Source organism: Monodelphis domestica, chromosome 2 (assembly GCF_027887165.1).
Source record: "Monodelphis domestica isolate mMonDom1 chromosome 2, mMonDom1.pri, whole genome shotgun sequence".
In the NCBI taxonomy this organism is placed as follows: domain Eukaryota; kingdom Metazoa; phylum Chordata; class Mammalia; order Didelphimorphia; family Didelphidae; genus Monodelphis; species Monodelphis domestica.
In genome coordinates, this window is record NC_077228.1 from 255,038,535 (window position 1) to 255,149,184 (window position 110,650).

The window sequence follows — 110,650 nt, forward strand, 5'->3', positions numbered from 1 at the left end:
CTCCAAGTCTATTCCATTGATCTCCTCCTCCCCTTCTATCTCTTAGCCAGTACCATGTTGTTTTGATGATCACCGCTTTATAATACAGTTTAAGATCTGGTACTGCTAGGCTTCCATCCTTCATATTTGTTTTCATTAGTACTCTTGATATTCTTGATCTTTTGTTCTTCCAAATGAGCTTTGTTATATATTTTTTCTATTTCTATAAAAAAAGTTTTTTTGGTAGTTTGATAGGTATGGCACTTAATAGGTAAATTAGTTTAGGTAGGATTGTCATTTTTAATATATTCATTCATCCTAACCATGAACAATTAATGTTTTCCCAGTTGTTTAGATCTGATTTGATTTGTGTAAAGTGTTTTGTTGTTGTGTTCATATAATTCCTGAGTTTGTCTTGGCAGATAGATCCCCAAATATTTTATATTACCTAGAGTAATTTTGTTTGTTTGTTTTTTGTAAACCCTTACTGTCTCCTCTTGGAATCAATACTCTGTATTGGCTCCAAGGAAGAAGAGTGGTAAGGGCTAGGCAATGGGGGTTAAGTGACTTGCCCAGGATCACACAGCTGGGTGTCTGAGGGTGTCTGAGGTCAGATTTGAACCTAGGACCTCTCATCTTTAGGCCTGGCTCTCAATCCACTGAGCCACCCAGCTGCCCCCACCTAGAGTGATTTTAAATGGAGTTTCTCTTTCTAAATCTTGCTGCTATTTTTTTATTAGAAATAAATAGAAATAATAATGATTTATGTGGACTTATTTTGTATCCTGCAACTTTGCTAAAATTATTAATGATTTCTACTAGCTTTTTAGTTGATTTTCTCAGATTCTCTAAGTATACCATCATATCATCTCACTGCCTACTTTAATCCCATCAATTTTTTTCCTTCTCTAATTGCTACAGCTAGCATTTCTAGTACAATATTAAATAATAGAGATGATAATGGACATCCTTGTTTTACTCCTGATCTTATTTGAAAAGCCTCTAACTTATTCCCATTGCAGATGATATTTGCTGATGGTTTTAGATAAATACTGTGTAATGATGGGTGCATGAGAAAAGATTTTTGGAACCTTGGCCTCAAGGGTGAGGGAGAGAAAGTGTCAGTTGGAGAGTGAAGGATTCTGGGAAAGGAAACTGACCTGAGAAAGATCTATATGGAATTCCTGTCTTTTTTAGCTAAGTACTTAACCTGGCAAGACCTATTCCCTGGCTGAGGATTTCACCAAGAGCCACCAGAGAATATCCCATTCCTACATTCAAGTTCTCCAACCACCTCTCAACAGAGAAGATACTCTAAACCCCAAAGTGGGGCTGTGGACTCACAAAGGAGAGAGCCCAGCTCCCTTGTCTCTTCTTGCACCCATCTATTTATAGTTTCCTTAAGCCAGATAAATAGATGCAAAAATTAATAGTGGGATGATTTAGTTGGGGTATGGGTCAGTGAAACCTAGATCCACAATTATGCTATATGAGAGACTGTATAGGAAAACATTAGGGTAACCAATTCCCACTTTCCATCACCCAATTATCTATAGATTCATCATAAAATCTTACAAATAGCAGTTAGATTTGCCAAGCCTCGATTTATATTTGAGAGGGTACATGATTCAAGATCAACAGAGGGACACCTGAACCATCCCTCTTTGAGGCAAAGCCTCCACAGGGGCTTGCCTCCTAACCTTCTCTGTGCCAGAAGAACTGAGGCCATCCTTGGGGTTAGTTGGTAGGGAAGACCTGGCTTCAACTCCCCAATACCTCTTTCCTCTAGGAACCTCAAAATACCTTATACAACAATTGACAACTGCTACTCTCTTAGGGGAGGTGAGAGAACAGAGACTAGTCCATTCAAGCTTCCGCTCTCTCTCTTACATATACATCCTTCTCCAGTAACTCCCAAAGAACTCCACTAATATATCATCAAAATCAGTGGAGAGAACCTTTATTTTTACCTCAAAGACCTCCATTTTTACAACTGTTTATTATTTTGAGGAAAGGCCCTTCTAATCTTATACTTTCTAGTGTTTTTTAATAGGAATGGGTGTTATATTTTGACAACAGCTTTTTCTGCATCTGTTGAGATAATCATGTGATTTCTGTTAGTTTGGTTATTGGTATGGTCAATTATGTGGATGGTTTTCCTAATGTTAAACCAACCTTGCATTCCTGGTATAAAGCCCACCTGGTCATAGTGGATAAGCCTTGTGATAGCTTGCTATAATCTCTTTGCTAGTATTTTATTTAAAATTTTTACATCTGTGTTCATTAAGGAGTCTATAGTTTTCTTTCTCTGTTTTTAATCTTCCTGGTTTGGGAATCAATACCATATTTGTGTCATAAACAAATTTGGTAAGACTCTTTGCTTATTTTGTCAAATAGTTTGTTTAGTATTGGGATTAGTTGTTCTTTAAATATTTTGACAGAATTCACTTGTGAATCCATCAGGTCCTGGGGATTTTTCCTTGGGGAGTTCTTTGATGACTTGTTCAATTTCTTTTTCTGAGATGGGGTTATTTACATATTCTATTTCCTCTTTCATTAATCTTGTGAATTTTAGATTTACTCCACCCTGCTTAGTCTAGCAAAACAAGAAGGTCTGCACTCCTACTTAAGGATTAAGTATTGAGAAGGATGGCCTACGACAGACATGTGCTAGCAAATGACAAATCAGAAACAACTGACAGACCCCATGGCTGACCTAAGTCAAGCTTAAACTTCCATTGGTACATATGAGATGCAGGAAGTGATATAAAAATGGTCTATATATTTCACATCACTTCCTTTCTTGGTCTCTTTTCGTGGAGAGGTGGCTCTTGTGGCAGCGTGCTGAGTGTCTTAGCATCTTGGCATGATTACAGCTATTGTCTGGGATTGGTGGTGAGCATTCTCTTGGAGTTTAGGCTGATTCCTTTTTTTCCCCTTTACCTTCCAAAACACTATCCTCTTAGGAAGCCTCTAATCTTCTGAGGAGACCTTGTGGTGGAGGTCTTTGAACTCCCCCTGGCACAAGCTAGGCTGGAGAAATCCGATACCCTTTTCCCTCTCTATTCTTAATTCCTTTCCTCTATATTAATTAAACCACCATAAAATTTCCATCTGACTTGAGTATTTTATTTGAGATTTTCCCTGGCGACCAATTAAATTTATATTCAGTCACAACCCTAAATTTACTTTCACAATCTAGGCATTTTATATTTTTGTAAATATTCACCCATTTCACCTAGATTATCATATTTATTGCCATATAATTGGGCATAGTAGCTCTTAATAATTGTCTTAATTTCCTCTTCATTAGAGGTGAGATCACCCTTTTCATTTTTGATACTATTAATTTGATTCTCCTCTTTCTTTTTTTAAATTATATCTACCAGTGCTGCTGGGGACTGTTATGGAGTTGCAAGAAAGAAAGACTGGAACATTATCAAAGAGGGATAATGAACGTTTATTGTAAGCAGAACACCAGATTTAAAGCTTTTCTCGAGAGATACAATCTATCCTCCCCAATCCTCCCCAGAATGTGAACCGGGGAGTTAACCCGTTCCCAGGAGATCTTGAAACTGTTCATGCAGCCTTGAACTGAGATTACTATGTTTTGACATACTCAGCAGGAATGGTATGTCACAAACACCTGGGAAGAACTCCATTTCATGAAGTCATGAAAGGTTCACTGCACAATACTGTATCTATCTTATTTGTTTTTTCAAAGTACCAGTTCCTGGTTTTATTTATTAGTTCAATAGTTCTTTTGCTTTCAGTTTTTATTAATTTCTCCTTTGATTTTTAGAATTTCCAATTTAGTTTTTATCTGGGGATGTTCCATTTGTTCTTTTTATAATTTTTTAAGTTATAAACCCAATTCATTGATCCCCTCCCTGTAAGGATGATATTAGAAAATATAAGTATTGTTTTATTAGTTTAGGTATAAAGAGTAAAGTGGCTGGCTTGAGAAAGAATTGGAATTTGAAGCAGAGCTGAGAGAGCATGCTGATTTCAGATGTTGACAGTTATAACCATTTTTCTGTGTCAATTACTCACTGATATTTGGGAATTGGTCTCTGGCAGTTGGCAGAGACATACACTCAGAAACACTCTCTCAGGGATGGAGGAGGTAACATCTTTGCCTCTCTCTCTCTGTCTGAGAGAAAGATCTGAAGGAGCTTAGTGTTTTCCTTTCCCAACTTGAGAAACACTATTAACTATATATTGTGGTTTTTATAGATTGATTTAACTCTGAAAAGACCAAAGAAAAATCTGGTCTTTTGTTTGGTCCCTGAGTTTGTTAAGGCTCAGAGTCCTAACTTGATTCTTGTTGAGACTCAACCAACTAGCCTTTGCTATTTTATAATTTGAAGGCAAAATTAAGAATTATAAGGATAATAGTGATAGTTTTTATCTTCATCACTGAAGACACTTTTGATTTCATCTATCAAAAGTATCTGAACAGTTTTGAATCTGTATTGGCGAGTTATCCATCTATATTTTATATAACTCACCATTTATTATTTTTTCATTCATCTCTATTTTATTGATAAAGGCATTCAGAGATATGAATTTTCCCCCAAGTACTGCTTTGGCTTGTAAAAATAAATTGATTATTGATTATAAACTGATTTAGATACTCTGCTTGCTGTGCTTACAAAGTATCTTCATTTATATAAGTGAAGTGAAGTTCATAAATGAACTCTTCAGGGCCAGGCACAAGGATGTTATAGGAGACTCTTGTTGTAAAAAATAAAATATTTATTGAAAATATAAGGACAAAAAGGATTTTTAACTCTAAGGGATTCTAACTCCATCCAAATAAAACTCCCTGGTTCCACAAGGAACTACTTTTCCTGTTTCTACAGGCTACACTGATCCTTCCTTATCTGACTAACTCAGATATATACTATCTAAATAAAAATTACCACTATTATGCTTATAATTTTTAACTTCGCCTTCAAATTATAAAATAGCAAAGGCTAGCTGCTTGACTCAGAGTCCAAACCAAAGACTAGGGTTTTCTTTGGTCATCTCAGAGTTAAAACAATATATAAAAACAGTAATAGACAGTCAGTAGTGTTTCCCAAGTTGGAAAAAGAAAACACTGAGCTCCTTTCCTTCTACCTCAGACAGTGAAAAAGAGAGATACAAAGATATTACTTTCTCCAAGACCTCAGAGCGAGACTAACTCTGCCAACTGCCAGAGACCAATTGTCCCACCCAGAGAGCAACTATCACAGAACTGTTAGACTTGAAACTGACATTCTGCTTCAGCTCTGAAACTCCAATTTTTTCTCAAGCCAGCTTCTCTACTTCTTATATCTAAACTAATATAACAAGACTTATTTTCTAATATCATCCTTATAGGCTGTATCACATAGATTTTGATATGTTGTCTCCTCATTGTCATTTTCTTCAATGAAGTCCGTAATGGTTTCTATGATTTGTTTTTTGACCTACCAGTTTTGTGGAATTAGATTACTTAGTTTCCAACATCACTGCCTTAGAGGCGACTTGGCATAGAAAATAGAGAATCTCTCTTAAAAGGAAAAAAACATGGATTCAAATTTGGTCTCTGATATTTTCTGACTTGTATGACCTTAGACAAGTCATGTAATCATTCTCAAAAAACATAAATTATACTGTAATTGCTTATCCACAATGGTTAAAGGTTGTTCTCTCACAGGAGTTCCCTACACAGATAATATCACTATTCAAGAACAATAAAATAAAATACTGTAAGCTTTTGTAAGTCATGGATAAAAACGTGTCATGTTAAAGAAAGGGTTTCTACCTCTATTCCAATTAATATAAACCCCACAGGCTGAAAGGGCTGAATTGAAGAAATCAGTCAATCAGAGATATAAGTGAGGTACTAACAAGTCTGTACGCAATTGGGGAGAAATAAAGGGCTTTAATAATAGCGTGTATTTATGCAGCACATAAAAGTTTGAAAAGTGCTTTAAAAACATTATCTTTTTATCATTACAACCATCCTGGGAGGTAGGTGCTATCAGTATCCCTATTTAACAGAAGAGGCAGACAAAAAGTTAAGTGATTTGCCCAAGGTCACAAAGCTAAAAAACATCTGAGACCAGATTTGAATTCAGCTCTGCTGCACCACGTCGCTGCCTTAAAATTATTGGAAAAATATAGATAATGACATACAAAAATATCTTGTGATATTTGAAAGAATCAGACATACCATAACACAGTAAACTCGTCTGAAAGTGAGTTTACCGACACAAGACTAATCTAGGGGGCAGGAACCAATCCCAGGAGAGAAATTAGTTTGGAGGAGGAGAAGAGAATTGCCAAAGATTAAGTATTACCATTTTTGAGTGATGTCACTAGCCAAGAAGTTGCAATTTTTAAAAATTAAAAACAACTCATTATATTGAGTTTATCATTTATCAAAATGAATAATTTTGAAAAAAAATATTATGATACATTTAACTACTGCTAGCCCCAATACCTTATAGGCTCTAGGTCACAAGGCAATGGTCAGGTAAGTAAGCTGACACCTCTCAATGTTGGACAGCAGAGGGAAAAGACAAAGGGCTCAGGGACTCCTAAATTAACCAGGGGACTTCTCACAGAGGTTTAAGACATTTCTATCACATGGAACTAGGGTGGTTTGGCCTAGAGTAAAGACCTTTGATTAAGCAATTACTTAAATAATTAAGAATATTTTTCCATGGTTACATGATTCATGATTTTTCTCACCCCTTCTCCCTCCCCTCCCCCCACCCCTGAGCTGACAAGCAGTTCCCCTGGGTTATACATATATGATTGTTCAAAACCTATTTCCACATGATTCTTATTTGTAATAGAGTGATCTTTTAAAACCCAAATCCCAACCATATCTCTATCAACCACGTGATCAATCATATGTTTTTCTTCTGAGTTTCTGCTCCCAAATTCTTTCTTTGGATGTGGATAGCATTCTTCCTCATAAATCCCTCTGGATTGTCCTGTGTCATTGCATTGCTGCTAGTAGAAAAGTCTATCACATTGGATTGTGCCATAATATAGATCAGTCGCTGTGTACAATGTTCTCCTGGTTCTGCTCCTTTCACTCTCCATCAATACCTGGAGTTCTTTCCAGTTCACATAGAAATCCTCCAGTGCATCATTCCTTTCAGCACAGTAGTATTCCATCGCCATTAGATACCACAATTTGTTCAGCCATTCCTCAATCAATGGACACCCCCTGATTTTCCTTTTTTTTTTTTTGCCACCACAAAGAGCACAGTTATACATATTTTTGTTCAAGTATTTTTCCTTATGATCTCTTTGGGGTACAGATCCAGCCATGGCTGGATCAAAATTCTTTTAAAGCCTTTTGGGCATAGTTGCAAATTGCCTTCCAGAATGTTTAGATTAATTCGCAACTCCATCAGCAATGTATTAGTGTCCCAATTTTATCACATTCCCTCCAACATTTATCATTTTTCTTTGCTGCCATTTGACCAGTTTGCTAGGTGTGAGGTAGTACCTCAGAGTTGTTTTGATTTGCATTTCTCTAATGAACAGGGATTTAGAATACTTTTTCCTGTGCTTATTGATAGTTGTGATTTCTTCATGTGAAAACTGCCTATTCATATTCCTTGACTATTTGTCAGTTGGGGAATGGCTTGATTTTTTGTAAATTTGACTTAGCTCCTTATATATTTGGGAAATTAAACCTTTGTCAAAGAGTTTTGTTCTAAAATTATTTCCCCAGTTTGTTTCTTTCCTTCTCATTTTGGTTGCATTGGTTTTGTTTGTACAAAAAAAATTTTTTTTTTAATTTGATATAGTCAAAATCATTCATTTTACATAGATCTCTTGCTTGGTCTTAAATTCCTTCCTTTCCCACAGATCTTATTCTATGTTTACCTAATTTACTTATGATTTCACTCTTTGCATTTAAGTCATTTACCCGTTTTGAATTTATCTTGGCATAGGATATGAGATGTTTATTTAAACCTGATTTTCCCCCATACTCTTTTCCTTTCGTCATAATAGTGAGTTCTTGTCCCCAAAGTTGGGATCTTTGGGTTAGTGATCAAACACTATCTTGCTGAGGTCATTAGGGTAAAGACCTTTGTTTGGCTCTGGTCCAAGGTGGAGGTCCTCTATTTAAGATATTTTGTGCGTTCAGGCAAGTACAGATTCTGACAAATTTGAAATCTAAAATAAAGAATAATCAATAAGGCTAAAGTCTAATGTAAAAAAAAAATAGTTTATTTAACCATATCTAATTTCTCCCAATTGTATTATGTTTTAAGATTAGCTGATTAGCCTTAACTGACTATACATACATACATATGTATATATATGTATATATATATATATATGTCTGTTAATATAAAAGAAATTATTTTTCTTTATATACAATCACATTAAACTGAATTATACTGATTAGAACTTTGCATAGGGTAAAAATCATTGATTTAGTAATAAGGCTGCTGTCAACTCAGATTGGGTAAGGATCTAGGGGTCAAAGTCATTTCCTACATGTGGATGAATTTCATCAATTTGGGTTCAAGGATAAGAGCACTTTTAGGCCAGAAGGAGGAGATTCTTGCCAGAGAGAAGAGAGTCCTGTCTTCCCCTTGTCCTTATGCCAAATCAGCTGCTTAGCTTTAAAAGGGAGCTACTTGTTCAGTAAGCAGCACTTCATCCAGAGGAAAGCAAGAGACACTTCAAAAGAGAAATCAAAGAGGTGCCTCACCAGAAGACCCTAGGTCAGGGGGAGGGAGCATGTTATTGCAAATTGTAAGAGACAATCTTCATTAACGGGAAACTTTGAGATAATGGATAATATGCATAACTGTACAATCAAGAGGGCAAAAAAGAACCAAATATTCATGCTAACATCCATCTAGACAGCAGATATTTGTTGTCTTGGGTTTAGCTGTGTGACTTCATGAAGTCCTCTACTTCTGAGAAATATTTTTCCTTGGTGATACTTAACCTATGTGAATCTTAAAAACTACGCAGACTATACTTTAGAAGATTTGATTTAGCTATTCTCTTATTGTAACAATGGAGATAACAATGGAGAGGTCTAACAAGAATCAGGAATGTATTGGGAACTTTTACATTACTCCACCCATACTTAGACATATTTTAGGAAAAGATAAAGTTGTAAACTCCTGATTGAACAATGAAGGTACCTAACTCATACCTTATAGTGAAGCCAGAACCTTAAGCTAGGTCTATTTTTAGATCTAATACAAAAAAAGTGTTAAGTACCTGTAAAGGTTAAATTAATCACAAAAAGGTCAAGTAACTCACAAAAGGCAAGTTTAATAAAGAAGTGTGAAGTACTCAGAAGATATAATCTAACCAGAGAAGGTCTGAGCCAGAGCAGTTTAAATTAATTCTCTCTCTCTCTCTCTCTCTCTCTCTCTCTCTCTCTCTCTCTCTCTCTCTCTCTCTCTCTCTCTCTTAATTCCTTCTCTCTATATTAATTAATTATAAAATCTCCATAATTTCCAGACCGACTTGGGAATTTTATTTGGCGACCATTTAAATCTAGATTTCAAGTCACAACACTAAAATTATCCTTACACCTAAGGTATCTATCCTAGAACACTGCCCATACACTCACCAGTTTGGCCCACTTAAGTAAAAGACACACATCCTAATTGATTATATTAATAACAAAAGTAACAAAAATCATATGATTATATCAATAGATAGAAAAACTCTTTGACAAAATACAATGCTTGTTACCATTAGAAACACTGGAAAGTATAGGTATGTACAGAGTAAAAATGAACAATTAGTAGTGTGTAATTCACAACTATGGTTAGCATTAAAATTGAGTAGTAATGATAGTTTCTGATCAATTATCCCCGTAACTCTCCTATATAGATTAGATCAGCTAGACCAGTGGTTCTCAACCTGTGGATCCCGACCCCGGCGGGGGCTGAACGACCAAAACACAGGGGTCGCCTGTGGCTGAGAAATTGCGTTACTTTACAGCAAGATCTCAGAAAGAACGGGGACCCTGCTGCCCGCACATTGTACTAATATTAGTTACCTATCAGCAGCCTGGTGGCGATGGATTTACCCTGTTGCCTGGAGACCGGACTCAAACAGAGACCCAGAGAGAGCACCTGGGCGCTGGCTCCGGAAGGGTTAAGAACGAGTCCTGGAGCGGATAACGGAGCCAGAGTCAGAGCCGAGTAACCCCAGCAAAGTGAAGCCTCAGCTCGAGCTGGAGGGAGATGACAGGAAGAAGAAGGCAGCGTCTGTGGACCCCCTCCCCAGGCAGGACTTACCTCCCGCCCCAGCACTCGGGGCTGCCTCCTGCTGGACTAATACTTCTCAACATATAATTAAATATTGTTTTTGTGATTAATCACTATGTTTAAATTATGTTTGATTTGTAGCAATGAGAATACATAATGCATGTCAGGTATTTATATTCCGAATCATAACTGTAGCAAAATTACAGTTTTGAAGTAGCCACCAAAATAATTTTTTGGTTTGGGGTCACTGCAACATGAGGAACTGTATTGAGGGGTCACGGCATTAGAAAGGTTGAGAACCACTGAGCTAGACCCTTCAGGGAAGGGAGAAAAGAAGTCTACCTCAATATAACAAACAATAGACATCCTTTCCCTCACCTGATTAGACCTTTCCCCGAATTCGACCCCCTTTCTGATTGCCTTTAGTACTTTTTTATGTGGTCAAACACCTTTCCTTTTCTTTGTAATCGACTCTCAATTGACTTGCAATCAGCATTTCAAGGGTTAAGAAAATGAAATCCCATAGAAAATTACAGTACAAAGTCCAATGAGGAGGCCATGGAGCCTAAAAGATACAGTAAAACTCCTATCTAGAAAATTGTTAAGAAGATTCTGGCTCTGACCTTGCACATTTCTGAATTATGACTAAAACGGAGAAAGTGTTAATTTGAGAAAAACTCTCATGATTCAGAGAGCTAGGAACCAACAAGGGGGTAAGGGGTATGTCAAACCAATAACTCATAAACAAGTGATGATAACTGAAGGCACCATTGTATAGATTCCCTATAAAATAAGAATTATTTTTATAAGCCAATGGACATGCTGTCTGCTCTTTCTCTAATAAAAGGCCTATCAGCATCTTATCTAAGTCTCCTGTCTGCTCATTAGAATGATTTCTGGGGGTGCTAGCCCCTCCCCCCCCAAACCCACTCCACACAGGTATACATATCATCCACCTAAAGTCATCAGCAAGTATGGTTTGTAATGGGGATAATAAGCTAGATAAGCCTTCCCAATAAGATCAAGAGTTAAACAAGTATGCCCATTTTCATTGCTATAATTTAATATAGTATTGGACATGCTAGCAATAGCAATAAGAGAAGAAAAATAAGTTGAGGGAATCAGAATGGGCAAATAATAATAAAACTATCTCTGTTTGCAGATAATATGATAGCATATGTGGAAATTCAAAGTAGGAGGATATAAAGTAAGCCCAAATAAATCATCAGCATTGTTTAATATATCATCAACAAAGTTCTTCAGGAGATAAAAAGAGACATCCCATTTAAAATAACCACACAGAATAAAATACCCAGGAGTATACTTGTCAAAACAAACCAGGTAATTACAGGAATATAATTATAAAACACTTTTTACACAAATAAAGTCAAATTTAAATATTCAGGTAAATACTATTAGTGAGTAGATAGAGCCAATCTAATTAAAATGACACTCCCACCTAAATTAGTCTACTTATTCATCCCAATTAAATTATCAAAAAACTATTTTATTGAGAGCTAGAAATAATAAAAACAAATTTCATTTGGAAGAACAAAAGATCAAGAATACCAAAGGAATTAATTTTTTAAATGTAAAGGAAGAAAGTCTAGCAAAACTGGATTTTAAATTAAATCCATAATTATTAAAACTGTCTGGTATTAGCTAATAAATATAAACTTTATTTAAAAAAACCAAACTAACAGAACAGATATAAAACAAACAGAAATAAAAGATTAGAGTTACCTTGTATTTGACAAAAGTATAGATCCAAGTTTTGGGGATAAGAATGCATGGTTTGGTAAAAATTACTGGGACAACAGGAAAGTAGTTTGGCAGAAACTAGGTATAGACCAATATCTTATACCATTCATTAAAATAGGATCAAATTGATACATACCTTAAACATAAAAGGATATATCAAGCTAATTAGAAGAACAGGGAACAACACCCAATCAGATTTTTGGATAGTGTTATGGGGATTTTAGGAAAGGGGAAAGGGTTTATACACAAGGGAAAAATCACATTTAAATAACTTGAGTTTATTAACAAAGACGGGGAAGATATTGGGAAAGGAATAAGGGAAAGGGTAGCATCTGACTTTTTACCCAGAATAAATCCCACAGTAAATTCAGAATCTCACACACACAGAGTCAATGGTTGGTCAGGTATCAGGAATCTAAGTTGTGGTGTCCTCAAATGGTTCCAGCAAGGTAGAGGTCTTTTCTCCAGTCCATCTGTCCACCAGGAAGACTGGAGATTTTCCTCTAACCCTCAGCCAGTTGATCCTTAAAGGCCAGTTGATTGATAGGTGGCTTGTTCAGGGAGTCTCAGATACACACCTTCCTTCTTCACTTTCAACTCCAGACAGAGTCAGTTGGAAACTGCTCCTTGGAACTCTGACCCAACCAGCTCCTGAAAGCTTCTAAGTCTTAAGACCTGTCAATCATTCTTGCAACTTCTACCTTCCCTTGCTACAATAGGAAAGGAATTTATGAGTAAACAAGAGATGGAGAATATTGTAAGATATAAAATGTGTAATTTTGATTACATTAAATAAAAAAGTTTCTATACAAATAAAACAAATGTAGCCAAGATTAGTAGGAAAGCAGAAAATCAGGGTGAAATTTTTAATAAGCAATTTCTCAGATTTCTTATATCTAAAACATATAGAGAATTTTGTTGAGAATAAAAATCATCTCTCAATTGATAAATTGGCAAAAGATATGGACAGATAGAATAAAGAAATAAATTTCTTTAATAAAGAAATAAATTTCTTTAATAAAGAAATGAAAGTCATCTACAGGTATATGAAAAAATGTTCATATATAGGTATATGAAAAACGTCCTAAATCACTATTAATCAGAGAAGTGCAAATCAAAACGATCTTGAGATATCATCTCACACCTCTCAGATTGGCTAACATGATGAAAGGGCAAAATGTATTGTTGGAGGGGATGTGGAAAAATGGGGACATTCACTAATCACTACTGGTGGAGAGCAATTTGGAATTATGCCAGAGTTATAAAACTACGTATACCAAAGAAGATCAGTGGAAAAGAAAAATAACCTACATGTTTCAAGATATTTATAGCAGCTCTCTTTGAGGTAGCAAAGAACTAGAAATTGAGGGGATTTCAATTGGGGTATGGCTGGGAAAATTGTGATCTATGATTGTGTTGGAATATTACTGCACTATAAGAAAGAATGAGCAGGTTAATTTCTTTAAAACTTGGAAAGATTCATGTGAAATAAGAGCAACACAAGTAGAACTAAGAGAACATAGCTATGGAATATTATTTGAAGAATGTCTTGTGAATGTCCACCCCCAGATAATGACCTGAAAAATAGAAACACAATTTATATATACATATCTTTTTGTCAAGATATCTTAGAGGGAAGGGTGAGGCTGAAATACCTAGGAATAAGTTCTATTAAAGAAATTAATTAGCATTTTTAAAAAAATGGATCCATAAGTCAACACATTGTGATATCTGTTAAGAATACCTGGAAGGAATTTTTCCATTTTGTTTCCAGGACAGCTTTGTAGACATGTTTCACACATTCCATAAGTCACAAGTCACACAATGCCCCTTTCAGTGATTCCCTAGGTAGTGAAACACAAACCTTCTCAGAATAAGAAAGTATAATTTAAGAGAGTATGACAAATCCTAATTGCATTGGTCTTTTGTAGTACTTATTTCTGTGCAAGCAAGGAAATAGCACAAGGGGGAAACTCAATCAGACTGTCTTCTCTACCTTCTCGGCAATCTACACCTATCTCTATGACTAGCATTTATTGGGGGCAAGATAACATTGCCTGTGATAATCTCTGGGCAATTTCCCGTTGATCGTGGCCTAACAACATTAGGTCAAGCAGTTATATCTTCTGGTTGGTATCCTTGACTAGCCTGTCCCCAGGCCAGTCAAGGTTTCACTGAATTGTTAAATTTGACCTTCCTGAAGGGAATCTGACCACTTCACTCACATATTCCTACTCCCCTCACCTGACCCCAATATTAAAAAAAAAAAATTATTGGTTCGTATCCTCAGGATGAAATATAAAATCCTGACATTTTAAAGACCTCTATTAAAATTCCTATCTTTCTAACCTCCTTGCACCCTTACTAGAGCTTGACAAACTACATATTATTCCAGAAAATAATTTCAAACATTAGACAAAGCCAGGGGGAGCTATCTGAGGACATAAGTGAGGAATGATAAGAAAAAGAGAAAGAGGAGAGTGCATCTGAGAGATGTTATAAAGGATTAGCTTTGCAAAAAGCAAGAAGCAGGGGATCCCACAGGGCAAGGACTCGGTCAACATTCCCAGAGGACTGAGAAGCTGAGAGGCAGTTGGGACTGACTGTAGTCTGGAAAAAGACAGAGAAGTGGAGTTGGCTCTCTCTGAAGGAAAAGACTTTGAAGCTGCCAGGAAATTGCACCATCTTGAAGGAATGGTTGAGTGAGTGATTACCTCACATTAATCCTGTGTGGACCCACAGAGCTGTCACTGGGATTTCTGCTTGACCCCAAGGACTCCTGGTTGTGAGATTTCTCTGGGCCCTTTGTCCTTACCTCTAGGAATTCTTCCTTACCTTTAAATTTAGTTTAGAATAATTATAGAAAAGTTTAGGATTTTAACATCTGGGGTGGGTTAGAAGTTATTCCCTGGTTCCCCCTTCCCTTCAGTTGATTTTATATATATATATATATATATATATATATATATATATATATATATAGAGAGAGAGAGAGAGAGAGAGAGAGAGAGAGAGAGAGAGAGAGAGAGAGAGAGAGAGAGAGAGAGAGAGAGAGAGATTGAACCCTTCTTTTAAGCCACCTTTAAACAGAGCAGTAAGAGGGATGCCCTTTAAGGAAATGGCAAACTGGGCTGGGGACGGCCTGTGCCCAGTGAGGCTGGTTCTGTCTCTTACTGAATCACATGCGTCCTTTCCTTCTGAGTATAAGTGATACCTAATTGTGAAATTAAGGTTTACGTAGGGAAGGGAAACCCTAGTAAAAGTCACCTAAATGTGACGAGATGTACAAAGAAGTGGCTTGACTTTCCCTAAGGTCAACAGGAGAAAAGCAGCAGAGGCAGGACGCAAGTAGCCCGATTCTAAATACAGGGTTTTATGTTCCCCTACACCTTGCTTGGCGCATGTCTAGTAGAGCTACGTCCTTTTCCCATCATAACTAGCGGACGCCAACTTGCGGAGTGGGCTCTTCACAAAATGTTATCCAATCAGGTGGAGAACAGGCGACGTGCTAGCACAGTCCGGCCTCCTGGGACTAAAACCCAATTCAGTTACTTAGCGATGAGGGTTAGGGTTTTGTGTACAACTGCCCTGCCCCGCCCCGCCCCGCCCCGCCCCACCCCACCCCATCTTAACAGAATTGCTTCTACAACCTGCACGTTTTTTAGAGAACGGAAGCAAGGTACAGAGGTGGAACTGGGGGAAATAAAAAAACATAAATACCCCAGCAGAATTCCTCAAAAAAGTACATAAATAAAACCCGCAGATCCTCCAGCCTCAATGAGCAAAGCTGCACTGGAACACTTAAAACGACCCCCAGGAGACACTATGCACACAACTCCTTTTAAGTGACAAGGTGGGCGGCCCTAAAAAGGGCCTTTTGTGGGTGCAGAAGGCACGGCAATCACAGGCTCCAAGTTAGCGGATTAACCCCCAAAGCCGTACAGAGTTCGGCCTTGGCGCTTAAGAGCGTATACAACGTCCATGGCAGTGACGGTCTTCCTCTTAGCGTGCTCCGTGTAGGTGACAGCATCTCGGATCACGTTCTCCAGGAACACTTTGAGAACACCGCGGGTCTCTTCGTAAATAAGCCCAGAGATACGCTTAACGCCACCACGCCGAGCCAGGCGCCGGATGGCTGGCTTGGTGATGCCCTGGATGTTATCCCGCAACACCTTCCGGTGCCGCTTAGCACCTCCCTTGCCAAGACCCTTACCTCCCTTACCACGGCCAGACATTGTGAAAGCGGTAACAACGAACGGTACCCAACAGCCGACGGCCACGGTATATATAGACAGCGACCCATTCCGCCGGCGGACCTCTTTGAGAACAGGAAAGAGGCGGGGCAGACGGGAGGTGGGAGACAGCCCCAGGAAAATAAGCAGTAAGGTCCACCCTGTGGGCGTGGTCTGCAGCTTCCTCCTTCTGGAGAGGAGGGAAAGGGGAGCCTCACCGGAATCTTTCCCGAGTGTTATTTTACCTATTTGCTTTCAGGAGATCCGTGCCTTCAATTCAATTCAGTTCTGTAGTGATAGCAATCCCTTTGCTAGCGTTTCGTCTGTTTGCACTCTTCGAGTTGTCCTCCTTGAAAGCTGTGGTGGGAGTCTACGACTGCGTTTTTTGGTTTGGGTTTTGTTGTTTGTTTTTTGGCAAAGATTTTTTTTTTTCTGTGAGGAAGTTGTTGAATAAAAGTCCTGCCTTTCCTTAGCCTATTTTTATCATTCAATCCCAACACCTAGGAATCGAACGTGCAAACGAATATGACTACAAAAAAACAAAACAAAACAAAACAAAGGAAAACTTTGGTCGATGGGTTCAAACAGGTCTCTCAAGGGCGGGGTTGCCAACAACCCCTTCCTCCCTCCCTAGTTCTCTCCAGTTCCCTTTTACGTCCACTTCCGTCCAGCCATTACTTTCCTTTTGAAAGATGGAGGCGGAATTGCAATGGGGGGAAGGGAAGAAATTCAGACATGGAGGAGAGCAGCCCTTTGAGCCTTCTGTTTACCTCTGATCTCTCCTTCCTTTCTCCCTGTCAAGTCTATCTGGAGCTGCTCTACAAATTCCAACGTCCAGGGCAATGCCAGTCACATCCCTTGACCAACACTTGCACACAGGCACACACGTACACACACAATCAGTTGTCGAGCTTAGTGTAGTTAGCCTACTCCACATCTTCTGCAACAGGCCCACCACAACCACTTTGTGGTTTAATTGACTTTTCTCAGCTGACTACATGTTACACTCCTCACATTTTCTGGGTGATTTAAAATGGCCTAATTACTCTCTCTCTCCGTCAATTCCATCATTCCTCTTGTGGAAAGATCACGAGTGCGTGTGTGTGTGTGTGTGTGTGTGTGTGTGTGTGTTTATAGGGTCAGAGTAGCTAAAAATTTCTTGCCTTCCTTTAATAGCTATCTCACACTTCGAAAGGTGGTAGAAGCAACAAGAGCAACTGCTGCTCTGGATCCAAGAAGAAGGAACTGTTTGCTCTAGGGTTTGGGGAAAGGAATGATGCACATTTAGGTGGAGATAATTGGGACCTTAACAATTGGTGGTAGTATAGAAAAGAAGAAGAAAGCCAGCCACCACCTTGGATTTTGAGAGAGAAGATTGCAAAGGCTTCAAAGAAAGGATGGAGAGGACCTGTTGACCTAAAGTTCCATTAGAGCAGAAATGAGCCTAGGAGAAATGAATGAGAGGCTCCCAAGACTGAAACACCTAAAGATGAAGAGAAGCCTACTTCTAATGAGGAAGAAAAGAGAGAGTTGTCAGAAAAGACCAGTGGGCATGCATAGGGAACTTAGTGATGACTTTAGATTATTTAAAAAAAAGACAGAAGATGGAAATAAGAGTAGAAAATGGCAATTTAATTCAAAAGTGTGGCCTGATTCTAATCATAGTGTCAGGAGTACTGATCTAAAGGAAAGTATGGGACTCCAAAAAAAAGAGGGGGGGGGGCTTATTTTTTAGAACTATTCAAAAAGAAGATTCAAGACAGAGGCCTGGGGTACAGATGCAGGAAAGGAAAGGTTTTTCACATGAGGGAAAGCTAGTTGACAAACAGCCCTGGACAGGGGAGAGCATCACTGTGAATCGAATAAGGTGCTATTCAATAGGGGAAATTGACAACTCTCCTGCCCTTGGGTTCAAAAAGAGGCTTTGTCAGGACAATAGCTCCTGTGAAAAGAACCTGGGGATTTAAGTGAAGAGGATTCAGTTGTGAGATAAGGAAGCCAGAAAAGTTTAGATCTAATGTGCGCAATGAAGACTAGAGTCCACTGGAGACCACTTCTGGAGTGCTGTGTCTGGTTCTGGGAGACCAATTTTAGAAAGTTCAGTGACAAGCTTGACATCTTCAAGAGGAGAGAGGGGCCTGGGCCTAGAGGTCTTTGGAAGAAACAGAAGTTGTTTAGCTTGAAGGTTGTATGAATGCATATGTGGTGGGTGAGGTGCTAGAGAAGAAGGGACAGGGAGGCATTTAGTGAAATGGTACTGAGAAGGGGAAGGTCTGGTAGCACAGGATAGCTTTGAACTCAGAGGGTGGTTTGGAGGAGTAATTAGGTTTGTTCAGATGCAGAGAGGCTGACGGTGGCTTTTGTGGCTGGGGAAATGTTTCTTAACCATTTGGAGCTATCCTTAAGTGCAAAAGGGCTGCTTCTAGCGGTGATCCCCCTGCATCCCCCTTCAAGCAAAGCAAAGGCTGCAGGCCACTCATTGGGGGTACATTGTACAGTGTAGATCTCTGTTCTGGTACAGTTTAGGTTAGATGTCACCTGTGGTGCATTCCCAGCTGAGAGATTCGGTGATGTTTTTGAACTGCTTGGAAGGGGGAAGTGAGGAAGCTGCATGGTTGCCATTGTCCCCCTCCCTCTTTTCCACACACCCCACCCCCTTTCTGCCGGAGACCGACCCATCCCCATCAAAACCTAGGCCTTTCTTGGGTTGAAATTCAAGAGGTGGAACTTTGTATTCGTGGTCCAAGGACCTTCCAAAGCCACCTACGTCCTGAAGGGAGCTGTCTGTGTTGGATGCAAAATCCTTCTTGCAGCATCTCATTCCCATGAATCCCTATGCCGAAATGGCCTAAGAGCCTGTGCTACTTCCCTCACTGAGAAACGCGATTTCGATGTCAATGGGAAGAGAATCTTTTTCGTTTTTTAATAAGTGAGAAGTCGAGTGTCTGTAGAACTATGCCGTGGGGGAAAGGCCATGAGGGGTAACAGGACAGCTTTCAAATTTGAAGGAAACACGGGGAGTAGTCTGCGTTTGACCCGAGTTTCGTGGATAGTTAGGGGGATTGGGAGAGGCTCCGAGCGCAGTATTTGAGGTTGCAGCGAAAAGCCGGGCAGCACACGAACCCAGAGTCTTCTGGCTTCAGGTTCGGATAGAAATAGCGCGATTAGGTGCCGAGGATTTTTGTGTTTTTTCCCTTTTTTCAGGGGTAAGAAACACAACCATGAAGGAGAGTGGAGAGGCTGTAAGAGACTGAGAAGGCGGGTTGCACCGCGAACCAATCACAGCGCGGCTCCCTTGTCTATATATACTCACGGGCCCAGCGTCCCGGGATATAGCGACTGTGGTGGTCTGTCTTTCCTTTTTTTATTTTTTATTTTTTTATCTCGTCCTAGGTTTCTTCCGACCCAGTCGCAGCGCGAAACGATGTCTGAGACTGCGCCCGCCGCCCCGGCCACTCCAGCCCCCGCGCCGGCTGAGAAGACTCCGGTCAAGAAGAAGGTCAAGAAGCCTGCTGGAGCTGGAGGAGCCCGGCGCAAAGCTGCAGGCCCCCCGGTGTCTGAGCTGATCACTAAGGCTGTGGAAGCCTCCAAAGAGCGCAGCGGCGTGTCTCTGGCCGCCCTCAAGAAGGCGCTGGCGGCAGCTGGCTACGACGTGGAGAAGAACAACAGCCGCATCAAGCTGGGGCTCAAGAGCTTGGTGAGCAAAGGTACTTTGGTGCAGACCAAAGGCACCGGGGCTTCCGGTTCTTTTAAGCTCAACAAGAAGGCTTCTGCCGGCGAGGGCAAAGCGAAGGGCAAGAAGGCGGCTGCCGCCAAGGCCAAGAAGCCGGCTAGCGGTGCAGCCAAGAAGCCCAAGAAAGCGGCAGGGGCGGCAGCTGCTAAGAAAGGTGTCAAGAAGACGCCAAAGAAGGCCAAGAAGCCGGCTGCGGTGGGAGCCAAGAAGGCCACCAAGAGCCCAAAGAAGCCCAAAGCGGCCAAGGCGAAAAAAGTGGCCAAGAGCCCTGCTAAGGCTAAGCTGGCTAAGCCCAAGGCGGCTAAGCCTAAGGCGGCCAAGCCTAAGAAGGCAGCGCCAAAGAAAAAATGAAGGGTGCTATGGGAGAACTCCGCTTTTAGAAGCCTCAAAAGGCTCTTTTCAGAGCCACCCCAAATCCTCAGAAAGAGCTTAATACAATACTTTTCTCCCTCCTCAGTTTCCCTACACTCTTGGTGCGGAGGGAGGGCAAAATGCGTGGCGGTGGGGATGTATTCGCAAAAGCGGAAAAATTCAAGCGCCTCGGATGAGGGCTTGCTTCTTGGGACATCCCAAGCCGTGACCCGCCAGCTTGGCTATGAAGAGATTCGCTCTTCAGCCTCGGCTAACACTTAACGACCGAGATCTGAGCTGCCTGCACATTCGGGAGCCCATTAACAGCTCTCCGCACTTCTGCAAGCCTATACTGCTAGTACGTTCCCCGATGTTGGCTCGAACCCCCGCCCCCTTCCAAAAGCAAATATTTCCGCTTCTTGCATGAAATGTTGGGTGTGTTGACTCGCAAGAATGTCCCGGGACGCTGGGGACGTCCTCTGGCACACAAGAATGCTTTTCGCGCATGCATATATATACCCTTCGCTTGACACTTACTGGCAACCCCGGGACAAGTGAGTTGGGTTGCCTTCCAGAAATCCTCGTATTGCCAAAGACTAGGGCTAACAGACTGGGCTGCACTTGGAAACCCAATACTTGTGCTTGATCCTAACCCCCTACTGTCGGGACAGCTTTTTTAAGTTGGGGACCGGGGCGTGTAACGGCTTTTTCTTTGAAAAAAATGGGTGGCTCTGAAAAGAGCCTTTGGTTTCTGGGGCTAACCTTCATGAAACCCCTTTACTTGCCCTTGGTTTTGTGGTGACTCTCGGTCTTCTTGGGCAACAGCACAGCCTGAATGTTGGGCAGAACGCCACCCTGCGCAATGGTGACCTTGCCCAGTAACTTGTTCAGCTCTTCGTCGTTGCGGATGGCCAGCTGTAGGTGGCGGGGAATGATACGCGTCTTCTTGTTGTCACGGGCCGCGTTGCCGGCCAATTCCAGAATCTCAGCAGTCAAGTACTCCAGCACCGCTGCTAGGTAGACTGGCGCTCCCGCGCCGACTCGCTCCGAGTAGTTGCCTTTACGGAGCAAACGGTGCACCCGACCCACCGGAAACTGCAGACCTGCCCGAGAAGAACGAGACTTGGCCTTGGCGCGGGCTTTGCCTCCCTGCTTTCCGCGTCCAGACATATCGAACAGAAAAAGCAGTTCTTGGTAGAAACTTAGAAAAACACGCCGCTTTTTCCCCCTTTTCGCAGGACGCAGGACCTATTATACTATCAAGCGGGAGGCTAAACGGAGCTCTCCCATTGGTCCAGAGCCGCTCTTGCTTATCCAGCCAATTGAAAACTTGGACGGTCATCTGGTCCTTTGCATATGCTCCTCCCAATACGGAAACGGCTTTGAACATGCTTCATCCAATCCGGCGTTAGGGATTTCCAATCTCTCATTTGAATACGCGCACTACAAGTAGCACCGACTGAGTGAGAGCAAACATCCGCGTTTGAGTTTCTCTGAGCTTTTGCTTCGCTCTATTCCTCGACATGCCGGAACCCGCCAAGTCTGCTCCTGCCCCGAAAAAGGGTTCTAAGAAGGCGGTGACCAAAGCGCAAAAGAAAGATGGCAAGAAGCGCAAGCGTAGTCGCAAGGAGAGCTACTCTATCTACGTGTACAAGGTGCTGAAGCAGGTCCACCCGGACACGGGCATCTCGTCCAAGGCTATGGGCATCATGAATTCTTTCGTCAACGACATCTTCGAGCGCATCGCCGGCGAGGCTTCCCGCCTGGCGCACTACAACAAGCGCTCCACCATCACTTCCCGGGAGATCCAGACGGCCGTGCGCCTGCTGCTGCCCGGGGAATTGGCCAAGCACGCCGTTTCCGAAGGTACCAAGGCTGTTACCAAGTACACCAGCTCCAAGTAGGCTTGGACAGCAAAATCCTCTAAAAAAATTGACCCAAGGGCTCTTTTAAGAGCCACCCACACTTTCAAAGAAAAGAGCTCTAACCTTGTGGGGTCGTGTGGCTTTGTCCAGCGTGTCCTCTGGTAAGCCTTCTATTAAGTAATGTGTAAATCTTGCTTATTTCTTGTGTAAGGGGCTGTAAGGAAGATGAGAAATATGTTTGTCGCCTTGACATAATGCCTTACCTCACCTCTTCTTCCCCCCAGTTCTCGCCAGTCTTGATCTTCATCCAGTGTAGTTGTACTTTATTTGCACCGTTTTCGGGTTTGACTGGAGAGTACTAAACGGGCCTTAATACCCCAGGCCAACACGGGCAGAAAGTTGCATAAACGGCACAATAGGACCTGCTATCGCTCCTTTGTGGTAATTCAAAAGAAAAGCTAAAGAGTTTGCGCGGGAAAATGCTGGAAAAACTGGAGGGATGCAAAACAAGGCATAGTATCCAGCATCTCATGGGCGCATAGGAAAGTAAAACTCCAAAAACTCCAAAAACATTGCTTTCTTGAAATATGGGATAGGGAGGATCACAAAAGGTAACATGGACTGCTTTGATCATGTAAAATTAAAAGTATATAAGACCTAATGCCAGACGTCATAACTTTAGAAGGTAAAGTGGTTACCTCAGGGAAGTTTTTTCTTTGTCAAGGGAACCTAATATTCCCTGATTTTCATTAATAAGGCCATTCCTCAATATAAAAATGGTCCAAGGACATGAACATGCAGTTTGCAATGTAGAAAATCCAATATAACAACCACGGTTTTTTTTCCCAAAATGCCAGAGAAATGTAAACTCAAAGCAAAACGTGTTGTTCCATTGTCCGTATCCATCAAATCGCAGAGATGGCATAAGAGGAAAATGAGAAATGTTGGGAGAATAGGTATATTGAAGTACTATTGGCCTAGCTGTGAAATTATCCCCACCACCATCACCACTTCTGCTACTGAATCTTTTCCCAACTGCTAGATTTCCCCTCTTCACACCCCCCCCCACACACACACACCTTCTGCATCTATTCCCTAAAAGTCACTAGACTATATAAACCCTTTCATCCCACTATGCCAATGTTAAGCCTCTACCCTCAAGATCACTTAATGAGCTTTGTAGAGGACCCTTAGGTACCAAAATATTTATTGGAGTTCTTTCTGTAGTGACCAAAAAAAAAAAAATATATATATATATATATATATATATATATATATATGGATGGAATGGTGTTATAAGAAAAGAGTTTCAAATAAACATGGGCAGAGAAGACATCTATGAATTTGATACAGAGTGAAGTGAGCGGAACTGGAAGAAGAATTTATTTAAGAATGACAGGAACACCAAAGAGATAAAGAAAAATACATGTACAAGAATATTCATAGCTTCGCTCTTTGTGGTTGTAAAAAATTGGAAAATGAGGGAATGCCCTTCAATTGGGGAATGACTGAACAAATTGTGGTATATGTTGGTTATGGAATACTATTGTGCACAAAGGTGCACAATATGGTGGAGGAATTCCATGGGAACTGGAACAACCTCCAAGAAGTGATGCAGAGCGAAAGGAGCAGAACCAGGAGAACATTGTACACAGAGGTACAATTGTACATTGTACACTGTGGTACAATTGAATGTAATGGACTTCTCCATTATCGGCAATGCAGTGATCCTGAACACTATCCACATTCAAAGGAAACAACATGGGAGTAGAAACTCAGAAGAAAAACAACTGCTTGATCACATGAGTCGATGTGGATATGATTGGGGATGTAGACTCTAAATGAACATCCTAATGCAAACACCAACAACATGGAAATGGATTCTGATCAAGGACACGTGTGAATTTCAAGTTGGCTATGGAGGGGGGTGGGGGGAGAGGAGGGAGGAATAGAATATGATTTTTGTGTCCAAGGAATAATATTTGAAATTGATCAAATAAAAATAAAAAAGAATGACAAGGAACATTATAAAGTGAAACAACTTTAAAAGAACTGGTCACTGCAATAATAAACTTCTTATCTATAAGACTGAAATGAAAAAAAAAATGCTGCCCACCTCCTTGCAAAAAGGTAATAAAATGAGGAATGAGATATACATATTTAGGCACTATAAGGTTAGGACAGAAAGATTCTTTTCATTTAAAATTGTTCATTGTGGAGCAGATTCCATTAGGGGAACAAATGACAATCCTTGAAAGACAGAGACAAAAAGAGACAGAACAAAATAAAATCCATGGAATGTTATAGCATCTAAATGCTTAAAGGAGCTAGAGATATAAAAGTTTAATGTAGGGACATTCTTTTTTTTTTTTTTTAATTTTAAATATATTTTATTTGATCATTTCCAAGCATTATTCGTTAAAGACATAGATCATTTTCTTTTCCTCCCCCCCCACCCCCCATAGCCGACGCGTAAGTCCACTGGGCATTAGATGTTTTCTTGATTTGAACCCATTGCTTTGTTGATAGTATTTGCATTAGAGTGTTCATTTAGAGTCTCTCCTCTGTCATGTCCCCTCAACCTCTGTATTCAGGCAGTTGCTTTTCCTCGGTGTTTCCACTCCCATAGTTTATCCTTTGCTTATGAATAGTGTTTTTTTTCTCCTAGATCCCTGCAAATTGTTCAGGGACATTACACCGCCACTAATGGAGAAGTCCATTACGTTCGATTATACCACAGTGTATTAGTCTCTGTGTACAATGTTCTCCTGGTTCTGCTCCTCTCGCTCTGCATCACTTCCTGGAGGTTGTTCCAGTCTCCATGGAACTTCTCCACTTTATTATTCCTTTTAGCACAATAGTATTCCATCACCAACATATACCACAGTTTGTTCAGCCATTCCCCAATTGATGGGCATCCCCTCGTTTTCCAGTTTTGGGCCACCACAAAGAGCGCAGCTATGAATATTTTTGTACAAGTCTTTGTGTCCATTATCTCTTTGGGGTACAGACCCAGCAGTGCTATGGCTGGGTCAAAGGGTAGATATTCTTTTAGCACCCTTTGGGCATAGTTCCAAATTGCTGTAGGGACATTCTTACTGGGGTTTCATTTCTCACTCTGCTACTGTGCTGCATTTCACAATCCCAGAAACTCATCATTCTTTAAGGTGACATCAAATCTGACACTCACACCTCCTTTAACATCTCTTTAATCCTGGGTCCTGTGATTTTTAAATCTCTATCTTGCTTGGTCTAGCACCCAAAATTGTGCACACCCATACTACACGGGCATGTGCTAGTCAATGGCAAATCAGAAATAACTAACTGCCCACCTGGGCTGTCCCAAGCCAAGCTTGAGCCACCCTTGGTACGTGTGAGGCGCAGGAAGTGAGATAGAGAACAGCCTCTGGAGTTTGCTCACTTCCTGTGGACAGGGATAGGTGCCAGTTCGTTCTAGGAGTTCAAGCATGGAGACCTGCAGGCAGCTTTCTTTCAGATCGGTCACGTGAGTGAAGGACTGATTTCCTTCTCTACCTTGGCCTTCCGGGCCTAAGCTCCCTCTGGCTCAGCCAGAAGGTTGAGTTAACCTTTTTCCCTTTCCCTTTCTTTCCTTCTCTCCCTCTCCTTCTTTCTCACTCCTGTTGTAATTAAACCACCATGAAACTCCATACTGACTTGGGTGTTTCATTTAGGAATTTCATAAATGAATTCCTCGGTGACCTTAAATTAATATATACCAGTCTTTAAAGGTGATTTCACTATCACAGTCCTGGCCATCTTTCTGATTGGGTAAGGTGTAAGTTTTGGGGTGGAATGTAGGCAACTGGAAGCTCATCTCAGATCATCCTTTTTTGGATAACACCCAGGGAATTCACCTCATCATTTCCCATCCACCTGCTCTTCTGGAAATCACGATCTCCAGAAAAATCATCATTCTGGAAAATAAATTTCAAATCTGAAAATCACACCTCCTCAGATCATTTCTCATTCCAGCTTTAGGACTTCACAGTGCCCCTGAGAATATAACCTGCCCCCATTCTCTCCACATATTTAAATATATATATATATATATATATATATATATATATATATATATATATATATATATATATATATATATATATATATATATATATATATATTTTTAAATCCTTATCTTCTGTCTTAAGGACTAAGAAATGGGAGTTAAGTGGCTTGCCCAGGGTCACCTAGCTAGAACTTGTCTGAAGTCAAATTTGAACCCAGGGCCTCCTGAGAGAGAGGGAAGAGAGAGGAGAGGGAGAGGGAAAGAAAGAGAGAGACAGAGACAGAGACAGAGTCTTAAGCTTTTCATTATATCCCTAGGTATGAGCATAGAACCTAAGATGTTTCATGGTTCCTTGAAGCACAAGTAAACACTACCCTATTGGGAATTAGCCACAATGGGGGGGGGGGGCACCCAGGGTCAAGAAGAGGTGTTGATCACTGCCAAAAGTTACATAAATGTCAAATGAATAATAGCCATTAAATTTAGCACGTTAGAGATCAGTGTCTCCACTTAAGCCTTAAGAGAAGAGTTTTAGTAGAATCATGGTTTTAGGAATTAGAGGTTTTGCAGATAAGTAAAGCCCTGATTGATGAGCCCTGATTGCAATACCATATCCCATCAGTTGATATAGTATTGCGCCACATCATGGCATAAGTCTAGCCTTCTAAATGATGGAAAAGACTAGATAGACATGTTTGGGGGAACCTAAATCCTTTAAATCACATAGAATAGTATGAATTTTAGATTCTTCTACCCTACTAAGTCTAACAAAATCAGGAATGTCTTGTGAACTTTAAATTACTCCACCCTACTTAGATCTTACTTTATGGTGAAGATAAAGTTGTAATCTCCTGATTGAAAAATGAAGGTACTTAATTCTTTATAGTGAAGCTAGAACTTTAAGTTAAGTCTATTTTTAGATTTTAATACAAAAAAGGTGTTAAGTAACTATAAAGGGTAAATTAATCACAAGAAGGTCAAGTAACTAACAAAAGGTGAACTTAACAAAGAAGTGTTAAATAACTCTAAAGATATAATGTAATCAAAGAAGATGAAAACTAAGGAATGGGCATTTAGAGGAGGGGGACATAAGAGTGAAAGGTCTATATATTTGGCTCACTTCCTCTCTCAAGTACCTTTTGGTGGTGGAGATTTGGCTGGTGGCAGTGTGCTGAGCCTTTTGGTATCTTTATATGGGTACAAGCTATTGTCCAGTTCGGTGGTGAGTTTCTGGCTGAGTTTTTTCTCCTTTACTTTCCAAACTTATCCTCTTAGAAGCCTCTAATCTCCTTCAGAGACCTAGCGGCATAAATCTTGGACTTTTCCTGGCACAGGCCAGGCGGGAGAAAAACCTATATACTCTTCCCTCTTTCTCCTTAAATCCCTCTATATTAATTCAAAATACCATAAATTTCCAGACTGACTTGGGCATTTTATTTGGGATTTTTTTCCCTGGTGACCAATTAATTTAGATTTTAAGTCACAATCCTAAAATTATCTTTACAGTAGGGATCATGAGATTTAGACCCATCTGCTTTTAGCACAGGGGTACACATGGTAGGTACATAAAAAATACTAGATTTTAATATATCCTTTTTTGGTCCATCAAGATAGATTTTTCTTGTGTTGTAATCAAATAATTCCATGGTACAAATTCAGACATTTGTTTCTGTATTCTCCACTTGGCACATTGTGTAACTGAATAGAATATTTTCAATTTTAAATCATTCTAACATGATGATGCATAGTAAATATTTAGTGATTCTAACCCTGAACTCAACAGATTTTCTATAGAGCAGATATTTCTATAGAGCTAGAGTGCATTTTTAGGAGTTTATTTCTTGAATTTTAAGATAACTTTTAATTAAAGCCTTTGGGTTTTGTTTTTAACTTCAGTGTAATTCCCAGGGTGCTTCCTCCTCTCATGAAACCAATACCAAATAATAAAATATTATTTTCAATGAGAAAAGGAGGAAAAATCAGCACAATGATCTATGTAAACTAAAATGTTGAATATGTGCATTATTCAACACTTGTGGACCTTCCATCTCTGCAAGATTTGGTGTAGGAATGTCCTTTCATGTATCTTCTTTGCAGGTATGCTTGGCCTTTATAATTTTGGGACATTTCATTTTTATTTGTATATGTGTGGGGTTTTTTTTGGTTTTAATTTGTGCTTATTGTTTTCTTGGATCTGCCTACTTTATTCATGTAGATTTCTCCATGCTTCAATTCATCACATTCATCATTTAATATGACCAATGTGACAAGGAAATCACTTTAAAAGACTGATATATATTAATTTAAGGTCGCCAAGGAATTTAGCTATGTAATTCCTAAATGAAAACTCAAGTCAGCAGTCAACCTTTTATGGAGTTTAATTACAAACAGGATGAAGAAAGGTATTAGAGATTAGAGAGAGAAGGAGAGAGAAAGGGGAGAGAAGGGAATAGGGCTTAAATACCCCTTCTGTTTAGGCTGGGCCAAAAGGCCCAAGCCCTTAGATAGCTGGGGCAAAGAAAGGAGATCAGTTGACCAAAATGGAGAAACAGTCTCAGGGGCCTCCACCTCCAGCTTCCTTCAGAGCCAACTCTCAAAGCACCACCTCTCAGAGCCAAAACCTCTCCAACCAACCACCTCAGTCCTCAGACCCCTCTATCTTTAAGGAAACCATCCAAGTTCCCTCCCCTCAGTTCTCACATCTACCAATCACTGTCCATGTCTTCCCTGTGCCAATGGTGGCTCTACCTTAACCCAGGACTGCCCAGAGGTCTGTGGCTTTGCACATGTCTGTTGAAGGTCATATTCTCAAATAATTAAATCTTGATCCTTTGCTGCAGCCCTTCCTAAATCCTGTTACCCTGAGTAGGGTAGAGATTGTAATTTCCAAGACCTGGTTCTGTCATTCCAAGTATCTCTATTGTATCAATTCTAAAATCAATCCTGACTCAAAGAAATTCCTGTTCTATGCTTAAGCATAGGTCAAAGCCCTTTCCATTGTTCAGCAAAAGGTTTCTGTCCTAAAGTAATCTTAAGAAGGGAGGAGGAGGAACCTCCCATGCCAATGGGGTTCACATTCCAATAGAGTTCCCACTATCAATGGGAAATTTTTCAAGTATGAAATTTCCCAATGGTGAAATTTCCAACATTTATAAGTCTAAGAAATTTTGAGGTTTACACAAAGTAATATTCCATTATAGACATGTAGAACAAATTGGTTAGCCATTCCACAATTAATGGTCATCTGTTTCATTTATATTTCTTTGTTTTAACCAAAAGTATTGTAAATATTTTGTTATTTTTGTAGACTTTTATTTTATCAATAGTTTCATTGGGGTAGGTATATTATTAACTTTGTTATTTGGAACTCAGGGATATTCATGCAAATGTTGGCTAATATTAACCTCACCTGATCAAAACCTATCTTGCAGGATGTGAAAATTTAATACTTAGAGCCTTAAATATTCCTTAAATAAGAATCCAGAGGAAGAATTTCAACTGTCCCTGACTTGGTGAATGTAAATGCTTTTCCTCAACTAGACTCTTTATGAACTCTCAAAATGTAATTTAATCTGTTCCCTGACTTAGTTTACCTATAGTTTATTTCCTTATGGGATATATGAGATTATGACCTGTTTTAGTAATTCTTTTAACCTTTATGACTTTGAAGTAAGTGTGGGATGTTGAACTTATCTTGTTTTTCACTTCTATGGCCTAAGGGAAATGCACAAGATTGCAATATATAAGCATTCCTTTGCCACTTTAATGTGACTTTTGCCAGTAAGGCACCTTGTTAGAGTACTAATTAGGATTCAGGTATGAACATTTTTTAACTTCATTTTTGTATTTCAATATTGATTTGCAAATTTTAACCAATTCACAGTTCCTCCATTAGTACACTGCTGGGTCAATCTTCCCATAAATTTTCAAGCATTAATTATTTTCACCTTTGCCAGTTTGTTGGGTATGTATGAGGTGAAACCACAGGGTTACTTTGATTTGCATTTTTTCATATTATTAGTGATTGGGAGTATTTGAGGGGCATGTGGTTAATAGTTTTAAATTCTTTTTAGAACTCTTTGTTAATATATTTTGACCATTTAATAGAGACTAGTTTTTGCTTGTACATGTATAAGCATATTTTTCTGTGTATATGTATGTGTGTACATTCACACATATGTAAAGGATAATTTTAGTGTTGTGACCTAAATTATATTAATTATTGGTCGCCATGGATATCCCAATAATAAAAATACCCAAGTCAGTCTGAAATTTTATGGTGATTTAATTAATATAGTGGAAAGAAATTAAGAAGAAGGGAGAAGGAAACAATGTAGGATTTTCTCCCACCTGGCTTGTACCGGGCAGGAAGATTAGGGGATCTAGAAAGTTAGGGTTTGGAGTGTGAAAGAGGAAGGAATCAGCCTGAAATCCAAGAGGGCTCAGCCAAGATGCCTGAACCTGAATTAGCTCAAGGGAAAACTTATCACCAAAACCCAGACACATAACTGCCACCACACCAAGATGTCAGAACACTTAGCGCACTGCCAGCCAGAGACGCCTCTCCAGGAAAAGAGACTGAAGAGAGCAAGTGACTTGCCCTATATAGATGGTTTTACATCACTTTCCTGTGTCTCATCTATAAGGACCGGCCAGCAGTCTCTATATATTTTTACCTGTGGGTGATAACCTGAGAAGGAGAAGGGAGACTAAGGAAATAGGTGAATATTAAAGACTCAGAAACAACAAGTTAAAACACATGGGAAGTGGTGTGAACTCCTTAATATTTCCCTTGGATAATTAATTAAAGGGAAACATGAGGAATAAGAAAACATGTGGGGAGTAACAACTCCTTAATGCCTCCTATGGACAAGACAGTCTGAGCATTGATAGGAAGCAGCATCAAGAGGAAAGAGAGATCAGGAGGAAAAGATAGGACAGAGCAGTCAGAAGATCCAGGAAAGTAAGAGAGAGATTCTCGCTTGTTCCCCAGTATTTATTGGAGGTTTTAGGAATGTGGATTGGGCGGTGATCAATGAATATGTAACATGACATAGGTTTTTACATTGGTAGCATTGACAATGACAGAATCAAAGAGGAGGAGATTAATTCAACCGGCGCTTTGCAAATGAATGTACTCCGAGCCAGGGCGGCGTGGCTGTCAAGGCCCAGCCCAGAAATTTACCTGTCCTTTGCTAGTCCTTTGGACTGTCACTTTCCATACAATGAACATCAAGTGATCTTACCATGTGTTTGGCAAATGAATATACAGGATACAATATCAATACATCAATCATACCTCCAAGATGCTAAGATGCCTGGTATGCTATATCATCTGTACCAATGTTAGCTTAGCTTGACTTAGGACAGCCCAGGGGTCTGTCTGCTGTTTCTGTACATGTCTATTGAAGACCATTTTCTTAAATACTTAATACTTGAGTATGATGCAGACATTCTTGACCTTGTTAAATTAAGTAGGGTGGAGAAATGTAGAATTCCCAAGACTTGATTCTGTTAAACCAAGTATCTCCATTGTTACTAATCAGGAGACAGATAAATCAGATTTTCTAAAGTACGGACTGAGTAGGGTGGAGTAGTCTTAAAATTCACAATAGCCCCCTGAGGCCCTAAGAAGACTAGTCTCTCTAATGGGTCTTGTAAACATACCAGCTATGAAATAGCCCTCAGATCCTGTACGAATATATAGAGGTGCTTGCCATCGGGCCCCCTTTTTGGTTTTTTAACGGGCAGGATGGGTGTGTTGTATTCAGATTTACAAGGCATTATTATTCCCTGGTCAATTAATGAATTAAAGACTGGCGTAATACCCTCTATTGCCTCTTTTGAGAGGGGATACCAAGGAATGGAAGGAGGTGGGCTAGATTTAGTTTTAATCTGCACAGGAACAGTGGACTTAAGTAAACCTACATTGGAAAAAGATGTGGCCCAGAGAGACTCCGGTATATCTTCAGGTATTATAAAGGTTGGATTCTCTTTCCTCTCCTGACTCTCTGAGAGAAGTACAGGGAGTAAATTTAAAGATTCCTCAGGTACTTCAAATGATAAGGAACCATCTGGGCAGCAAGTTATTGTGGCTCTGAGTTTTCATAGAAGGTCCCTCCCCAGCAAATTTAAAGGGGAGTCAGGCAACAAAAGGAAGGAGTGTTGTACCTATAGGGGTCCTACAGACACCATTCTAGGGGAAAGTTTTTTAACCCTTTGGGGTATTCCTGATGCTCCCATTACATTCTCTGAGCCAACAGAATAACAATGTAAATCAGGTGTACTCTTTAATACAGAACTGGAAGCTTCAGTGTCTAAAAGACAATCATAATAGATGTTACCCACCTTTAAGGTAACATGGGGTTCTTAGTATGGGGGTGTAGTGGATAGGGACAATGGGTAGTAGAACATCAGGGTCTGGAATATCAAAGGTTGTATCCTCTGATTCCTGTGCCCCAGCCCCCCCCCCCAGATACCTTCATAGTATTTGAGAAGTTCCTTGGGCACCCCCCTGAAGGGCACCCCCTGAGGGTCATTAGCACCCCGATTACTTTTTGGACAAGCACCACTTAAGTTATATTGTTGTGGAGTTATTTGGTTTGAGTTATCATTTTCCTAATATCTATTCCTATAGTTATCATTCCTAAAGTTGTGGTTTCCATTATCATTATTATAGTTATTTCTATAATTATCTCTTCTGTAATTGTTATTAAACTGCAGATTCCTTCTGAGGGCCTTGAGTAAAGTTCTATACTCTACCATTCTGTGGCCCTTCTTCTCACAGAATTGGCAGGTAATGGATCGATATTTAGATTCCTGGAGAGGGGCAAGTGCCATTGGTTGAGTATCATGCCCTCTTTCCAGTTTGGCAATCTTATCTGTTAAATATGTCAATTGTTTCTCCATTTCCCCCATGATATCATTATTCTCTTCCTCCTTTTCTTTGTTTCCCTTTGAAACATATAGAGCTGTTTTCCACAATTCTTCAAGGTCTATCTCTGACCATCTTGAGCAATGTGTTATAAAATAATCCCTAATCACTTTGCAAGAGTTATTGACAAAGTGCCTTCTAACTTGTCTTGTGCAAAATTGCACTTTAGATAGGTCAAAATCCAGGTATCTACCCCCAAACTCGATTATTCTGTCCATGAATCTGGAGGGTGTCTCTTCCTCATTTTGCTTAATTTTCTTCAAATTCGGCCCACTTATCTATACTGTCTGCACACTCTCTCATCTCTGTTAAGATAGCCTCTCTACAACAGTATAATTGTAAAAAGATTTTCAGAGTCATTATAGTCCCATTCCAGATCCTGAGATGGCTAATGTGCTGCATTGGGCCCCAGGGTTTTGTTGACATGAACAATTATTTTATTTTTCTCATGTTCAGTTAAAAAGCCTGTAGCAAGTTTTCAATGTCCTTGTAAAATAGATTATACTGAAAAAATATGTCTCTCATCTTTTTTGTTACTAGAAAGGGATCTTGTTCATATGTGGGGATATTTCATGTAAATTCATTTATTTCTTGAGGAGTAAATGGTATATTGTGCCTTAAAGTCACCACATCCCTGTTCTGTCCTATTTCAGGTACTACTCTTATAGGGAAAAAGCCTCTAATTGAATTTGGTACTTGTGGGTCAGTTTGACTAAGACAAGTTTCTTTAGAAGGACGAGATTTCCTTTGGGCTGGAATTTGGTTTAGTGTAGGAGAAGGAACATGAGAAACTGGGATCACAGGGGAAGGGTCGTGGGGATTAAGTTCAGCCAAGATTTGCAGTCCATGAGAGAACCAGTCTGTTAACTGAGCTATAGGGAAGGTGCTTTCCATCTCTATTTTGGGGAAGGAAATTTCCTCATTTAGAGGTTCAGAAACAGGTCTGTCAGGTCCAGACCTGTTTCCAGTGGGGTGGATGTTTGTCAATTGATCCTGTAAGAAACATTTTAAATTATCAAATTGAGCTTATATTTTAGCTTTGGAATTTTGTGTGTTTTTCTGAATTTCAGCCTCAAATAATTTTTTTATGTTAGCATCTCTAAACATAGTACTGAGGAGTACAAAAATGACATTACCTAATAATATAAGAAATTGGATGTGTGCTGAATTCCTCAATGTCCCTAATTCTTCAACCATCATATAAATGTCAAAGAATATAATATTCATATATATATATATATATATATGTATACACACACACACACACACACACACACATATATATATATATATATATATATATATATATATATAATAATTATTTTCCTAGCTGGCTTCACAAAACACATGGGAAGCAGGACAAGGCCAAAACTCTCTTTAGGTCCCCTTCACTCCTAATTAAGAGTAATTTAGGCAGATCTAGGCAGTTGTTCCCTGAGGGAAAGGGGATTCGTAGCTAAACAATTTTCCTAGTCCTGCTGCTTTGGATTAAAAAAAAAAAAAGAAAAACAGCTGATTCTGAGTTAAGGAGAGAGGGGAATTTAAAAAAATTTACTTACCTCTACAGCTGATCAAAATAAGTTATTAAAAGGGATCGTCACAGTAGAGAAAATGTTTAGGAAAGTTAAGAAGATTGAGGGTATTTTGTCACAACTGACATGATCAGCCAAAACTGTAAAGGATAATTTTAGTGTTGTGACCTAAATTATATTAATTATTGGTCACCATGGATATCCCAAATAATAAAATAAAAATACCCAAGTCAGTCTGAAATTTTATGGTGATTTAATTAATATAGTGGAAAGAAATTAAGAAGGGAAAAGGAAACGATGTAGGATTTTCTCCCACCTGGCTTGTACGGGGCGGGAAGATTAGGGGATCTAGAAAGTAAGGGTTTGGATTGTGAAAGAGGAAGGAATCAGCCTGAACTCCAAGAGGGCTCAGCCAAGATGCCTGAACCTGAATTAGCTCAAGGGAAAACTCATCACCAAAACCACCACGCCAAGATGTTGGAATGCTTAGTACGCTGCCAGTCAGAGACGCCTCTCCAGGAAGAGACTGAAGAGAGCAAGTGACTTGCCCTAGATAGACGGTTTTACGTCATTTTCCTGTGCTCATCTGTACCAATGTTAGCTTAGCTTGACTTAGGACAGCCCAGGGGTCTGTCCACTGTTTCTGTATATGTCTGTTGAAGACCATTTTCTCAAATACTTAATCCTTGAGTATGATGCAGGCATTCCTGACTTTGTTAAACTAGGTTGGGTGCAGAAATGTAGAGTTCCCAAGACTTGATTCTGTTTAACCAAGTATCTCCATTGTTACTAATCAGGAGATAGCTAAATCAGATCTTCTAAAGGAAGGCCTGAGTAGGGTGGAGTAGTTTTAAAATTCACACATATATGTACATATAGGAACTATGCATTTACTTATATCAATATCTAAATTTATATAGTGCCTGCTGTGTCAGGCATAAGCCCTTTATAAATATTATCTAGTTTGTTCCTTACAACAACTCTGTGATAGAGGTACTATTATTATTTCCATTTTACATATGAGAGAATTGAGATAAAGAGAGGTTTAATGATTTGCTCAGGATTACACAGCTGGTAAGAGGCCAAATCTGAACTCAGGTCTCCTGACTTTAAGCCCAATGTTCTATCATGGTATCATCTAGTTATACCTAGATAATTGCTCACCTGACTTGAATATTCAGTCCTTTTCAGAGAAATCTGACTAAATTTTTCCCTCTGATTCAATACCTTCTCTTCTTAATTTAGGTGCATTAGGTGCATTTTGTTTTTATGAAAGCTTTTCATTTTCAAACAAAATTGTCTATTTTACATAATGCCAGATCCTCAAAACTGGAAGTGTAGCTTATTTCCCAACTTTGATTTTGCAGGTGTTGTGACCTTCTAACTTCCAGGGAGAATGTCTCGAAACCCACAGTAGAGACTGGGTTAGTGCCCTTTTCTTATGATAGTGGTGACTCGAAGCCTGAGCCAGAATTTCTCATCACAGCCTTTTTCTTATTGTAGTCTCAGCAAAAAAAGTGAGTCAAAAATTCTCTTGTGACAGTCCCCATTTTAGTTCATAATCATATATGTGATTTTCTAAATACATCCTTGCACATCCTATTATTTCCTTCTCGAGATAATTGTTATAAAAGTCTTTTTGCAAGCATTTTCATAGGCATATACAATTTTTGGGAAGCATTAAATACTCTAATAAAGCAAAATTAACACAGTAACAATTATTGATATTATAAGGAAGAGGGTTTTCAAAACTTCCTTAATCCAGCCTGACTGTCAACTAGTCCCAAATATCCTTGTTAGAGACTCCTTCATGTCATCTCCTTTACTTAATGCAACTTAAAGGTAGTAAATATTAATGATTTAGTCAAACATAAATATGCCACATTTAGTTAATGTCATCTTAAATATTTTGCTATGAAAATTCTGTATCAGAGTTCATTCATTTACCACAATCTACAAATTTTGTAGTTTAGTCTGTTCAAATTTAGAGATATGTATCTTTGCATCAAAATCTGGTCTTTAACTGGGTCAGTTGTTAAAAATACTTGGAATGAATCTTGTTTCTAGAGCAGATTTGCATTTAGATTGATTCTCCAGATTCCAAGCAACTTCTGGAGGTTTTTTATATAAAACCGATTAATCCTGCTAGCAATAAGACAGTATAATTTAGTAGGACTTTACAAAACCTAAAGACAAAAGACCTTCCAGTAATGCGTTCACATGATGAAAACCAGTTCAAACTTTATGGAATTATCAGAGGTACAAATCATCAGAGGTACAAATTATCGAAGAATATCAAGGGATGTAATGAAAAAAAATGTGAAGGATGGTGGCCTAACAGTACCAGATTTTAGCAAGACAAAAACCTTAGGAGCACCTTTGGTTAATCTGAAAGTAGAAGTTTGAAGATTAAAATGTCTGGAGTTGACTGACTGTCCACTCCTTGAGTCTAAATTGGTAGATTTCCTCAGCGGCTCAACCAGACAGTTAATGAAGAGGACTGGATGTTCCTCGTTGTCTTGAGTAATCTCTTTCTGGTCAAAATCAACCTTCCTCCTCCAGGCAGCAGAACAAGAAGGTAGATTTGAACAGTTACTGATAGCTGCCCAGTTTCCTTTTTTTCTAACTCTGACTGGATTTCTGGGCCCGCCCTTGCCTTAAAAATCCAAGTAAAGATTAAAGTGTGGGGAACTGTAACCTAGTGAGGGGACAAAGCTAGAAGGTAAGAGGATTCTGTCCATATACCCTTTTTCCTGCAAAATATGTCCAATTGCTACCTGGTGTTAGAATTCAGGGCATCAAAAAGCCAATTTCCTTGTTTTCCATGATGTTGCTCAGCCATTCAACATGAGAAAAAAAAAATTTGAAATTTTGCTCAGGCTGCCTAGGTTTGATCTGGTCCTAATGGGAAGGGCCTGTGAGAATGCTTTTTCCTCTGTCTTAGTTGGGTTGGCTAGTCCCTATCTGGCTCCAGGCTCTGGTTTGGTAGCCACTCTGCCCCTGAGGCTTCCCAGATCAGAAGTCCAACTTGGCTACTAGCCAAGAGAGGATACAAACTGTCTTGGCCTAACTTAAAAAAAAATTTTTTTTCTTCTCCAATTTGTAAGTATGAACCCTAAAAGGGAATCTCAGGTGTAGCAAGAGTTTAAATGACCGCCTAGAATTCTCCAAGAGCTGGCTGGGTAAAAGTTCTAAGCAGTTAAAGGAGGAGGTTTCTAACAGTCATTCTGGAGCTAGAGGTAAAGACTGAAGCTGTGGATCTGAGATTCCCCTGGACAAACCATCTATCAAGCAGCCTGCCTATGAGGATCAACTAGAAGAAGTTGAGAGGAAATCTCCAGTTATCCTGGTGGACAGATTGACTGGGAAAGAGAATCTCTACCTTGCCTGGATCATCTAAGGACACCATAACTTGGATTCCTGCTACCTGATCCACCAAAGGACTCTAAGTGAGAATCTGGACTCCCTGTTAGGACTTATCTTTAGTAATCCTTAGTAGTCTTTAGTTTAGTTTAGTTTAGAAAATGATTAAGCTTGAAAATTAATTATAGTGGGTTGAAATATCTTGGGGCAAATAGTCAGATGCAAACTTTCCCCCTTATTCCTTTCCCATCATTCCCTTTTCTGTTAATAAACTCAATTATTTAAATGTGATTTTCTCCCTTTGTATAAACCCTTCCCCTCTTTCCTAAATATCCCTATAACACAGGGTATGCTCTGTTTCTGTCCCATTTAATGGGGTAATGGCCAATTCCTCAGAGAGGCTGACAACTGTGCATCCACAGAATTTGCCCTGACTTTTTTTTTTAATTTAGAATAATTTTCCATGTTTAATGATTCACAATCCTCCCCTCCTTCCCTCCCCAGTCTCAGAGCTGAAAAGCAATTCCACTGGGTTATACATATAGCATTGTTCAAAACCTATTTCCATGTTATTCATATTTGCAGTAGAGTGATCTTTTAACATCAAAACCCTTAATCATCCCCATCAAACTATGTGATCAATCGTGTGTTTTTCTTTTGCAATTCTGCTCCCACAGTTCTTTCTCTGGATGTGGATAGCATTCTTTCTCCTAAATTCCTCTGGATTGTCCTGGGTCATTGCATTGCTACTAGTAGAGAACTCCATTATGTTCAATTTTACCAAAGTATATCAGTCACTGTGTACAATGTTCTCCTGGTTGTGCTCCTTTCACTCTGCATCACTTTCTGGAGGTCCTTCCAGTTCACATGAAGTTCCTATAGTTCCTCATTCCTTTCAGCATAGTAGTATTCCATTACCATTAAATACCACAATTTGTTCAGCCATTCCCCAATCGATGGACACTCCTTCATTTTCCAGTTTTTTGCCACTACAAAGAGCAAGGCTATGAACATTTTTGTAAAGGTCTTTCCCCTTATTATCTCTTTGGGGTATGGACCCCAGCAGTGGTATGGATGGATCAAAGGGCAGGAAGTCTTCTAAAGCCTTTTGGGCATAGTTCCAAATTGCCTTCCAGAAGGGTTGAATAAATTCACAACACCACCAGCAATGTATTAGTGCCCCAATTTTGCCATATCCTCACCAACATTTATTATTTTCCTTTACTGTCCTTTTGGCCAATCTTCCAGATCTGAGGTGGTATCTAAGAGTTGTTTTGATTTGCATATCTCTAATCAGGAGAGATTTAGAACACTTTTTCATGTGCTTATTGATAGTTTTGATTTCTTCATGTGAAAACTGCCTATTCATATCCCTTGACCATTTGTCAGTTGGGGAATGGCTTAATTTTTTTTTGGGGGGGGTACAATTGACTTAGTTCCTTATATATTTGAGAGATTAAACCTTTGTCAGAGAGTTTTATTATAGAAATGTTCTCCCAGCTTGTTAGTTTCCTTCTAATTTTGGTTGCTTTGGTTTTGTTTGTACAAAACCTTTTTAATTTGATATAATCTAAGTCATTCATTTTACATTTTGTAATGTTCTCCATCTCTTGCTTGGTCTTAAATTCCTTCCTGTCCCTTAGATCTGACAGGTATACTATTCTATGTTCATCTAATTTATTTATGATTTCACTCTTTATATTTGTCATTTACCCATTTTGAATTTATCTTAGTATAAGGTATGAGATGTTAATCTAAAGCTGATCTCTCCCATACTGTTTTCTAATTTTCCCAGCAGTTTGTCATATAGTGGGCTCTTGTCCCAAAATCTGGAATCTTTGGGTTTATTGAACACTATCTTCCTGAGGTCATTTATCCCAAGTCTATTCCATGGATCCACCCTTCTGTCTCTTAGCCAGTACCATATTGTTTTGATGACCACTACTTTATAGTACAGTTTAAGATCTGGTACTGCTAGGCCCCAATCCTTCACATTTTTTTTTATTAGTTCCCTTGCTATTCTTGATCTTTTCTTCGAGATGAACTTTGTTATAATTTTTCTAATTCTATAAAAAGTTTTTTGGTGATTTGATAAGCATGGAACTGAATAGTAGATTAATTTGGGGGTAGGATTATAATTTTTATTATGTTAGCTTGTCCTACACATGAGCAATTAATGTTTTTCCAGTTTTTTAGATCTAATTTTAATTGTGTGTTTTATAGTTGTATTCATATAATTCCTGTGTTTGGTAGATAAATTCTTTAATATTTTTTATTGTTTAGAGTGATTTTAAATGCAGTTTTTCTTTCTAACTCATGCTCCTGAGTTTTGTTGGAAATCTGTAGAAATGCTAATGACATGTGGGTTTATCTTGTACCTTGCAACTTTGCAAAAGTTGTTAATTATTTCTACTAGTCTTTAATTGGTTTTCTGGGGTTCTTTAAGTATACTACCATATCATTTGCAAAGAGTGATAGTTCAGTTTCCTCATTGCCTACTTTAATCCCATCAATTTCTTTTTCTTCTCTAATTGCTATTGCTAGCATTTATAGAACAATATTAAATAATAGAGGTGATAATGGACATCCTTGCTTCACTCCTGGTCTTATTTGGAAGACTTCTAATTTGTCCCCATTGCAGATGATATTTGATGAGGGTTTTAAATATATACTGTTTATTATTTTGAGGAATGGCCCTTCTATTCCTATACTTTCTAGTGCTTTCAAAGGAATGGATGTTTTTTGTCAAAGGCTTTTTCTGCATGTATTGAGATAATCATGGGATCTCTGTTGGTTTGCTTATTAATATGGTCAATTATGTGGATGATTTTTCTAATATCAAACCATCCTTGCATTCCTGGTATAAATCCCACCTGGTCATAGTGGATAATCCTTGTGATAACTTGCTGTAATATTTTTGCTAGTATTTTATTTAAAATATTTGCATATATGTTTATTAAGGAGATTTGTCTGTAGTTTTCTTTCTCTGTATTTGGTCTGCCTGGCTTTGGAATCAATACCATATTTTTTCATAAAAAGAATTTAGTAAGACTCCTTCATTGCTTATTTTGTCAAATAATTTGTACATTATGTTTGATAGAATTCACTTGTGAATCCATCTAGGCCTAGGGATTTTTTCTTAGTAAGTTCCTTAATGACTTGTTCCATTTCTTTTTCTCAGATGGAGTTATTTAAGTATTCCATTTCCTCTTTTGTTAATCTAGGCAATTTATATTTTTGTAAATATTCAACCATTTCACCTAGATTGACATATTTATTGTCATATAATTGAGCATAGTAGCTCTTAATAATTGTCTTAATTTCCTCTTCATTAGAGGTGAGATCACCCTTTTCATCTTTGATACTCTTCTTTCTTTTTTTAGTAGATTAACCAGTACTTTGTCTATTTTCTTTTTTTTTAAGTGCCAAGTCCTAGTCTTATTTATTAGTTCAATAGTTCTTTTACTTTCAATTTATTCATTTCTCCTTTAATTTTTAGGATTTCCAATTTAGTTTTTATCTGGGGATTTTTAATTTATTCTTTTTCTAATTTTTTAAGTTGCAAGCCTAATTCATTGATCTCTTCCTTCATGATTTTGTTGCTATAGGCACTCAGAGATATACATTTTCCCCTGAGTATTGCTTTGGCTGTATCCCATAGGTTTTGGTATGATGTCTTCTCATTGTCATTTTCTTTAATGAAGTCCTCAATTGTTTCTCTGATTTCTTATTTGACCCACCAGTTTTTAAGAATTAGATCATTTAATTTCCAATTAATTTAAAATTGCCTTTCCATGGACCCTTGTTAAGTATAATTTTTATCTCATTATGATATGAGAAAATTGTATTTATTATTTCTGCTTTTCTACATTCATTTGCAATATTTCTATGCCCTAATAAATGGTCGAGCTTTGTATATATACCATGTACTGCTGAGAAGAAGGTATATTCCTTTTTATTCCTTTTCAGATTTCTCCAGATATCTATTAATTCTAATTTTCTAGAATTTCCTTTACTTCCTTTACTTCTTATTTATTTTTCAGTTTGATTTATCTAGTTCTGAAAAGGGAAGGTTGAGATCCCCCACTAATATGGTCTTAGTAAGTATTTCCTCCTTCAGCTCCTTCAATTTTTCCTTTAGAAATCTAGATGTTATACTATTTGGTCCATGAATGTTTAGTAATGATATTACTTCATTGTTTATTGTACCTTTTAGCAAAATGTTATTTCCTTCTTTATCTCTTATTAATCAGATCAATTTCTACTTTGGCTTTGTATCATGATTGCTACTCCTGGTCTGTTTGTTTTTTTGTTTTTTAGTTTAGATGATGTGGCGCAATACTATATCAACTGATGGGATATGGTATTGCAATCAGGGCTCATCAATCAGGGCTTTACTTATCTGCAAAACCTCTAATTCCTAAAACCATGATTCTACTAAAACTCTTCTCTTAAGGCTTAAGTGGAGACACTGATCTCTAACGTGCTAAATTTAATGGCTATTATTCATTTGACATTTATGTAACTTTTGGCAGTGATCAACACCTCTTCTTGACCCTGGGTGCCCCCCCCCCCCATTGTGGCTAATTCCCAATAGGGTAGTGTTTACTTGTGCTTCAAGGAACCATGAAACATCTTAGGTTCTATGCTCATACCTAGGGATATAATGAAAAGCTTAAGACTCTGTCTCTGTCTCTGTCTCTCTCTTTCTTTCCCTCTCCCTCTCCTCTCTCTTCCCTCTCTCTCAGGAGGCCCTGGGTTCAAATTTGACTTCAGACAAGTTCTAGCTAGGTGACCCTGGGCAAGCCACTTAACTCCCATTTCTTAGTCCTTAAGACAGAAGATAAGGATTTAAAAATATATATATATATATATATATATATATATATATATATATATATATATATATATATATATATATATATATATATATATATATATTTAAATATGTGGAGAGAATGGGGGCAGGTTATATTCTCAGGGGCACTGTGAAGTCCTAAAGCTGGAATGAGAAATGATCTGAGGAGGTGTGATTTTCAGATTTGAAATTTATTTTCCAGAATGATGATTTTTCTGGAGATCGTGATTTCCAGAAGAGCAGGTGGATGGGAAATGATGAGGTGAATTCCCTGGGTGTTATCCAAAAAAGGATGATCTGAGATGAGCTTCCAGTTGCCTACATTCCACCCCAAAACTTACACCTTACCCAATCAGAAAGATGGCCAGGACTGTGATAGTGAAATCACCTTTAAAGACTGGTATATATTAATTTAAGGTCACCGAGGAATTCATTTATGAAATTCCTAAATGAAACACCCAAGTCAGTATGGAGTTTCATGGTGGTTTAATTACAACAGGAGTGAGAAAGAAGGAGAGGGAGAGAAGGAAAGAAAGGGAAAGGGAAAAAGGTTAACTCAACCTTCTGGCTGAGCCAGAGGGAGCTTAGGCCCGGAAGGCCAAGGTAGAGAAGGAAATCAGTCCTTCACTCACGTGACCGATCTGAAAGAAAGCTGCCTGCAGGTCTCCATGCTTGAACTCCTAGAACGAACTGGCACCTATCCCTGTCCACAGGAAGTGAGCAAACTCCAGAGGCTGTTCTCTATCTCACTTCCTGCGCCTCACACGTACCAAGGGTGGCTCAAGCTTGGCTTGGGACAGCCCAGGTGGGCAGTTAGTTATTTCTGATTTGCCATTGACTAGCACATGCCCGTGTAGTATGGGTGTGCACAATTTTGGGTGCTAGACCAAGCAAGATAGAGATTTAAAAATCACAGGACCCAGGATTAAAGAGATGTTAAAGGAGGTGTGAGTGTCAGATTTGATGTCACCTTAAAGAATGATGAGTTTCTGGGATTGTGAAATGCAGCACAGTAGCAGAGTGAGAAATGAAACCCCAGTAAGAATGTCCCTACAGCAATTTGGAACTATGCCCAAAGGGTGCTAAAAGAATATCTACCCTTTGACCCAGCCATAGCACTGCTGGGTCTGTACCCCAAAGAGATAATGGACACAAAGACTTGTACAAAAATATTCATAGCTGCGCTCTTTGTGGTGGCCCAAAACTGGAAAACGAGGGGATGCCCATCAATTGGGGAATGGCTGAACAAACTGTGGTATATGTTGGTGATGGAATACTATTGTGCTAAAAGGAATAATAAAGTGGAGAAGTTCCATGGAGACTGGAACAACCTCCAGGAAGTGATGCAGAGCGAGAGGAGCAGAACCAGGAGAACATTGTACACAGAGACTAATACACTGTGGTATAATCGAACGTAATGGACTTCTCCATTAGTGGCGGTGTAATGTCCCTGAACAATTTGCAGGGATCTAGGAGAAAAAAAACACTATTCATAAGCAAAGGATAAACTATGGGAGTGGAAACACCGAGGAAAAGCAACTGCCTGAATACAGAGGTTGAGGGGACATGACAGAGGAGAGACTCTAAATGAACACTCTAATGCAAATACTATCAACAAAGCAATGGGTTCAAATCAAGAAAACATCTAATGCCCAGTGGACTTACGCGTCGGCTATGGGGGGTGGGGGGGGAGGAAAAGAAAATGATCTATGTCTTTAACGAATAATGCTTGGAAATGATCAAATAAAATATATTTAAAATTAAAAAAAAAAAAAAAGAATGTCCCTACATTAAACTTTTATATCTCTAGCTCCTTTAAGCATTTAGATGCTATAACATTCCATGGATTTTATTTTGTTCTGTCTCTTTTTGTCTCTGTCTTTCAAGGATTGTCATTTGTTCCCCTAATGGAATCTGCTCCACAATGAACAATTTTAAATGAAAAGAATCTTTCTGTCCTAACCTTATAGTGCCTAAATATGTATATCTCATTCCTCATTTTATTACCTTTTTGCAAGGAGGTGGGCAGCATTTTTTTTTTCATTTCAGTCTTATAGATAAGAAGTTTATTATTGCAGTGACCAGTTCTTTTAAAGTTGTTTCACTTTATAATGTTCCTTGTCATTCTTTTTTATTTTTATTTGATCAATTTCAAATATTATTCCTTGGACACAAAAATCATATTCTATTCCTCCCTCCTCTCCCCCCACCCCCCTCCATAGCCAACTTGAAATTCACACGTGTCCTTGATCAGAATCCATTTCCATGTTGTTGGTGTTTGCATTAGGATGTTCATTTAGAGTCTACATCCCCAATCATATCCACATCGACTCATGTGATCAAGCAGTTGTTTTTCTTCTGAGTTTCTACTCCCATGTTGTTTCCTTTGAATGTGGATAGTGTTCAGGATCACTGCATTGCCGATAATGGAGAAGTCCATTACATTCAATTGTACCACAGTGTACAATGTACAATTGTACCTCTGTGTACAATGTTCTCCTGGTTCTGCTCCTTTCGCTCTGCATCACTTCTTGGAGGTTGTTCCAGTTCCCATGGAATTCCTCCACCATATTGTGCACCTTTGTGCACAATAGTATTCCATAACCAACATATACCACAATTTGTTCAGTCATTCCCCAATTGAAGGGCATTCCCTCATTTTCCAATTTTTTACAACCACAAAGAGCGAAGCTATGAATATTCTTGTACATGTATTTTTCTTTATCTCTTTGGTGTTCCTGTCATTCTTAAATAAATTCTTCTTCCAGTTCCGCTCACTTCACTCTGTATCAAATTCATAGATGTCTTCTCTGCCCATGTTTATTTGAAACTCTTTTCTTATAACACCATTCCATCCATATATATATATATATATATATATATATATATATATTTTTTTTTTTTTGGTCACTACAGAAAGAACTCCAATAAATATTTTGGTACCTAAGGGTCCTCTACAAAGCTCATTAAGTGATCTTGAGGGTAGAGGCTTAACATTGGCATAGTGGGATGAAAGGGTTTATATAGTCTAGTGACTTTTAGGGAATAGATGCAGAAGGTGTGTGTGTGTGGGGGGGGGTGTGAAGAGGGGAAATCTAGCAGTTGGGAAAAGATTCAGTAGCAGAAGTGGTGATGGTGGTGGGGATAATTTCACAGCTAGGCCAATAGTACTTCAATATACCTATTCTCCCAACATTTCTCATTTTCCTCTTATGCCATCTCTGCGATTTGATGGATACGGACAATGGAACAACACGTTTTGCTTTGAGTTTACATTTCTCTGGCATTTTGGGAAAAAAAACCGTGGTTGTTATATTGGATTTTCTACATTGCAAACTGCATGTTCATGTCCTTGGACCATTTTTATATTGAGGAATGGCCTTATTAATGAAAATCAGGGAATATTAGGTTCCCTTGACAAAGAAAAAACTTCCCTGAGGTAACCACTTTACCTTCTAAAGTTATGACGTCTGGCATTAGGTCTTATATACTTTTAATTTTACATGATCAAAGCAGTCCATGTTACCTTTTGTGATCCTCCCTATCCCATATTTCAAGAAAGCAATGTTTTTGGAGTTTTTGGAGTTTTACTTTCCTATGCGCCCATGAGATGCTGGATACTATGCCTTGTTTTGCATCCCTCCAGTTTTTCCAGCATTTTCCCGCGCAAACTCTTTAGCTTTTCTTTTGAATTACCACAAAGGAGCGATAGCAGGTCCTATTGTGCCGTTTATGCAACTTTCTGCCCGTGTTGGCCTGGGGTATTAAGGCCCGTTTAGTACTCTCCAGTCAAACCCGAAAACGGTGCAAATAAAGTACAACTACACTGGATGAAGATCAAGACTGGCGAGAACTGGGGGGAAGAAGAGGTGAGGTAAGGCATTATGTCAAGGCGACAAACATATTTCTCATCTTCCTTACAGCCCCTTACACAAGAAATAAGCAAGATTTACACATTACTTAATAGAAGGCTTACCAGAGGACACGCTGGACAAAGCCACACGACCCCACAAGGTTAGAGCTCTTTTCTTTGAAAGTGTGGGTGGCTCTTAAAAGAGCCCTTGGGTCAATTTTTTTAGAGGATTTTGCTGTCCAAGCCTACTTGGAGCTGGTGTACTTGGTAACAGCCTTGGTACCTTCGGAAACGGCGTGCTTGGCCAATTCCCCGGGCAGCAGCAGGCGCACGGCCGTCTGGATCTCCCGGGAAGTGATGGTGGAGCGCTTGTTGTAGTGCGCCAGGCGGGAAGCCTCGCCGGCGATGCGCTCGAAGATGTCGTTGACGAAAGAATTCATGATGCCCATAGCCTTGGACGAGATGCCCGTGTCCGGGTGGACCTGCTTCAGCACCTTGTACACGTAGATAGAGTAGCTCTCCTTGCGACTACGCTTGCGCTTCTTGCCATCTTTCTTTTGCGCTTTGGTCACCGCCTTCTTAGAACCCTTTTTCGGGGCAGGAGCAGACTTGGCGGGTTCCGGCATGTCGAGGAATAGAGCGAAGCAAAAGCTCAGAGAAACTCAAACGCGGATGTTTGCTCTCACTCAGTCGGTGCTACTTGTAGTGCGCGTATTCAAATGAGAGATTGGAAATCCCTAACGCCGGATTGGATGAAGCATGTTCAAAGCCGTTTCCGTATTGGGAGGAGCATATGCAAAGGACCAGATGACCGTCCAAGTTTTCAATTGGCTGGATAAGCAAGAGCGGCTCTGGACCAATGGGAGAGCTCCGTTTAGCCTCCCGCTTGATAGTATAATAGGTCCTGCGTCCTGCGAAAAGGGGGAAAAAGCGGCGTGTTTTTCTAAGTTTCTACCAAGAACTGCTTTTTCTGTTCGATATGTCTGGACGCGGAAAGCAGGGAGGCAAAGCCCGCGCCAAGGCCAAGTCTCGTTCTTCTCGGGCAGGTCTGCAGTTTCCGGTGGGTCGGGTGCACCGTTTGCTCCGTAAAGGCAACTACTCGGAGCGAGTCGGCGCGGGAGCGCCAGTCTACCTAGCAGCGGTGCTGGAGTACTTGACTGCTGAGATTCTGGAATTGGCCGGCAACGCGGCCCGTGACAACAAGAAGACGCGTATCATTCCCCGCCACCTACAGCTGGCCATCCGCAACGACGAAGAGCTGAACAAGTTACTGGGCAAGGTCACCATTGCGCAGGGTGGCGTTCTGCCCAACATTCAGGCTGTGCTGTTGCCCAAGAAGACCGAGAGTCACCACAAAACCAAGGGCAAGTAAAGGGGTTTCATGAAGGTTAGCCCCAGAAACCAAAGGCTCTTTTCAGAGCCACCCATTTTTTTCAAAGAAAAAGCCGTTACACGCCCCGGTCCCCAACTTAAAAAAGCTGTCCCGACAGTAGGGGGTTAGGATCAAGCACAAGTATTGGGTTTCCAAGTGCAGCCCAGTCTGTTAGCCCTAGTCTTTGGCAATACGAGGATTTCTGGAAGGCAACCCAACTCACTTGTCCCGGGGTTGCCAGTAAGTGTCAAGCGAAGGGTATATATATGCATGCGCGAAAAGCATTCTTGTGTGCCAGAGGACGTCCCCAGCGTCCCGGGACATTCTTGCGAGTCAACACACCCAACATTTCATGCAAGAAGCGGAAATATTTGCTTTTGGAAGGGGGCGGGGGTTCGAGCCAACATCGGGGAACGTACTAGCAGTATAGGCTTGCAGAAGTGCGGAGAGCTGTTAATGGGCTCCCGAATGTGCAGGCAGCTCAGATCTCGGTCGTTAAGTGTTAGCCGAGGCTGAAGAGCGAATCTCTTCATAGCCAAGCTGGCGGGTCACGGCTTGGGATGTCCCAAGAAGCAAGCCCTCATCCGAGGCGCTTGAATTTTTCCGCTTTTGCGAATACATCCCCACCGCCACGCATTTTGCCCTCCCTCCGCACCAAGAGTGTAGGGAAACTGAGGAGGGAGAAAAGTATTGTATTAAGCTCTTTCTGAGGATTTGGGGTGGCTCTGAAAAGAGCCTTTTGAGGCTTCTAAAAGCGGAGTTCTCCCATAGCACCCTTCATTTTTTCTTTGGCGCTGCCTTCTTAGGCTTGGCCGCCTTAGGCTTAGCCGCCTTGGGCTTAGCCAGCTTAGCCTTAGCAGGGCTCTTGGCCACTTTTTTCGCCTTGGCCGCTTTGGGCTTCTTTGGGCTCTTGGTGGCCTTCTTGGCTCCCACCGCAGCCGGCTTCTTGGCCTTCTTTGGCGTCTTCTTGACACCTTTCTTAGCAGCTGCCGCCCCTGCCGCTTTCTTGGGCTTCTTGGCTGCACCGCTAGCCGGCTTCTTGGCCTTGGCGGCAGCCGCCTTCTTGCCCTTCGCTTTGCCCTCGCCGGCAGAAGCCTTCTTGTTGAGCTTAAAAGAACCGGAAGCCCCGGTGCCTTTGGTCTGCACCAAAGTACCTTTGCTCACCAAGCTCTTGAGCCCCAGCTTGATGCGGCTGTTGTTCTTCTCCACGTCGTAGCCAGCTGCCGCCAGCGCCTTCTTGAGGGCGGCCAGAGACACGCCGCTGCGCTCTTTGGAGGCTTCCACAGCCTTAGTGATCAGCTCAGACACCGGGGGGCCTGCAGCTTTGCGCCGGGCTCCTCCAGCTCCAGCAGGCTTCTTGACCTTCTTCTTGACCGGAGTCTTCTCAGCCGGCGCGGGGGCTGGAGTGGCCGGGGCGGCGGGCGCAGTCTCAGACATCGTTTCGCGCTGCGACTGGGTCGGAAGAAACCTAGGACGAGATAAAAAAATAAAAAATAAAAAAAGGAAAGACAGACCACCACAGTCGCTATATCCCGGGACGCTGGGCCCGTGAGTATATATAGACAAGGGAGCCGCGCTGTGATTGGTTCGCGGTGCAACCCGCCTTCTCAGTCTCTTACAGCCTCTCCACTCTCCTTCATGGTTGTGTTTCTTACCCCTGAAAAAAGGGAAAAAACACAAAAATCCTCGGCACCTAATCGCGCTATTTCTATCCGAACCTGAAGCCAGAAGACTCTGGGTTCGTGTGCTGCCCGGCTTTTCGCTGCAACCTCAAATACTGCGCTCGGAGCCTCTCCCAATCCCCCTAACTATCCACGAAACTCGGGTCAAACGCAGACTACTCCCCGTGTTTCCTTCAAATTTGAAAGCTGTCCTGTTACCCCTCATGGCCTTTCCCCCACGGCATAGTTCTACAGACACTCGACTTCTCACTTATTAAAAAACGAAAAAGATTCTCTTCCCATTGACATCGAAATCGCGTTTCTCAGTGAGGGAAGTAGCACAGGCTCTTAGGCCATTTCGGCATAGGGATTCATGGGAATGAGATGCTGCAAGAAGGATTTTGCATCCAACACAGACAGCTCCCTTCAGGACGTAGGTGGCTTTGGAAGGTCCTTGGACCACGAATACAAAGTTCCACCTCTTGAATTTCAACCCAAGAAAGGCCTAGGTTTTGATGGGGATGGGTCGGTCTCCGGCAGAAAGGGGGTGGGGTGTGTGGAAAAGAGGGAGGGGGACAATGGCAACCATGCAGCTTCCTCACTTCCCCCTTCCAAGCAGTTCAAAAACATCACCGAATCTCTCAGCTGGGAATGCACCACAGGTGACATCTAACCTAAACTGTACCAGAACAGAGATCTACACTGTACAATGTACCCCCAATGAGTGGCCTGCAGCCTTTGCTTTGCTTGAAGGGGGATGCAGGGGGATCACCGCTAGAAGCAGCCCTTTTGCACTTAAGGATAGCTCCAAATGGTTAAGAAACATTTCCCCAGCCACAAAAGCCACCGTCAGCCTCTCTGCATCTGAACAAACCTAATTACTCCTCCAAACCACCCTCTGAGTTCAAAGCTATCCTGTGCTACCAGACCTTCCCCTTCTCAGTACCATTTCACTAAATGCCTCCCTGTCCCTTCTTCTCTAGCACCTCACCCACCACATATGCATTCATACAACCTTCAAGCTAAACAACTTCTGTTTCTTCCAAAGACCTCTAGGCCCAGGCCCCTCTCTCCTCTTGAAGATGTCAAGCTTGTCACTGAACTTTCTAAAATTGGTCTCCCAGAACCAGACACAGCACTCCAGAAGTGGTCTCCAGTGGACTCTAGTCTTCATTGCGCACATTAGATCTAAACTTTTCTGGCTTCCTTATCTCACAACTGAATCCTCTTCACTTAAATCCCCAGGTTCTTTTCACAGGAGCTATTGTCCTGACAAAGCCTCTTTTTGAACCCAAGGGCAGGAGAGTTGTCAATTTCCCCTATTGAATAGCACCTTATTCGATTCACAGTGATGCTCTCCCCTGTCCAGGGCTGTTTGTCAACTAGCTTTCCCTCATGTGAAAAACCTTTCCTTTCCTGCATCTGTACCCCAGGCCTCTGTCTTGAATCTTCTTTTTGAATAGTTCTAAAAAATAAGCCCCCCCCCCTCTTTTTTTTGGAGTCCCATACTTTCCTTTAGATCAGTACTCCTGACACTATGATTAGAATCAGGCCACACTTTTGAATTAAATTGCCATTTTCTACTCTTATTTCCATCTTCTGTCTTTTTTTTAAATAATCTAAAGTCATCACTAAGTTCCCTATGCATGCCCACTGGTCTTTTCTGACAACTCTCTCTTTTCTTCCTCATTAGAAGTAGGCTTCTCTTCATCTTTAGGTGTTTCAGTCTTGGGAGCCTCTCATTCATTTCTCCTAGGCTCATTTCTGCTCTAATGGAACTTTAGGTCAACAGGTCCTCTCCATCCTTTCTTTGAAGCCTTTGCAATCTTCTCTCTCAAAATCCAAGGTGGTGGCTGGCTTTCTTCTTCTTTTCTATACTACCACCAATTGTTAAGGTCCCAATTATCTCCACCTAAATGTGCATCATTCCTTTCCCCAAACCCTAGAGCAAACAGTTCCTTCTTCTTGGATCCAGAGCAGCAGTTGCTCTTGTTGCTTCTACCACCTTTCGAAGTGTGAGATAGCTATTAAAGGAAGGCAAGAAATTTTTAGCTACTCTGACCCTATAAACACACACACACACACACACACACACACACACACGCACTCGTGATCTTTCCACAAGAGGAATGATGGAATTGACGGAGAGAGAGAGTAATTAGGCCATTTTAAATCACCCAGAAAATGTGAGGAGTGTAACATGTAGTCAGCTGAGAAAAGTCAATTAAACCACAAAGTGGTTGTGGTGGGCCTGTTGCAGAAGATGTGGAGTAGGCTAACTACACTAAGCTCGACAACTGATTGTGTGTGTACGTGTGTGCCTGTGTGCAAGTGTTGGTCAAGGGATGTGACTGGCATTGCCCTGGACGTTGGAATTTGTAGAGCAGCTCCAGATAGACTTGACAGGGAGAAAGGAAGGAGAGATCAGAGGTAAACAGAAGGCTCAAAGGGCTGCTCTCCTCCATGTCTGAATTTCTTCCCTTCCCCCCATTGCAATTCCGCCTCCATCTTTCAAAAGGAAAGTAATGGCTGGACGGAAGTGGACGTAAAAGGGAACTGGAGAGAACTAGGGAGGGAGGAAGGGGTTGTTGGCAACCCCGCCCTTGAGAGACCTGTTTGAACCCATCGACCAAAGTTTTCCTTTGTTTTGTTTTGTTTTGTTTTTTTGTAGTCATATTCGTTTGCACGTTCGATTCCTAGGTGTTGGGATTGAATGATAAAAATAGGCTAAGGAAAGGCAGGACTTTTATTCAACAACTTCCTCACAGAAAAAAAAAAATCTTTGCCAAAAAACAAACAACAAAACCCAAACCAAAAAACGCAGTCGTAGACTCCCACCACAGCTTTCAAGGAGGACAACTCGAAGAGTGCAAACAGACGAAACGCTAGCAAAGGGATTGCTATCACTACAGAACTGAATTGAATTGAAGGCACGGATCTCCTGAAAGCAAATAGGTAAAATAACACTCGGGAAAGATTCCGGTGAGGCTCCCCTTTCCCTCCTCTCCAGAAGGAGGAAGCTGCAGACCACGCCCACAGGGTGGACCTTACTGCTTATTTTCCTGGGGCTGTCTCCCACCTCCCGTCTGCCCCGCCTCTTTCCTGTTCTCAAAGAGGTCCGCCGGCGGAATGGGTCGCTGTCTATATATACCGTGGCCGTCGGCTGTTGGGTACCGTTCGTTGTTACCGCTTTCACAATGTCTGGCCGTGGTAAGGGAGGTAAGGGTCTTGGCAAGGGAGGTGCTAAGCGGCACCGGAAGGTGTTGCGGGATAACATCCAGGGCATCACCAAGCCAGCCATCCGGCGCCTGGCTCGGCGTGGTGGCGTTAAGCGTATCTCTGGGCTTATTTACGAAGAGACCCGCGGTGTTCTCAAAGTGTTCCTGGAGAACGTGATCCGAGATGCTGTCACCTACACGGAGCACGCTAAGAGGAAGACCGTCACTGCCATGGACGTTGTATACGCTCTTAAGCGCCAAGGCCGAACTCTGTACGGCTTTGGGGGTTAATCCGCTAACTTGGAGCCTGTGATTGCCGTGCCTTCTGCACCCACAAAAGGCCCTTTTTAGGGCCGCCCACCTTGTCACTTAAAAGGAGTTGTGTGCATAGTGTCTCCTGGGGGTCGTTTTAAGTGTTCCAGTGCAGCTTTGCTCATTGAGGCTGGAGGATCTGCGGGTTTTATTTATGTACTTTTTTGAGGAATTCTGCTGGGGTATTTATGTTTTTTTATTTCCCCCAGTTCCACCTCTGTACCTTGCTTCCGTTCTCTAAAAAACGTGCAGGTTGTAGAAGCAATTCTGTTAAGATGGGGTGGGGTGGGGCGGGGCGGGGCGGGGCGGGGCAGGGCAGTTGTACACAAAACCCTAACCCTCATCGCTAAGTAACTGAATTGGGTTTTAGTCCCAGGAGGCCGGACTGTGCTAGCACGTCGCCTGTTCTCCACCTGATTGGATAACATTTTGTGAAGAGCCCACTCCGCAAGTTGGCGTCCGCTAGTTATGATGGGAAAAGGACGTAGCTCTACTAGACATGCGCCAAGCAAGGTGTAGGGGAACATAAAACCCTGTATTTAGAATCGGGCTACTTGCGTCCTGCCTCTGCTGCTTTTCTCCTGTTGACCTTAGGGAAAGTCAAGCCACTTCTTTGTACATCTCGTCACATTTAGGTGACTTTTACTAGGGTTTCCCTTCCCTACGTAAACCTTAATTTCACAATTAGGTATCACTTATACTCAGAAGGAAAGGACGCATGTGATTCAGTAAGAGACAGAACCAGCCTCACTGGGCACAGGCCGTCCCCAGCCCAGTTTGCCATTTCCTTAAAGGGCATCCCTCTTACTGCTCTGTTTAAAGGTGGCTTAAAAGAAGGGTTCAATCTCTCTCTCTCTCTCTCTCTCTCTCTCTCTCTCTCTCTCTCTCTCTCTCTCTCTCTCTCTCTCTCTCTCTCTCTATATATATATATATATATATATATATATATATATATATATATATAAAATCAACTGAAGGGAAGGGGGAACCAGGGAATAACTTCTAACCCACCCCAGATGTTAAAATCCTAAACTTTTCTATAATTATTCTAAACTAAATTTAAAGGTAAGGAAGAATTCCTAGAGGTAAGGACAAAGGGCCCAGAGAAATCTCACAACCAGGAGTCCTTGGGGTCAAGCAGAAATCCCAGTGACAGCTCTGTGGGTCCACACAGGATTAATGTGAGGTAATCACTCACTCAACCATTCCTTCAAGATGGTGCAATTTCCTGGCAGCTTCAAAGTCTTTTCCTTCAGAGAGAGCCAACTCCACTTCTCTGTCTTTTTCCAGACTACAGTCAGTCCCAACTGCCTCTCAGCTTCTCAGTCCTCTGGGAATGTTGACCGAGTCCTTGCCCTGTGGGATCCCCTGCTTCTTGCTTTTTGCAAAGCTAATCCTTTATAACATCTCTCAGATGCACTCTCCTCTTTCTCTTTTTCTTATCATTCCTCACTTATGTCCTCAGATAGCTCCCCCTGGCTTTGTCTAATGTTTGAAATTATTTTCTGGAATAATATGTAGTTTGTCAAGCTCTAGTAAGGGTGCAAGGAGGTTAGAAAGATAGGAATTTTAATAGAGGTCTTTAAAATGTCAGGATTTTATATTTCATCCTGAGGATACGAACCAATAATTTTTTTTTTTTAATATTGGGGTCAGGTGAGGGGAGTAGGAATATGTGAGTGAAGTGGTCAGATTCCCTTCAGGAAGGTCAAATTTAACAATTCAGTGAAACCTTGACTGGCCTGGGGACAGGCTAGTCAAGGATACCAACCAGAAGATATAACTGCTTGACCTAATGTTGTTAGGCCACGATCAACGGGAAATTGCCCAGAGATTATCACAGGCAATGTTATCTTGCCCCCAATAAATGCTAGTCATAGAGATAGGTGTAGATTGCCGAGAAGGTAGAGAAGACAGTCTGATTGAGTTTCCCCCTTGTGCTATTTCCTTGCTTGCACAGAAATAAGTACTACAAAAGACCAATGCAATTAGGATTTGTCATACTCTCTTAAATTATACTTTCTTATTCTGAGAAGGTTTGTGTTTCACTACCTAGGGAATCACTGAAAGGGGCATTGTGTGACTTGTGACTTATGGAATGTGTGAAACATGTCTACAAAGCTGTCCTGGAAACAAAATGGAAAAATTCCTTCCAGGTATTCTTAACAGATATCACAATGTGTTGACTTATGGATCCATTTTTTTAAAAATGCTAATTAATTTCTTTAATAGAACTTATTCCTAGGTATTTCAGCCTCACCCTTCCCTCTAAGATATCTTGACAAAAAGATATGTATATATAAATTGTGTTTCTATTTTTCAGGTCATTATCTGGGGGTGGACATTCACAAGACATTCTTCAAATAATATTCCATAGCTATGTTCTCTTAGTTCTACTTGTGTTGCTCTTATTTCACATGAATCTTTCCAAGTTTTAAAGAAATTAACCTGCTCATTCTTTCTTATAGTGCAGTAATATTCCAACACAATCATAGATCACAATTTTCCCAGCCATACCCCAATTGAAATCCCCTCAATTTCTAGTTCTTTGCTACCTCAAAGAGAGCTGCTATAAATATCTTGAAACATGTAGGTTATTTTTCTTTTCCACTGATCTTCTTTGGTATACGTAGTTTTATAACTCTGGCATAATTCCAAATTGCTCTCCACCAGTAGTGATTAGTGAATGTCCCCATTTTTCCACATCCCCTCCAACAATACATTTTGCCCTTTCATCATGTTAGCCAATCTGAGAGGTGTGAGATGATATCTCAAGATCGTTTTGATTTGCACTTCTCTGATTAATAGTGATTTAGGACGTTTTTCATATACCTATATATGAACATTTTTTCATATACCTGTAGATGACTTTCATTTCTTTATTAAAGAAATTTATTTCTTTATTAAAGAAATTTATTTCTTTATTCTATCTGTCCATATCTTTTGCCAATTTATCAATTGAGAGATGATTTTTATTCTCAACAAAATTCTCTATATGTTTTAGATATAAGAAATCTGAGAAATTGCTTATTAAAAATTTCACCCTGATTTTCTGCTTTCCTACTAATCTTGGCTACATTTGTTTTATTTGTATAGAAACTTTTTTATTTAATGTAATCAAAATTACACATTTTATATCTTACAATATTCTCCATCTCTTGTTTACTCATAAATTCCTTTCCTATTGTAGCAAGGGAAGGTAGAAGTTGCAAGAATGATTGACAGGTCTTAAGACTTAGAAGCTTTCAGGAGCTGGTTGGGTCAGAGTTCCAAGGAGCAGTTTCCAACTGACTCTGTCTGGAGTTGAAAGTGAAGAAGGAAGGTGTGTATCTGAGACTCCCTGAACAAGCCACCTATCAATCAACTGGCCTTTAAGGATCAACTGGCTGAGGGTTAGAGGAAAATCTCCAGTCTTCCTGGTGGACAGATGGACTGGAGAAAAGACCTCTACCTTGCTGGAACCATTTGAGGACACCACAACTTAGATTCCTGATACCTGACCAACCATTGACTCTGTGTGTGTGAGATTCTGAATTTACTGTGGGATTTATTCTGGGTAAAAAGTCAGATGCTACCCTTTCCCTTATTCCTTTCCCAATATCTTCCCCGTCTTTGTTAATAAACTCAAGTTATTTAAATGTGATTTTTCCCTTGTGTATAAACCCTTTCCCCTTTCCTAAAATCCCCATAACACTATCCAAAAATCTGATTGGGTGTTGTTCCCTGTTCTTCTAATTAGCTTGATATATCCTTTTATGTTTAAGGTATGTATCAATTTGATCCTATTTTAATGAATGGTATAAGATATTGGTCTATACCTAGTTTCTGCCAAACTACTTTCCTGTTGTCCCAGTAATTTTTACCAAACCATGCATTCTTATCCCCAAAACTTGGATCTATACTTTTGTCAAATACAAGGTAACTCTAATCTTTTATTTCTGTTTGTTTTATATCTGTTCTGTTAGTTTGGTTTTTTTAAATAAAGTTTATATTTATTAGCTAATACCAGACAGTTTTAATAATTATGGATTTAATTTAAAATCCAGTTTTGCTAGACTTTCTTCCTTTACATTTAAAAAATTAATTCCTTTGGTATTCTTGATCTTTTGTTCTTCCAAATGAAATTTGTTTTTATTATTTCTAGCTCTCAATAAAATAGTTTTTTGATAATTTAATTGGGATGAATAAGTAGACTAATTTAGGTGGGAGTGTCATTTTAATTAGATTGGCTCTATCTACTCACTAATAGTATTTACCTGAATATTTAAATTTGACTTTATTTGTGTAAAAAGTGTTTTATAATTATATTCCTGTAATTACCTGGTTTGTTTTGACAAGTATACTCCTGGGTATTTTATTCTGTGTGGTTATTTTAAATGGGATGTCTCTTTTTATCTCCTGAAGAACTTTGTTGATGATATATTAAACAATGCTGATGATTTATTTGGGCTTACTTTATATCCTCCTACTTTGAATTTCCACATATGCTATCATATTATCTGCAAACAGAGATAGTTTTATTATTATTTGCCCATTCTGATTCCCTCAACTTATTTTTCTTCTCTTATTGCTATTGCTAGCATGTCCAATACTATATTAAATTATAGCAATGAAAATGGGCATACTTGTTTAACTCTTGATCTTATTGGGAAGGCTTATCTAGCTTATTATCCCCATTACAAACCATACTTGCTGATGACTTTAGGTGGATGATATGTATACCTGTGTGGAGTGGGTTTGGGGGGGGAGGGGCTAGCACCCCCAGAAATCATTCTAATGAGCAGACAGGAGACTTAGATAAGATGCTGATAGGCCTTTTATTAGAGAAAGAGCAGACAGCATGTCCATTGGCTTATAAAAATAATTCTTATTTTATAGGGAATCTATACAATGGTGCCTTCAGTTATCATCACTTGTTTATGAGTTATTGGTTTGACATACCCCTTACCCCCTTGTTGGTTCCTAGCTCTCTGAATCATGAGAGTTTTTCTCAAATTAACACTTTCTCCGTTTTAGTCATAATTCAGAAATGTGCAAGGTCAGAGCCAGAATCTTCTTAACAATTTTCTAGATAGGAGTTTTACTGTATCTTTTAGGCTCCATGGCCTCCTCATTGGACTTTGTACTGTAATTTTCTATGGGATTTCATTTTCTTAACCCTTGAAATGCTGATTGCAAGTCAATTGAGAGTCGATTACAAAGAAAAGGAAAGGTGTTTGACCACATAAAAAAGTACTAAAGGCAATCAGAAAGGGGGTCGAATTCGGGGAAAGGTCTAATCAGGTGAGGGAAAGGATGTCTATTGTTTGTTATATTGAGGTAGACTTCTTTTCTCCCTTCCCTGAAGGGTCTAGCTCAGTGGTTCTCAACCTTTCTAATGCCGTGACCCCTCAATACAGTTCCTCATGTTGCAGTGACCCCAAACCAAAAAATTATTTTGGTGGCTACTTCAAAACTGTAATTTTGCTACAGTTATGATTCGGAATATAAATACCTGACATGCATTATGTATTCTCATTGCTACAAATCAAACATAATTTAAACATAGTGATTAATCACAAAAACAATATTTAATTATATGTTGAGAAGTATTAGTCCAGCAGGAGGCAGCCCCGAGTGCTGGGGCGGGAGGTAAGTCCTGCCTGGGGAGGGGGTCCACAGACGCTGCCTTCTTCTTCCTGTCATCTCCCTCCAGCTCGAGCTGAGGCTTCACTTTGCTGGGGTTACTCGGCTCTGACTCTGGCTCCGTTATCCGCTCCAGGACTCGTTCTTAACCCTTCCGGAGCCAGCGCCCAGGTGCTCTCTCTGGGTCTCTGTTTGAGTCCGGTCTCCAGGCAACAGGGTAAATCCATCGCCACCAGGCTGCTGATAGGTAACTAATATTAGTACAATGTGCGGGCAGCAGGGTCCCCGTTCTTTCTGAGATCTTGCTGTAAAGTAACGCAATTTCTCAGCCACAGGCGACCCCTGTGTTTTGGTCGTTCAGCCCCCGCCGGGGTCGGGATCCACAGGTTGAGAACCACTGGTCTAGCTGATCTAATCTATATAGGAGAGTTACGGGGATAATTGATCAGAAACTATCATTACTACTCAATTTTAATGCTAACCATAGTTGTGAATTACACACTACTAATTGTTCATTTTTACTCTGTACATACCTATACTTTCCAGTGTTTCTAATGGTAACAAGCATTGTATTTTGTCAAAGAGTTTTTCTATCTATTGATATAATCATATGATTTTTGTTACTTTTGTTATTAATATAATCAATTAGGATGTGTGTCTTTTACTTAAGTGGGCCAAACTGGTGAGTGTATGGGCAGTGTTCTAGGATAGATACCTTAGGTGTAAGGATAATTTTAGTGTTGTGACTTGAAATCTAGATTTAAATGGTCGCCAAATAAAATTCCCAAGTCGGTCTGGAAATTATGGAGATTTTATAATTAATTAATATAGAGAGAAGGAATTAAGGAGAGAGAGAGAGAGAGAGAGAGAGAGAGAGAGAGAGAGAGAGAGAGAGAGAGAGAGAGAGAGAGAATTAATTTAAACTGCTCTGGCTCAGACCTTCTCTGGTTAGATTATATCTTCTGAGTACTTCACACTTCTTTATTAAACTTGCCTTTTGTGAGTTACTTGACCTTTTTGTGATTAATTTAACCTTTACAGGTACTTAACACTTTTTTTGTATTAGATCTAAAAATAGACCTAGCTTAAGGTTCTGGCTTCACTATAAGGTATGAGTTAGGTACCTTCATTGTTCAATCAGGAGTTTACAACTTTATCTTTTCCTAAAATATGTCTAAGTATGGGTGGAGTAATGTAAAAGTTCCCAATACATTCCTGATTCTTGTTAGACCTCTCCATTGTTATCTCCATTGTTACAATAAGAGAATAGCTAAATCAAATCTTCTAAAGTATAGTCTGCGTAGTTTTTAAGATTCACATAGGTTAAGTATCACCAAGGAAAAATATTTCTCAGAAGTAGAGGACTTCATGAAGTCACACAGCTAAACCCAAGACAACAAATATCTGCTGTCTAGATGGATGTTAGCATGAATATTTGGTTCTTTTTTGCCCTCTTGATTGTACAGTTATGCATATTATCCATTATCTCAAAGTTTCCCGTTAATGAAGATTGTCTCTTACAATTTGCAATAACATGCTCCCTCCCCCTGACCTAGGGTCTTCTGGTGAGGCACCTCTTTGATTTCTCTTTTGAAGTGTCTCTTGCTTTCCTCTGGATGAAGTGCTGCTTACTGAACAAGTAGCTCCCTTTTAAAGCTAAGCAGCTGATTTGGCATAAGGACAAGGGGAAGACAGGACTCTCTTCTCTCTGGCAAGAATCTCCTCCTTCTGGCCTAAAAGTGCTCTTATCCTTGAACCCAAATTGATGAAATTCATCCACATGTAGGAAATGACTTTGACCCCTAGATCCTTACCCAATCTGAGTTGACAGCAGCCTTATTACTAAATCAATGATTTTTACCCTATGCAAAGTTCTAATCAGTATAATTCAGTTTAATGTGATTGTATATAAAGAAAAATAATTTCTTTTATATTAACAGACATATATATATATATATACATATATATACATATGTATGTATGTATAGTCAGTTAAGGCTAATCAGCTAATCTTAAAACATAATACAATTGGGAGAAATTAGATATGGTTAAATAAACTATTTTTTTTTTACATTAGACTTTAGCCTTATTGATTATTCTTTATTTTAGATTTCAAATTTGTCAGAATCTGTACTTGCCTGAACGCACAAAATATCTTAAATAGAGGACCTCCACCTTGGACCAGAGCCAAACAAAGGTCTTTACCCTAATGACCTCAGCAAGATAGTGTTTGATCACTAACCCAAAGATCCCAACTTTGGGGACAAGAACTCACTATTATGACGAAAGGAAAAGAGTATGGGGGAAAATCAGGTTTAAATAAACATCTCATATCCTATGCCAAGATAAATTCAAAACGGGTAAATGACTTAAATGCAAAGAGTGAAATCATAAGTAAATTAGGTAAACATAGAATAAGATCTGTGGGAAAGGAAGGAATTTAAGACCAAGCAAGAGATCTATGTAAAATGAATGATTTTGACTATATCAAATTAAAAAAAAAATTTTTTTTGTACAAACAAAACCAATGCAACCAAAATGAGAAGGAAAGAAACAAACTGGGGAAATAATTTTAGAACAAAACTCTTTGACAAAGGTTTAATTTCCCAAATATATAAGGAGCTAAGTCAAATTTACAAAAAATCAAGCCATTCCCCAACTGACAAATAGTCAAGGAATATGAATAGGCAGTTTTCACATGAAGAAATCACAACTATCAATAAGCACAGGAAAAAGTATTCTAAATCCCTGTTCATTAGAGAAATGCAAATCAAAACAACTCTGAGGTACTACCTCACACCTAGCAAACTGGTCAAATGGCAGCAAAGAAAAATGATAAATGTTGGAGGGAATGTGATAAAATTGGGACACTAATACATTGCTGATGGAGTTGCGAATTAATCTAAACATTCTGGAAGGCAATTTGCAACTATGCCCAAAAGGCTTTAAAAGAATTTTGATCCAGCCATGGCTGGATCTGTACCCCAAAGAGATCATAAGGAAAAATACTTGAACAAAAATATGTATAACTGTGCTCTTTGTGGTGGCAAAAAAAAAAAAAGGAAAATCAGGGGGTGTCCATTGATTGAGGAATGGCTGAACAAATTGTGGTATCTAATGGCGATGGAATACTACTGTGCTGAAAGGAATGATGCACTGGAGGATTTCTATGTGAACTGGAAAGAACTCCAGGTATTGATGGAGAGTGAAAGGAGCAGAACCAGGAGAACATTGTACACAGCGACTGATCTATATTATGGCACAATCCAATGTGATAGACTTTTCTACTAGCAGCAATGCAATGACACAGGACAATCCAGAGGGATTTATGAGGAAGAATGCTATCCACATCCAAAGAAAGAATTTGGGAGCAGAAACTCAGAAGAAAAACATATGATTGATCACGTGGTTGATAGAGATATGGTTGGGATTTGGGTTTTAAAAGATCACTCTATTACAAATAAGAATCATGTGGAAATAGGTTTTGAACAATCATATATGTATAACCCAGGGGAACTGCTTGTCAGCTCAGGGGTGGGGGGAGGGGAGGGAGAAGGGGTGAGAAAAATCATGAATCATGTAACCATGGAAAAATATTCTTAATTATTTAAGTAATTGCTTAATCAAAGGTCTTTACTCTAGGCCAAACCACCCTAGTTCCATGTGATAGAAATGTCTTAAACCTCTGTGAGAAGTCCCCTGGTTAATTTAGGAGTCCCTGAGCCCTTTGTCTTTTCCCTCTGCTGTCCAACATTGAGAGGTGTCAGCTTACTTACCTGACCATTGCCTTGTGACCTAGAGCCTATAAGGTATTGGGGCTAGCAGTAGTTAAATGTATCATAATATTTTTTTTCAAAATTATTCATTTTGATAAATGATAAACTCAATATAATGAGTTGTTTTTAATTTTTAAAAATTGCAACTTCTTGGCTAGTGACATCACTCAAAAATGGTAATACTTAATCTTTGGCAATTCTCTTCTCCTCCTCCAAACTAATTTCTCTCCTGGGATTGGTTCCTGCCCCCTAGATTAGTCTTGTGTCGGTAAACTCACTTTCAGACGAGTTTACTGTGTTATGGTATGTCTGATTCTTTCAAATATCACAAGATATTTTTGTATGTCATTATCTATATTTTTCCAATAATTTTAAGGCAGCGACGTGGTGCAGCAGAGCTGAATTCAAATCTGGTCTCAGATGTTTTTTAGCTTTGTGACCTTGGGCAAATCACTTAACTTTTTGTCTGCCTCTTCTGTTAAATAGGGATACTGATAGCACCTACCTCCCAGGATGGTTGTAATGATAAAAAGATAATGTTTTTAAAGCACTTTTCAAACTTTTATGTGCTGCATAAATACACGCTATTATTAAAGCCCTTTATTTCTCCCCAATTGCGTACAGACTTGTTAGTACCTCACTTATATCTCTGATTGACTGATTTCTTCAATTCAGCCCTTTCAGCCTGTGGGGTTTATATTAATTGGAATAGAGGTAGAAACCCTTTCTTTAACATGACACGTTTTTATCCATGACTTACAAAAGCTTACAGTATTTTATTTTATTGTTCTTGAATAGTGATATTATCTGTGTAGGGAACTCCTATGAGAGAACAACCTTTAACCATTGTGGATAAGCAATTACAGTACAATTTACCTATAGGTCTAATGAGAGAAGATTAGGTCCCAGAACATGTTTCTTATGTGACAGAATTGGACATTTTTATAGAGACTGTAGATTTAGGAATCAATTTAGGAGACAAATTAGTAGAAATGGTAGATACAACAGACAATATAATAACAATAATAACTGGATTAATAATAGGTGGAATAATAATAATTATCAAAATAGAAATGTAAATCAGTGCCAAAATGCCTGCTGTCAGGGACAACAAGCTCCTGATCTGACCACTATGCAGGAGTTGGTAAAGTCTAAAGCTACTTTGAAATATAGCCAGGTGGTAAAAGGTGACAAGAACAAAAGAGCTTGCAGTTTATGAAGGTTTATCCAGTGTCCACATGCAATCGAATCAAAAAATAATGAGTTGTGTATAAATGAAAATAAGTATAATGGTAATGCATTTGATAATGATTTAAATGAATTAAATAAATCAAAGAATTATATAATTAGTGTAAATAATTGTAAGGAAAAAGAAAATTGTAATATAAACTTAGTAGGAAATTCTAATGAATTTAAAATAATGGAAAGTAATAAAGAATATAAACAAAATAATAATAATGAAATTGTAAATGAGAACAATGATACCAAGATGGTGTGAATTTTAGATTTACTCCGCCCTGCTTAGTCTAGCAAAACAAGAAGGTCTGCACTCCTACTTAAGGATTAAGTTTTGAGAAGGATGGCCTATGATAGACATGTGCTAGCAAATGACAAATAAGAAACAACTGACAGACCCTCTGGGCTGTCTTAAGTCAAGATTAAGCTACCATTGGTACATGTGAGATGCAGGAAGAGTTATAAAAAAAAATCTATATATTCGCATCACTTCCTCTTGCTTGTCTCTTTTTGGTGGCAGAGGCGTTGAGCTCAGGGTCTCTTTCGGAGACATTGGGTTCAACTATCTGTGGTTCATGGCAGTGTTTTGGCATCTTGGCATCTTGGCGTGGGTTAGGTGAGGCTTCTTCCCTGAGCTCTCTTGGAGTTTTGACTGATTCCTTTTTTTCCTTTACCTTTCCTAAAACACTATCCTCCTAGGAGGCCCCTCATCTTGGAGGAGGCCTTGTGGCTGAGGTTCTCTGAACTCCCCATTTCTCAGGCTAGGCTGGAAACAATCTTATACCATTTCCCTCTCTCTTCTTAATTCCTTCCTTCTATATTAATTCAATCACCATAAAATTCCCAAACTGACTTGAGTATTTTTATTGGGATTTGAATTAATCCCTGGCAACCATAAGTATAATATATTAATCAAAAACCCCTACATTTACCTCTTACAATGAAGATTATAAATATCAGTGAGAGTAGTATGTAAAAATAGACTTGAACTCTGGACTTCAATCCCCAAAAGTCCTTGCTCCACTTCCCCAGAATGCTTTGAATTCTCACGTGGGCCAAGATCGAGAAGGTATTTAACCTGATTGTAAAGGCTTTTGAGCTCTTTTTTGGACTTTCGTTTTGGAGCAAAGGCATCTCTTCCATGATGTGAGATTATTCTTGTCTAGGCCTCTCTGGCCTAGGCACATGTTTCTTATCCTGTCTTTTCTTTAATCCTTAATCTTTAATAAACCTCTAAAAAATAATACTCCTTGCAGAGAGAAACTAATTTCTACCTGCCTCAGTCTCCCCTAAATTTTAACTGTTACAAGTATAAAAGCTGATGATAGAAAATCCTGGGAAAGTCATGTAATTCAAGCAGATGTAAATGTGGATGGACAGGAAATGACTGAGCTTTGTACTGATGTTACTGTGCTTGCACCGGTTTTAGAAACTTTCCAGTTTCCTAACAGTACTGAACCCTACATTTCTATTACTATAGGGGATCAGATATATCATCTTTTGGAGCCAGTAAATCAGTTTTGCAAAGTTTTCCTAAAGATTATAGAGCTATGGGTACTATGGAAGTAATAGGAGCTACTGGAAAACCAGAAAGAGTAACAAAATTACAACCTAAAATGATTTCTTTAGGTCCTTTATCTGTGGAGTATGCATTTCTGTGTATGCCAGACTGCACCATGAATCTACTTGGTAGGGATTTTGTTGAGAGCCATCAAACCTTGACTGGCTAACAAAGTCACAGTTTGGGCTTGCATCCCCCAGATAATGAGGTTCCCAGTGATTCTCCTCTGTGCCTTCTCTCTCTTTAACTTCCCTCACTAATAGATGATTATTGTTCCCTCTCAAATACAAAAGAAATAACATAAGAGCAAAGACTTATGGAATAAACACATATCCCACCTTAATCCCCTCAGATTATTACCCTAAAAGATTACATTCATAGAATTAAAACCTAAAGATCAATACCCATTACCCCCCCCCTCCTTTCCCTCTCCACAGAGTTATATTCACTCCCATTACAAGCCAGGCAAGCCAAGAACATCAATCAACTTCAAGCCCAGGTTGACAGGACTCACTTTGTTGGTTTGTTATGTTATAATAGCCAGACCAATATCTCCATGTACCCAAGTGAAACACAAGAAAAAATTTGACTTGGAAATTGAGGATAACCCCAAATCTGGTCTGTCATTAAATTGCCCTCTAATCATGTACCTAGCTACAAAATGTTTTGTTACCTATCTCCTAAGTAATTGTGATTGATTGTGAAAGCTGACCAAAAGTAACAATGATCCTCCTAACTGGTCAATTCCTAGGTCAGGGAGAACTAACCTCTAGATTACCCTGTTTATGTCATTCATCTATAGCAACAATATTTCATTGACTATGTCCTTAGGCTACACATCTGTTGTTAAGTTCTATGGAAACATATATGTAGAAAATTGATTGTGTGCCAAAGAACTATGTACTCATTAAGCCTATATAATAAATGAACCTCCATGCCATGACAGAACACTGTGTGCTGCCTATGCACGTGGGATTGAACATACAGTGTCTCTCACTCCATTATTTGCCTGGACCATCACACTTGGGCAGAGGATCCTCACCCTCTGAGAGACTGCTTGTTTGTCTCTCAAAAGGATTTATTGTGTAAATTACGAGCAATGATCCAATGTACTGATCTGGAAATATAGCATTACATCTACCAGAGGAATCATGAAAGATTTTCCATTGCTGTTCTTGGATTCAGTCAGTACAGAGGATGAGTTGGATCCCATCTATCCTATTCCTAAGGATATCCCTGAAGATTTATGGTCAAAGTCTTCCACAGATGTAGTGTCTACTGAAATCAGCTACTCCAGTAAGGGTGAGAATTAAGAAAGGACCAGTTCCTTGTGTACCTCAATATCCCTTAAGTAAAGAAGCAATAAAAGGTATCAGACCAATCACTGAGTCCCTAATCCAACAAGAGATAATAATACTGTGCTTCTCAGATTACAATACACATATACTTTCAATAAAAAAGCCAAAACTCAATCAGAATGGCAAAATCGTCTCCAGATTCATCCTAGATCTGAGAGCTGCAAATGATCATGTAATAAAAACACATCCTATAGTACCAAGCCCAGCTGCTATAATCTCTTCCATTCCAAGCCAAGCAAGTTATTTCACCGTGGTAGATTTAAGCTCAGCATTTTTCTTGCTACCAATTCACAAGGATCCTCACAAGATCTTTGCTTTTACATGGGAGAAAACCTAATGGACATGGACTCATCTTCCACAGGGATTCAGCGATTCCCCAAGCCAGTTCTCACAAATTTTGAACAGAGACTTTAAAACAATAACATTCAAGTAGAATTTTGTTGATGATATCCTCCTAGCATCACCATCTGCTAAAGTGTGTCTAAAAGATAGCAAGATTCTTTTGATTAAATTATATAAACATGGGCATAAAATCTTCAAGGCAGTGGGTATTGTCTCATGTTAAATATCTTGGATTTGTGTTGTCAGAGGGTTCCAGAAGTATCACACAGAAAAGAATAGCTGACGTTCAGAAACTGAGTGCACCTAAGACCAAGAAGCAACTCAGAGCTGTTCTTGGAACAACTGGTTTCTATAGGCAATGGATACCTGGATATAGTGAAATAACTAAGTGTCTAACAGATCTAACCAGGAATATAGAACCAGAACCTCTGAAACTAAAACCTGAACATCTTCAAGCCTTAAGTAAGCTTAAAGAAGTGATTTTATCTGCACCAACTCTGGGTATCCCAGACTATACAAAATCTTTTCAACCATTTGTAAATGAGACAAAAGATATTGCTTCTGGTATACTGACACAGACTTTAGGACAAAGTTATTGTCCAATTGGATACTATAGTTGTCAGCTAGATCCAATTGCTGCTTGTACATTTCCTTGTCTAAGGGGTATAGAAGCTGTCCAGAAGTCATCAGATTTAGTTTGGGGATGTCCACTGACTGTATATTGTATATTGTTCATATCAAATAGAAGCACTAATGAGGAAATTTCATACGCAAGCATATTCTGACCAACAAATATCTAAGCATGAAATTATACTTCTAGGTAATGAAAACATCGAATTGAGGAGGTATAGTGTATAAAATCCAGCTATACTTCTTCCTGATTTGCCAAAGAATGGTGAACCATTACATGAATGTGTAGAGGTAGTAGATCTAGTGGATATACCTACGATGGGTTTAAAAGACACTCCAATAAAAAACCCAGACTTTGTTTTATTCACTGATGGTTCTTCATATTTGTGTAATGGTATTTGATGTTCAGGTGCTATATGTGTCAAATAATTTGAGACACTTTGGTATGGATCATTACCTAGTAATCTTAGTGCTCAAGGTGCAGAGTTAGTCATGTTGAAGCAAGACTGTTTTATGGCTAATGATAAAAGTGCAAATATTTATACAGATTCTCATTATGCTTTTTCATTTGTCATGCTACAGGACAGATCTGATAACACAGTTTTATTACTGCATCAGGAAAACAAATTGCTCTTGAAGAAATAATAACTGAGTTGTTGGATGCTATCCAGAAGCCTAAACAGCTAGAGGTGATCCAATGTAAAAGTCATACTTATGGCAAAGATTCAGTCTTTAAAGAAAATCATAGAACTGATATCACTGCAAAATTTGCTGCCAGGAATGCTCCAGTGTATGTCATGAATTTGCTAACTATAGAATCTGATGATCTAGAAAAAGCTTATGTAGATTTAGAAATACAAAAATGGAAAGAGAAATTTGGAGCAATAAAAGAACATGGCATATGGGTTGCAGACAATAGAAAACCCCTGTTACCAAAAGATTTGTATACCTATTTGTGTCAAGCCATCCACACAAAAGGTCATTTTGGTACTCAAGCTGTAACTGACACCGTAAAGAGACAATGGGTTGCTCCTGGAATAAGTACTGTTGCAAATAAGATCTATGCAAGCTGTTCTGTTTGCCAAAAATTCAATCAAGGGGCATTCAAACAGAAAGGTTTAGGTGGCAGACCTTTAGCATGTTGTCCATTTGAGAGTCTGCAAATTGATTACATCAGCACACCAAAAGCTGGAAGATACAAGTTGTGCCTGGTAATTGTTGACAGATTGACTAAATGGCCGGAAGCTATTTCCATCAAAGTACAGCTAGCTTTGTGGTAAAAATGTTGCTTAAGGAAATTATTCCTAGATTTGGAGTACCACTTACCATAGACTCTGAGAAGGGGTCTCATTTCACCCGAGACATCCTGAAATGAGTCTATGAGAATCTAGTAATAACACCTAAATATCTTGTTCCTTATCACCCACAAAGTTCAGGTCAGGTGGAGCTTGTAAATAGGGAACTCAAAACTATCCTGGGGAAGATTTGTGCTGAAACTCATCTCAAATGGCCAGATATTCTTCCCATAGCTTTGTTTTACCTACATATGAGACCAAGAGCAGATTTACATATATCATCATATGAAATGCTTTTTGGACATTCTCCATTACAGGCAAAAATTTGTAAGACAGTCTATACAGCTCTCTTAGGAGGAGATTGTCAACTTGCTTCTTATTTTAGTGCCTTATAAGGAAGACTCAAAGAATTACATAATATGGAAATAGTAATTCAATCTGGTCCTTTGGATTATTCTCTCCATAATTTCAAACCAGGAGATATGGTCTATGTTAAAAATTTTGCTAAGACATCAGCAATGCAAGAGAGTTGGGTATGTCCTTACACCATTGTGTTAGTTTCTCCATCTTCAGTAAAAGTTTGGGGTAGAGATTCATGGTATCATTGTTCATATATAAAATTAGTATATGGTATAAATAATGAAAATGTACAAGACATTGAAGAAGAGATCGTAGAAAGTTAGAATCATCAGGCAAATTGAGTCTACAGTCAAAAAGATCATCAGTAAGGAGAGTACCATTCCTGTGGAAGAGGATAGAAAAGGACAATGCAGATGAAGAGAAGAATTCAGGAAACTAATGGACATTGTTAAAAGACTGAAATTTTGTAAATTTAAAGACTGAAAATTTGCAATGAAGAGGATCACAGGATTAATGGGTTGATTAATTAAAATTGGGGGTAATGTATTATAACACATAACAACATAACATATTCACACAAATGAACATAAATATATTTACTACCATGGAGTTTGAGAAGAAGAATTATTCAAACGAGATAAGATGAGAAAAGAAGGAAAAATCTGAAGTAGTGGTAAGTATATTGCATGCAACAGTAACATAACACTAACACAACAGTAACACTGGCATTACACTAGCAAAACAACATGACATAAGAAAAGTAGTAACATAACAAAATGTAAACATAAAACATAAACATGGTTAGGTTACATTGAATTACTAGTTAAATGCGTGAAACAATGCATAGTTAGCATCCTAACAATGTTATGATTACTATAGATTAGTTAGTTACTAACAAAAATTAGCTACTTAGATATTCAGTTTTAGTATAGATATTTAGTTAGAGAGAAGAATTTTAAAGATAAGGAATGAGGTAAGATTAAGTAGATAAGATAAAATTAGATACTGACTTCCATTTCAACATAAATAACATCATACATTACATAACAAAAATATGACATCATATATCACACAAAATTGTAAATAGATTTCTAAATATATGTAAATAGTGTGTATAATAGTTAGGATTGTAAATTAATTGTATTATAGTGTAAGCATACATATATATGTATCACATATGTAATATATGTATAAATATGAAGTGTATATATGTGCATATGTATAGCATGCATGCATATATTGTATGTATGTAGTAGTAGTAATTGTCTCTCCGTAACCGAGGATGATGATTGTCTTTGTGCGTTTTCATCTGAGATGTAGATGAGTGTGCACAAAGACACTTGTGCGTGAAGGAGATTTAAGTGGAAAAGTCGATGCACAGAGACAGTCCCACTCTCTCGGTGTTGGAAGCCTGGGTCCAATGGCACAAAAGGTCGTTACACCTGGAGACTTCCTCAGCTGCATTGGATGGCCATGTTGTCTTTTGTGCTCCAACATGCCCTAAGCACTCCACAGTGCTTTGCTGCTTCGCCATCTCAGCCGTTGAACATTCTTCTTGGTTTCTTCCGTATGTTTAGCCGAAGCAGTCTTCACATGCTGGGTGAGCAAAGCCCTATGTATATATACATGTAAATTATGTACATTGCTCCTGTATATCTATTGTTACATGCAGTTTGCATAAGTTAGTTTAATTTTTTAGTTTAATTTTGGCATAAAACTTATGCAATGTTGTGTTTATTATAATTTTCTAATTTCTTTCTCTAAGTTTGATGTTAATATATGACAATAATAGTAGAATGTTCTGAATTAGCTGATAAGAGTAGTATTTGAGTTTGATGTTTGCATGGAAGTTGTGTTTATCTTTTGCTTTTGATGTTATTTGCTTGTTGTGCTTTTGTTTATGTTTGAAATTTGTTCTTGTTCATTATTTAATTCCTTTTCCCCCTTTCCTTGTGTAGTAAGCAAAGACTGCTGCAAAAATGATTGACAGGGACATGTGACACAGAATCACATAAGGGCCTGGATCAAGATTCCAAGGTCCCAACTGAAACCAGACTTATGAGTGAAGCTTTTGGAGTAGCTGTGATTTCTATCTTTCTACAAGTTTTCTAACCTGTCTTTAAAAAAAAAAGAAAAGATAAAAAGAGGGAATGTTTTTGTACCCTTAAGGGAAGCTTGGACTTTTGGTATTGAGGGGGGAGAGAGAGGAGAACGCCCTTCTCAAAGTGGGGTTCAGGGGAGATAGCAGATGTAACAAGTTGGCTCAAAGAGAGGAGAGAGGGTTTGAAGATTTTCACCCTTCTGCCTTCCCTCCTTAGCTAAAGCTGCTCTCCCCAATTCGCTCTTGTCCTCCCTCCACTACTCGAGACCAAAAGGTCTCCCCCTTGATCCGTTCACTCACACTCAGCTTGGGGAACAGATCACTTTTAATGTTAACTCAACCAGGAATACTGGGCAGGGAAGAATGGGAAAGGAAAGTGGGAAAAGGGGGTCCCTGTCTCTATCTAAACCCTTTTCCTCCCTCCTTGAGTTTGGGGGGAACTCAGGCCTTGGCAGCCTGAGATCCCTGAGAGAAAGTTAGCTTGACTCACCCCTGGGCAACAGGAGCTGAGGTAAAGTTTGCTCAGGTTTCTCCTCAGAAGTCCCTTCAATTGGGAAGTGTTGGGGGGGGAAAGATTTCTAGTCACCAGCAGGAAAAATGGGTAATCCTCAAGAGAAAGTCTTTATCCAACTCTCCCCACTGAGAGCCTCACTGCTCTCCCCCCAACCAGAGTCTTCTCCTCCTTTGAATCTCACTCCTGGGGCCCCAGCCCCTTCCCCTTCAAAGTGATCAGTTTCACATACTCTTCAGCTTGGCACTTTTTCTCTAGTGCCAACCTCTGTTACAAATCCTTGATTTCTTGTTGTTCACATGGTGCCACCCTGGCCCATGTCAGTTACTTATCTTCTATGTCTATTCTAATCTATCTATGTTACTTATTGTTCCCATATAACCTCCCTCCTCCCAAAATAATAAATCTTATCCTAATCTGTCTATTTGCTAATCTAAGTTCCTATCTTATTCTAAAACTGAGTTGTGGGAAGAGGGTTAGGATTATAAACCAACAAAATTTTTACAATATAATAATTTCTTAATACAAAAGATATTCCTATTGCAATCAATATGAAATTTAAATCTTAAGTAAAATTGAACTATCTATCCTATGCCTTCAATAATGCTAATTCAAATGTAACAATTCATAACATTCATAGGTATATATATGTATATATATATATATATATATATATAGTAACTTGTATCTAATGAAATCTGATTTATTCTGTCCCTATGTTACATCTCTAGTTACAATATTTCCCTTTTCCACCCTAAACTATTCTGTCCCTATCTATTAACAATTAGTATTTTAAATCTCCTTTCTATGTATATTACTGGATTAGATCATTATTATGCTATATATATACATCTCTGCTATTTGTACACATTTGCATATGTCACATGTTATATAAATACACACACACACACACACACACACACACATATATATATATCTTCAGGTAGTAGAGATTTATTTACAGATATACAATTCATGGGCTATCCTTATTTACGGCATAGTCCCAAATGTCAATGTGAAATTTGTTTGTGTTCTAAATATGTCGTGGTGGATGCATATTTATTCCAATGTATATGTGGATGTACTTCCCTATATGTGAAGTTAATATGATTGGCGATTAATCTTACGTGACCCATTTTCCTGAAGTTCATTCCCCATAATGTCTTTGATTCAAAGATCTTTCCAGTTGTCCATGTATCTTCCATTCTTTGGTGTTGCTTGAAGTTTGTCACAGGTCTGGGGTGTCTTCTTTACAGGATACATACTTGCCTGTCGTCTCACCTTGAAAGATAATCTCAGGTATCCAGAACTACAGGATCGTGCGTGTATGTGATGCTAGATGTAAAATGAGTGTGAGTGAAACTTTATACAGGATGTTTCTGCCATCCTCATGTGTGCAAGTGAGATTTTTTTTTAATGTAGGTATCTTTTTTTTTTTAATCTTCCACCTTAAGCCTCCCTTTTATTTTATTTTTTTAAATTTTATAGTATTTTATTTGATCATTTTCATGCATTATTCATTAAAGACAAAGATAATTTTCTTTTCCTCCCCCCCACCCCCATAGCCGACACGTGATTCCACTGGGTATCATATGTGTTCTTGATTCGAACCCATTGCCATGTTGTTAATATTTGCATTAGAGTGTTCATTTAGAGTCTCTCCTCTGTCATGTCCCCTCAACCGCTGTAGTCAGGCAGTTGCTTTTCCTCGGTGTTTCTACTCCCACAGTTTGTCCTCTGCTTATGGATAGTGTTTTTTCTCCTAGATCCCTGCAAATTGTTCAGGGACATTACACCGCCACTAATGGAGAAGTCCATTACGTTCAATTATACCACAGTGTATTTGTCTCTGTGTACAATGTTCTCCTGGTTCTGCTCCTCTCGCTCTGCATCACTTCCTGGAGGTCGTTCCAGTCTCCATGGAATTCCTCCACTTTATTATTCCTTTTAGCACAATAATATTCCATCACCAACATATACCACAATTTGTTCAGCCATTCCCCAATTGATGGGCATCCCCTCATTTTCCAATGTTTGGCCACCACAAAGAGCGCAGCTATGAATATTCTTGTACAAGTCTTTTTGTCCATTATCTCTTTGGGGTACAGACCCAGCAGTGCTATGGATGGATCAAAGGGTAGACATTCTTTTATCGCCCTTTGGGCATAGTTCCAAATTGCCCTCCAGAATGGTTGGATCAGTTCACAACTCCACCAGCAATGAATTAATGTCCCTACTTTACCACATTCCCTCCAGCATTCATTACTTTCCTTTGCTGTCATGTTAGCCAATCTGCTAGGTGTGAGGTGATACCTCAGAGTTGTTTTGATTTGCATCTCTCTGATTATAAGAGATTTAGAACACTTCTTCATGTGCTTATTAATAGTTTTGATTTCTTTGGCTGAGAACTGCCTATCCATGTCCCTTGCCCATTTATCAATTGGAGAATGGCTTGATTTTTTGTACAATTGATTTAGCTCTTTATAAATATTAGTAATTAAACCTTTGTCAGAGGTTTCTATGAAGATTTTTTCCCAATTTGTTGTTTTCCTTCTGATTTTAGTTACATTGGTTTTGTTTGTACAAAAGCTTTTTAATTTGATGTAGTCAAAATTATTTATTTTATATTTTGTGATTCTTTCTATGTCTTGCTTGGTTTTAAAGTCTTTCCCCTCCCAAAGGTCTGACATGTATACTATTCTGTGTTTACCCAATTTACTTATGGTTTCCTTCTTTATGTTTGTCATTCACCCATTTTGAATTTATCTTGGTGTAGGGTGTGAGGTGTTGATCAATTCCTAATCTCTCCCACACTGTCTTCCAATTTTCCCAGCAGTTTTTGTCAAATAGTGGATTTTTGTCCCCAAAGCTGGGATCTTTGGATTTATCGTATACTGTCTTGCTGAGGTCGCTTTCCCCCAGTCTGTTCCACTGATCCTCCTTTCTTTCTGTCTCTTAGCCAGTACCAAATTGTTTTGATGACTGATGCTTTGTAATATAGTCTGAGGTCTGGGACTGCAAGGCCCCCCTCATTTGTGTTTTTTTTTCATTATTTCCCTGGATATCCTTGATCTTTTGTTATTCCAAATGAACTTTGTTATGGTTTTTTCTAAATCAGTAAAGAAATTTTTTGGGAGTTCCATAGGTATGGCACTAAATAGATAAATAAGTTTGGGTAGGGTGGTCATTTTTATTATATTGGCTCATCCTATCCATGAGCAATTAATGTTTTTCCAATTGCTCAAGTCTAGTTTTAGTTGTGTGGCGAGTGTTTTGTAGTTATGTTCATATAGTTCCTGTGTTTGTCTCGAGAGATAGATTCCTAGGTATTTTATTTTGTCTAAGGTGATTTTGAATGGGATTTCTCTTTCTAGTTTTTGCTGCTGAGCTGTGTTGGAGATATATAGAAAAGCTGATGACTTATGTGGGTTTATTTTGTATCCTGCAACTTTGCTAAAGTTGTTGATTATTTCAATTAGCTTTTTGGTTGAATCTCTAGGATTCTTTAAGTAGACCATCATGTCATCTGCAAAGAGTGATAATTTGGTCTCCTCCTTGTCTATTTTGATGCCTTCAATTTCTTTTTCTTCTCTAATTGCTACTGCTAGTGTTTCTAGTACAATGTCAAATAATAGAGGTGATAATGGGCATCCTTGTTTCACTCCTGATCTTATTGGGAATGCATCTAGTTTATCCCCATTGCAGATGATATTAGCTGATGGTTTTAGATATATACTGTTTATTACTTTTAGGAACGACCCTTCTATTCCTATGCTTTCTAGTGTTTTTAATAGGAATGGGGGTTGTACTTTATCAAAGGCTTTTTCTGTATCTATTGAGATAATCATGTGGTTCTTGTTGGTTTGCTTGTTGATGTGGTCAATTATGTGGATGGTTTTCCTAATATTGAACCAGCCCTGCATCCCTGGTATAAATCCTACTTGATCATGGTGGATGACCCTTCTGATCACTTGCTGGAGTCTTTTTGCTAGTATCCTATTTAAGATTTTTGCATCTATATTCATTAGGGAGATTGGTCTATAGTTTTCTTTCTCTGTTTTTGACCTGCCTGGTTTTGGAATCAGTACCATGTTTGTGTCATAAAATGAGTTTGGTAGAACTCCCTCTTTGCTTATTATATCAAATAGTTTGTATAGTATTGGGATTAACTGTTCTCTGAATGTTTGATAGAATTCACTGGTGAATCCATCAGGCCCTGGGGATTTTTTCTTAGGAAGTTCTTTGATGGCCTATTGGATTTCATTTTCTGATATGGGATTATTTAAGAATTCTATTTCTTCTGTTAGTCTAGGCAGTTTGTATTTTTGTATATATTCATCCATATCACTTAAATTGGTGTATTTATTGCCATATAATTGGGCAAAGTAATTTTTAATGATTGCCTTAATTTCCTCTTCATCAGAGGTGATGTCCCCCTTTTCATCTTTGATGCTGTTAATTTGCTTTTCTTCCTTCCTTTTTTTAATTAGATTGACCAGTACTTTGTCTATTTTGTTTGTTTTTTCAAAGTACCAGCTTCTTGTCTTATTTATTAAATCAATAGTTCTATCACTTTCGATTTTATTAATTTCTCCCTTAATTTTTAGGATTTCTAGTTTGGTTTTCTGCTGGGGGATTTTAATTTGGTCGCTTTTGAGTTTTTTTATTTGCATTTCCAATTGATTGATCTCTTCTCTCCCTAGTTTGTTAATATATGCACTCAAGGATATGAATTTACCTCTGATTACCACTTTGGCTGCATCCCAAAAGGTTTGAAAGGATGTCTCTCCATTGTCATTTTCCTCGATGAAATTATTAATTGTTTCTATGATTTCTTCTCTAACTAAAGATTTTGGAGTATCATATTGTTTAGTTTCCAATTAGTTTTTGATTTGGTTTTCCATGTACCATTACTGATCGTTATTTTTATTGCCTTGTGGTCTGAAAAGGCTGCATTTATTATTTCTGCTTTTCTGCATTTGTGTGCCATGTTTCTGTGACCTAATGTATGGTCAATCTTTGTGAATGTGCTGTGTGGTGCTGAGAAGAAGGTGTATTCCTTTTTATCCCTATTTATTTTTCTCCATATGTCTATTAATCCTAATTTTTCTAAGATTTCATTCAGTTCTTTTACCTTTTTCTTATTTATTTTTTGATTTGATTTATCTAAATTTGATAATGGTTGGTTCAAGTCTCCCACTAATATGATTTTACTGTCTATTTCTTCCTTCAATTCTCCTAGTTTCTCCATTAGAAATTTGGGTGCTATATTATTTGGTGCATACATGTTGATTAGTGATATTTCCTCATTATCTAAAGTCCCTTTTAACAAAATATAATTACCTTCCCTATCCCTTTTGATCAGGTCTATTTTTGCTTTGGCTTTATCAGATATCATGATTACCACTCCTGCCTTCTTTCTGTCAGTTGAGGCCCAGAAGGTCTTACTCCATCCTTTAATTCTGACCTTGTGGGTGACTACCCACCTCATGTGTGTTTCTTGGAGACAACATATGGTAGGGTTTTGGATTCTAATCCATTCTTCTATTCATCTACGTTTTATGGGTGAGTTCATCCTATTCACGTTCAACGTTATGACTGTCACTTGTGGACTCCCTGGCATTTTGATATCCTTCCCTAATTCTAACCTTTCTTCTTCGGCTCTACCTTTTAGTCCAGTGATTTACTTTAAATCAGTCCCCCTTGTACTTCCCTTTCTACCCCCCTCCCTTCTTATTCCTTCCCTTATTTTCCCCTGTAGTCTTTTTAAAATTTCCCCCCCATCCTCTCCCTCCCTTGTACTGCTTCCCTCCCCACTATCTGTTTTTTACCCTTCTACTCCCCTATGGGGCGCAAATCTATTCTCTTCCCCAATGGATTGGATTGTTCTTCCCTCTTTGGGTCAGTTTCAAAGTACATAAGAGTTGAGTATTTCCTATCTCTGACCTCTTTACCCTTCCAGTGTATCGATGTTCTCCCCCCTGCCATCATGAGCTTCTTTGTGACATATAAATTTACCCCCATTTGTTTCTTTTCCCATTACTTTTAGTCATAACCTCTTTTCTTTTTTAGCTTTAGTCATGTATATATATGTATATATATATATACATACACATGTATATGTATTTATGTATGCATATATCTATATACCTATTTATGTCTTATCCTTTCATCCTATACAGTTTGTCACTATTCCCTCTGAGTGTAGTTCTTCTAGCTGCTTAGGTGATAGCAACAGTTTTTAAGAGTTGCCAATGACCTCTTTTCTTATATGGATACATATCATTTTAACTTATTGAGTCTCTTAAAAATTTTTTTTGTTGTTGTTGTTGTTTTCCCCCTCTTTTTTAATTACCTTTTGCAGGTTCTCTTGAGTTCTGTGGTTGGACTTCAAATTTTCTGTTCAGGTCTGGTCTTTTATTTATGAATGCTTGGAACTCTTCTGTTGTGTTAAATGACCATACTTTCCCCTGTAAGAATATAGTCAGTTTTGATGGGTATTTTATTCTTGGCTGTAGGCCTAGTTCCCTTGCTTTCCGGAATATCGTATTCCATGCCTTTCGGTCCTTCAGTGTGGATGCAGACAGATCCTGTGTTATCCTCACCATGTTTCCATGGTATCTGAATAGCTTCTTCTTGGCAGCTTGTAATACCTGTTCTTTCATCTGATTGTTTTTGAATTTGGCTATAACATTTCTTGGTGTTGTCAGTTGGGGATTAAATACAGGGGGTGATCTGTGGATTCTTTCAATCTCCACTTTCCCCTCTTGTTCTAGGATCTCGGGACAGTTTTCCTGGATAATTTCTTCTAGTATTATGTTCAGGCTTTTTCTTTTGTCGTGGTCTTCTGGTAGTCCAATTATTCTTAAATTGTCTCTTCTTGAACGATTTTCTAAATCGTCTGTTTTGTGAATGAGATGCTTCACATTTTCCTCAATTTTTTCATTTTTTTTGTTTTGTTTTATAGTGTCCTGCTGCCTTGTGAGGTCACTTGATTCTAGTTGTTTTACTCTGGTTCTTAGAGATTGGATTTCATCTCTGGCTTTTTGGCTGTCTTTTTCCTTCTGGTCTGATTTTCTTTGAAGATCGTCTTTCATCCTCTTTATCTCATCTTTCATCTCCTTTGCCTCATCTTTCATCTCCTTTGCCTCATTTTCCAGCTGGATGATTTTGGCTTTCAGGACACTATTTTCTTGTTTTAGTTCAAGTGCCTCTGTTTCCAGATGACTTATCTTAATTTTTAAGTTTTTTTCCCAACTGTCTTCAGCCTCTCAGTTGTGTTCTGAGTTCTTCCACAGCCTGTATCCAATTCACTGGGATTTCTGGTTTATCGTTTGCTGATCTCTCCCCCTCTGTTCCATCTGGTGAGTAGTAGCTGTCTATTGTAGTTTCTTTCTTCTGTTTCTGTTGTTTGTTCAAATTCACCCCTTCTTTCCTCCCCGTATTTGTCTGTGCTCTTGTTCCTCTCATTTTTTTTTGTTTTTTGGGACTTCTATCAGTCCCCCCTCTTGGAGCTTTAACAGAGGTTCTCTTGGTGTAATCTCTGGGGGAGGCTTGTTGGGGGTTTGAGCTTTCCTGTCCTCTGGAGGCTTTTGATTGGCTTAAAGTCCAGCAGATGATGAGGATGGATGGGGAGCCTGGGCTTCCCTGTGTTCTGGAGACTTTTGATGGGATTGAGTTCAACTTAGTTGGGCTGGGTTTACTCTGAGTTTTAAGCTTCCTGGACAGCTGGAGCAGATATGGAGGATCTCCAAAGCTCTGGCCAGGCTGCCAGGTCTATGCTCCTTCTAGGCTGCCATCTTGACTTCGCCTCTAGGTTTCTGTTTTTTCAGAAGACCCTGCTCTCTAAGGGGGGAGATGCGTGGCCTCTCTGGGCTCTGAGGGCTCCTGATGGGATTAGGTTCACCTGGTTTGGGCCGAATGAGCCCTGATGCAAAAAGCCTCCTCGTCCGCAATCTGTGTTGAATGCCTGGAGACTGGCCCGGGTTGTTTTCAAGGTAAGCCCTTCACTGGTCCTGAAGTTTTTGTTCTTTCAGAAGCTCTAAGGGCTCCTGATGGGATTAGGTTCAGGTGGTGTGGGCTGAATGATCCCCGAGCCAAAAAAAAAAAAAAGAAAAGCAGCAACCTCCTCCTCCACAGTCTGTGTTGAATGCCTGGAAACTGGCCTGGGTTATTTTCAAGGTAAGCTCTTTGGAGCAACCCCTTTGCCATCCCTGAGTTTTCTGTCCTTTCAGTAGCTCTGAGGGCTCCTGATGGAATTGGGTTCAGCTGGTGCCCTAAAGCTGGGACCTCCCTTGAGACTCATATGGAAGGACCCAGCCTTCTCTCTATGTTTCCCTGCCGTCTGTGTTGGGCGCCCCGGAGACTGGCTCAGGTTGCTTTCAAGGTGAGTCCTCAGAGCCCTGAGGTTCCCGCTGCTGCCGTGGGCTCAGCACTCTGGGTTGGGGGGGAATGGGTCCTGGGACCTTCTTTCTGTCTACCCCTTAGATCCGAGTGATCTAGGGTTCTAGCTTTTGGGGTGTGGTACCTTTTGATCCAGGTCCAGGAGGAGGTTTCCCCAGGTCTATCCTGTTGTTCAGCTTGAATTTTGGTGGCCTAGGAGCACTCTGTTTGTGATTGGTAAGGAAGGGTTTCCGAGGTCTGAACTTTCGCTGCTTCTACGCCACCATCTTGACCGGAAGTTGAATCAACCAGGTATCTTTCTTAATATGGTGATTGTAAGGCAATTATTCTATTCCTATGTGGTTGATTGTAGAGGTTAATGATATTTTAGTCTAGGATTGAGATTGAAATTCATACATAGGTTTAATAATTCTAAGGGATTCTAAATCCACCCAAATAAACTCCCAGGTTCCATAAGGAACCACTTCTCCTGTGTTTCACGGGCTACACTAATCCTCCGTGATCTAACTAACCCAAATTTCTACCTGTCTTGGACATTATTCTATTTCAGTTTCACTGTCTCTGTTCAGTATCTCTATTTCTTCTTGTGCGATTTTGTTGGATTCATGGGCTCTATGTTTATTTATCAAGAGTTGTTCTTGGGGCATCTGTGTCTGAATGGATTCTTGGCCTTCCATTAAGTTGTCTTTTGGTATGTTATCATAGGCATAGTAATGTTTAACATGAGATGCATGAAGCCAAGAATCTTTTTCTACAACTTTGATCGATGTAGGAGTAGTGAGAGCTACATCATATGGACCAATCCATCTGGGCTCTGTGGGTTTGTCTTTTGCAAAATTTTTTACATATACTTTGTCCCCTGGTCTTACTTTATGTAATGATATAAATCTATTTGGACCCTTTGCACTAGTAGTCCCAGCCTTCACAGTTCTTCAGCCTATTTTGTATCTGTGTCAGATACGTGTATAACTGGCATTCCCCTCCCAGCATGGAAAGATTAGATGGTTTAGCCGTCCTTCCTATCCATACTGGCTGTTCATACAATATCTCATACGGGGAAATATGTAAGTCTCCTCTGGGTTTTGTCCTCAGATAGAACAAGTACAAGTAGAAGTGCAAGTAGAAGAACCTCTGTCCATTTAAGATGAGTTTGGGCACAGAGTTTAGCTACTGTGGTTTTTACAATAGACTCTCTCTCAGTTTTGTAACTGACCAGAGTGGCAGTTGATAACTGACTTGTTTTCCCCCCCTACCCCCAAGGAATCAAGATATTTTTGATCCTAGGCAGAGTCAGTGACAAAGGCTGCTAGCCTCAGGAGTTGTAATTGACAACAATTTCACAATTGACAATTGATGACAGCTGGTGGCAGTCAGTAAAGGTGTTGTTTTTTTTTTTAATAAATGGGGTTCTTTTAAATCCGAGGTGCCATCTGTCTTAAAAAAAAAAAGATGAAAAGAGGGAATGTTTTTATACCCTGAAGGGAAGCTTGGACTTTTGGTATTGAGGGGGGAGAGAGAGGAGAGCCCCCTTCTCAAAGCGGGGTTATGGAGAGATAGCAGATGTAATGAGTTGACTCAGAGAGAGGAGAGGGGGTTTGAAGATTTTCCCCCTTCTGCCTTCCCTCCTTAGCTAAAGCTGCTCTCCCCAATTCGCTCTAGTCCCTCTTGTCTCGTCTCCACTACTTGAGACCAAAAGGTTGATCCGTTCACTCACACTCAGCTTGGGGAACAGATAACTTTTAATGTTAACTCAACCAGGTAATATAAAAGGAATAAAGGGCAGAGAAGAATGGGAAAAGCAAAGTGGGAAAAGGGAGTCCCTGTCTCTATCTAAACCCTTTTCCTCCCTCCTTGTGTTTGGGGGGAACTCAGGCCTTGGTAGCCTGAGACCCCTGAGGGAAAATCAGGTTGACTCACCCCTGGGCAAACAGGAGCTGAGGTAAAGTTTGCTCAGGTTTCTCTTCAGAAGTCCTTTCAATTGGGAAGTGTTGGGGGGAAAGATTTCTAGTCACCAGCAGGAAAAAAGGGTAATCCTCAAGAGAAAGTCTTTATCCAACTCTCCCCACTGAGAGCCTCACTGCTCTCCCCCCCCCCAGCCAGAGTCTTCTCCTCCTCTGAATCTCACTCCTGGGGCCCCTCCCCCTTCAAAGTGATCAGTTTCACATACTCTTTAGCTTAGCACTTTTTCTCTAGTGCCAAACTCTGTCACAGACCCTTTTATAGATATTAGCTTAAGAGGAGAAAAACTGCTTGAACTGGCTGCTGGCAGCTAGACTGAAGACCAAAGAAGAACCATCACTTCTCTGCTGGAACTACTTTGGACTTTACCTCTGGGATCTTGGCTCATTTACTGAACTCTGTTTCGTGAGGAACTTAACTTATTTTGATGTAGCCCCAGAAAGACCAAAGATGGAAAAATTACCCCTGTCCGCATTTTTAGGGGACAGACCTGTTTTTTCCTTCCCTCCAGAAGGACAAGATGTTTGGGGCAGATAACAAAATGCTTTCTGCTTAGTTTGGGTGGCAAGAGACAAAAGAGGAATTTCAGGAACATCAAAGGGTCAGGGAACTAATATTTGAAACTCCTTAGATCACAACCCCAGGATGGACTCCTTGTCTCCTACCTAAAATTCCTGCATTAAGGTCTGTTTATTGTCAGATAAGAACCTGTATGTGTAACTTGTATCTGGGAAACCTATATAACCGGTTCCCTAATGCCGAACCTGTGCAGTTTTCCATTAGGGAATTCTGTCCCAGCTAGTAGTTTCTTTATTTCTCTCTTTTATTAATACATTATGGTTCCAATAATCAATATTCTAAGTGTTTGAACTCATTTGTGAAGTGTCCCACTTCAATTTAGCCTAGATAAGTTAGCTATTAGGATAGTATTAAGGGAATTTAGGTTTGGGGATAAGATTAAGAACTTTTCCTTTTCCTTTGTTACCCTCCTTCCTCTCCCATTCCCCATCAAACTTAAAATATTTAGTTGTTTCCCTCTTCTCTCTTTCCCTTAAATAACCCCACAATATCACTTGTTAAAATCCCTAGAATAGGTTAGTATTAGTTAGATTAAAATAGTTGAGTCTAGGTTGTTTGTAGTAGACATCTTAGTTTAAGTACTCTAAAAGTAAATAGCTGTGCACAAATGCCAAAATAGTGTTTTCAACACAATTTAGGCTTTGTGCAAAGGGGGGGGGGGACTGTAGTTATGAGTTGCAAGGGTTTAATTGACAGGAGCATGTGACTGGAATCTTATCTTTCCTTATAGCACAATAGTATTCCATCACTATCACATACCACAATTTGTTCAGTCATTCCCAAAGTGAGGGATACCCTGGGAGTGTTGGAATCTTTTGGATTCAATTGAGAGAGAAACTGTCTCTCTGGATCTGAAAAGGAAAGGAGAGAGGTGTTGCTGAATCTGTCAGAAGATCAATTCCCAAGACACTAACCTGTGAAGATCCTTTGACTGTGGAGAGGATTTATTCTTCAATCACATGCTAGTAAGGGACTGAGGAGCTGTCTTGGAATAGTTATCATCTATGGACCTTTCACCTTGGATTTCTGTTTTGGCTCCCATAGACTCTATTGTAAGATTCAGCTTCCCTATTTGATTTGCCTTTAGGATAAGGGTATAAAGATAAGATCACCCTCTCCCTCACTCTCCTTCCCCAAAGCCCTCTCCCCAATCTCAAATAAATACAAACTATTTAAATGGTAATCCTTAAGTGTTTTCCCTTCCTAAAATCCTGGTATTACAATATCTATTTCAATATTAATCATTTTTGTAATAATCTTTTAAAAACCAAAACCCCCACATCCAATACTCATATAAACAAGTGAAAAATCAAATGTTTTCCTTCTGCATTTCTGTTCCCACAGTTTTTTCTCTTGATAGCATAGCATTCTTGATAGCATTCCTTCTCATAAGTCCCTCAAGACTGTCCTGGATCATTGCACTGCTATCAGTAACAAAGTCAATTGCATATGATCATCCCACAATGTTTCAGTCTCTGGTTCTGCTCATTTTACTCCACATCAGTTTGTAGAGATCTTTCTCTAATCAAATAGTTTATCTTTCCTTATAGTACAATAGTATTCCATCACCATCATATACCACAATTTATTCAGTCATTCCCGAAGTGAGGGATTTTTGCCACCATCTATAATTGGTATTGATGATAGCAACCAGTTCCCAGGATTGTTGTGAGGATAAAATGAGGTAATGTTTGTAAAATACTTTGCAAAGCTTTAAATGCTACTTACATGCTACCTATTATTATCATTAAAGACTTTCATTCTTCCCAATTTGTTCAAGGATTTTTTAGAACCTCACATATCTCAGATTTATTGATTTCTTCAATACAACTCTCTGGACTTTCTGTGTTTACATTAATTGGGGTAGAGGGAGAAACTCTTTCTCCAACACAACAAATTTTTGTCCATGACTTGCAAAGATGCTTACTCACATTCATTTTATTGGTCCTGAACTGTGATTTTATCTGTATAGTGAACTCCTACGTGGAAATTATCTCTACCAGTCGGGTTCATGAATTGTTTTGCAATTTATTTTTCTCTAGGAAACATAGTGATTAAATGACTTGGGGGACAGCTAGGGGACTCAGTGGCTAGAGAGCCAAGCCTAGAGATAGGATGTCCTGGGTTTAAATTTGACCTCAGATGCTTCTTTGCTGTGTGACCTTGGGCAAGTCACTTAATCCCATTGCCTAGCCCTTAATGCTTTTCTGCCTAAGAATCAATACACATTTCTAAGATCAAAGGTAAGAGTTGTTTTTTGTTTTTTTTTTAATAATTTGCCTAAGGTCATAAGAGATAGGAATTATCAGAGCAGAACTTAAATTCAGGTCTTCTTCCATCAGAAAGAAGCTATTTTTCTATGACAAGTTGCCTCTAAGGCATTTTTGCTAATAAAATTTTCAGACACACAAAGTTAAGAATAGCTAGCATAGTAAATGACAAATTTTAAAATAGCCCAGTAGATTATATTGGATTGAATTTTTTAAGATAAAATCTAATGAGGTTATATATTAAAGTCTTATACTTGAATTCAAAAAATTACCATCAATAAAATATGGGGAGGAAATCTCTAAAGATTTTGAGATCTTTGTGAATTGAAAAAATAAGAGGTCTCGTTGTGATATAGCAGCTAAAAAAGCTCATTAGATCTGAAGCTGTAATAGGATTCAGGATTAGGAAGGTAAGTAGTCTTATTCTTCCCTAGTTTGACCAGACGGAATCTATTGGGACTCTTTCCAGAGAGCCATATTTTAGGAAAGAGATTAAAACAATTGAGTACATAGTGGAAACCGTATGTTTATAGAAAGTAAAAGGAAAAAAAAACAACTTAGGGGGAATATGAAACTTGTCCTCAAGCTTTTAAGGGGATGTCCTGTAGAAAAGAAAATCAAAGTTTAGCTTGCCTCTGGAAGTCAGAACAAGGAGCAATGAAGGAAGGCTACAAAGAACAGCTTCTTGAGATGCGCCTCTAAGTCAATCAAGCAGATCAATGAGACTCATTAGAAATGCATGCAGATCATTCCATTTTGTAAAATTTTTCCTTCCCACTTGTGGAGGACCAAGGGGTTAAATCCCCCTAACTCTCCCTCCTCTATCCTGTAAGTTCACAAAGCGAACACAGGGGCAGAGAAAAGAACAACTTAACCTTGAGAAAGATATGAAAAGTTGAGAGAAATTTCCCTGGCTCCAGAGGCCAGGCTCTAGTCAAAATTATTTTTGTTGATCATTTGCTTCCCTTAATGAGCTACCTTGGTAGAGAGTGGATAAATATGTATGTTGCTTCTGGCTGAGGGGCTGGAACAGCAGAAGTCTGAGAGAGCAAGTAGTAGCCTAAAGCCTATTGATAGAGTAACATGATGGATTAAAGCTAGATTGTTAGGAGCATGCTGGTGACAAGTGTCGTACTCTTTACTCTTTTGTAACCCTCACCCCAGTCTCATTTCGAGACCCTTTGTGACACTCTGGCCCACCAGAAATTGTAGTAGATCGTTATACCCAAGATGATCCCGTATTTTAAAAATTCTGTGAAAGATGTTATATTGAAACTACTTCTACTCCTATACCTTTGAGAGTTCTTAATGGAATAACCATTTTATGTTCTAAAAGTGTCCATTTGTCCATCACCAATTTAATAGAAAGATGCAAATTTTGCCTATCTTCTCAGGACAACAATAATTTCTCCTAGTTACGGTTATGGGATATTTCTTTTCATTACTACCACCCTGAATTAAAATATCTATATGTCCCTTTTTTGAGGACTTAGTTTCAAAAATAAACAGTTTGTCCAATTGAGGAAGAATATGAATGTCACTTCAAGTCAGTAAGGCTTTCAAGTTAACTATTAATATTAATATTACATTAAATAATTAATTTATTACTCAGATGTCAAAATCAAGCTTTTTATTTTACCCTGTGCTTCTTACCCTGCCCCTTCCCACAATTTCATTCCCCCAAAAAGGACCCTTTTCCTACTGTGTCCTTTATCCTGGTCTTGTCCTCTTTCTCTCCCCAGTTTAACAACCTCTCAGTTTATTTACTCATGCTTCCTAAGGGCAAGAAAGCATTATGGGTCAGCAGTCAGCCTTATGTAGGAAAGATGCCACCAGAGAAAAGCACTTAAATACATACAATACTTAGAAGTAGCCGTTTCAGAATGTCAGAGGAGTTTAATTATACATATAGTCATTGCTTGTAATTAATCATCCACTTAAAAAGTTTTTTTTCAAAAATTATTTCCAATTACATGTAAAAATAATTTTTAACATTCATTTTTTTTAATTTTAGTTCTATATTTTCTCCTTTCCTCTCATTCCTCTCCCACCCCCAAGCAATTTGATGTAGGTTAAAAAAGTTCCATCAGTGAAAAACATTTCCATCTTGGTCCTGTTGTGAAAGAAAACACAAATCCCCAACTAATACACACATACATATACATGTTTGTTTTTTTTTTAGGTTGTTTTTTTTTAAGTATGCAAATTCCATCAGTTCTTTCTTTGGGTCCTATGGAATTGTAGTAGATTATTGTGATTTTTTTTTTTTTATGATTTCAATTTTAAATAGATTTTGTTCTCCAGGACAAGAATTGCAGTTCTACTTATTTATAGTACTAAAAAAGTTCAATGTTGTTCACTTCTCCCTCTGCAAGAATTCAAGTATTCAAAATGCCCAGATTTACACAGTATCTTAAATGTTAAATGCTATTGCCTAGGCTAGAAATTTGAAGCCTTCAACTTTTGGAAAATTGTGTGGAATATTCTTTTTTTTTTTTGGTATGTTTAGTTGATCTCTACATTGACAGGTCCAAAAGTACCTCCAGATGGGAATTCTCCACCTCTTTGAAACCCACCAGGCATACTGCCTATACTCTATTACATGTTGATGTTGAAATTTTTTCTGTAGACGCTCAAATTCTTCATTCTCAGTAATCTGGTTCTTATTCAGACAATTGATTATTTCATTACATTTGTCAAGGATCTTCTGATTGTCTTCATCACCAATTTTGCTTTGCAGTTTCTCATTCTCTAAGTTGGCTTCATGTTGAAAACAGAAGATTCAAGAGAATTCATGGAAGATACTTTGCCTCTCTGATTCTTCTTGTATTTCTCCTTTTGTGAAATTTGTGAAAACAAAACAGATACTTCTAATCTGTAAGGGTAATTTTAGGGTTGTGACTTAATCTAAATTAATTTCTTCATCAGAGAAAATACAAAATAAAATATCCAAGTCAGTTTGGAAATTTATGGTGATTTTAATTAATATAGAGGGAAGGAATTAAGGAGAAGAGAGAGAGAGAGAGAGAGAGAGAGAGAGAGAGAGAGAGAGAGAGAGAGAGAGAGAGAGAGAGAGAGAGAGAGAGAGAGAGAGAGAGAGAGAGAGAGAGAGAGAGAGAGAGAGAGAGAGAGAGAGAGAGAGAGAGAGAGAGAAAATAGGATTTCTCCCGCCTGGCCTTTGCCAGGGGGAGTTCAAAGACCTCTGCCATGAGGTCTTTGAAAAAGATTAGAGGCTTTCCTAAGAGGATAGTGTTTGGAAGGTAAAGGAGAAAAAGAATCAGCCTAAACTTCAAGAGAGCTCAGTGAATATGCCTCACCTGAACTAGGCTACTAAGCTTCTCCCAGTATAGTATCAAGGAAAACCCAGACAATAGCTTCTGCCACGCCAAGATGCCCAAAGGCTCAGCAAGCTGCCACCAGCCACCTCTCTGCAGAAAGAGGCTGGAGTGAGGAAGTGACACAAAATATATAGATGGTTTTTACATCACTTTCCTGCATCTCACATGTACCTATGGTAGCTTAAGTTTGACTTAGGCTAGCCCAGGGGTCTGTCAGTTGTTTCTGATTTGTCATTTGCACATGTCTATCATAGGCCATCCTCCTAAATACTTAAACCTTAAGTATGGGTGTAGACATACCTGACTAAGTAGGGTGGATTAATCTAAAGTTCACAAATCAAACACTTTTTATACAGATTTATAGCTGCAATGTAAGGAAAAACAATTCATAAAGATTACTAGCTTTAAGGATAAAACTATTTCAAAGCAGCCAAATACATTGTGGGAAATGTAATACATTTTATCCACAAGCAACAAATATTATTTAAAGTTTTTTTAAGATTTAACAGTAGCATTTCTCTGGTGAAAAAAAGTATCAAAAGAGTTTAAAGAACTTGCTGAGGTAATTCAAGAAAAGTTTATCTTGTTGAAACTAGAAAGTGCCTAAGTGCAATGAGGTTAAGTTGTCTGAAAGGTACCCATTTTGTCTAAGATGAAGACCAAGAAGAATGTTTAACTTAATAGCTTTAATTTACAAAAGTTTCTAGTCTTCACTTATTTCTACGCCCCTGCCCAACAAACAAAAAGTAGATTTCTAATTCAGAATTTAGCATTGTGTTTCTTCATACAGAGCAGCTCATTAATGATCATAATCTTTTATTCATCTACATTTTTGGTGTCTTGGCAAAAAATATATTTCAAAGATCTAGTAATAAATTAAATCAAGTAGATAGTTTAAAAGAAATCTATGAGGACCAGTGAATATTATAATATGGTCTCAACTTTTATAGTCAATATTTTGTTATTCAAGTTGTGACAACAGACTGGCTCCCTGTAAATCAAATTCAAATATAGATCAGCATTTTAATGAGTAAATTCCACCAATTATAAAATGGAGATACTATTAAATGGATATGTGATTGTGATTTTATTAACCAGAACAAAATAAAGTGTTTTTTTAAGTTAATCAAATCCAGTATAATCAAATTTCAAGCAATAAATAATGGAATTATACAATTCTTCATTAAGAAGAAATTTCATTTACAGGAAGATCTTTCAGAACTTTTCTGAAGTCACAGGAACAACACAGAACAAAAAATTTACCTTAATCTGATTTTTTTTATCTGAAGCTCCCTGCTTACACTCAGTGGCTAAATCAGCTAAGAAAATACTGAAGTAACATTTGAATGAAAATAGGGGAAGAAAAGTTTTAAACTAATCAATTAACAATTATGCAGGAAAAAATATTGTGTTAAAATAACCATTATTGTCCTAGAATGCCAAGAAGTTAGAGTGCAAGGCTTTTTATACCATCCTACGCTCACTTCAGTACATCTAGTGCTGTAAGGATAATTTAGGGTCGCGACCTAATCTAAGTTTGATTTTTGGTCGCCAGGGGATATCCCAAATAAAATACCCAAGTTAATTTTGGAAATCTATGGTGGTTTAATCAATATAGAGGGAAGAACTCAAGGAGAAGAGAGAGGGAAGGTATAGGATTTCACCCAACTGGCCTGTGCCAGGGGGAGTTCAAAGTCCTCTGCCACAAGGTTTCTGAAGACAATGGGAGGCTTCTAAGTGGATAGTGTTTGGAGGGTAAAGGAGGAAAATCAGCCTAAACCTCGAGAGAATTCAGAGAAGAACCTCACCTGAACTAGGTTACTAGGCTTCCTCCAGTATGGTATCAAGGGAAACTCACCACTAAACCGGACAATAGCTGCCATTAAGTTCACAATACCCCCTGATGATGATTGGGAGACTAGTCTCCCACTAAATCACTAAAATAATCATCCTGCACTTTCAAATTTTCTAACTGCAGGTGCATACATAATTTCACCTTCTAAGAGGAAATTACAATAGTTAGATAGAAGAGGGAAATAGAAAAAAGACAGACAGAAAAACCAATGTTTGCTGGGTACATTGACAAAAACCAATTAGGGAACAGTCCCCTTTTGGCATAGGAGTATACATTCAAATTCAGTTCAATCAACCACACCCAAAGTTCATTCTGGATCTTTTTGATGTAGTGTAGGTTTTCTTGCATCTTTCTGCAACAGTTCATTCTCTGGATTTAGGAGTCATCAAGCTTCTTCCGTGAAAATCTTTTCTTGAACAAAATCTTGTATTTTTATTAAAATACAATCCCCCCTGAAGTGGGTGTTAAGAAACATCCAGTTCAGCTCAGGATGCATGGTTGAGTTATGGGGGTGGAGAAAAGCAAAACAAAACATAAAAAGAGCAAAAATATAAAGAGAAAAATGGAAGAAAGTTAAACTATTGGGAGAAAGGAAACAAAATTCAAAATGGGCCCTTATTTAGGTTTAATAAATTTCTAACAGGCCCTTGTATAGGTACAATTTAAAGTAATTTCTATCCAACAAGTCTGTAAGACAGATTGCAGTAATATTTCACTTACTCATTTGCAGCCAACTCTACAGGAAATTGACATACTATAAGAAGAAAAAGAACTAGAATTTTATTTTGATAGGGAAAGTGTCATTCCCTGGTCTGATTTTCTTGTCATTCTCAGGGATATGGGGATCCAGGATGATAGTTAAACTTTGATACTTGTCTGAGTACTTCACAAAGAGTGTAGATACAAAGAAGTCCTATGACTTAACATATGTCAAGTGTCACAACCTCAAGTCTCACACTAGTTTTTCCTATGTGCTCTTTTTGGCACTATTCAGGTTAAGTCTGTGCTCCTTGTTTTTATCCCTTTTTCTGGAAACAGTCACAAACATTAATCACAGTCCCATAACATTTTATCAATAAATGGCAGGTTCCCATAGTTTCAAGCTTTTGGGTATGCATTGATATTATAGCAAGTATATATATATATATATATATATATATATATATATAACTTATATTACTGCAGAAAAAATAATATTAATTGTATGTACCTTTAGTACAAGAAATGACGAAAAGGGAAAAATCAAATATTCTAATCAAAAGAAAAGAAAAGCAATAATAGAATAAGGGAGAAAAGAAAAAAAATTAGGAATTCAATGTGTGCTCGAAAAATACCATCCACTTGTCAATGGATTATCATCTCCAATTCATTTGAGAGGATAGAGTCAATCTGTCTCAACAGAAGATGCTCTCTTTACATGTGAGCAATGAATCCAAGAGTCCTTCTCTCTAACCTTTATAGATGTTGGAGTAGTTAACAATATTTGGAATGGTCCTTCCCAGGAAGGCTGAGTTGTTCCAGTATACTGGAAATTCTTAATATACATCTTGTCTCCTGGGTTCAGGTCATGAAGTGAAAAGTCTAGTGGTCCGGTTTGTACTGCAGCTCCAGATTCATGGAGTTCATGCAGTTTGTGCTATAATTCCTGTATATAGGAAGCAATAGTAGTATCTCCCACTAATAGTGATGCATATGCAGGGGAGAAAGGCTCAGCATGTATAAGTGGATGTCCAAAAAGTATCTCAAATGGTAAGATATGTAGGTCTCGAAGATAAAATAGGGCCAGAGGGGAAATTTCAGGCCATTTTAAATGTGTCTCAGTGCATAATTTGCCAATCATAGTTTTAAGTTCTTTGTTCATTCTTTCAACTTGGCCTGAGCTCTGGGGATGATATGGTACATGAAATTTGGGAGTTATCCCCAAGCAAGAATAAAATGACTTCCTCTATTTGAATCAATATGTGCTGGCAGGTCTAAGCGAGGAATAATTTCTTTTAAAAGCACCTTAGCAACAAAAGTCACTGTGGATTAGGTCACAGGAAATATTTCTGGCCATCTGGTCAGTTGATCTACTATGACTAGACAAAATTTATAATGTCCGGATTTTGGCGTTGTTATGAAATCTATCTGTAGGTGCTCAAAAGATGTGTAAGCCAGAGGATACCCACCAAAGGCTTTGCCATGAAAGGTATGTTGGTTATATGCTTGGCAGGTAGAGTAGGCTGTACACACTTTAAAGGCTATAGTAGTTATACCAGGGGCTATCCATATTCTCTTAACAGAGTCCACAATGCCCTGGGTGCCAAAGTGACCATTTTTATGAATAGATTGGCAAATTCGGTGATGGAAACTTCTAGGGAGCAGGGGTTTTCCTTCAGATGACACCTATACTCCATTAATCTGTTTTGCTTTGAATTTTTGCTTCCATTTTCCCACTTCCTTTTCCTTATAGGAAAGTGATAAATTTAAGTCATCTGTGGTTGTTTAAGTTAAAATTAATTCAGGCCCTTCTATGGCTGCTAGCTTTGCAGAAGCATCTGCTTGATCATGTATTTTAATAAAAATCCAAGATTTTGATTTTTTTGTTCGAGAAAAGATCTTCAGGGAAAAAGCTTGCTAACTCCTAAATCCAGAGAATGAACTGTTGCAGAAAGATGCTAGAAAACTCACACTACATCAAGAACATCAAGAATGAACTTTGGGTGTGGTTGATTGAACTGAAGTTTGATTGAAAATTTATTTGTAAATGTACACTTTTATGCCAAGGGGACTGCCCCAATTTGGCTTTTTGTCAATGTGCCTAGCAAAACATTGGTTTTGCTTTCTTTCTTTTCTATTCCTCCCTCACTACTGTAATTTCCTCTTAGAAAATTGAATATTGTATACATCTGTAGTTTGAAGTACTTTGGGACTACGAGATGATTATGTTAAATGATCAATGAGGAGACTAGTCTCCCAATGATCATTAGGGGGGATTTTGAATCTTAAAACTACTCAGACTCTACTTTAGAAGATTTGATTAAGCTATTCCCCATTTTTAACAATGGAAGTACTTGATCAGGATTGTATTGAGAACTTTAAAAATTACTCCACCCTACTCAGTGCCTTAGGGGAAGATAAAGTTGCAAACACCTGATTGAACAATGAAAGTGCCTAACTCATACTTATAGTAAAGTTAGAACCTTAAGCTAGGTCTATTTTTAGATCTAATACAAAAGGGTGATAAGTACCTATAAAGGTTAAAAATTCTTTTTCTACTGCTTGGCTATTCTCTCTCTCTCTCTCTCTCTCTCTCTCTCTCTCTCTCTCTCTCTCTCTCTCTCTCTCTCTCTCTCTCTCTCTCTCTCTCTCTCTCCTTCCCTTAATTCCTTCATTTATATTAATTAAAATCTCCATAAAACCCAGCTGACTTGGGTTTCATATTTGGGAATTTTCCCATGGTGACCACTTATTTTTAGATTTTAAGTCAAGTCATTAAAAATTACCTTTACAGTTTTGGCCAAACCCTTTACAGTTTGGCATTTACAACACCTGAAGCTACCTCTCTTCGCTCATGTACATACAAAGTAAATGGCTTATTGTAAGATGCCTAGAGCAGGAGTAGACAGGATAGCCTGTTTTAGATCTTATAGAGCTGACAGGTGTCCTCACTGTAATTTGAGGGGTTCAGGGACTGAATCCCTTGTTAGTGATATAAGGGGTTTAGTAATTTCCCCTAGCAAGGAATCCATTGTCTATTGCTCCTAAAATTGCTCTCAATGTTTCTTAGTGGTAGGAGCACTTAAATTTTTAATATTTTCAATTGGTTTGGGAGAAATAGAGCAGGCACCTACAGTCAGGATGAACCCCAAATATTCTACTTTAGGGAGATACCACGGAACTTTATTCTTCAAGATCTTAAGCCCAATTTTTTGTAGTTCCAAAAGAAGGTGTTTACTATCTTCCTGACATGCTTCTGCATCTGTTGAGGCCAAAATTAGATCATCTACATATTTGATTAATTTACTATTTTTAAATGTTACATTATCTGTGTCTCGGCTCAAAGTTTGTGCAAATAAACGCAGGCTTTCCATGAACCCTTGTGGCAGACGACTCCATGTATATATGGAGCCCTTCTAGGTGAAAGCAAAGATATGCCTGGAGTTCTCATGTATGGGTATGGAATAAAGGCTGAGCACAAGTCTACTACTGTAAAGTATGTAGTTGTGCTAGGAATAGAAGAAATAATCATATGTATGTTGGAAACTATGGAGTTTTTCTTTATAATGTGGTTGTTCACAGTGTGATATCGAAATCACTTTAAAAAGACTGATATATATTAATTTATGGTCACCAAGTGTGAACCTTAAAAATTCTCAGACCCTACTTCATAGGGTTAGGATTGTAAACCTTAAAAATTCCCCATTGGGACCATTCACCATTTGGGCAGTGAAAGTAACTTAGATCAGGAATGTGAGAACTCTACTTAGATCAGGAATATGAGAACTCTACTCCACCCCTACTTAAGCCTGCTTTAGAGGAAGAAACTCCTTGCTGAACAATGAAAAGTACTGTTACAAGGGAATCACTTTAAAAGACTGATATATATTAATTTAAGGTCGCCAAGGAATCAGCTATGTAATTCCTAAATGAAAAACTCAAGTCAGCCGTCAGCCTTTTTTGGAGTTTAATTACAATAGGAGCAAGAAAGGAATTAGAGATATATATAGAGAGAGAAAGGGGAGAGAAGGGAATAGGGCTTAAATACCCCTTCTGTTTAGGCTGGGCCAAAAGGCCCAAGCCCTTAGATAGCTGGGGCAAAGAAAGGAGATCAGTCCCTATTACTCACGTGTCCAAAATGGAGAAACAGTCTCAGAGGCCCCCACCTTCAGCTTCCTTCAGAGCAAGCTTCCTCAGAGCCCAGGAACCACCGACCAAAAAACTCCACCACCTCTCTCGAGTCTCCAGACCCTCCTATCTTTAAGGACACCATCCAAGTTGCCTCCCCTCAGTCCTCACATCTACCAATCACTCTTCATCAATTTCCCTGTCAATGGAGGCTCTCGCTTAACCCAGGACCGCCCAGAGGTTTCTGGCTTTTGCACATGTCTGTTGAAGGTCATATTTTTCAAATGATTAAATCTTTACTCCTTTGTTCCAGCCCTTTCTAAATCCTGTTAACTTGAGTATGGTAGAGATTGGAATAATTAAATTTTGATCTAGGCTGCAGCCCTTACTCAATCCTATTAGGACTGAATAGGGTGGAGATTTATTCCAAGTATCTCCATTGTATCAATTCTAAAATCAATCAAGACTCAAAGAAATTCCTGTTCTATGCTTAAGCATAGGTCAAAGTCCTTTCCATTGTTCAGCAAAAGGTTTTCTGTCCTAAAGTAATCTTAAGAAGGGAAGAGAAGGAACCTCCCATGCCAATGGAGTTCCCATTCCAATAGACTATCAGTAAGAAATTTTCCAAGTATGAAATATCCCAATGGTGAAATTTCCAACATTTATAAGTCTAAGGAATTTTGAGGTTTACAATCCCCCCTGATGATCATTGGGAGACTAGTCTCCCCATTGATCATTTAACATAATCATTTTGTAGTTCTAAATTCACTTCTAACTAAAGAAATATTCAATTTTCTAGGAGAAATTAGAATAGTGAGAGAGGAAATAGAAAAGAAAAGAAAGCAAAACCAATGTTTGCTAGGCGCATTGACAGAAAACCAAATTAGGGGCAGTCCCTTTTGGCATAAATGTTACAATAAATGTTCAATCAAAAGTTCAGTCCAATCAATCACATCCAAAGTTCATTCTTGATCTTCTTGATGAAGTGTAGGTTTTTGGCATCTTTCTGCAACAGTTCATTCTCTGGATATAAAAGTTTCAAGCTTCTTTCTTGAAGATCTTTTCTCGAACAAAATCAAAATCTTTGAAAATTTTTTATAACAGTAAAATCTTAAACAAAAGTCTTGGATTTTTATAAAAATAAAATCTCAAACAAAAAAAAATTCAAAAATTCTTAGATTTTAAATTAAAATACAATCCCCCCTGAAGTAAGTATTAAAAAAAAAATATCAAGTTAAGCTCAGAATGCAATGTTCAGGTATGGGGTTGTATGTGTCAATTATCAAAAAAATAGAAAAATAATCAAAAACATAAGAAAATTTCAAAATAGACCTTGTATAGGTCCAGTTTAAAGTAATTTCTATCCCACAAGTATGTAGGACAGAATGCAGTAATATTTCACTTAGCCATTTGTAGCCAAGACTACAGGAAGTTGCCATAATATAAGAAGAAAAGAATTAGAATTCTATTTTGATGGGGAAATGTCATTCCCTTGTCTGATTTTTTTTTCCTTCAGAGATATAGGGAGCCAGCATGATAATCAAGCTTTGTACTTGTTTGAGTACTTCGAAAGGAGTGTAGATACAAGGAAGTCCTACGACTTAAACATAAGTTAAGCATCGCAACCTTGAGTCTCACTTTAATATTTCATGTGTGCTCTATTGGCACTATTCAGGTTTAGTCTGTGCTCCTTGTTTTTATCCCTTTTCCTGGAATCAGACACAAACATTAATCACAGTCCTATAATATTTTATCAATAAATGGCAGGTTCCCATAGTTTAAAGCTTTTAGGCATATATTGATATTATAGCAAGAGTATATATATTAACTTGTATTACTGCAGGGAAAAATATTAATATTAATTATGTGTACCTTCAGTACAAAAAATGAGAAAAAAAATCAAATATTCTGATAAAAAATAAAAGAAAAGAAATAAGAAAAAATAAGAAAAAAAATCAGTAATTCAATATATTCTTGAGAGAAAAAAAAACCAGCATCCATTTGTCTATGGATTATTATCTCCAATTCTTATGGTAAGATAGAGTCACAATTCATATGATAGGATAGAGTCAATCAGTCTCAGCAGAAGATGCTTTCTTCACATGTGAGCAGTGAATCCAAGAGTCTCTTTCTCCAATCTTTATAGATGTTGGAGTAGTTAATAATATTTGGAATGGTCCTTCCCATGAAGGTTGAGTTGCTCCAGTTCGCTTGAAATTCTTGATATAAACTTTATCTCCTGGGTTCAGGTCATGCAGAGAAAAGTCTAATGGTCCAGCTTGTACTGCAGCTCCAGATTCATGAAGTTCACGTAGTTTGTGCTGTAACTCCTGTATATAGGAAGCAATAGTAATATCTCCCCCTAATAGCGATGTATAAGCCGGGGAGAAAGGCTTAGCCTGTATAGGCGGATGTCCAAAAAGCATCTCAAATGGTGAAATATGTAAGTCTCCTCTAGGCCTGCTTCTAAGATAAAATAGGGCCAGAGGGAGAATTTCAGGCCATTTTAAATGGGTCTCAGTGCATAATTTGCCAATCATAGTCTTAAGTTCTTTATTCATCCTCTCCACTTGGCCTGAGCTCTGGGGGTGATATGGAACATGGAATTTTGGAGTTATCCCCAAGCAAGAATATATTTGATTTAAGACAGAATCGGTAAAATGACTCCCTCTATCGGAGTCAATACGTGCTGGTAGGCCAAAACGAGGAATAATTTCTTTTAAAAGTATCTTTGCAACAAAATCTGCTGTGGCTCGGGTCGTAGGAAATGCTTCCGGCCATCTGGTTAGTTGATCTACAATTACTAGACAAAATTTATAACGTCCAGCCTTTGGCATTGTTATGAAATCTATCTGTAGGTGTTCAAAAGGTGTGTAAGCCAGAGGACGTCCCCCAAAGGCTTTTCCACGATATGCATGTTGGTTATATGCCTGGCAAATAGGACAGGCTGAACATACTTTAGAGGCTACAGTAGTTATACCAGGGGCTATCCATACTCTCTTGACAGAGTCCACGATGCCCTGGGTGCCAAAATGACCATTTTTATGAATAGATTGGCAAATTTGGTTATAGAAACTTCTAGGGAGCAGAGGTTTTCCTTCAGGTGACACCCATACTCCATTAATTTGTTTTGCTTTAAATTTTTGTTTCCATTTTTCCACTTCCTTTTCATTATAGGAGAGTGATAAATTTAAATTATCAGTGGTTGTTAATGTTAAAATTAATCCAGGTCCTTCTATGGCTGCTAGTTTTGCAGCGGCATCTGCTCGGTCATTTCCTCTAGAGACAGGGTCAGAGCCACCTGTATGGGCAGAGCAATGAACTACAGCTAGGGCTTTAGGCAGTTTGAGAGCAGAAAGAACTTCATTAATAATTTCTGCATTAGCTATGGATTTTCCAGCTGAGGTTAAAAATCCTCTTTGGAGCCATAGCATCCCGACTGAGTGACAAATGCCGAAAGCATATCTAGAATCTGTATAAATTGTTGCCTTTTTATCCTTGGCAATTATACAAGCTTGTTTTAGAGCTATGAGTTCTGCTCCTTGAGCGCTAATGTTAGAAGGTAGTGAAGCTGACCATTCAGTGGCAAATTCTGAGACTACGGCAGCTCCAGTGTAACGTATGCCATCCCTCATAAAAAAGGAACCATCGGTAAATAAAATCAGATCTGCATTGTCTAAGGGAGTGTCCAAGAGATTATCTCGAGGCTTTTCTGCCATGGACACTAATGTTTCACAGTTATGTAGTGGTTCTCCTGAAGTGGGTAAATCTGGAAGCAAGGTGGCAGGGTTAAGAGTTGAACAGCGTTTCAAGGTAATATTTTCACTATTTAATAAGGTTATTTCATACCTTGTAATTCTCTGATCCGAGAATGCCTGTGTTCTATGTTTTACCAATAATGCTTCAATCTCATGTGGGCACATTATTGTTAATGGACATCCCAATACTAAATCAACGGTTTTTGTTACTAGTAAGGCTGTAGCAGCTACTCCTCTAAGGCATGGTGGTGCTCCTGCTGCTACTGGGTCTAGTTGGGCAGAATAATAAGCAATTGGGCGCTGAGAAGGTCCCAAAGTCTGAGTTAACACACCAGAGGCTACTCCTCTTCGCTCATGCACATATAAAGTAAATGGCTTGTTGTAATCTGGGATGCCTAGAGCAGGGGCAGACATGATAGCCTTTTTCAGATCTGTTAGAGCTGACAAGTGTTCAGGCTCTAATTTGAGGGGTTCAGGAACCGAATCCTTTGTTAATGCTATAAGGGGTTTAGTGATTTCCCCATAGCAAGGAATCCATTGTCTACAAAACCCTGTTGCTCCTAAAATTGCTCTCAGCTGTTTCTTAGTGGTAGGAGCACTCAATTTTTGAATGTTCTCAATTCGTTTTGGAGAAATATAACGAGCACCCGCAGTCAAGATGAATCCCAAATATTCTACTTTTTGGAGACACCATTGAACTTTATCCTTAGAGATTTTATGTCCTCTTTTGTGCAATTCCAAAAGAAGGTGTTTGCTATCTTCTTGACATGTTTCTGCATCTGTTGAAGCCAAGAGTAGATCATCTACATATTTGATTAATTTGCTATTTTTAAATGTTATATTGTCTGTGTCTTGGCTCAAAATTTGCTCAAATAAGCTCGGACTTTCGACATAACCCTGTGGCAGCCGACACCAGGTATATTGTGAGCCCTTCCAGGTGAAAGCAAAAATATGCCTGGAGTTTTCATGTATTGGTATGGAAAAGAAAGCTGAACACAAGTCTACTACTGTAAAGTATGTAGCTGTGCTAGGAATAGATGAAATAATAGTATGTATGTTAGAAACTACGGAGTGTCTCTTTATAACGTGATTATTCACTGCCCTTAGATCCTGTACGAATCTATAGATGTGCTTGCCATCGGGTCCTTTTTTTGGTTTTTTAATTGGCAGGATGGGCGTGTTGTATTCAGATTTGCAAGGGATTATTATTCCCTGTTCTATTAATGAGTTAATAACTGGTGTAATACCCTCAATTGCCTCCTTTGAGAGGGGATACTGAGGGATAGAAGGAGGTGGGCTAGATTTAGTTTTTATCTGCACAGGAACAGCAGATTTAAGTAAGCCTACATCAGAAGAAGATGTGGCCCAAAGAGACTCCGGTATATCTTTAGGTATTTCAAAAATGGAAGGTTCTTTTGCCTCCTGGTTTTCGGAGAGAAGTACAGGGAGTAAATTTAAAGATTCCTCTGGTACTTCTAATGATAATGAGCCATCTGGGGAGCAGGTTATTGTGGCTCTGAGTTTGCATAGAAGGTCCCTCCCCAGCAAATTTAAAGGGGAGTCAGGCATCAAAAGGAAGGAGTGTTGTACCTCTAGGGGTCCTACAGACACCATTCTAGGAGGAAGTCTTTTAACTCTTTGGGTTATTCCTGATACTCCCATTACATTCTCTGAGCCAATAGAATAACATTGTAAATCAGGTGTTCTCTTTAATACAGACCAGGAAGCTCCGGTGTCTAATAGACAATCATAATAGGTGTTACCCACTTTTAAGGTAACATGGGGTTCATTAGTATGGGGAGGGCAGTGGATAGGGACAACGGGTAGTAGGCCCTTCGTGGTCGCCACAATGTTACAAGGGAATCACTTTAAAAGACTGATATATATTAATTTAAGGTCGCCAAGGAATCAGCTATGTAATTCCTAAATGAAAAACTCAAGTCAGCCGTCAGCCTTTTTTGGAGTTTAATTACAATAGGAGCAAGAAAGGAATTAGAGATATATATAGAGAGAGAAAGGGGAGAGAAGGGAATAGGGCTTAAATACCCCTTCTGTTTAGGCTGGGCCAAAAGGCCCAAGCCCTTAGATAGCTGGGGCAAAGAAAGGAGATCAGTCCCTATTACTCACGTGTCCAAAATGGAGAAACAGTCTCAGAGGCCCCCACCTTCAGCTTCCTTCAGAGCAAGCTTCCTCAGAGCCCAGGAACCACCGACCAAAAAACTCCACCACCTCTCTCGAGTCTCCAGACCCTCCTATCTTTAAGGACACCATCCAAGTTGCCTCCCCTCAGTCCTCACATCTACCAATCACTCTTCATCAATTTCCCTGTCAATGGAGGCTCTCGCTTAACCCAGGACCGCCCAGAGGTTTCTGGCTTTTGCACATGTCTGTTGAAGGTCATATTTTTCAAATGATTAAATCTTTACTCCTTTGTTCCAGCCCTTTCTAAATCCTGTTAACTTGAGTATGGTAGAGATTGGAATAATTAAATTTTGATCTAGGCTGCAGCCCTTACTCAATCCTATTAGGACTGAATAGGGTGGAGATTTATTCCAAGTATCTCCATTGTATCAATTCTAAAATCAATCAAGACTCAAAGAAATTCCTGTTCTATGCTTAAGCATAGGTCAAAGTCCTTTCCATTGTTCAGCAAAAGGTTTTCTGTCCTAAAGTAATCTTAAGAAGGGAAGAGAAGGAACCTCCCATGCCAATGGAGTTCCCATTCCAATAGACTATCAGTAAGAAATTTTCCAAGTATGAAATATCCCAATGGTGAAATTTCCAACATTTATAAGTCTAAGGAATTTTGAGGTTTACAGTACTTAAACCCATACTTATAGTAAGACAAAAAGTTCTTTAAGCCATGCCTATTTTAGGACTAATACAAAATGGTGCTAAGTACCTACAAAGGTCAGACAACTTGTGAACTTACAAGGAGCAAAGAGGCATCTGGGAAAGGCTGAATTGAAGGAGGCAGCTGGCCAAGGCTACCTTGAAGGGTCTCTCTCAGGACTCTCTCGGGGACATTCTGAGATTCAGATTCAGGCATTGAGCTGGTAGAGTCAGCTGAGATGAAGCTGGCCTGGTGTCACTAGAATCCTTGCTTGAACAGATCTTGTGGTGGGTGATTAAGGACTGACTGATCTTTCTTTTAGGGCTTAGGCCTGGGTTGGCCAGGGCTGCCCTGGGCCAGCCTATCCTTTTCTCATTATTTCCTTTTTCTCTCTTTCTCTCTTTCTTTAATTCCTCATTGTATTATTAATTAAATTCTCTATAAAACCCAGTTGACTTGGGTATATTCATAATTGGGAATATTTCCCTGGCGACCACCTTATATTTGATTTAAAAACAAGACACTGTCTTGAAACCATATTTTCAGTGGTCACAATTTACTCTCCACTCTTTTATCTACAACAATTTAATGCTTCCACTCTTTTAATCACTACAGTTTATGACCACAACTATTTTAATTATTACACAAGAAATTCAGCTATGTAATTTCCTAAATGAAACACTCAAGTCAGAATGGAGTTTATGATGGTTTAATCACAATGGGAGTAAGAAAAGGGAGAGGGAGAGAAGGAGAGAGGAGGAAAGGGAAAGAGGTTAACTCAACCTTCTGGCCAAGCCAGAGGGAGTTTAGGCCTGGAAGACCAAGGTAGAAAGGAGAATCAGTCCTTGACTCATGTGACCGATCTGAAGGAAGCTGTCTGCAGGCCTCCTCCCTGATCAAACTCCTAGCACAAACTGAAGTGAGCGAATTCCAGACGCTGCTTTCTATGTCACTTCCTCTGCCTCACAAGTGCCAATGGTGGCTCAAGCTTGGTTTAGGACAGCGCAGGAGGGCAGTTAGTCATCTCTGATTTGTCATAGCACATGCCCGTGCAGCGTGGGTGTACACAATTCTGGGTGTTAGACTAAGCAAGATGGAAATTTTAAAATTCACAACAGCCCTCAAATCCTATACAAATCTATAGAGGTACTTGCCATTGGGCCCTATTTTTGGATTTTTAATGGGCAGGATGGGCAAATTGTATTCAGATTTACAAGTAATTATTATTCCCTGGTCAATTAATGAGTATTGTATTTTTTTTTCAATTTTTCAATTTAAAATTTCAATTGCCTCTTTTGAGAGGGGATACTGAGGGATGGAAGGAGGTGGGCTAGATTTAGTTTTCATCTGCATAGGAACAGCCAACTTAAGTAAGCCTACATTGAAAGAAGATATGACCCAAAGAGACTCCGGTATATCTGCAGGTATTACAAAGGTGGGATGTTCTTTCCCCTCCTGACTCTCTGAGAGAAGAACAGGGAGTAATTTTAAAGATTCTTCAAGTACTTCCAATGATAAGGAACCATCTGGGGAGCAAGTTATTGTGGCTCTGAGTTTGCATAAAAGGTCCCTCCCCAGCAAATTTAAAGGGGAGTCAGGCAATGTAAATCAGGTGTACTTTTTAATACAGTCTTGGTAGCTCCAGGGTCTAGAAGACAATCATAATAGGTGTTACCCACCTTTAAGGTAACATGAGGCTCATCAGTATGGGGCGGGGTAGTAGATAGGGACAAAGGGTAGTAGGACATCAGAGTCCAGAAAATCAAAGGTAGCATCCTCTGATTCCTGTGCCCCAGCCCCCCCCCCCACACACACACACCTTCATAGTATTTGGGAAGTTCCTTGGGCACCCCCCTGAGGAGCATTAGCACCCTGAGTATTTTTGGACGAGCACCACTTAAGTTATATTGTTGTGGAGTCATTTGGTTTGAGTCATCATTTTCCTAATATCTATTCCTATAGTTATCATTCCTAAAGTTGTGGTTTCCATTATCATTATTATAATTATTTCTATAATTATCACTTCTGTAGTTGTTATTAAACTGCATATACCTTCTGATTGCCTTGAATAAAGTTCTACACTCTATCATTCTGTGGCCCTTTTTCTCACAGAATTGGCAGCCAAAGTGGAGGCCTAACTCTGAATTTAGCTACATTTTTTTCACTTAAACCATTTCCCTCACATTTTCTAATTTGTAACTAGCAATACATAAAGTTAATTAGAATTACTTCTGCTCCTAAGCTTTTGATAACAAACTCATTATCAGGACCTAAAACTGTGAAAAGTATACAAAAGCATTAAGAAAAATGACATTCTAAAACTAATCAGATACCAAAGCATGTGCAGAAAATATTTCAAGTGTTCAGATATTTACAAGTCTCAAAAATTTGCCAAGTGTTAAGACACTTTATCATGTCTTATCATGTTTTCAGTACAAATATATGCCCAATAAACTTAAAAAATAAAAGTTTTATAATTTTCAAGGTACAGGAGAAATTATTTTTGTTATTATATTATGCTATATGTGATATTTTATTACATTTTAATTGCAAGTACCCCAAATTATTTAACTATATCAAAGCAAAATATTTTCATCAAATGCCAGGCTATATTTTAAAAGAAATCTACCAATATGAAACATGGAAAGATGTTAAAACCAAATTTTCAGCTGATTTATTATGGTATGGCAGTGAAAAGCTAAAGTGGCAGTCAGTTCCTACTTTTATGGACATAGTTATGCTGACTAGAACAGCTAAGTCATACACAACTATTACTATATATACTATTCTGCTGGTTTTTCTTACTTCATTTTGCCTTAGATCATGTAAGTCCAGGTTTTTCTGAAAGCATCCTGCTCATCATTTTTTATAGTATAATAGCATTCTATCACAGTACTATACTTGTTCAGCCATTTCCCACATGATCACATCCCTTCAGTTTCCAATACTTTGCCACCACAAATAAAGAAACAAAAAAGGCTGCTATAAATATCTTAGTATATATACATATAGGTTCTGTTCTTTTTTTTTAATAAAAAAATTTTAGTAATCTCTTTGGGATTGTGAATTTTAGATTACTCCACCCTACTTAGCCTAACAAAAACAGGAATGTCCACACCCATACTTAAGGATTGATTAAGTATTTAGGAGGATGTCCTATGACAGACATGTGCTAGCAAATAACAAATCAGAAACAACTGACAGACCCCTGGGCTAGCCTAAGTCAAGCTTAAGCTACCATTGGTACATTTTAGATGCAGGAAAGTGATATAAAAACCATCTATATATTTCATGTCACTTCCTCTCTCCGGCCTCTTTTTGTTGGGGAGACGTGGCTGGTAGCAGCATACTGAGCTTTTTGGCATCTTGGCATGGCAACAGCTATTGTCCGGGTTAGAGGTGAGTTTTCCTTGAGACCCTACTGGAAGAAGCCTAGTAAACCTAGTTCATGTGAGGTGTCTTCTCTGAGTTTTCTTGGAGTTTAGGCTGATTCTTTTCTCCTTTTCCTTCCAAACACTATCCTCTTAGGAAAGCCTCTAATCTTCTTCAAAGATCTTGAGGCAGAGGTCTTTGAACTCCCCCTGGCAAAGGCCAGGTGGGAGAAATCCTATACACTCTCTCTCTCTCTTCTCCTTAATTTTTTCCCTCTGTATTAATTAAACCACCATAAATTTCCAAGCTGACTTGGGTATTTTATTTGGGATATTCCCTGGTGACCAAAATTAATTTAGATTAGGTCACAACCCTAAAATTATCCTTACAGGATACAGATCTAGTAAACCTTTGCAACTAGAACTGAAGAAATTATTGGAGTGTCCCCTTCCAGAAGTTATTAGACCCTGCACTGAATTTTCTACCACACCTTTTGAGTAGACAACAGCTCCATACAGGATTGGCTAGGATTCTTAGATGGGAAGGGCCATTCCGAATTGTAGGACAAGTCTCTCACCTGTAACAAGATGACTTTTTAAATCTCCATAACCTGTTTTGTTTTTTGTTTTTTTTTAAGATAGAAAATGAGAGGCAACCACTATCCCATTATTTTCTTTCAGACTTTATTTATTCAGTTAACCTTGTACCTTCAAAGTTTAGATTCTAACCTGGACTCCAGATATAGAACTCAAAATATGAAATGAAGTGAGTTACTTCATCTCAAATATGAAAGAGGCAATTTCAGATCTATCTCTATCTTTGAGGGACTAAAAAATGTCAGACCACTGTAAAAAATAGACTCGAATACAGGACTACAATCCCCACAAGCCTCTGCTCCACTTCCCCAGAATGCCTTGTAATCTCACCTGGGCCGAGATTGAGAAGGTATTTAAGCTGATTCAAAGGCTTTTGAGGGGGCTTAGCTCTTGGACTTCCGCTTTGGGGCAGGCTTGGCTTTTTTTCATAATGTAGGTGTTACAAGGGAATCACTTTAAAAGACTGATATATATTAATTTAAGGTCGCCAAGGAATCAGCTATGTAATTCCTAAATGAAAAACTCAAGTCAGCCGTCAGCCTTTTTTGGAGTTTAATTACAATAGGAGCAAGAAAGGAATTAGAGATATATATAGAGAGAGAAAGGGGAGAGAAGGGAATAGGGCTTAAATACCCCTTCTGTTTAGGCTGGGCCAAAAGGCCCAAGCCCTTAGATAGCTGGGGCAAAGAAAAGAGATCAGTCCCTTTCACTCACGTGTCCAAAATGGAGAAACAGTCTCAGAGGCCCCCACCTTCAGCTTCCTTCAGAGCAAGCTTCCTCAGAGCCCAGGAACCACCGACCAAAAACTCAACCACCTCCCTCTCAGTCCTCACATCTACCAATCACTCTTCATCAATTTCCCTGTCAATGGAGGCTCTTGCTTAACCCAGGACCGCCCAGAGGTTTCTGGCTTTTGCACATGTCTGTTGAAGGTCATATTTTTCAAATGATTAAATCTTTACTCCTTTGTTCCAGCCCTTTCTAAATCCTGTTAACTTGAGTATGGTAGAGATTGGAATAATTAAATTTTGATCTAGGCTGCAGCCCTTACTCAATCCTATTAGGACTGAATAGGGTGGAGTATCTCCATTGTATCAATTCTAAAATCAATCAAGACTCAAAGAAATTCCTGTTCTATGCTCAAGCATAGGTCAAAGTCCTTTCCATTGTTCAGCAAAGGGTTTCTGTCCTAAAGTAATCTTAAGAAGGGAAGAGAAGGAACCTCCCATACCAATGGAGTTCCCATTCCAATAGACTATCAGTAAGAAATTTTCCAAGTATGAAATATCCCAATGGTGAAATTTCCAACATTTATAAGTCTAAGGAATTTTGAGGTTTACATAGGTGAGGTTGTGTCTAGGCCTCTCTATGGCCTGGACACGTGTCTCTTATCCTGTATTTTCTTTAATCCTTAATCTTCAATAAACCTCTAAAAAATATAATACTCCTTGCAGAGAGAAACTAATTTCTACCTGCCTCAGTCTCCCCATATTCCTAAATTTTAATCTTTACACCACCCACAAGTACAAGGACCACACCAGGAAGACTTCTCTCAGTGTTATTGCTTTACTGGTGGACTTAGAAAATTCCTTTTAAAAGAAGATTAACCTAATTTCTTTCTTTTTTTTTTTAACCCTTACCTACTACGTATTGGCTCCAAGGCACAAGAGCAGTAAGGGCTAGGCAATGGGGGTTAAGTGACTTGCCCAGGGTCACACAGCTAGGAAGTATGTGAGGGTAGATTTAAACCTAAGACCTCCCATCTCTAGGCCTCGCTCTCAATCCACTGAGCTACCAAACTACCTCCAACCTAGTTTCTTAATCTTAGAAAATATGAGTTTGAGCATAGGAAAACTGTGATGTGTATAGTTGGAAAATCTTGAACCCCAGAATTCTTTTTCATCTCCTGGCATTCCTTTCCCTGTGTCCCCACATTTGTGTTATGTGATTGATTATAAGTTTTCTGTGGCTTCTCCCTTTTTCTCTTCTTGATCAAGAGCACGGCTTAGTTTAGTTAGCTCCCTTTTAACTCTAATTTTTATTTTAATAATTTCTGTAAATATAATACTTGAGTTATTGTATGTTAATTTTAATATTTTCAGATGACTGGAGGAAACTTAAGAAATTATCCCTGGAACCTCTTTTGGTGATGAGGATATTAACAACATAACCCAAAGAATTTGCTACAAAGCAGATCTCCTTTTTTAATGGATATAGAGATGGAGTTGGAACTCAGTTCAGATCCTACAGGTGATATTGATTAGCTATATGACCTGAACAAATCACTTAACTGTCACTTTCTTCATAACTAAAATAAATGAGTTGAAATCAAGAGTCTAAAAGGTCCAACTCCAAATCAATAATCTATAATGTTTAGAGTGAATATTATGAAAGATATAGATTGAAAGAATGAAAGATCCTTTAAAGAGAAGAACCTCAACGGTCATCTAGTCCAACCTGATATTAAACAAGAATCTCCTTTCAAGATAAATGAAAACTTGCTGAACAGCCTTGACTGGTAGACTTTTGGCAAGAGGCAATCTGCTGTATCTCAGTGCAGCCCTTTACATTTTGTGGGTAGTTAAAATTGTTAGTCCAAGCCTAACTTTGTCCTTGGTAGCTTTGACCCATTGCTCTTAGTTCTGCCCTCTGGGCCAAGCAGAACTCTTTCCCATGACAGGCTTGACATCTTTCAGTTGATCCCTTATTGAAGTACTAGTTTTTTCTGTAACCATGAAAATGTGGGTTTCAAGACTGAGACTGTGAATTGCCAAAACTGTAAAGATAATTTTTAGTGTTTTGATTTAAATCAAAAATAAGTGGTCGCCATGGGAAAAATTACCAAATATGAAAATACCCAAGTCAGCTGGGTTTTATGGAGATTTTAATTAGTACAAATGAAGGAATTAAGGGAAGGGAGAGAGAGTAGAGAGTAAGAGAAAATAATATGAAGGGCCTAGGCCAAATGGCCTATGCCTGAGTCTTTAGAGAGATTAGTCAGTCTTTAATCACTCACCACAAGATTGTCCCAAGAAAAAACTCCAGTCCTTCACTGAAATCCTCAACTCCTGATCTGAATTCAGAGACCTAGCTCCTCCAACTAACTCCAAACTCCAACCTCCAAGGTGAACTCCCAAACTGAACTACGAACTCCAACTAGTCCAAACTCCAACTCATTCAAATTCAATAAGTCACTTCCTTTTAAAGAAATTTTCTCTTATGTCACCTCCCCTAAATTTTCACATCGTTTTCCCCAGGAATGACCATTTTTAGTTTACATCTTCTTTTGTTATCATCTTCTCTGATTAGATCTTCTGAGTATTTCACATCTCTTTGCTAAGCTTGCCCTTTGTAAGTTGCTTGACCTTTTAGTGATTAATTTAACCTTTATAGATACTTAGCACCCTTTTGTATTAGATCTAAAAATAGACCTAGCTTAAGGTTCTAGCTTTACTATAAGTATGAGTTAGGGACTTTTCTTTGTTCCATCAGGAGTTTACAACTTTATCTTCCCCTAAGGCACTATCTGAGCAGGGTTTGGCCATCTCTAAGCTATTTGTATTCAAAAGAAAGCTAGAGAAATCCTATCATCCTAAGGATCATATATAGTAATTTCTTCTCTATTTGAATGTAAAAAATAACTAGATAAAAGTTTTATTTCTAAATGGCAAAATAATAAGTGTGTTTGTAACCAATTTATAAATTCATTTATGAGATAGTATAAAGGTTCTTATTTCCTCTAAGTATCAATTTTTCTCCTTTCATTTTGCTATTCTAGGGCTCAGGAAGTAGGCAAAGGCCTATGTCAAGGCCTAGTTTATTCTACTCAGGAAGAGTTGCACTTCCTCTTAGGTCTGATGCATGGTCTGCTTTTGCTAGGGCAATTTTTCTGAGTGGGTCAGGGTCAGACCAAATGTGAATCTGGATGGAGTACTTAGAATACCTGGTAATCAGTTCTTAGAACTGGTTGGTGACTAGGACTAGGAGCATAAAATGTCCCATATTACCCCCCTGCCAATTCCAAATGGAATAAATAAGTAGTTCAAAAAATGGAAATGGAAAAATGGAAAAATGGTGGGAAACACAAACGCCACTCCAGAGATAGGAAAAAAGCTTTTTATTTATGCCCAGGCCCAGAGGAACAGAAAATCTCTCAATTCTGGGTTCCCAATTCAGACAGCACAAGTATCTCATACCCTCTTGAGGATTTCTAGCTTGCTTAGCATTGGTGGATCTATCTTGACAAGGTATGGCTCTTGCTGCACAGAAAGCAGATGCAATGGCAAAGTGAGATTACAAAAGCTGAACAGCATGTTGGTGATAAGAGCTGTTTTCCTTTTTCAGTTCAATAATCAAATGGTCATTTTTTTAGTTTGGTGTCAATTAAGGTTTTTCTGCTTCCCCGAAAGACTGAGAACCCATCTCAAAACCAAAGACAATGAAAATAATAATAATAATCATGAGAAATTTTGAGCTACATCTGGTCTCTATTAACAAGACAAAACCTTTATAGAGCCTGCCACTAGTTATTATTGTTATTGTGGTGATTATTATTAGGCTTCTTCTAGTAAAATGCTATAACCTTTTACCCCACACTCTCTTGTGCTTTTCTTCTCTCTCCTATAACCAGTATTGTAAGTAGTGCAAAGATAGATAGATAGATGATATAGTACACAAGTAACCAGCATTCCAGTTTTTGCTGTAGGTCATCACTCCCATTAAATTGTAGTTTCTTTGCCAGCAAAGAAACTTCATGTAGTTTGAGTG

General features: G+C 38.9%; 8 protein-coding genes across 8 annotated transcripts; 4 read left to right on the forward strand and 4 right to left on the reverse strand.

The window, feature by feature from the left end:
- Nucleotides 1–11,444: 11,444 nt before the first annotated feature.
- On the reverse strand, nucleotides 11,445–16,262 carry LOC130456844 (histone H4). Its single transcript, XM_056814287.1, has 3 exons — nucleotides 15,708–16,262; nucleotides 13,732–13,831; nucleotides 11,445–12,697 (listed from the first exon to the last, which is right to left on the reverse strand). Exon 1 carries the CDS (start codon nucleotides 16,220–16,222, stop codon nucleotides 15,911–15,913), a length of 312 nt encoding a protein of 103 aa, XP_056670265.1. The 5' UTR covers nucleotides 16,223–16,262; the 3' UTR covers nucleotides 11,445–12,697; nucleotides 13,732–13,831; nucleotides 15,708–15,910.
- Nucleotides 16,263–19,538: 3,276 nt separating this feature from the next.
- Nucleotides 19,539–22,829, forward strand: LOC130456843 (histone H1.4-like). The gene has a single exon (XM_056814280.1). It carries the CDS (start codon nucleotides 19,644–19,646, stop codon nucleotides 20,301–20,303), a length of 660 nt encoding a protein of 219 aa, XP_056670258.1. The 5' UTR covers nucleotides 19,539–19,643; the 3' UTR covers nucleotides 20,304–22,829.
- LOC100011383 (histone H2A type 1) lies at nucleotides 21,081–21,473 on the reverse strand. The gene has a single exon (XM_056814283.1). The coding sequence runs from the start codon at nucleotides 21,471–21,473 to the stop codon at nucleotides 21,081–21,083; it is 393 nt and encodes a 130-aa protein (XP_056670261.1).
- On the forward strand, nucleotides 21,827–22,829 carry LOC100011425 (histone H2B type 2-E). The gene has a single exon (XM_056814285.1). It carries the CDS (start codon nucleotides 21,827–21,829, stop codon nucleotides 22,205–22,207), a length of 381 nt encoding a protein of 126 aa, XP_056670263.1. The 3' UTR covers nucleotides 22,208–22,829.
- Nucleotides 22,830–46,358: 23,529 nt separating this feature from the next.
- On the reverse strand, nucleotides 46,359–47,425 carry LOC100011522 (histone H2B type 2-E). The gene has a single exon (XM_056814286.1). It carries the CDS (start codon nucleotides 47,359–47,361, stop codon nucleotides 46,981–46,983), a length of 381 nt encoding a protein of 126 aa, XP_056670264.1. The 5' UTR covers nucleotides 47,362–47,425; the 3' UTR covers nucleotides 46,359–46,980.
- A 228-nt stretch (nucleotides 47,426–47,653) lies between these two features.
- LOC100011560 (histone H2A type 1) lies at nucleotides 47,654–48,652 on the forward strand. Its single transcript, XM_001362740.4, has one exon. The coding sequence runs from the start codon at nucleotides 47,715–47,717 to the stop codon at nucleotides 48,105–48,107; it is 393 nt and encodes a 130-aa protein (XP_001362777.1). The 5' UTR covers nucleotides 47,654–47,714; the 3' UTR covers nucleotides 48,108–48,652.
- A 131-nt stretch (nucleotides 48,653–48,783) lies between these two features.
- Nucleotides 48,784–49,655, reverse strand: LOC100011471 (histone H1.4-like). Its single transcript, XM_001362568.4, has one exon. The coding sequence runs from the start codon at nucleotides 49,542–49,544 to the stop codon at nucleotides 48,885–48,887; it is 660 nt and encodes a 219-aa protein (XP_001362605.1). The 5' UTR covers nucleotides 49,545–49,655; the 3' UTR covers nucleotides 48,784–48,884.
- A 3,266-nt stretch (nucleotides 49,656–52,921) lies between these two features.
- On the forward strand, nucleotides 52,922–57,751 carry LOC100011600 (histone H4). The gene is made up of 3 exons (XM_001362826.3): nucleotides 52,922–53,480; nucleotides 55,355–55,454; nucleotides 56,489–57,751. The coding sequence occupies exon 1, from the start codon at nucleotides 52,966–52,968 to the stop codon at nucleotides 53,275–53,277; it is 312 nt and encodes a 103-aa protein (XP_001362863.1). The 5' UTR covers nucleotides 52,922–52,965; the 3' UTR covers nucleotides 53,278–53,480; nucleotides 55,355–55,454; nucleotides 56,489–57,751.
- The last annotated feature ends 52,899 nt before the right edge of the window (nucleotides 57,752–110,650 follow it).

Excerpts from the sequence above, each read along its gene's own strand:
- LOC130456844 (XM_056814287.1), bottom strand. The coding sequence starts at position 16,222 with ATGTCTGGCCGTGGTAAGGGAGGTAAGGGTCTTGGCAAGGGAGGTGCT.
- LOC130456843 (XM_056814280.1), top strand. The coding sequence starts at position 19,644 with ATGTCTGAGACTGCGCCCGCCGCCCCGGCCACTCCAGCCCCCGCGCCG.
- LOC100011383 (XM_056814283.1), bottom strand. The coding sequence starts at position 21,473 with ATGTCTGGACGCGGAAAGCAGGGAGGCAAAGCCCGCGCCAAGGCCAAG.
- LOC100011425 (XM_056814285.1), top strand. The coding sequence starts at position 21,827 with ATGCCGGAACCCGCCAAGTCTGCTCCTGCCCCGAAAAAGGGTTCTAAG.
- LOC100011522 (XM_056814286.1), bottom strand. The coding sequence starts at position 47,361 with ATGCCGGAACCCGCCAAGTCTGCTCCTGCCCCGAAAAAGGGTTCTAAG.
- LOC100011560 (XM_001362740.4), top strand. The coding sequence starts at position 47,715 with ATGTCTGGACGCGGAAAGCAGGGAGGCAAAGCCCGCGCCAAGGCCAAG.
- LOC100011471 (XM_001362568.4), bottom strand. The coding sequence starts at position 49,544 with ATGTCTGAGACTGCGCCCGCCGCCCCGGCCACTCCAGCCCCCGCGCCG.
- LOC100011600 (XM_001362826.3), top strand. The coding sequence starts at position 52,966 with ATGTCTGGCCGTGGTAAGGGAGGTAAGGGTCTTGGCAAGGGAGGTGCT.